The following is a 137844-nucleotide window of genomic DNA, read 5'->3' on the forward strand; positions in this document are numbered from 1 at the left end:
GAAAGGTAGAAAGTGGTTGAGTGGGGATCCAAACCCCTGTGCTCTGATTCAGGGTCCTAAACCACCATGGAGTACTGTCTTGTCAAGAAACTCCTTAGGAGATGCCAAGCTATCTTTAGAAGTTACGATTTGTGTACCATGCGATTTCAAAGCCACGTGTCATGAGGCCATCCAATGTGGCAGAGGTTTTAGAATCAGACCTAAGTTGGAATCTCAGTTCTGAGGACCTTAGCGTAAGCATGCGCAAGTGGTTTACTCACCTATTAAACGGGACTAAGAGTATTTTCTTCTTAGGACTGTATGTGCACATACCGAGCCTTCAAAGCGTCATGCTCTCACCCATCACCCGGCCCAGGGGACCAGGGATGGAGCCGGGACGCTCCTGGACCTCCAGGTTTGTCACCAGGGGGCGCGCTCTTGCGCTCTGCCCTCCGGCGTCTCCTGAGAGGCTCAGGGCCAGCGACTCCAGGTAGCGCATGCGTGTCTTGGTCCCGCGGTTGCGATTGGCTTTCAGGCGGCTGACTTGGAGTGCGCAGGCGCTAAGGCAAACAGCTAGCGTCTCGGGCAAGATGGTTGCCACAGCTTTTGCCTCCCGCTTCCGAGGCTCCCGACGCTTTTTGAGTGGCTTCGTGGCTGGAGCCGTCGCGGGCGCTGTGGGAACCGGGCTAACTGTCGTGCAGTTCCTCCGGAGTCAGGACGCTGAGCCAGCGTTGGCGGTGAGGGAGCCGGACGGTGAGTGTGTGGGCCCCCAGGTCTCGGGCCCGGGCTGCTACCTCGGTCAGGAGCCGTAACCATGGACGCGCGCTGTCTCCACTCGCCAGGCCCTTGGTCGTCTGCCGTGCAGTCTCCCGGCTCGGCTTCCTCTCCCGGCGTTGCGTCTCACCTGCCTGCTCCGTGTACTTCCTTCCCCCTGGGGATATACTACCCCGACATGTGTGTTTTTATTGTCTATGTCCTCCCCTAGATTGTTAGCTCCATAAGCGGTCGGACGGTGTCAGTTTTGTTCTCCACCAGCCCGGTACCTGGTACATAATTGGCATCCAGTACGTATGGATGAATGAACGAATGAACACATAGTTTTAGCAGATCAGTTAACTGTCCTCAATTTATCATCGTTCAAATGAAGAATACCTGCTGGCCCTTCTTCAAAGTATGTAAATCCGCAGGTTACCAGGTGTACCTTATATTTGACAAAGTAAATGAGCTCATGCTCGGATACACTAATTTAACTTGCTCCTCCTGATACTTGGCATTTAGGAAGAGAGCAACTCTGGTGGGTTGAAGCCTGGAGAGCGCATCAAGAGAGAATTATTTGGAAACCGACTCCCTGTTCCGTGCGTGCTTGGTTTCTCCCACTAGGAGAAGCAATACCAGTTTTACCACTGTCTTGCTGCAGCACACATCTCTGCTTCAGTACCAGAACATTGAGGAAGAGTGTCAGTGAACGATGGTCTTTTTTTTTTTTTTTTTTGGCTGCATTGGGCCTTCGTTCTCTAGTTGCGGCGAGCGGGGGGCTACTCTTCGTTGCGGTGCGCGGACTTCTCGTTGCAGTGGCTTCTGTTGTTGCAGAGCACCGGCTCTAGGCGCATGGGCTTCAGTAGTTGTAGCACGCGGGGTCACAGGCTCAGCAGCCGTGGCACACGGGCTTAGTTGCTCCACGGCATCTGGGATCTTCCCAGACCAGGGCTTGAACCCGTGTCCCCTGCATTGGCAGGCGGATTCTAAACCACTGCACCACCAGGGAAGCCCCTGAACGATGGTCTTTTAAAAAAATTTAAAAGGCTGTGCTTTTGTCCCCACATTAACTCTTAGAACATAATGAGTACATAGGCTGTCGTGCATTTAATCATATCAATGACTAGTAATGACAGGAGTTTTCCCTTTGCTGCTTTTGTATACACTGTACTTTGTGGGGCAGAGATTTGAAAATTTGATGTGAAAGACCAGCAAGATCAGGTCCTTATTTAACAGTTAATGAGGTACTTCCCTGGTGGCACAGTGGTTAAGAATCCGCCTGCCAATGCTAGGGGACACCGGTTCGAGCCCTGGTCGAAGAATATCCCACATGTGCCGCGGGGCAGCTAAGCCTGTGCGCCACAACTACTGAGCCTGCGCTCTAGCAACAAAAGCCACCTCATTGAGAAGCCTGCACACCTCACCGCAACTAGAGAAAGCCCGCGGGCAGCAAAGAAGACCCAACACATCAATCAATCAATCAATCAATAAGAAAATAAATAAATTAGAAAATAAATTGGAAAAGTAAAAAATTTTTTTAAATTAAAAAAAGAACAGTTAATGAAATAGCTACAGTTTACCTGGATAGAACTATACAACTGATTATAGGCAAAACCAGTATTTTGCCTACTGTCTCTTTTCTTTGCTTTATAAGTAATTGCAAAAATGAGATCACCTGGTTGATTAAATTGTTGAGTCAGTCCTTTGTCTTACCCCCTTCCTTATAATTTTTTATTCCTAATAATAGTCACTAACTGTTATTTTTTTCCCCTGTTTTTCATTTTTAGGTTCTTCAGAAAGGGCTCTCTTAGAACAATTTGGATTCCCTTTAACTGGAACAGAGACAAGGTGCTACACTAACCATGCCTTGTCTTATGATCAGTCAAAGCGGGTGCCTAGATGGGTTCTTGAACATATATCCAAGAGCAAGATAACGGGTAGGTGGTTAGAAGCAAAGGCGTTGATGAAAGATGTTTCCAAATTTAAAACAAGGAGGATTATTAATAATTTCAACCATCTCTACTTTACAGCACGTTTAGAAAATGATGGTGTTTGTCTGGCTCACTAGATAAATGGACCCTGCCTGGCAGCCAGGGCACCCTAGACCCTTCCAGGCTGTCTCAGGGGTTGAGAGGATCTGTATCTTGACACATGAATTGGAGGCTTTGTCATAAATATTCTTGGAATGAGCACCACTCATTCATTACGTCCACAAATGCTTTTTTTTTTTTCCTGCCTCAGGTTTATTTGTACAAATAGCACAGGAGGACACCAGCCCCATGCAGACAGCAGCCAGGGGTCACACCAGTCCTTCTGTCCTCACATTGGCAGACAAAGGTCTCTACTCCAGAGCCTTTGTGGGGTTCTGGGCACCTTTGGGAGCCTGAGCTGGAGCTGGAGCAGCAGCTGCACCTGCAGCCTTGGCCTTGGTTTGAGCCTTGGCCTTGGTTTGAGCCTTGGCCTGGGACTTTCGCCGGCAGAGCCTGAAACCGTTAGCGATGCAGGCATGAGCACGTTTCCCGAGCTTGGGGTGAGCAATGTAGGCAAGTTGACTGAGCTTGCGGCTGCCGCCTGTTGGGCTCTTGGGCTCGACCTCCTTGGGCTTTACGAGAGCCTTTTTTTAAAATTAATTAAATTATTATTATTTTTTGGCTGTGTTGGGTCTTTGTTGCTGCACGCAGGCTTTCTTTAGTTGCGGCGAGCGGGGGCTACTCATTGCGGTGGCTTCTCTTGTTGTGGAGCATGGGCTCTAGGCTAGTGGGCTCAGTACTTGTGGCTCGCGGGCTCCAGAGCAGAGGTTCAGTAGTTGTGGCGCATGGGCTTAGTTGCTCTGCAGCATGTGAGATCTTCCCGGACACGGGCTCGAACCCGTGTCCCCTGCATTGGCAGGCAGATTCTTAACCTCTGTGCCACCAGGGAAGTCCCTTTACGAGAGCCTTTATAGCCTCAGCATGTGCACTTATGGCCTTGGCGTTGTTGGCCTGCATCTTCTTCAGGCCCTTCTTGTTGTGCTTCTTGGCAAAGCGCATGTTCCTCAGGAACTTGGGGTCCACCCCCTTAAGAGATTCATATTGTGATCGGGGTTCCGTGATGCCGTTTCTGTGCTGCTTTCGGGACTGGTTGTGCATGGTGTGGTTCTTCGACTTGGCCAGGTCTGCACCGGGGCCTGCCCACAAATGCTTTTTAAGTGCCTACTTGTGCATGGCTCTGTGCTGAGCCTTGGGGTTATATCAGTGACCAGAGTAGATGGTCTCTACCCCCAAGGCACTTTGAATTGGGGAGGGGGTTGGGTGGACCTATCAAATGATCATAAATGTATAATTACAATTGGCAATAACTGTTCTGAAGGAAAAATGATTGCAAGTTGGGATAGTATAATTAAGGAACAGTAAAGAATACGATGGGAGATTATAACAGGAGAACCTGATACTGATTAACGAGGCTTCTTTGAGAAAGTGGCCTGAAGAGTGGATGGCAGTCACTCAGGCAGAGGAGTTGGATGGGCAGCGGGGGTATGGAGAAGAGCGTTCAGGCAGGGAAAGAGAAGCACAGTTGCATCTTTCAAGGCCCCAATGTGAAGAGTTTGGTTCGGTTATGGAACTCAAAGAAGACCAGTGTGGCTGGAGCAAGGGAGAACGTGATGTGAAATGAGACTGGAGAGGCAGGCAGGTGTGTGAGCCTGTTCACGTGTCCTCAAGTTTCTTGGTGCGTTCCTGTAATTAAGATGACCAGATCTTGCTATTCAATGTCAGATTAGCTTCTAGGTAGCCTACTCCAATTTACACTCCCACCATCATTATTTGTCCTGTCTCTCCCAGCCCTCACACATAATGAGCATTATTGAACTTTACCAATTTATTAGTTGATTTTATTTGCGTTTATTGATTACCAGGGAGGGTTAATATTTTGTGAATTATTCTTTCTTTGTGAATTTTTCTTTACGATTTTCAATAGGGATATTCTTTTTTTTTAATATTTATTTTATTTATTTATTTTGGCTGCGTCGGGTCTTAGTTGAGGCATGCAGGATCTTTAGTTGTGGCATGTGGGCTCTTAGTTGCAACATGCAGACTTTGTTGCAGCATGCATGCAGGATCTAGTTCCCTGACCAGGGATCAAACCCGGGCCCCCTGCATTGGGAGCACGGAGTCTTACCCACTGGACCACCAGGGAAGTCCCAGGGATATTCTTTTTTGAATTTTGTAGGAGTTCGTTTTTATATTAAGGATATTACTTTTTGTCATAGTTGTTTTATTCCCATTCTCTTATTTGCCTGTTAATTTGCTATATGGCCCACAGATTATTTCTCCATTGCTTTACAGTGCATGCTATGCTTAAATATATTAAAATGCTGATCTTAAGATGAGTGTGTGCCTTTATAGAGTACACATTAACCAGCAGAATGGCAGGAGGCTTGGAATATGCTTCCTGCTAGAAGGAAACTGATGTAAGCAGAAACTGTATCCTAGCAGGTGAAATTGATTATGAATTTACATCAAGAGAAGCTCACTTGATTTAGTCTCAAGCCTCAGTCTCAAAAAGAGAGTTTTTTTAAAGCTTTAAAACTTAAAAGTTTAGTCTCAAACTTTTAAATACAAAAGTTTTCCCAAGATGGAATTTCAGCTTTACTATTTTATCTTGCTGTTAAGTTATCATTTTCAGAGGCATGTAAAAAAAGCACTGTTTCATATTGTATGTCACACGAGCTGTGTAATCTTGAGGAGGTAAAATAGAGCTAATTAATATTTGAAAACAAGAAGCAACGTACCTGTGATTTACTTATTTTAGTGTAAAGCATCTTCTGTTTTAGTTATGACAGACTGAGTTATTTAGATTACCTCTCCTGCTAAAAACAACAAGAAATGTTATTAGCAGTATATAAAAAGTATATATAAAAAAAATCACTAAAAAAAAACCATGAAGAGGGACTTCCCTGGTGGTCCAGTGGTTAAGAATCTGCCTTCAAATGCAGGGGACCCGGGTTTGATCCCTGGTTGGGGAACTAAGATCCCACATGCCGCGGGGCAGCTAAGCCCACGCGCTCTGGAGCCCGTACACCGCAACTAGAGAGAAGCCCATGTGTCCCAACGAAGACCCAGCACAGCCAAAAAAAAAAAAAAAAAAGTCTCAGAAGCCAGATTCCTGGCTTCTGATCCTGGCTTTAAAAACAAACAAACAAACAAAACAGGAAGAGGCAACATGATAGTAGAGCTTTCTTTGCCAGGCCAATATTTGGGGGCACGCCAGAATCCAGAGGGGTAAGGGTGGCCCGGGTAAACCAAAGCCACATTGCCTTTGGTTCTGCAGCCTTATGGGGTGAGGGGGGCTGAAGGCAAGACCTAGGGCTCAGCCAAGGTAGATTATCTTACCGGAGACCCTTCCCACATTAACCTGGAACCCCAGAGGGCTGCACCCTCGGGGATGGGTGAACCAGAACTTACTTGCCTGCCCACCATAGGGAGCTACACAGAAGGTTGCCTTGGCACTGAGCAGATAAGGATCAAAAAGGAAAATAAAAAGTTTGTTCTAGAGAAGTTGAGACCACAAACTGGCTGTCATGTAGACTTGTAGCCCAAAGCCATGTGGCCTGTACAGATCAAGGAACCTTAAACCCTGAGCTTGCTTTACTGTGGTCCTCCACTGCTAATGCCTCCAGACACTGGACAGAAGTAAGTTTACATCCTCTCTTCAGGAAGGCATCTTCATCCTAGGATTTTGGAAATTCCCACAAATGATTTTTCTTTTTCTTTTTTTCAATTTATTTTTGGCTGCGTTGCATTTTTGTTGCTGCATGTGGGCTTTCTCTAGTTGTGAGCGGGGGCTACTCTTTGTTGCGGTGCACGGGCTTCTCATTGCGGTGGCTTCTCTTGTTGCGGAGCATGGGCTGTAGGCGCAAGGGCTCAGTAGTTGTGGCTCTCGGGCTCTGGAGCGCAGGCTCAGTAGTTGTGGCGCACGGACTTAGTTGCTCTGCAGCATGTGGGATCTTCCTGGACCAGGGCTCGAACCCGTGTCCCCTGCATTGGCAGGCAGATTCTTAACCACTGCGCCACCAGGGAAGTCCCCCCCTCCCCCGCCCCCAAATGATTTTTCAAGGGCAGTGAGCACCAGATAAAGAAAACCAGACATACCAGGAAGCGATTCCAATGGTAATGACACTTAGAGAAGTTTACTAGTAATTCTCTGTTTACAGTTATTATTATTTTTTTTATGGGGTGATTCTAAGAAGCTAGACATTAGATACTTTACTCTGAACCTTGGGGTCTGATAATTTAATTTTTTTCTTGATTGAATGAAATGACATTAGAATCAGTAACTTCATTAATCCTCGTTTTACACTTTTTTGAGTAGCAGCCTGAGTATATTCCATTTGTCCTCACAATTTTTGTAGTTTAACAAGGCCTGTCCTAATGACAGTGGAAAACATAGTGTTAGGATTCGCTGGTGTCCACGGTGGCAAACTACTCTGGAGGTATCAGAATATAAGCAAACTTGAGATTTTGTCTCTCCTGTGTGGTGCTCAGATATTTTGTGTCAGGAGTTTCTGGATTGATCTCATAACCTAAATGTTTGTTTTGTCACGGCTTAAGAGGCAGTAAGCAAGATATCAGAGGCACTCTCTCCCTCCTCTAGGCTGTGCCTGCCCAGAACAGATTGTTTTGTGTCTATATATCCATTATTTCAGTACGTATAAACTTGTCAAATACCGTTGTACAACATACAATACATGGGCGTCTTTTTTTTTTTGTGGCTGAGCCACGCGGCATGTGGAATCTTAATTTGCTGAGCAGGGACCGCACCCACGCACCCCACACGGAGTCTTAGCCATTGGACCTCCAAGGAAGTCCCCGTGGGGGTCTTTTTAAAAAGCAAGAGTATATTTAGTAACTAAGCTTTTTGTACAGCTCAGCTATTTGATTGGTTATTGCTTTTACATAGATACCATCCAAGGGATTTTTCCCTTTAACTTGAAAGGCCAGAAACAAAAGTATATGAGGTGAGATGGCTGCACTGTATGAAAAACATTCTTTCCTGGACTAGTCCTTGCTAAATTCAGGTGAAGTAGCCGAACTATCCCAGGAACTTGAGACATGCGTGCTGTCACGAAGTACTAGCTGCTCAGAGAGCTACCAGCCAGCAACAAGCAGCTTGCCTTGCTTAGAGAATCTTGAGAGAGATTTGACCACTGGTAACTTACCATTTTGTGTGTTTTTCTTCAGGTGATGCAGACAGAAAACATTGTAAATTCAAGCCAGATCCCAACATCCCTCCAACCTTCAGTGCCTTCAACGAGGACTATGTTGGCAGTGGGTGGTCACGAGGCCACATGGCTCCAGCAGGAGATAACAAATTCTCATCTGTAGGCATATTTTTTGGGAGGGATGGGAACACAGGGCTGGTATTATGTGTACCATGGGACTTGGAAATTAAAAACCTAGGAGCCAAACCATAACACTTGAGAATTTTCATACCCTATTTTGTATTTTTCTTCCTGACTTCGCTTCCTTTCTTTGCTCAGATGCTCAGACATTTTTAAACAGGTTGAGGAAAACTAAATGCTATGCAAAAGGGAATTGGAAAGCCAATAGGAGCTAAAGCTACTCACTCATTTTTATCTTGAAAGATTTCAGACCTGTAGAAAAGTTGAAAAAAGAACACAGAAAAAATATGTTGACTTGTAGAAAAGTTGAGGATAGTACAGCAAAAACATTTTGATACATATATTTTATATATGCATTTTTTTAAACCATGGACAGTGAATTGCAGACATTGTAGCACTTCATGCCTAAGTAGATTGCTCAGGAGATTGTATTGTCTAAAAATGAGGATATTTGAATATATGTCAAGTGTATCATTATACCAAGAAATGTGTACAAGTGTATTTTTGTATATTTGTACAATAATATCCAGTATACAGATCTCACTCAGATTTGCCAAATTTTCCCAATTATGTCCTTTACAACTTTTTTTTGGATTCAGTATCTAATCATGAATCATATATTACATTTAATTGTCATGTCTGTCTAGCCTCCTTTAATTTAGGATAATTTCTCTGCCAAAAAAAGGTGAGAAATGTCTTTTCTGACATTGGCATTTATTGCATGAATTGGTGATTATTATCATTAAGATAGTGGTTCTTAACCTTGGATACTCATTGTAACTACCTTGGGAAGTTTTAAAAAATCCTGATGCCCAGACCTGTAACCCAGAGCAGTTAAATCAGAAATTCTAGGGGTTGGGACCTAGGCATCGATATTTTTGAAGCTCCCTAGGTTATTTCAATGTGCCTTCAAGGCTGAGAACCATGGTTTGACAAGAGGGTATTTGGTGGCCTTGGCAGTGTAGATCAATGAAAGGAAATCCAATGACAGAGCCTTGGGTTTACAGGTCAGAAGTGTGAGAGGAATGAACACATGGTGGCTAGAAATTCAGAAGAATAGGACTTTTTCTGTGCCACTCTTGAACTAATGTGTTTGCACTGTACTACTTAAATACTACTGTGCTCCTGAAAGCTGCCCTTTGTTGAGAAACCCTCTGCCAGAGGCTTAGCACTAGAATTCACCTTTTAGCTTTATACTGGAAATTTTTCGTTCATAGTCTACATTGTTGGTTTGAATTTTATAAATTGTGAAGAAAAGCAGCACACCAAACTACTTCTTTTGTTATAATCCTTATTCTGAATAATCATTATTGAGCTTTTTGTCACGGAGTAGCTGTGGCTTTCGTTTATCTAAACAGACAGTTGCTGTAATTGCCTGGAGCTAAGGTATGAAAGAGGAGCTGGTTATCTCTGCTTTGTAAAATCTCTCTCAAAGGGAAAGGTATTTCAGTGCAAGTTACTATTTTTATTTCTTTTCACAGAAAGCCATGGCTGAAACCTTTTACCTTTCTAATATCGTGCCTCAGAATTTTGATAATAATGCTGGTTACTGGAACAGGTGAGGGGTGAGAGTTTTTAAAATGTGATTCTGTGGGAGATGAGTGATGTGACAGGAGAGTGTGTGCCTAGCATCTGTTTCTGCCTTTGTTTTTTCAAATGTTAAAACTACTGAAGATAAATATTTTGGACTAGTTTTCTTTGCTAGATTTGGAAGTATAGACTTCAGAACATAGCCAGCCATTTTGGTCATGTTTCCTCTGGTCAGAAGTCAAGTTCTGGAAGAAACTACTAAAAATATTATTACTGAGACAGTAGAACACTATGTTTATAGGCAGAGGATACTGTATTTTTCTCCACTTGTATTGAAAGTATTTCTCCACTTGTATCTCCACTTGCATCATTAAAATATTTATTCAGTAAAATAATTCTGGCCCTTGAAATTTATTCTAAGGAATTAATACAATGTTGCATTATTTAAGAAATGTCAGGATAAACCCAGTTGTCCTACAGTAGGAGTAGTTACATAAAAACGATATATCAACTTTTTGAAATGATATGTAATTCTTGAAAAAAGTTTATTTGAGAACTAGGGCATAGAAAAATATGAGGAAACAAAACAAAATTTCAGTTCTAAACTGTACATTGAATGCACACACAGGAAAATGTAGGTAGTTGTATAAATGCGTGTATTTTTAGAGTTTTTCCATGCAGTAAACACACTGGGAAGAACATTGCTTATATGCTTGTAGTGTTTTGTGCCATATTCTCCTTACACTGATTTCTCTAATATTCTTGGTATCTCTCCTAAGGACTTGATACGGTTTGCTGCTTTTTCTACCTTTACGTGTGAGAATATCACACATCTTTTTGCTTTGTTTCTCAGAATGGAAATGTACTGCCGAGAACTGACAGAGAGGTTTGAGGACGTCTGGGTAGTATCTGGACCGCTGACCTTACCTCAGACTGGAAGCAATGGAAGGAAAACGGTTAGTTACCAGGTAGGAACGTGTTTTAATATTCAAGCTTATGTTATTTGCGTGAGATTATAATCACATTCTTTATTCTACTTTTAAATTTCATTTATTCACCAGGATTTATTGAGCACCTGTTGGAATGATAGGCATAGAGGATAAAATGATGAGTTAAAAAGCAAGCATTGACTTCAAGGCGCTCACAGTTTAGAAGGGGAAATAGACATGTTATCAGTTAATTATGTTAAAGTGTGATCTGATGTATAAACGCATAGATGAAGTGGTGTCGGAACGAACTGACCAACCCTGTTTGTGGGGGTCAGGAAGACTTCACAGAGGAGGAGATGTTTTTTTCTGGCCCCGCTGCATGTGGGATCTTAGTTTCTCGACCAGGTATTGAACCCTCATCCCCTGCATTGGAAGCGCAGAGTCTTAACCGCTGGACCGCCAGGGAAGTCCCCCAAGGAGATTTTTGAGCTAGATCTCGATGGGTAAGAGTGAACTGAGTCAGGAGGGAAGCACGGGGACTCCAGAGGATGGACGGTGTGAGCGCAGGACACTTAAGATCAATAGCAGAATTCTGGGGTTTAGGTATCGTTACAGACGCGGGCTGAACTCAGGCAGATGGAGTGAGGAGGAATAGAGGAATACAGGAAAGAGTAATCACAAATTCACTTTTTGGGTGAAGAAGAGGGAAAAATTCAGGAAGACATCCAGATTGCAGTTAGTTGAATAAATGGGAGGAAAAGCTTTTCTTCTAGATGCTTGGATTTTTTTAAAAAGGTGAAGTTTTTTTTTACATGCACGATATATGAGAACTTTATGAACTAAAGGAAAGGGAGATTGAAGATATAAGAGAGGATAATTAGTGATGTGTGAGCTGTAGACAGCTTCTGTTATGCCTGAGATTAAGGATTCTACCAAGATATGGACACCAAGGGGGTAAAAGGAGGGTAGGATGAATTGGGATATTGGGACTGACATATATACACTAATATGTATAAAATAGATAACTAATGAGAACCTGCTGTGTTGCACAGGGAACACCACTGTACAGTAGAAACTAATAAAACATTATAAAACGACTATACCCCAATTAACAAAAAAAAAAGAAAAAAAAAGGATTCTGCCAAGAGGGTGGCTGAACGGATGTACTGTGAGATCTACAGAGGGTCAGGAATGAAGTGAGGTGAGGAGGAAGAAAGGTGATAGAGTCAGTGAAAGGAGAGGGATTGAAGGACTTCCTGGAAAGTCGAAGAGGAGGTGTGTTGGGGGGGAACATCTAGTAGATGTTTAGTAAATGCTGCTTAGGTTACATGGTTACTTAAGGGGGTCTGTGATAAAATTGAATGATCCAAGAAATAGTTAAGAAAACGAGAACAATTTTAGGGTGTATTCTGTCCCACTGGACTGGCTTATCATCAGCCCCTCTGGCTCTGATGAGCAGTGATGTGTAAGTCTCCAAGTGTTCCCACAGGTGCTCACGCCCTCAGTATTCCAGGGGTTCTTGTGGGAGTGAAGGAGTGGCAACGGAGTTAGTATTCCAAGCAGAGTAATCTCTCTCATCAACTTGCTATTTTCATATTTTTTGTAATACTAGAAGGAAAAAGTGCCTTGAAGCTCCCTGTGTTCTCTTGTTTTTCGAATACTAATTATTCTTGAGCTTTGGTAAGTCCTCTTTACTCTTACCTTTGGAAAATAGGTTCTCCCAGCTTTCACTTCCACACCTTAAATGATCAAATTACAGTTTTGTGTGGGCTTTGTTTTCATAAAATTGAAAGATTTGTATGACTAGCTTACTGTGTGGTAGAAGAAAAATGTATACAAGGTTTAAAAGGGACAGTTAACCAGTAGTTAAGAGCATTTCACGAAACAGCTTTTGTGTGTGTGTGTGTGTGTGTGTGTGTGTGTGTGAGTGAATATTTCTGTTAAATATGTTTTGGCCACATGTTGTCTTGGGAAGTATATTGTTTTTCTTAAGTTGGATATAATTTTTATTATCTGTCTGCTAAAAGCGCCTAGAAGCAGTGATATGCTATTAGCAATGAGTGTACCCTGAGACCAGATCTTGGTTTCTAAAAAACCACCTCCTGCTGAAAGAACCCAGCACTTGCAGAAATGGCTGATTCCAGGGATGGTGCAGGGAAAGTACAAACTGGAACATCTTGTGCCAGGAAGCAAGTAAGTACTCAAAGAAATGGTGAGGACATATCAAAAGAACACAGGAATCAGCTTTATGGAGTTCTAACTTAACGTGTCTGGAACTATTTGACATCAAAATAAAATGGATTATAGAACTAATAAATAGGAATCCATATCTTAATACATAAGTAAACACATGGGTGTAAGGAGAAGCTTCTGTGTACCATGGACGGTCAACTAATAAGTTTGTAAGAATGAAAGAGAAAAATCATTTTGTAGCCATCATGGTAATGTGTTTCAAACAATCATCAGTGGATGTTAAAACTAGAGAGTAGAAGCTTTATGACGAATAGGACATTTATATAATCTAAAAGAATCCCTCCGCAAATTACTTATTGATAACAAAGCAAGAAATGGTAACTTCACAGTAGAGAAACCCCCCCTTAACCGAGTGATCAGAGTTAATATTGCATGTATGGGACTTACTGATAAATTGTACTTGCTGGTGTGATGCACTAAGGATACAGTATCACTTCTGTGATATTTCTGCCCAAAATGCATAATGTTGAGTCTCATCATGCAGAAGTATCAGGCAAACCCCAACTGAGGGACATTCCGTGAAAGAGCTGACTTACATTCTTCAAAAATATTAGTGTTGTCAAAGACAAAGGCTGAGAAATTAACTGTTCCAGGTTAATGGAGACTAAAAACTAAAGACTAAAACGGCTGAAAACAAAATGCATTGTGTTATCTTAGGTCAGATCCTAGATCAGAAAAACAAAAGTTGCTAAATAAGACTTTATTCAGACAATTGGTAACGTTTGAGGTCTATAGACTAGATAATTATATTTTATCAGTGTTAAATTTCCTGATTTTGATCATTGTACTGTGATTATGTAAGTGAATGTCTTTGCTCCTAGGAGACACATCCTGAAAGATGTGTCTATGACTTACTTTCAAAAGGGTTAGGGAAAAAACAGAAAAAGAGAGTGATAAAGGGAATTGGGCAAAATGTTGAGTTGATGAATCTGGGTGAAGGGTGTGCACGTGTTCCATATGCCATCCTTACACATTTTAAATTTGCAGTTAATTCAGAATGAAACAAATATATATGTATATACCTTTTAGTATATCTTTTCTAGACCACAATTCTTATTACACTGGAATATGTAAAACTAACCACTAAAAAGACTTAACCTTACATCTCCTAAATCGTTGATCCGTGAATGATATTCAGGCATGTTCAAGTAGCCTTGAAGAGAGTTTCAAAAGAGACCTGTCGGCTCTTCTCACCCTAATTAGTGTCGTAATGATGAATGTGTGAGGGCAGTCAAGATCAGCTTCCTGAAGAGTATACTTTGAGTAACGGTCTTGTTTTTTTGTTTTTATTTTAAAGCATTATTGGTCTTAGGCCTTTTCTTTCAGATTCTGGGCCTCTGAACCTATATCATTAGTTTTCCACGTCTGTATTAATTGATAGGACCTATTCATGCTCACACTGGCAAATCTTTAATTTGGCAAATCTTTAAGTACCTGTCGTGTGGGAGGAATGTATACGGAATTATAAATGACATGCTTCAAACTACATTCTTGATTACTTTCTCCCTTCATCTATTTCACATCCTGGGAGTCATCTCTCTCTCTTAATTTCTTTGAGCCAACAACTTTTATCAGTTCTTTTACTTAATAACTTGTACTCAGATTTTGCAGAAGCTCTGAATACCTGTAATATTGAGGAGGACTCCACTAAGTTTCTCTGCACTTCCTGCTTTCTGGCATAACAGGATGTTCCAGACTCATCTTGGGCAAACTCTGGAATCATCCATTTCTCTTGGTTCATTTTAATGGGGATCAGTATTTAGAAACCAAGATCTGGACAAGTTGATTCTTGAGTACTCGGTCTGCTGTTTGCCTCGTCATGTGTGTTCACCACATTTATTTTTAGCTGTTTTTAGTGGGTGGAGAGAGCCCCAGAAAACATAGTATGTGAATTCTATTGCCTTTAGGGGCACACTGTTGGGAAGGCCTTTTTTCTCCATCTTCGATATTCCTGTGCTTTTTAAAAATTTAATTTTATTTATTTATTTTTGGCTGCATTGGGTCTTCGTTGCTGTGCACAGGCTTTTCTCTAGCTGCGGTGAACGGGGGCTACTCTTTGTTGCACACGTGCTTCTCATTGCGGTGGCTTCTCTTGCGGAGCACGGGCTCTAGGCGTGTGGGCTTCAGTAGTTGTGGTACGCGGGCTCAGTAGTTGTGGCTCGCAGGCTCTAGAGCGCAGGCTCAGTAGTTGTGGCACATGGGCTTAGTTGCTCCGCGGCATGTGGGATCTTCCCAGACCAGGGCTCAAACCCGTGTCCCCTGCATTGGCAGGCGGATTCTCAACCACTGCGCCACCAGGGAAGTCCTTCCAGTGCTTTTTGAGAAGGAGATTTGTAGACCCTGGTCATAAAGGAAGCAGATAACTCTGTGTATTATGTATGTGTACATAAAGTTGAATGTTGATAGGAATCTATATCCCTTGATGAGTATGTAGTTTTTCATCTTTCTTGGAATCATATCAAAGTGACATCTACTTTTATATACATATTTATATTTTTCACTAACAATTTCTATTATAGCTTTTGTTAGATTTGGCCTCAAACTTGATTTCAGGTGGAATTTTAAATTTAAAAATCTTTAGTATATTTATTAGCATGAAAGCAAAATAGGATACTTTAGTAAATTAAATTGGAAACACTGTCTCAGAGCTCACCATTTTAGGAATTTAGTTGGGCCAAAAATATTATATATATGTGTACAAATATATACACGTATAAACTTGGGTGAATTTGGTTAAGGAAAACAGACATGGGAGGCAAAGCTAGGCAAGGGGAAGGGGTAGGAAAAGGTAGGTTGTATGCCGAGAAATAGTAAGTCCCTCAGACAGTTGGATTAGAGCATTTGTTTAAGGAAGAAGACGAAAATAAAAGGAAAGAATAAACAACAAGGACCTCCTGTATGGCACAGGGAACTATATTAAATATCTTGTAATAACTATAATGGAAAAGAATCTGAAAAAGAATATATATGTGTGTGTATGTATAAAACTAAATGACTTTGCCATAAACCTGAAACTAATACAATATAACATTATAAATCAACTATACTTCAATAAAAAGTTGTTTTGAAAAAAAATAATAATAAAAGGGAAGGTTTGCACCAGGTGGTAGAAACCTTGAATGCCCAGCTAAAAATTCAGGTTATTTTCTAGCAATTCATAACAAAATCATTGTGGATAAAACGATGTCCTTTAATGATGCTGAGAAAGGGGACACAGCATTGCCCAGCCCTCGAGGTGGGTCTCTTCCTCTCAAGGAATTAATATGTATTTGAATCATGAATTCCTGTTTCCCAGAGAATATCTTGCAATTATGTGTGGCAATTCATGTTTTGTTTTCTTAAATCCATCCATTTAGTATTTACTTCTTGTTTACAACTATACTCTGAACCTTACTTTAGGAGGATGTAGCTAATAAAAGCGAGGTATTAATTTACTTTTCTATCTAGGTAATGAAGCATATATGTGTATACTTTGGAGGGAGTGAAGCAGATGAGCTGGTATTTATCGAGGGCCATATATACCACCCAGTATGTAGGTAGCTTTGTTCACACCATCCCAGTCAGTCCTCACAAACAGCTCTTACAAACAAGCAGTGGTTATCTTCTTTTATAGGCAAGGAAATTGAGGTTTTGAGGGGTCATGTCCAAGTCACATTGCTAGTAATTGTCAAGGGGGAAATCCAAAGGTGGGTTTCTCTACTTGTATGAGAATTGCCAGTCATTCATAGTATTGTTTTTCAAGATCTCATAAGTCTACAGTGAAGGGATTGCTGTGCTCTTCATATATAGAAGCTTAAGGCCAGGAGGTAAAAAATGATGTGGATGGAGAGCAGTTACAAGTGATATTTACTAGCCTGCAAAAATAAGAAAAGAAAATGGGCCAAGAGGAAGATTCCTTATAGCCAGGCAGAAACGTCTGCTAGAATATGTAGGAAGGAATCACAGCATCATAGGACTTGAGTGAATGTGAGCCTGAGGGAAGATTGGTAGCAGTGATTTTATCAGTGAGTCATCTGACAGCTCTAATCAGAATCACCCCCTTTATTATAGCTTAGGTCATCCATGTGCCTATTTCTAGAAAAGATTGAATCAAGACAAGTGAAACATACCTGAAGATCCTGGCCTGAACACTATAATTGACCTGGTAAGAAAGTGAGCTTCAGATTTGACAACCCTGTAGTGGTGGTGGTGGTGATGTTAGAAGTACTTATCAGTCTGTTTTCCTTCTACAGCATTATTTTCCAAACTTCTACAACTCCTGGAGGGGGAGGAAATCGAAAATATGCTTCCAGGGATCTTGAGGTATCAGCTATAGTGATCAGGAATTTTTTTTTGAAATCTCCTCTTTTATCGTTATGCAATCTTCATTTCCATATCTATTTGTTTTAATTGAAATAAATTCTTTTATGTGTTAAATATTTCCTCACCCCCATCCTAAATTGCTCAGTAGAATTGAGAGTCTGGGAAGTTGTGCTTGTTTCACTGGCTTGGCATCTCCCACCCCTACGCAGGACAGGTGCCTAGTGTGAGAAGCACCGTCTCCCAGGGTTTGAGCTCCCGCAGAGGCTTTACCGGTAGCACACGGGGCTGCCACACCCCTGTTGACTCCCCACCCCTGTGACTCCCTCCCTTTTTGTTCCTCCAGCCTCTCAGGTAGAGATTCCCTGTTGATCACACTGTCATGGTCTCTTTCTTTCACTTGATTGGCATGACCCTTATTTTAAGGGCTTCATCTCTTGATGTGTCCAACAGTTTTATTTTTGGGATTTCTTTTTTTTTTTTTGTCTTACCAGGGGAACGTAACCAGATACATTACATCTGTCTGAGTCTTGCAGGTACATATTCTTTCCTCACGATGCTGCTTGCTATTTCACTTAAGGCACAGTTGCTGCAGATATGACATGACAGAGGGCAGGCTTAGCTTGGGTGCCGTTTGCGGCCAGTCTCTGCTGGCACTGAGTCAGCATGAAGGCCCAGCTCTGTGTGTGTGGAGTTGGGGGTGGGATGGGGGAGCAAATTGTCATCTCTGTCTCTTGGATAGGAGGGAACGAGGGCAGGCCAGCACGTACGGAAACTAATTTCAGGTCGCGAGCAAGTGCCAGCTTTATGATTGTTATATATGTTGTATTTTCTAGTGATTCCCAGCTTTTGTTACAGCCTTGACAAGAGTTGTTGAGTGCTGTTTGGTAATTTAACAGCAGCAAGGATTTCCTTTGTATTTTTATACCTAAATGTTATATGAAAAGGATTATTGCTGATTTACTGATACTAAAGACTTGGTTCACGTTAAGCCCTCGAGTCCTTTGTTTAGGGCATCATTTGGGCCCAACCTGTTTTCTTCTCCTGAAACCCTATTGTCCACCTTGAACTGGTCTAATTTTGCTTGATCCCATGTTTCCCTACTGTCCCTCTGCAGAACCATCTTTTGTACCAATGCAATTGCATTTCTGTCTTTTGAATGATATCCACTACAAAAACAGCTTTTTTACATAGGCCTTGCAGGTTTCAAAATTTTTTTTTTTTTTTTTTTTAACGTGTCTTTATATCTTCAGAACTATTCTATGAGATAGACTGCTTGGGGATTGTTATTACCCATTTTATGAATGAAAAAAGAAGATACCAGTGGCTGTGACTTGTAACTTCGTGCAAAGCCTCAGGTCTGTGGGGTTTCAATCTGCTGAACCATTCTGCTTCAGTACCCTAGTTTCTAGAAACATTTTCTGAAAGTCTTCTAATTTTCCTGAAAGTGGGAAGGATTTATTATGTAGGTTGAGTTGTTTACAGAGAAGAAGATAGCTTTAAAATATTTCAGGATTTTTTTTTTAAGTTTTAAATTCAAGGAAGAAACGATGAGGGTTCTGAGTTTCCAAATAGGACTGGTTCCTATATTAGGCAGATTAAAGATGTTTACTTCCTGAGAACAAAGCAGACTGAACCAAAGAAGATAGTGGCTAAGGTTTCCATTATTCTCTTTATTTCTGGGAATAATAGTGTTTTACGCCCCCTTTGTTGAAATATTCTGAGACCGTCATGGGTGGAAGAGTCACACTTTGTGGTTCGTACTAGGAATTTCTGTGTCCGTGAGGTTTCTCGAAAGTAATATTAGAGGTTCTCTAGCTATGTGAGAGTTTTTGAAAATCTAATAGAAATGGTACATTTCCATGAGGTAAAGCCATGAATCTTCATATGTCAAGCTTCTTTACTTTTGGCTGGAATTTAATAAACCTGGTTAGAAGCTCTGGTTGGCAGCACATGGCCTAACCAATTAATTATTTTTGAGAATTGTCATTTGTAGACAGAGTCCATGAGGAGAGAAAATAATCAAGTGACTGGTCTCCTGACAGCTGGAGTCTGAGATCTGTACTGCCGTGATGGAGGATGTCCACCAGGGGGCACCAAGGATTTGCTTAACTGTTGGCTCCCCAGCTAGTTAGTTAGTGCCTGGACCACCTGAAGCCCATTTAACCGCCCTCCCCCCACCCCCACCCCGCCTTGTAAACTATGGCTCAGGTGCAGCCACACCGTCAGTTCCGGTCCCTGACTTCCCCTGCACCCACCCCCTCAGCACTGCTGCTGATGCTCCGTATCAGCGTCTCACCACATTCTGCCTGCAGTGAAGGCTGTGGGTGTTGACTCCTCTCCTGGATGGGAAGCTTCTTGAGAGCAGCGCCAGCGGCATTTACTTTCAAGATTATTCCTTTCCGTATTTCCAGCAGTGCCGGGCACAGGACCTCTGAGTTGCAGTGTTGAGTTAACATCTCTTGGTGATCTGTGGGCTAGTTGTGTACTCCATCGAGCTCACCTTCAGCGTGTTTTTTGGTCTTGAAGAGCATGCATAAATGACTTCTTGGGCGGCAGCGGGGGATTTTGTGTCTGTAGGTTGTGTAGTTTCATAAACCTTACTCTAAACTGCACCCTGACCAACCACTTTCACTAACTTCCAAGACAGTTACAGAGATCATTCCTGTGGAATGATGGGTCTTCCCTGCAGCCCTGCAGTAGGCCTTGGCTGTGGGACTTCCCTGCGTGTTAGGCAGCAGATGGCCTTGGAGTTGTTAGGCTGTGCGCCGTGTGGGTAGGAGCTTGGGAAAAGCAGAAAAGAATCCTCTGTAGCTCTCATCCCTCTGCCTTATCTGGGCTCCCAGCGGGGCCTCCCACAGCGAGCGGGTTTGGCCTGGAAGGGAGGCCTCTTGCCAAAGAAGGGCCGGCCCGGGAGGAGCAGTAGTACCACAAGCATATTGTAGCTGGATTGTGTCATTTTATTGGAGACCATTAAGGAAATGGACGTTCATTTTTTTCTTTTCCAGAAAGCAGATAATGGCTTCTAAGCCAATTGGAAGGAAATTTGAAAAGGTTTCATAACAGTGTTATTTCATTATTACAGCCAGCCTCCACAGGCAGCCAAGTTGTTTTCAGGCCCGACCCTGGCTCTGGCTTTTTCGTTGTGTGGATACCTTTCCAAAGTGTCTGATTTGATGACACATTCAGGGGTTCTGTGTTTGATAGCAGCCCTAAGAGTGTGCAGAACTCTGAGCAAACAGCATTTACGTTTACCTAATGTAATTTTTAAAATGAGCCACAGTCTAGGTGATACTGGAGATAGTAATACTGATGTGGTGTGTCTGGGCGTTTCTTGAAAGGCTGTTTGTTTAGCTCCCTAGCGAATTTGATAAACCAAGGCCATATTTTTATTTCTAGAGCTGGGAGTTCCCCAAGCTGGCCGTTTTGACCTTTGAATGTTAGGAGCACCAGAAGTTCTGATTATGAGACAGAGAGAAGGTGACACCTTTTCATGTCCATTAAAAAACCCAGGACTCACTCCTGACACCCCTTTGTCCTACAGACGGGGCAGAGAATGGGACCCCTGCTCTTTGGGGTGGTGTTGCTTTAAAGACAATCAGAAACTACCTGTTAAATGCTCATCTTCTCTGTGAGTCTGTGTCTTGGTTATTATTACTTTTGGCAGCTGAATTTAAATCCATTGGGGATGGGGTGGGGTAGTTTGTAAGTACATTTTCAGAAATGCATCTTAAAGCTTTTCAGGAAAACTTTGGGACTTGCTAGTGCAAATTAGCATCGCAAATATGGCTGCTTTGCTTTTAGGTGATCGGCGAGGACAATGTGGCGGTGCCCTCCCACCTCTACAAGGTGATCCTGGCGCGCAGAAACCCGAGGTCTGCTGAGCCCCTGGCACTAGGGGCCTTCGTGGTGCCCAACAAGGCCATTGGCTTCCAGCCCCAATTAAGTGAGTTCCAGGTGAGCCTGCAGGAGCTGGAGAAGTTGTCAGGACTGGTGTTTTTCCCTCATCTGGATAGGACTAGTGACATCAAGAACATCTGCTCGGTGGACACCTGTAAGCTCCTGGATTTCAGGGAGTTCACTCTGTACCTGAGCACAAGAAAGATTGAGGGAGCCCGATCGGTACTCAGACTGGAAAAGGTCCTGGAAAATTTGCAGAACGCAGGCATTGAACCTGATGAGGAGTTCATGACTCGCTACAAGAAGAAGCTGGAAGAACTCAAAGCTCAGGAGCAGTCAGGAGTCCTGGAGAGAAAGTCCTCGTAGTTCACGTCTCAGAAGCGTGATGTCATCTGTAATGAAGCAGGTGCGGCCTCTTCAGATACTGTATTTTAGTGCTTTGTTTTAAAATGATGGAATCCTAAATTTCGGACTAAATTTCTCCCCAAAAGATGTCAGATGTTTTGGTTGGTATTTTATTTGACGTGGGAAACTAAGGAAACTGTTAACGCCTGCAGATCACGGGCTGGTCTTGTGTCAAGTTAACAGGAGGGCTGTCTGCGGGATGACGCTGTGTGCGTGTCTCTCTGGATGTATTGTATGTGAAGGCGTTATATTTTCTGCCTCCAAATCGTACAGTGTCTTTGAAGTATCTGCTCAGCCTTCTTGGAACCCAAGATTGTACGTGTTGTTTCCCTGGGACTTGAGCTGGTCTTAGAGATGGCTTTTAGATAACCTCTATGCATTGTCCTGACCACGTGTATCATATATTTGTTTCTTGTTCCTCCTCTCATGGACCTGCTGTTCCTCCTCTTCTGTTATGCAGAAGCACTCAACAACTACATTTTCTGCTCACTTAGTGTGTTCTGTATGCTAAGCTAAGTGCTTTCCACGTATTATCCTACAGCTACCCTCTGAGGGAAACACCACTATCCTCATTTTACCCATGAGGAAATTGAGGCTTAGAGAGCTGAAGTATTTCACCCAAGGTTCATCTTCCCAAAGAAGTAATCCACAAGGAATGAGGCAGATAACATGGGGTACGTTAAAATCTTCCCTGACACAGAGGCTCAAGGACATACGTCTGTGGGTGTCTGTGATCCTGGGGCTTGCTTGGTAAGAGGGGTCTGGTTTCTTGCCTGCAGTCGAGCCATAGGGACTTGAATGTCTTCTGACTTGAACTCTCCTTAGTTCTTTGGGAAGAAACAGTCACAGCTATTTGAACGTTAGAGGACAGTGCTTCCTGGGGTTTATCTGAGTCCCTGCTGGCCTTCAGAAATGCAGTTCTTCTAGTGCCTGGCTGGTGCCAAATCGATGTGTTCCTTGCTTTCCAGATGGGCTTTTTGTTCTAGAGATTGAGGAACCTTAGAAGGGTCTGTGCCCACAGATTCACCAGCTCATGGCTTGCTCGCCTTTGTGCCTGCCTGTCTACCTGGTTGGCCCAAAGACCCAAAGACAGTTACCTCTGGGGGAAACAGTGGCTGTTTTCTGACCAGATCTCTAGATTTGGGTTTACGTGGAATCCTTTCATGGGCTGTCATAAGTGCAGGCTGTAATATATCTTCAAATAGAGCACAGGAACTTGTCTGACTGTGTCCTGTCAGTACTGTCTTTCCAAGTGGTGTTACCAGAACAGTTTTTGTGGTGTTTTTGTGTTTGTCTCTAACAGAAATGCCAAGGTGTTAAGATAAAGGTAAGATGAGAATGGTTGATCTTGTTCTGCTTTATTTGGGTAAACAAGAAAGAAGTTGGGGGGTCAGAACACTTCAGCCCGGTTAATACCGGCCTGTTTTATCCCACTGTTCCCCATAAGCTTGTGCCAGTCTTCTTCTCAAGGAGAAAGAGCCAAAATGTCACTGTGACCAAAAAAATCTGTTACTTTTTCTCCTCCTTGAAGAGGTGACAGTGGGGTCTGGGTGTTTTTCCAGGAGCCCGAGGGCGGCTCTGTGGGAGAGGTCCTACCGCCCATCTCCAGAGGTGAGTCCCCGTCCACTGTGCCCCGAGCCTGTCACTACGTTCTCCTCTGACCTCAGTATCCAGCAGCCTTGGGGTTATTCCCATGCTGTTCTCACTCCTGTGCCTCCACCTCGATGGTAGAAAGTCTTGATTTTTAGATCAGTAAATTAAAGTGTCTTAACACATTTTTAGTTCCTGTGAAAAACGCTACCTGGTCATTGTGAAAAAGAGGTAACTACTTATAATAAAAAAAAAATGCATCTCCCAATCTTCATTATTATATGTAAAAGTTTTGTTGATATACAACAAGTGATGCTTGAATTGTTGTCTCAACACTTCCACTAAGAGTCCTTCCAAAACAAACTTTGAAATGTAAACACTGGGTAGAGCTCAGGACTTTCCTCTGGATCAGATCACTTCCGCCTCCCCCGTGGGACTGTTGAGTACTTGGACTCAGACGCAGCAGAGCCCTAGGCCTCCCCCCAGCATCAGGTGTGTCCCTCTGGTCAAAGAAGAACCTCGTTACTGACCTGAGCCAATCACCATCCAGCCGGGCCCTCTCCAGGTCCTGCCGCGGTCTCAGGCTGCACCTGGGACTCTGCCTTCCACTCTGTTTATGCTCAGGGAGCCCCTGGTTTGAGGGAGGCTGCCGAGGGAGAAGGACCCAGGCTCTGCTGCTGGGACACCCGTCTGGGGGCGAGGGACTCACTCCCTAATCTCTCTCCACCTGCAGTAACATCGTTTTTAGAGACTTCAGGCTCTTTGGTCTGTGGATTGAGACTATTTCGCCTATATCGTATGCAGCAAAGGGGGACCTTACACAAGTGGCAAAGGTAGGATGGGTGTGCTAGCCCCTTAACTACCTGCTAGTGTTTCTGCACTTGTGACTCCATCTTCAAACGACTGAAAACCTCCGTCCCTCCTTCAGGACTTAGAATAGAGCCCAGCAGGAGATACAGAGTCTGATCTCAAGGGAATGAATGGCTTCTTGCAGAGCTGGGCTCAGCCTGCAGCCCTGCTCTTGGAGTGACTGTGAGTATTACCATGTCGTCTGTGTTCCCTGCCTTGATCGTGAGTCCATAAATGTCATTGGCGTTAACATGACGAATCTCCAATTTCCCGTCAGCGGCCTGTCCCCGACCCCAGGGTCCGCTGCTCTGTTCCCTGCCTACTCCCTACCACATCCACCCTGTGTGCCCTTCCCCTTTCTGGGCCCTCACTCTCCTCCTTGAGCCTCTAATTCATTCTGGTGGAGCTGGTCAGGGGTGGCCTCACATCGACCATGGAACCCCTGCTCTTGCCCACGCCCATGCCCAGCTTCTTCGTCTGGCCTGCTTTTCTGGGTGTCATCATGGAGATGGTCTATCACGGGATCCAGTGCTGTTTTTCCAGTCCAGCCTCACCTTCAGGGACCAACCCTCAGGTCATCAGAGGGCCGAGTGGGATGCACTGCACTCTGTATAATTTGGGGCAGGGGAGATGGGGTGCTTGGATGGGCTTCTCTTCCATGTTCTTGAACTTGACAATTCGGCCAAGGGCTGGTCCCCTCTGAGTGCACAGCACTCTGAGTGCATGGCACTCTAGGGGTCAATGTGGCCTAATGCCACACTGTTGGGACCCCACCCGAACACAGAGCCTCAGTCAGAAGGCTCTCAGGCTAGATAGGACAGGAGGGTCATCTTGTCCAGTGCGCCTCATGTTTGGCTCACGTCAGAGTAGCCTAGGGAGTTTAATCCGCCCCCCCTGCAATTTTATTTTGAATAATTTCAAGCTTTCAGAAAAGTTGAAAGTGCAATGAATGCCCTCCCTCAATATTGTGTCTCATTGGTGTTCTTTTCTTGAACCATTTAAAAGTAAATCATTGTCTAAAAAAAGTAAGTTGTAGACACAGCACTTCACTTTTTTTGTTGTTGTTTTATTTTTTTTAAATTGAAGTATAGTTGATTTACAATGTTGTATTTCTGCTGTACAGCACAGTGATTCAGTTACACATATATATACATTTTTTTTATATTTTCCATTATGGTTTTTTTAAAATTAATTAATTTATTTATTTTTGACTGCCTTGGGTCTTCGTTGCTGCACACGGGCTTTCTCTAGTTGCGGCGAGTGGGGGCTACTCTTTGTTGTGGTACACGGGCTTCTCATTGCGGTGGCTTCTCTTGTTGCAGAGCATGGGCTCTAGGTGCGTGGGCTGCAGTAGTTGTAGCACATGGGCTCAGTAGTTGTGGCGCGCAGGCTCAGTAGTTGTGGCACACGGGCTTAGTTGCTCCGCGGCATGTGGGATCTTCCCGGACTAGGGCTCGAACCCGTGTCCCCTGCATTGGCAGGCGGATTCTTAAGCACTGCGCCACCAGGGAAGCCCTCCATTATGGTTTATCATAGGATATTGAATATACTTCTCTGTGCTATACAGTAGACCTTGTTGTTTATCCATTCTATATATAATAGCTTACGTCTGCTAACCCCAACCTCCCACTACATCCCTCCCCCAACCCCCTCCCCCTTGGCAACCACAAGTCTATTCTCTATGTCCGTGATTCTGTTTCTGTTTCATAGGTTCATTTGTGTCATATTTTAGCTTCCACACATAAGTGAGATCATATGGTATTTTTCTCTGACTTAACTTAGTATGATAATCTCTAGTTGCATCCATGTTACTGCAAATGGCATTATTTTGTTCTTTTTTATGGCCGAGTAATATTCCATTGTATGTACCACATCTTCTTTATCCATTCATCTGTTGATGGGCATTTAGGTTGCTTCCATATCTTGGCTATTGTGAATAGTGTTGCATTGAACATTGGGGTGCATGTATCTTTTCAAATTAGAGTTTTCTCTGGATAGATGCCCAGGAGTGGGATTACTGGATCATATGGTAGCTGTAATTTTAGTTTTTAAAGGAGCCTTCATACTCTTCTCCATAGTGGAGAATTAATTCTTAAATAGAATAGATCCCCAATGAATCATCTGTCCTGCTTGCCAAGTACTCTTTGGGCCACATGTAGGAGGCCTGAGGGCCAGCCCAGGAGGTGGCCTTGAGGAGGCCTCTTGCCTCTCGTGGCACCTTCCTTGTCCTAGTCAGAGACCAGAGACGCCTCCACCCACTCTTGGGTGCTCTGTCCCCCAGTTTTGCATCCAAAATTGCTCCCAAGTTTCTCACCCTCCACTGTCCCCATCCTAGTCCAAGCCCCATCATCTCTCCCTACACAGACCACCTGACCTGTTTCCCCTCATCTATTCTTATGCCCCACAGATCTTTCCCTCAGAGCAAGAGGTGGGATCTTTCTAAAGTACAAACCCAGCTGGCAACCGTGCCCCTCCCCGCAAATAATAGAAAGCATGTACAGCAAGGTACCTCTTTGTGTGCCCCTGGGTCACGTCCACACTCTGCTCCTGGCTCCCCCTCACTCCCATGCCAGCCACGTGGGCCATCTTTCCCTTCTGGACCAGGCTGCGACCCTTCCCTCTCTCTGCCTGGCAACACCCACCTCAGTCAACAAAAATGCCATGTCTTCATCAGAGGTCTTCCCTGATGCCGTCCCCTGGATATTCGTACTCGTTGTACTTTGTCCCCCACACCCTCACTGTTTTGTAATTCTAAAGAGCCCTGGTTTGTGGATTTTGAGGTTAATGTCTGTCTCCCCAGGATGGCATGGGCCTCCTCTGTTTGTGCTCATTTTTTTAACTCCAGAATCTGGGAGATGTTCAGCACATGTTTGCTAAAGGAAGAATGGACAGATGCCTCGGTTTCCCCAGCTGGTCCCGTGTGTAGGCTGACATCACTTAGCAGGAGTGAGTGAGTGAGGAAAGGGACTCCTTTGGCTCCGGGGCCTCCTCACGCCTGGGGAGTCCCGCTGCCGTCAGGCCCGCTGGCCAGGCTGTGGCCCCACTGCTCCGTTTTTATTTATCCTGCAGACGTCAGAGTCTCTACAGGAGGAGGAGGGTGGTCACGCAGCAGCTGGGGCTGACGGGAAGCAGACACATGGGGCCAGGTGGTCCTCAGCCGGGGCACAGGAGCAGAGAAATCAGCACGGGGGGCTCTGCAGCTGGGGCCTGGCAGCAGGTGGGTGGCGAGGGCTGGGCCGGCTGCCCATAATCAAGGAGCTGACAGTGCGCGTAAAGAGCCCACTTAGTGGAAGTGGAGGACTGGGGGTGGGAAGTCCAGAGCTTCAGCACCCCGACCCAGCCGTGCCCCTGGCCTCTGGTCTTCCTCACGCCTCCTGTACTCCAGCCCCTCACTGCCTCCTAGTCTCCCTGCTCTGGGCTTCTAGAACCCCCAGGCCCCCAGCCCCTGTGACGCCCTCCGCCCTCCCAGCCTCCCTGTCCCTCAGCTCCCCAGTTGCCACCTCTGGCCTGTCCTGCCAGCGGCCTGGGCCCTGCTGGCCAGCCCCCTTCTCTCACCTCCTTCCACTCCCTGTGGTGCCCTGGTAACAGCCCCAGGTCTGTGTGGACTCATTTCCCGACACTCCTGTCCTCCCTGCCCCACACCCCCAGGGAGGGGCTCTCTTGGGGATCCAGCTTCCCCCAGAGGTCAGGTGGGGGGAGGGTGTGGCTGACGGAGGGCCTGGTCCCCCGCCACCCTGAGCTGTGGAGCTGAGCTAGGGAGAGGGTGGTGTGGGGAGAGGGAAGGGCATGCGGGGCACTGCGGGGCAGGGGATGGGGTCCCAGAAGGGCCACACTACCTTCCCAGCTTCCTTGGTCTTGCCTGGTGCCATCTGCCCTTCCCAGCTCTTCCTCAGTCTCCACTGTCCCCCCCTGGTCCTTCCAGCTTCTCACGGTCCCTCTCATTGGTGACTGAGGAGCTGGGGCCAAGGCCATTCTGCGTGTCAGGAAGGACGGGCTGCAGGGAGCTTTCTGCTGCATTGTGTGTGTAACTAGTGTCCCGGGGGGTGGGTGGCTATCGGGGGTGCCCCTGGGTGGAGGAAGGGACCTGTGAGGGGTGTGTCAGTAAACAGAGAGCAGTTCAGGAAATCAGTGAATGTGACTGTGGAAGGGGCTTAGAGATTGTCCCTAACCATTTACGGATGAAAACGCAGGGCTCTGGAAGAGGGAAATTGGATTGGCATGAACAAGTCACATGGGGGCTGGTAATCATGCTCATCATTATCATGCTGGATATTTATTAAGTGCTACTGTGTACTAGGGATTATTGTAAAGTCTTTATGTGTCTTAGTTTACACAACCCTCACACTACCTTAGGAGGTAAGTATTGTCATGCCCATTTTACAGATGAGAAAATGGAGACTAGAACAGTGAGGTCAGTTTCTCCAGATGATACAGCAAGCCCATGCAGAGCAATGGAATGTTTTCACACTGCACAGGGAGTTTTGCTCCTTCAAATGGTGGCATATGTATTAATATATAAAGCATTTCTTTAGAGCTCCTTAAAAACAATAGCAGACATTTCACCAAGGAGGATATAGGAATGGCTAATAAGCACATGAAAAGATGCTCAACATCATTTGTCATCATTAGTCATCAGGGAAATGCAGATTAAAATTATAGGACACACCCACCCAATTGGCTAAAATTAAAGGAAAAAAAAAAAGACTGACAATTCCAAGTGTTGGCATGCATATGGTGCAACTGGAACTCTCTTTTTTTTTTTTTTTTTTTGTGGTACTCGGGCCTCTTACTGCTGTGGCCTCTCCCGTTGCGGAGCACAGGCTCCGGACGTGCAGGCTCAGCGGCCATGGCTCACAGGCCCAGCCGCTCCGCTGCATGTGGGATCTTCCCAAACCGGGGTGCGAACCCGTGTCCCCTGCGTCGGCAGGTGGACTCCCAACCACTGCGCCACCAGGGAGGCCCGAGCAACTGGAACTCTCATTGCTGGTGGGAATGAATGATGAACAACCACTCTGGAAAACATTTGACAACTTCTATAGAGTTAAACATATACTAATCAGATGAAACTGATTAGTTGTCCCCTGAAACTAAATTTCTAGGCATTTACCCAAGAGATAAAAACATATGATCACACAAACACAAGTACACAATGTTGATAGCGGCAGCTTTATTCCTGATGGCAAAAAACTAAACAACCCAAATGTCCAGTCCATCAACTATTGAATGCAAAACCAACCATGGTACCTCCATTTAATGGAGTACCTCTCAGCAATGAAAAGGAACAAACAGACACAGGCAGCAACACGGATGAGGCTCAAATGCATTATGCTAAGTGACAGCAGCCAGACACAAAGGCTATGTGCAGTATGATTCCATTCAAATGAATGCTCCAGAAAAAAGCAGAACTACAGGAACAGAAAACACCTCAGTGGTTTCCAGGGACTGGGGCTGGGAAAGGGGTTGAATGCGAAGGAGCATGAGGACGTGATGGAAATATTTGATATCTTGATTTTGGTGGTGGTTATTACTGCTTATACATTTGTCAAAACTCACCACACTGCGCAGTTAAAAAGAGTGAATTTTGGGACTTCCCTCGTGGTCCAGTGGCTAAGACCCCAAGCTCCCAATGTAAGGGGGCCAGATTTGATCCCTGGTCAGGGAACTAGATCCCACATGCTGCAACTAAGACCCAGCGCAGCAAAAATAAATAAACATTAAAAAAAGAAAGAAGGGCTAAGATCTTAAAAATAAAAAGGATGAATTTGTTATGTGTAAATTATACCCCACGGAATGTGATCTAAGTATAGAAACAGTGGGCTGGAGAGGATAGAAAGTACGATGGTCATTGTTGCCTCATTGCGAAAGTGACATCCGAGGAAAGAGGGGCGCCATGCACTCTCTGGGAGAAGACTGTGACAGAGAGGGAACAGCCACTGCTGAAGCCCTCAGGTGAGGCGTGCATGGCCTGGGCAGGAGCCAGCAAGGAGCTGGTGTGGCTGAAGTGGAGTAAGAGCCGGGGTTGTAGACGGGCTCAGACAGGCCCTGGGGAGCGGGGTGCATTGCGGGGCTGCAGAGGGCTCAGGCTGTTCTCTGAGTGTGATGGGGGCCACTCGGGGGTTCTGTGCAACTCGCCTTTTAATAGGCGCCACTGGCTGCTGTGTTGAGAATGGTCTGGGCCAAGGACCAACCAGGAGGACTTTGTAAGAATCCAGGCAAGAGGCGTTGGTGGCTCAGACCAGCATGGCGACGGTGGTGTTGAGGAGTGGTCTGACTTGGGATATATTCTGAAGGCAGAGCCGGCAGGATTTCCTGCTGGATTGGATGTGGGGTGTGTGAGAGAGAGGAGGTAGGGATGATGCCAGGGTTTTTGGCCTGAGCAGCTGGAGCTCCAGCTGAAAACCCCATGGGGGCTGCTGACCGGTGTTACCTGTCGCCTGGGGCCTGTGGCTGAAGTCAAGACAGACACAGGGGAGGGCTCGGCCCTGCTCCTGGCTCTGGGGGTCAGGGGATGGGCTGCCTGTACTGGTTATTCCATTACCCTTTATTTATTGGCCTTATTGGCTTTTGTCATTTCCTCGTTGTCTCCTGTCTGGAGAGAAGACTATAAATGTGATGGATTGATACAGGATACAGGAGGCCCAATTATCTCTGTCGAGCCGGCCTCTTCTCTTGGTCAAGCCCTCCCCGTTCTCCGTCTTTGCAGCATCTCCCATTGCCTTGCAGGCAGAAGCAGCCTGGTCCCTGGCTGTCCAGGAAGAGGGAGTGCAGCCCAAGAGGATGAGTGGCAGACAGACGGTCCCCAGGAGACACGGCTCCAAGAGCAAATACAGGAGGCAAGCTCAGCCCCACAGAGGCCGGGCTGGAGGACAGCGGGGTGGGAGGGCAGGACGTACCACCGCTGGTCAGCCCACATCCGGGGAGGGGGCTCTGCTTCGACTTGCACGCCTTTCTGGAATCCGAGCTGGCGCCTCCCTCCACGAACGCTGGGGCGATGGGGCTTTTCTCTCCGGCAGCAGGTGCCTGGCAGCTGCCCGTGAATGCCAGCCCCGTGAACTGGCCTGGGAGGAAGTGCCTGTCGGAGTGGTGATTGTACGTGCTGGCCTTGGGCTTGGCCCTGGCCCGTCCCCATCCCCTGCCCTTCAGGCTGACTTGGGACGCCCACAGGAGAGCGGCGCCTTGTGTGGGGGCCCCCCGGGTCCCTCTGGGATCCCCCCAGGATCCCCTGAGACAGAGCTTGGCAGCTGCCGGGCTTTGAATGTCATTTCTGAACCAAATCCCTCGGCCCCCACCTCAGGCCTGTCTGCCTGCCTCTGTCCCTGGGAATGTCCTGAGGCCCCTGGTCCAGGGTGGTTGGGACAGGAAGCCTGAGGTTCCTTCTTAGGATTTCAGGCATCTCCCTATGGTCACGCCCCGCTCGCTCCCCAACACGGACCCTGGTTGCCGTGCCTTGAGTGTGCATGTGTGTGAATCCGCACCTGCCTCTCCATGTAGGCGAGGATCTCATGTAGGTGGCGTCCTTCCAGAAGAACAGAATGGAAGGTGGGGCTGTGGGTGAGAATAGGAGCCAGGGACCTAAGAGAACAGAAGGGCAGGAAGGACTCAAATGGAGGAGAGGATCCAGGTGAACCCAGTGGACGGTGAACAGCTGGGTTGAGGGGGTGTCTCTTGTGCCAGCACTCCGGGGCTGCTCTCTGTGCCAGGCACGGGGCGGGGGCCAGAGAGTGTGGTGCGAGCAGGCCGGCCTGGCCTTCCCCAGCCCTCAGGCAGCGCACAGGACGGTGAGCTGGAAGGGTGTGCAGGAGACACAGTCCTGTGGCTTCCCCAGCCCATCCGCGGTGGCCTTTGGCACCTCCTAGCTCTCGGCCGCTGCCCGCTCTGTCTCCGCCTGTAGGAGTGAGTGCCTGTGCTGTCTCCCTGCCCCTCCCAGCCGCCTGGCACTAAGTCTCGTGGCCGTCAAGGCTGAGGCGGAAGAGTGGCTGGCACGGGGCAGGGAGCAGCCTGGCCCCAGGGTGAGAGCTGACGTCTGTCCGGGAGCATCTCTCTCCTTGCCAAGGGCTGAGATCCTGGGCTGCATGCCTGCCTTCTGATACAGGAGCCGGCATCCGTCCCTCATGGAACCTGGACCCCAGCCTCACCCCAGTGGCCGGGTGACAGCTGTGGCGGTGTGGTGACTGCAAGGCCCACTTTTGCCTCCCTCCAGATGCGCCTGACACCTCCCAGGCCACTTCAGGCAGCTACAGAGACCCACACAAGGGGCCCCACGCCCAGAATCCAAGTTTTGGCTTCAAGAACAGTGAGGAGCTCCTGCACTGGCCCATTCCAAGCGGTAGTGACCTGGAGCATGTCAGAGGGGAGGCCTGGCCCTTTACTGCTTATGGTGAGTGACCCAGCCTCCTCCACCCTCCACGGGCTCCACAAAGGGTTACTGAGCCACTGCCGCGTGCCAGCCGCTGAGCGAGGGACCGGCCGCGGTGCTGAGTAAAGCGCACTTAAACCCTGTCCTCATGGTTTTGTTTTGCTTTTAATTCTTACTTTACGTGGGAGCAGTGTATAGTTGATTAACAATGTTCTATTAGTTTCAGGTATACAGCAAAGTGATTTGGTTATACATACACCTGTACCTATTCTTTTTCAAATTATTTTTCCTTTAAGGTTATTACAGAGTATTGAGCAGAATTCCTGTGTTATACAGTAGGTCCTGGTTGATTATCTGTTTTATATACATTAGGGTGTATATGGTAATCCCAGCCTCCTCGTTTATCCCTTTCTCCACCTTTCCCCTTTGGTAACCATAAGTTTATTTTCGAAGTCTGTTTGTTTTGTAAATTAGTTCATTTATATCATTTTTTAAAGATTCCACATATAAGTGATATCATGTGATATTTGTCTTTGTCTGACTTACTTCATTTAGTATGATTATCTCTAGGTCCATCCATGTTGCTGCAAATGGCATTATTTCATTCTTTTTTATGGCTCAGTAATATTCTATTGTCTCTGTGTACCACATCTTCTTTATCCATTCATTGGTAGATGGTCATTTAGGTTGCTTCCATGTCTTAGCTATTGTAAATAGCTACAGTGAGCATTGGGGTGCATGTATCTTTTTTTTCTTTTTTTTTTTGGGGGGGGCATGCCAGGCGGCATGCGGGATCCTAGTTCCCTGACCAGGGATCAAACCCACGCTGCCTGCTGTGGAAGCGCAGAGTCTCACCCACTGGACTGCCAGGGAAGTCCCTGTATCTTTTCAAATTATGGTTTTCTCTGGATATATGCCTAGGAGTGGAATTGCTGGATCATACGGCAACTCTATTTTCAGCTTTTGAGGAACCTCCATACTGTTCTCCATTGGCTGAACAAATTTACATTCCCGCCCACAGCGTAGGAGGGTTCCCTTTTCTCCACATCCTCTCTAGCATTTATTGTTTGTAGACTTTTTGATGATGGCCACTCCGATGCAAGATGATACCTCGTTGTAGCTTCGACTTGCATTTGTATAATAATTAGGGATGTCGATCATCTTGTCATGTGCTTTTTTTTTAAAGAGTGTGAGTGAAAGTTACCTCTTGAAATTGGCTTCATGACAGTCTTCTTTTTGGATTACCTCCCCCAGGACATTTCTGGAGGGCAGGTGTCATTTACAGTCCCACAGGCCTTGTTAATATAAAGTGCCCATGAGAAACAGTTTTAAAGTTGTTGTTACGGGAAACAGCCCCAAGGCGGCAGGATTTCTTCATGCCCAGCTTAGATGCTCAGGCAACCAAAGCCTTGGAAAGTCAAAAGTTGTGTTTGGGGATTGTAAATTACAGTGGAATGTGCCAGAAGAAATACCCAAGGGGGTTGTGTCTCATTACTTCCTCCCCCTTACCTTTCAACCTCCGGGTAAAATCCCAACCCCGGCAAAACTGCTTTGCTGAGTGTGCTGTCGTCTGGAGGCAGGGCGACTCTAAGCAAGGAGGCTGGAGGTGGGAAGCCCACCACCAGAACACGTGGAGACCAGGTGACTTTTCAAAGCTCTTACAGCCCTGAGGGTCCACCATTCTTTGGTTGCACTAGGCTTTGTTTAGCTGTAGGAGGACCCGCCTCGATCTAGAAATTGTGATCCCATGCAGAGGGGACCAGACACTACAGGTCCAAGGGGGGCTAATTTGCTGGTACATCCTCCCCAGCTCCCTCAGCCCCAGGACAGTCCAGCCATGAGAGCAAAGCTGGCTCAGGCTCCACTGATGTGACACCAGCCCAGGTCACCGAGGCCAGAGAGGAATATAGTAGGCATTTCTTTTTTCTTTTTTTTAATTTAATTTTTACTTTATATTGGACTACAGTTGATTTACAATGTTGTGAGTGTTTTAGGTATTCAACAACTTGATTCAGTTATACATAGACGTATATCTATTCTTTTTTGGATTATTTTCCCATATAGGTTATTACAGAGTTGAGTAGAGTTCCCTGTGCTATACTGTAGGTCCTTGTTATTTTATATATATTGGGGTGTATATGCTAATCCCAACCTCCTCATTTATCCCTTTCCCCACCTTTCCCTTGTAACCGTAAGTTTGTTTTCTAAGTCTGTGAGCCTGTTTCTGTTTTGTAACTAAGTTCATTTGTATCGACTTTTGGATTCCACCTCTAGGTGACATCATGTGATGTTTGTCTTTCCCTGTGTGACTTACTTCAGTTAGTGTGATCATCTCTAGGTCCATCCGTGTTGCTGCAAATGGCATTATTTCATTCTTTTTAATGGCTGAGTAATGTTCCATTGTCTATATGTACCACATCTTATTCATTCATCTGTCCACGGACAGTTTGGTTGCTAGTGTTTTGGCTATTGTAAAGAGTGCTGCAGTGAACATTGTGGTGCATGGGTCTTTTTGAATTATGGTTTTCTCCGGATATTCACCCAGCACTGGGATTGCTGGATCATCCGGTAGCTCTATTTTGGCACTTCCATACTGTACTCCATAGTGGCTGTTACCAGTTTCCACTCCCACCAGCAGCTTAGGAGGGTTCCCTTTTCTCCACACCCTCTCCAACTGCTGTTGTTTGTAGACTTTTTGATGATGGCCATTCTGACTGGTGAAAGGTGATACCTCTTTGTAGCTTTGATTTCCATTGCTCTAATAATTAGTGATGTTGAGAATCTTTTTTTTTTTTTAAACAGTATGTTCCTGGGTTGTAAATTAGAGTGGAATGTGCCAGAACAAACACCCGAAGGGTTGTGTCTCATTACTTCATCCCCTTACCCTTTCACCCCTAGGGCAAATCCCAACCCTGGAAAACCACTTTGCTGAAGGTGCTATTGTCCAGAGGTGGGGCAACCCTAAGGAAGAAGGATGGAGGTGGGAACCTTCCCAGCAGATGTGGAGACCAGGTGACTTTTCAAAGCTCTTCCGGCCCTGAGAGTCCACCACCCTTTGGGTGCACTGGGCTTGTTTTAGCCGTAGGAGGGCCCGCCTGGATCTAGAGATTGTGGTCCTGTGCAGAGGGCACCAGGCACTACAGGTCCAAGGGGGGCTTCATTTGCTGGCAGATCCTCCCCAGCTCCCTCAGCCCCATGACAGTCCAGCCTTGGGACCCAAGCCTGCTCAGGCTCCAGGAATGTGACACTAGCCCAGGTCACTGAGGCCTGAGGGGAACATTGTAGGCATTTCTTTTTTTTTTTTTTAATTTAACTTTTGTTTTCTATTGGAGTACAGTTGATTTACAATGTTGTGTTTTTTTAGGTGTTTGGCAACTTGATTCAGTTATACATAGACATATATCTGTTCTTTTTCAGATTCCTTTCCCATATAGGTTATTAAAGAGTGTTGAGTAGAGTTCCCTGTGCTATACAGAAGGTCCTTGTTGATTATCATCTATTTTATATATATATTGGGGTATATATGCTAGTCCCAACCTCCTCATTTATCCCTTCTGCCACCTTTCCCCTTTGGTAACCATAAATTTGCTTTGAGTCTGTTTCTGTTTTGTAAATTAGATCGCTTGTATCAATTTGTAGATTCCACATCCAGTGATATATTACATTTGTCTTTGTCTGACTTACTTCAGTTAGTATTGAAACCGTGTATAAGCCCCTGTGTCCTTGTCTTTTGTGATAAAATGCTGACTCAAGAGTTAATGATTGGGAAATGTGAAGGTAGAGAAACAAAGAATAGCTGTTGGGCTGAGGAACCGGTAACAATTTAGACTATAATTCTGCCACATAGCAGAATCATGAAACCCACAGTTCCCTGAAAGATATAAAGGCCTGACACACATTCCTGAGTTGTTTTTACAGAAAGCAGATCCTCTCCAGATGAAAACTGCTGACCACAAAAACATAGACCCTAGACTGGTTGAAACCAGAAGGTTGATAAAGCTTGAAACTTCGCCTTGATGCCAACCAATCCGAGAATTGTCTGTGAGCTAATCACCGCCTCCACGTTGGGTCACACAGTCTTGAGGGCATTAGCCCGCTGTGGCCCCGTTTGCCTGGCAAAGCAGTAAAAGCTGTTCTTTTCTGCTTCACCCAAAACTCTGTCTCTGCATTTCTATTTGGCACCGGTGAACAGAGGCCGAGTTTTGGCAATAGAATTCTGGGGGCTCATCCAGGATCGACCTGTATGCAGGTGGCCTTGAGGCGCCCCTGTGTTTGGTCGGATGCTCTGAGGTTTCTCTCCACACCAGCCTCCTTCGAGAGAGCAGAGGGTTGGAGGACTCCTCTGGAGGCCGGATCGCCAGGGATCCCCTGCCATAGGGCTGTGCCCTGATCATACCCGGCCTGCCATCTCGGTAGCTGGAGCTCCGAGGCGGGGATGGAAGACAGGAGAGGAGCTGTCCTAGGAGCTGCCAAGGCCACCTTTGCCTTGAGGACGTCCCCCTCTCCTTCTGCCCACACGGGTCCGGACTTCCTGCTCTGAGAAGATATTTTGGGGAAGGAGCAAGGTAGAGTTTGGGACGTCGCAGCACCTCTGCCAGCACTTCGGTAAGCCCCCCCGGCGTGCACTCCAAGGACCCTCAACCTTGTCCGTTTGGGGAACCTTCTGTTGCCGTTTGGGAATTTTTTATTTTATTTATCTTTCTGGGGGGTGGATTTTTTAGATCCAGTTTGTAAGGAGCAGCTTAGACTAAGGCCATGGGCTTAGTGGGACTTGGCAACCAATTTGAGCCTTGGGCTGTTTGGTTTTTTGTTTGTTTGTGGCTTCTGTTTGCCAGACAAGGATTTGGTTTGCCTTTGGTTTTGCCGGCAAGTGTTTAGTTTGACTCAACGTGGGAAGTGCTTCTTTTTTGATTCCATCTGACAGCCCACTAGGGAAAATTTTGGCAGCCTGGTCAACCTATAATTGTAACCCTATAAATAGGGAAAAAATAATTTAACACCATGTGGTCACAATATTCTTTAGACTCCAGAGAAAACTGGTTGAGATGAAACTCTTTTGAAATTCCAAAACTCGTCCATTTTGCATGTGCAGTTAGAGAAAGCTGGCTTGATAAAATACTTTTTTTCAGAACACTGACCTTGAGAGAACAAAACTATTCTTTTAGGAGAAAACTTGAAGTTAACTCATAATGTCCTTGAAGTACAAACACAGCCCACTGTGCCTGGGACTTCAGTCTTAGGTTAATTAGTAGAGCCTCAAGCCAAGGGGGAGAAGGAAAGGAGGGAAGAAAAAGAAGTCTTTTAAAATCAAATGTGTAAATTTGTTCTTTTATTCATAAACTGATAAGTTTAATTACAGTGCCTGATTCATGAAATATAAAAAGATGAAACAATGAGATCTCCGTCTGTATGTATGTCTCAGTATGTGTCTCTGACTTTGGATAATATTGCTGAGGTTAATTTGTAAATGAGCTCTATTTAATTGGCTTAAAGAAAAGTAAGTGCTTACAAATGAGATCTAAATTTACCTAGTTTTGTCTTCTTGCAAGAAGGAAACTAAAGATGTTTGCATTTATTAGACACGTCTTGTGCCACTTTGAGAAAAGAAATTGTGCTTTGGGAAAATGCATGTTTTTTGAGATTATAGAATATGTTCCTAAGTCTGCTAATCAGAGAATGCCAATATGACAGACAATTCAGTTGCTTTCTTCTTGGTTCTCACTAGAGATTAAGGGTTGTTTTTTTTTTAATTAATTATTATTTTTTTTTTTGGCTGCTTTGGGTCTTCGTTGCTGCATGCAGGCTTTCTCTGGTTGCGGCGAGCGGGGGCTACTCCTCGTTGTGGTGCGCGGGCTTCTCATTGCAGTGGCTTCTCTTGTTGCAGAGCACAGGCTCTGGGTGCCCAGGCTTCAGTGGTTGTGGCTCGCAGCCTCTAGAGCACAGGCTCAGTAGTTGTGGTGCACAGGTTTAGTTGTTCTGCAGCATGTGGGATCTTCCCGGACCAGGGCTCAAACCTGTGTCCCCTGCATTGGCAGGTGGATTCTTAACCACTGTGCCACCAGGAAAGTGCAAGGGTTTTTTTAAGGGTTAAAAATTATAATATGTAATTAAGGCTAATAAAATGATAAGGGAAACATTTCAGTGTGTAAAGCAAGTAGGAGATGTATTGCCAGTGAGAGAAGGTATAGAGATTGCAGATATTTTTGTTGAGGAAAAAAATGATGATAATAATTTTGTCCTACAGTTGGTTGTTTCTGGATGGAAAAAAAGAACAAATTAATATGAATCCAGAAAGTGATTAAAGGGTTGTGAAAAAGGTACTTTGAGAAAAGAATTTTCTATGTTGTTAACATTGATCCCCTCATTGTCAGATTTCTGCTGTCCTGCCCTTATAGCATAGAAATGGTCTACTTCTAAGTCAAGAAATTTAAAAATGAATAAACAATAGCTGTAAATTTTTAAAAATCAGGGCTATGGGAAATCCAAGATGCCCTCTTGGCTTTTCCCGGCTCCCTGACAAACCTCATTTTCTATTAGATGGGTTAAAGATTTCTCTGGCTGCAGGGAATGGCTCACAATGAAAAGGAAAAGGTTAGAAAATGTGTTTCCCACTTGGAGTATAGTGTCTACCATCTCCAGTGATCAAGACACTCACTTTACTGGATAAATCATACAAGACTTAATGTCACAAATTTCTTGAAATTATCACTCTATCATCCTCAATCATCAAGCAAGGTCAACAAAACTAATGGAAAAACTGGACTCAAACAGAACGAAATAAATTACAGGGGATTAAATGAACTGCTAAATATGATTATAGTTTTTATGAATTGTCTGACATACTGCTGGCTTCTAATCTTTGGCCCTTTTCTTCAAGCTACTTATGATTTACAACAATTTGGTAATTTAATTTACACCTGTAGGTAAAATTATTTTTTTCTCTCTGCCTGGTTCCTCCAGAAATTGGAGACTCCTGGGTTCTGAGCAGCCTTATCAGGTGAATGGAAAACACTGTCTCTTGGCATGTGCAGGAATCTAGATACTCTTGAGACCTGGAAAAGAGACAAATTTACCCAATCTATAGATATCACAGGCAGAATCTGTAGGCAAGCCTGGCCTTGAGAGACCTTTTAAAAGTTTGCTCTGAAACGGCTTCCGGGAAGATGGCGGAAGAGTAAGACACGGAGATCACCTTCCTCCCCACAGATACACCAGAAATACATCTACACGTGGAACAACTCCTACAGAACACCTACTGAACGCTGGCAGAAGACCTCTGACCTCCCAAAAGGCAAGAAACTCCCCATGTACCTGGGTAGGGCAAAAGAAAAAAGAATAAACAGAGACAAAAGAATAGGGACAGGACCTGCACCGGTGGGAGGGAGCTGTGAAGGAGGAAAGGTTTCCACACACTAGGAAGCCCCTTCGCAGGCGGAGACTGCGGGTGGTGGAGGAGAGCACAGCAACGGGTGCAGAGGGCAAAGCAGAGAGATTCCCGCACAGAGGATCGGTGCCGACCGGCACTCACCAGCCCGAGAGGCTTGTCTGCTCACCCGCCGGGGCGGGGCTGGAAGTTGAGGCTTGGGCTTCCATAGGAGCACAGGGAGAGGACTGGGGTTAGCAGCGTGAACACAGCCTGCAGGTGGTTAGTGCACCATGGCTAGCCGGGAGGGAGCCCGGGGAAAAGTCTGGACCTGTTTTCTGGATCTGCCTTAGAGGCAAGAGACTTATTCTTGCCTCTTTGCTTCCTGGTGCTCGAGGAGAGGGGATTAAGAGTGCTACTTAAAGGAGCTCCAGAGACGGGCGCGAGCTGCAGCTAAAAGCACGGACCCCAGAGACAGGCATGAGACGCTAAGGCTGCTGCTGCCGCCACCAAGAAGCCTGTGTGTGAGCACAGGTCACTATCCACACCTCCCTTCCAGGGAGGCTGTGCAGCCCGCCACTGCCAGGGTCCCGGGATCCAGGGACAACTTCCCCTGGAGAACGCACGGCATGCCTCAGGCTGGTGCAATGTCACACTGGGCTCTGCTGCCACAGGCTCGCCCTGCATCCGTACCCCCTCCCTTCCCCCGGCCTGAGTGAGCCAGAGCCCCCGAATCAGCAGCTCCTTTAACCCCGTCCTGTCTGAGCAAAGCACAGACGCCCTCCGGTGACCTACACGCAAGATGGGGCCAAATCCAAAGCTGAGCCCCAGGAGCAGTGAGAACAAAGAAGAGAAAGGGAAATCTCTCCCAGCAGCCTCAGAAGCAGCAGATTAAAGCTCCACAATCAACTTGATGTACCCTGCATCTGTGGAATACATGAATAGACAACGAATCATCCCAAATTGAGGAGGTGAACTTTGACAGCAAGATTTATGATTTTTTTCCCCTTTTCCTCATTTTGTGAGTGTGTATGTGTATGCTTCTGTGTGAGATTTTGTCTGTATAGCTTTGCTTCCACCATTTGTCTTAGGGTTCTATCCGGTTTTTTTGGTTTGTTTTTTCGTTTTTTTTTTAAATTTTTTTCATAATAATTATTTTTTATTTTAATAACTATTTTATTTTGTTTTACTTTATCTTCTTTTTTTCCTTCCTTCCCTCCTTCCTTCCTTTCTTTCTACTTTTTCTCCCTTTTATTCTGAGCCATGTGGATGAAAGGCTCTTGGTGCTGCAGGAGTCAGTGCTGTGCCTCTGAGGTGGGAGAGACAACTTCAGGACACTGGTCCACAAGAGACCTCCCAGCTCCACATAATATCAAATGGTGAAAATCTCCCAGAGAGCTCCATCTCAACACCAGCACCCAGCTTCACTCAATGACCAGCAAGCTACAGTGCTGGACATCCTATGCCAAACAACTAGCAAGACAGGAACACAACCTCACCCATTAGCAGAGAGGCTGCCCAAAATCATAATAAGTCTACAGACACCCCAAAACACACCACCAGACGTGGACCTGCCCACCAGAAAGACAAGATCCAGCCTCATCCACCAGAACACAGGCACTACTCCCCTCCACCAGGAAGCCTACACAGCCCACTGAACCAACCTTAGCCACTGGGGACAGACACCAAAAACAATGGGAACTACGAACCTTCAGCCTGCAAAAAGGAGACCCCAAACACAGTAAGATAAGCAAAATGAAAAGACAGAAAAACACACAGCAGATGAAGGAGCAAGATAAAAACCCACCAGACCTAACAAATGAAGAGGAAATAGGCAGTCTACCTGAAAAAGAATTCAGAATAATGATAGTAAATATATCCAAAATCTTGGAAATAGAATAGACAAAATGAAAGAATCAGTTAACAAGGACCTAGAAGAACTAAAGATGAAACGAGCAACAATGAACAACACAATAAATGAAATGAAAAATACTCTAGATGGGATCAATAGCAGAATAACTGAGGCAGAAGAACGGATAAGTGACCTGGAAGATAAAATAGTGGAAATAACTACTGCAGAGCAGAATAAAGAAAAAGAATGAAAAGAACTGAGGACAGTCTCAGAGACCTCTGGGACAACATTAAACGCACCAACATTTGAATTATAGGGGTTCCAGAAGAAGAAGAGAAAGAAAGGGATTGAGAAAATATTTGAAGAGATTATAGTTGCAAACTTCCCTAATATGGGAAAGGAAATAGTTAATCAAGTCCAGGAAGCACAGAGAGTCCCATACAGGATAAATCCAAGGAGAAATACGCCAAGACACATATTAATCAAACTGTCAAAAATTAAATACAAAGAAAACATATTAAAAGCAGCAAGGGAAAAACAACAAATAACACACAAGGGAATCCCCATAAGGTTAACAGCTGATCTTTCAGCAGAAACTCTGCAAGCCAGAAGGGAGTGGCAGGACATATTGAAAGTGTTGAAGGAGAAAAACCTGCAACCAAGATTACTCTACCCAGCAAGGATCTCATTCAGATTTGATGGAGAAATTAAAACCTTTACAGACAAGCCAAAGCTGAGAGAGTTCAGCACCACCAAACCAGCTCTACAACAACTGCTAAAGGAACTTCTCTAGGCAAGAAACACAAAAGAAGGAAAAGACCTACAATAACAAACCCAAAACAATTAAGAAAATCGGAATGGGAACACACATATCGATAATTACCTTAAATGTAAATGGACTAAGTGCTCCCACCAAAAGACACAGATTGGCTGAATGGATACAAAAACAAGACCCATATATTTGCTGTCTACAAGAGACCCACTTCAGACCTAGAGACACATACAGACTGAAAGTAAGGGGATGGAAAAAGATATTCCATGCAAATGGACACCAGAAGAAAGCTGGAGTAGCAATTCTCATGTCAGACAAAATAGACTTTAAAACAAAGACTATTAGAAAACACAAAGAAGGACACTACATAATGATCAAGGGATCGATCCAAGAAGAAGATATAACAATTGTAAATATTTATGCACCCAACATAGGAGCACCTCAATACATAAGGCAAATACTGACAGCCATAAAAGGGGAAATCGACAGTAACACATTCATAGTAGGGGACTTTAACACCCCACTTTCACCAATGGACAGATCATCCAAAATGAAAATAAATAAGGAAACACAAGCTTTAAATGATACATTAAACGAGATGGAGTTAATTGATATTTATAGGACATTCCATCCAAAAACAACAGAATACACATTTTTCTCAAGTGCTCACGGAACATTCTCCAGGATAGATCCTATCTTGGGTCAGAAATCAAGCCTTGGTAAATTTAAGAAAATTGAAATTGTATCAAATATCTTTTCCGACCACAATGCTATGAGACTAGATAGCAATTACAGGAAAAGATCTGTAAAAAATACAAACACATGGAGGCTAAACAATACACTACTTAATAACGAAGTGATCACTGAAGAAATCAAAGAGGAAATCAAAAAATACCTAGAAACAAATGACAATGGAGACACGACGACTCAAAATCTATGGGATGCAGCAAAAGCAGTTCTAAGAGAGAAGTTTATAGCAATACAATCCTACCTTAAGAAACAGGAAACATCTCGAATAAACAACCTAACCTTGCACCTAAAGCAATTAGAGAAAGAAGAACAAAAAAACCCCAAAGTTAGCAGAAGGAAAGAAATCATAAAAATCAGATCAGAAATACATGGCAAAGAAATGAAGGAAACAATAGCAAAGATCAATAAAACTAAAAGCTGGTTCTTTGAAAGGATAAACAAAATTGATAAACCATTAGCCAGACTCATCAAGAAAAAAAGGGAGAAGACTCAAATCAATAGAATTAGAAATGAAAAAGGAGAAGTAACAACTGACACTGCAGAAATACAAAAGATCATGAGAGATTACTACAGGCAACTCTATGCCAATAAAATGGACAACCTGGAAGCAATGGACAAATTCTTAGAAAGGCACAACCTGCCAAGACTGAATCAGGAAGAAATAGAAAATATGAACAGACCAATCACAAGCACTGAAATTGAAACTGTGATTTAAAAATCTTCCAACAAGCAAAAGCCCAGGACCAGATGGCTTCACAGGCAAATTCTATCAAACATTTAGAGAAGAGCTATCACCTATCCTTCTCAAACTCTTCCAAAATATAGCAGAGGGAGGAACACTCCCCAACTCATTCTATGAGGGCACCATCACCCTGATACCAAAACCAGACAAGGATGTCACAAAGAAAGAAAACTACAGGCCAATATCACTGATGAACATAGATGCAAAAATCCACAACAAAATACTAGCAAACAGAATCCAACAGCACATTAAACGGATCATACACCATGATCAAGTGGGGTTTATTCGAGGAATGCAAGGATTCTTCAATATACGCAAATCAATCAACGTGATACACCATATTAACAAATTGAAGGAGAAAAACCATATGATCATCTCAATAGAAGCAGAGAAAGCTTTTGACAAAATTCAACACCCATTTATGATAAAAACCCTGCAGAAAGTAGGCATAGAGGGAACTTTCCTCAACATAATAAAGGCCATATATGACAAACCCACAGCCAACATCGTCCTCAATGGTGAAAAACTGAAAGCATTTCCAGTAAGATCAGGAACAAGACAAGGTTGCCCACTCTCACCACTCTTATTCAACATAGTTTTGGACGTTTTAGCCATAGCAATCAGAGAAGAAAAGGAAATAAAAGGAATCCAAATCGGAAAAGAAGAAGTAAAGCTGTCACTGTTTGCAGATGACATGATAATATACATAGAGAATCCTAAAGATGCTACCAGAAAACTACTAGAGCTAATCAGTGAATCTGGTAAAGTAGCAGGATACAAAATTAATGCACAGAAATCTCTGGCATTCCTATACACTAAGGATGAAAAATCTGCAAGTGAAATCAAGAAAACACTCCCATTTACCATTGCAACAAAAAGAATAAAATATCTAGGAATAAACCTACCTAAGGAGACAAAAGACCTGTATGCAGATAATTATAAGACACTGATGAAAGAAATTAAAGATGATACAAATAGATGGAGAGATATACCATGTTCTTGGATTGGAAGAATCAACATTGTGAAAATGACTCTACTACCCAAAACAATCTACAGATTCAATGCAATCCCTATCAAACTACCACTGGCATTTTTCACAGAACTAGAACAAAAAATTTCACAATTTGTATGGAAACACAAAAGACCCCGAATAGCCAAAGCAATCTTGAGAATGAAAAACGGAGCTGGAGGAATCAGGCTTCCTGACTTCAGACTATACTACAAAGCTACAGTAATCAAGACAGTCTGGTACTGGCACAAAAACAGAAAGATAGATCAATGGAACAGGATAGAAAGCCCAGAGATAGACACACGCACATATGGTCACCTTATCTTTGACAAAAGAGGCAGGAATGTACAGTGGAGAAAGGACAGCCTCTTCAATAAGTGGTGCTGGAAAAACTGGACAGCTACATGTAAAAGTATGAGATTAGATCACTCCCTAACACCATACAGAAAAATAAACTCAAAATGGATTAAAGACCTAAATGTAAGGACAGAAACTATCAAACTCTTAGAGGAAAACATAGGCAGGACACTCTATGACATAAATCACAGCAAGGTCCTTTTTGACCCACCTCCTAGAGAAATGGAAATAAAAACAAAAGTAAACAAATGGGACCTAATGAAACTTAAAAGCTTTTGCGCAGCAAAGGAAACCATAAACAAGACCAAAAGACAACCCTCAGAATGGGAGAAAATATTTGCAAATGAAGCAACTGACAAAGGATTAATCTCCAAAATTTATAAGCAGCTCATGCAGCTTAATAACAAAAAAACAAACAACCCAATCCAAAAATGGGCAGAAGACCTAAATAGACATTTATCCAAAGAAGATATACAGAGTGCCAACAAACACATGAAAGAATGCTCAACATCACTAATCTTTAGAGAAATGCAAATCAAAACTACAGTGAGATATCTCACACCAGTCAGAATGGCCATCATCAAAAAATCTAGAAACAATAAATGCTGGAGAGGGTGTGGAGAAAAGGGAACCCTCTTACACTGTTGGTGGGAATGTAAATTGATACAGCCACTGTGGAGAACAGTATGGAGGTTCCTTAAAAAACTACAAATAGAACTACCATATGACCCAGCAATCCCACTACTGGGCATATACCCTGAGAAAACCAAAATTCAAAAAGAGTCATGTACCAAAATTTTCATTGCAGCTCTATTTACAATAGCCCAGAGATGGAAACAACCTAAGTGTCCATCATCGGATGAATGGATAAAGAAGATGTAGCACATGTATACAATGGAATATTACTCAGCCATAAAAAGAAACGAAATTGAGCTATTTGTAATGAGGTGGATAGACCTAGAGTCTGTCATACAGAGTGAAGACAGAAAGAGAGAGACAAATACCGTATGCTAACACATATATATGGAATTTAAGAAAAAAATGTCATGAAAAACCTAGGGGTGAAACAGGAATAAAGACACAGACTTACTAGAGAATGGACTTGAGGCTATGGGGAGGGAGAAGGGTAAACGGTGACAAAGCGAGAGAGAGGCATGGACATATATACACTACTAAACCTAAGGTAGATAGCTAGTGGGAAGCAGCCACATAGCACAGGGAGATCAGCTCGGTGCTTTGTGACCGCCTGGAGGGGTGGGATAGGGAGGGTGGGAGGGAGGGAGACGCAAGCGGGAAGAGATATGGGAACATATGTATATATATAACTGATTCATTTTGTTGTGAAGCTGAAACTAACATACCATTGTAAAGCAATTATAAAAAAAAAAAAAGAAAAACATTTCAAAAAAAATTAAATGCAAAGAAAACATATTAAATGCAGCAAGGGAAAAACAACAAATAACACACAAGGGGATCCCCATAAGGTTAACAACTGATCTTTCAGCAGAAACTCTGCAAGCCAGAAGGGACTGGCAGGACATATTTAAAGTGATGAAGGAGAGAAACCTGCAACCAAGATTACTCTACCCAGCAAGGATCTCATTCAGATTTGATGGAGAAATTAAAACCTTTACAGACAAGCCAAAGCTGAGAGAGTTCAGCACCACCAAACCAGCTTTACAACAAATGCTAAAGGAACTTCTCTAGGAAAGAAACACAAGAAAAGGAAAAGGCCTACATTAACGAACCCAAAACAATTAAGAAAATGGGAATAGGAACATACGTATTGATAATTACCTTAAATGTAAATGGACTAAATGGTCCCACCAAAAGACACAGATTGGCTGAATGGATACAAAAACAAGACCCATATATATTCTGTCTACGAGAGACCCACCTCAGACCTAGACACACAGACTGAAAAGGCGATGGAAAAAGATATTCCATGCAAATGGACACCAGAAGAAAGCTGGAGTAGCAATTCTCATGTCAGACAAAATAGACTTTAAAATAAAGATTATTAAAAGAGACAAAGAAGGACACTACATAATGATCAAGGGATCAATCCAAGAAGAAGATATAACAATTGTAAATATTTATGCACCCAACATAGGAGCACCTCAATACATAAGGCAAATACTAACAGCCATAAAAGGGGAAATTGACAGTAACACATTCATAGTAGGGGACTTTAACACCCCACTTTCACCAATGGACAGATCATCCAAAATGAAAATAAATAAGGAAACACAAGCTTTAAATGATACATTAAACAAGATGGGCTTAATTGATATTTATAGGACATTCCATCCAAAAACAACAGAATACACATTTTTCTCAAGTGCTCATGGAACATTCTCCAGGAGAGATCATATCTTGGGTCAGAAATCAAGCCTTGGTAAATTTAAGAAAATTGAAATTGTATCAAGTATCTTTTCCGACCACAACATTATGAGACTAGATATTACAGGAAAAGATCTGTAAAAAATACAAACACATGGAGGCTAAACAATACACTACTTAATAACGAAGTGATCACTGAAGAAATCAAAGAAGAAATCAAAAAATACCTAGAAACAAATGACAATGGAGACACGACGACCCAAAAGCTAGGGGATGCAGGAAAAGCAGTTCTAAGAGGGAAGTTTATAGCAATACAATCCTACCTTAAGAAACAGGAAACATCTCGAATAAACAACCTAACCTTGCACCTAAAGCAATTAGAGAAAGAAGAACAAAAAACCCCAAAGTTAGCAGAAGGAAAGAAATCATAAAAATCAGATCAGAAATAAATGAAAAAGAAATGAAGGAAATAGCAAAGATCAATAAAACTAAAAGCTGGTTCTTTGAGAAGATAAACAAAATTGATAAACCATTAGCCAGACTTATCAAGAAAAAAAGGGAGAGGACTCAAATCAGTAGAATTAGAAATGAAACAGGAGAAGTAACAACTGACACTGCAGAAATACAAAAGATCATGAGAGATTACTACAGGCAACTCTATGCCAATAAAATGGACAACCTGGAAGCAATGGACAAATTCTTAGAAAGGCACAACCTGCCAAGACTGAATCAGGAAGAAATAGAAAATATGAACAGACCAATCACAAGCACTGAAATTGAAACTGTGATTAAAAATCTTCCAACAAACAAAAGCCCAGGACCAGATGCCTTCACAGGCAAATTCTATCAAACATTTAGAGAAGAGCTAACACCTATCCTTCTCAAACTTTTCCAAAATATAGCAGAGGGAGGAAGACTCCCCAACTCATTCTACGAGGCCAACATCACCCTGATACCAAAACCAGACAAGGATGTCACAAAGAAAGAAAACTACAGGCCAATATCACTGATGAACATAGATGCAAAAATCCACAACAAAATACTAGCAAACAGAATCCAGCAGCACATTAAACAGATCATGATCACCATGATCAAGTGGGGTTTATTCCAGGAATGCAAGGATTCTTCAATATACACAAATCAATCAACATGATACACCATATTAACAAATTGAAGGAGAAAAACCATATGATCATCTCAATTGATGCAGAGAAAGCTTTTGACAAAATTCAACACCCATTTATGATAAAAACCCTGCAGTAAGTAGGCATAGAGGGAACTTTCCTCAACATAATAAAGGCCATATATGATAAACCCACAGCCAACATTGTTCTCAATGGTAAAAAACTGAAAGCATTTCCACTAAGATCAGGAACAAGACAAGGTTGCCCACTCTCACCACTCTTATTCAACGTAGTTTTGGAAGTTTTATCCACAGCAGTCAGAGAAGAAAAGGAAATAAAAGGAATCCAAATTGGAAAAGAAGAAGTAAAGCTGTCACTGTTTGCAGATGACATGATACTATACATAAAGAATCCTAAAGATGCTACCAGAAAACTACTAGAGCTAATCAGTGAATCTGGTAAAGTAGCAGGATACAAAATTAATGCACAGAAATCTCTGACATTCCTATATACTAAGGATGAAAATTCTGCAAGTGAAATCAAGAAAACACTCCCATTTACCATTGCAACAAAAAGAATAATATATCTAGGAATAAACCTACCTAAGGAGACAAAAGACCTGTATGCAGAAAATTATAAGACACTAATGAAAGAAATTAAAGATGATACAAATAGATGGAGAGATATACCATGTTCTTGGATTGGAAGAATCAACATTGTGAAAATGACTCTACTACCCAAAACAATCTACAGATTCAATGCAATACCTATCAAACTACCACTGGCATTTTTCACAGAACTAGAACAAAAAATTTCACAATTTACATGGAAACACAAAAGACCCCGAATAGCCAAAGCAATCTTGAGAATGAAAAACGGAGCTGGAGGAATCAGACTCCCTGACTTCAGACTGCACTACAAAGCTACAGTAATCAAGACAGTCTGGTACTGGCACAAAAACAGAAAGATAGATCAATGGAACAGGATAGAAAGCCCAGAGATAAACCCACACACATATGGTCACCTTATCTTTGATAAAGGAGGCAGGAATGTACAGTGGAGAAAAGACAGCCTCTTCAATAAGTGGTGCTGGGAAAACTGGACAGCTACATGTAAAAGAATGAAATTAGAACACTCCTTAACACCATACACACATATAAGCTCAAAAGGGATTAAAGACCTAAATGTAAGGCTTGAAACTATCAAACCCTTAGAGGAAAACATAGGCAGAACACTCTATGACATAAATCACAGCAAGATCCTTTTTGACTCACTTCCTAGAGAAATGGAAATAAAACCAAAAATAAACAAATGGGACCTAATGAAACTTCAAAGCTTTTGCACAGCAAAGGAAACCATAAAGAAGACCGAAAGACAACCCTCAGAATGGGAGAAAATATTTGCAAATGAAGCAACTGACAAAGGATTAATCTCCAAAATTTACAAACAGCTCATGCAGCTCAATAACAAAAAAATAAACAACCCAATCCAAAAATGGGCAGAAGACCTAAACAGACATTTATCCAAAGAAGATATACAGAGTGCCAACAAACACATGAAAGAATGCTCAACATCATTAATCATTAGAGAAATGCAAATCAAAACTACAATGAGATATCATCTCACACCAGTCAGAATGGCCATCATCAAAAAATCTAGAAACAATAAATGCTGGAGAGGGTGTGGAGAAAAGGGAACACTCTTGCACTGCTGGTGGGAATGTGAATTGGTTCAGCCACTATGGAGAACAGTATGGAGGTTCCTTAAAAAACTACAAATAGAACTACCATATGACCCAGCAATCCCACTACTGGGCATATACCCTGAGAAAACCAAAATTCAAAAAGAGTCATGTACCAAAATGTTCATTGCAGCTCTATTTACAATAGCCCAGAGATGGAAACAACCTAAGTGTCCATCATCGGATGAATGGATAAAGAAGATGTGGCACATATATACAATGGAATATTACTCAGCCATAAAAAGAAACAAAATTCAGCTATTTGTAATGAGGTGGATAGACCTAGAGTCTGTCATACAGGTGAAGTAAGTCAGAAAGAAAAAGACAAATACCGTATGCTAACACATATATATGGAATTTAAGAAAAAAAAAATGTCATGAAGAACCTAGGGTAAGGCAGGAATAAAGACGCAGACCTCCTAGAGAACGGACTTGAGGTTATGGGGAGGGGGAAGGGTGAGCTGTGACGGGGCGAGAGAGAGTCATGGACATATACACACTAACAAACATAGTAAGGTAGATAGCTAGTGGGAAGCAGCCGCATGGCACAGGGATATTGGCTCGGTGCTTTGTGACAGCCTGGAGGGGTGGGATAGGGAGGGTGGGAGGGAGGGAGACGCAAGAGGGAAGAGATATGGGAACATATGTATATGTATAACTGATTCACTTTGTTATAAAGCAGAAACTAACACACCATTGTAAAGCAATTATACCCCAATAAAGATGTTAAAAAAAATCTATAAACAATAAATGCTGGAGAGGGTGTGGAGAAAAGGGAACACTCTTGCACTGCTGGTGGGAATGTGAATTGGTACAGCCACTATGGAGAACAGTATGGAGGTTCCTTAAAAAACTACAAATAGAACTACCATATGACCCAGCAATCCTACTACTGGACATATACCCTGAGAAAACCATAATTCAAAAAGAGTCATGTACCAAAATGTTCATTGCAGCTCTATTTACAGTAGCCTGGAGATGGAAACAACCTAAGTGTCCATCAATGGATGAATGGATAAAGAAGATGTGGCACATATATACAATGGAATATTACTCAGCCATAAAAAGAAATGAAATTGAGCTATTTGTAATGAGGTGGATAGACCTAGAGTCTGTCATACAGAGTGAAGTAAGTCAGAAAGAGAAAGACAAATACCGTATGCTAACACATATACATGGAATTTAAGAAAAAAAAATGTCATGAAGAACCTAGGGGTAAGACAGGAATAAAGACACAGACCTACTAGAAAATGGACTTGAGGATATGGTGAGCAGGAAGGGTAAGCTGTGACAAAGTGAGAGAGAGGCATGGACATATATACACTACCAAATGTAAGGTAGATAGCTAGTGGGAAGCAGCCGCATAGCACAGGGATATCAGCTTGGTGCTTTGTGACCGCCTGGAGGGGTGGGTAGGGAGGGTGGGAGGGAGGGAGACGCAAGAGGGAAGAGATATGGGAACATATGTATAACTGATTCACTTTGTTACTAAAGCAGAAACTAACCATTGTAAAGCAATTATACTCCAATAAAGATGTAAAAAAAAAAAAGGAAATTAAAAGTGAAAAAAAAAGTTTGATCTGAGATTACTAATGAAGAGTTCCACTGCAGCCAATATAAATGAGCCTATATGAGCAATTACATTTATATGAATAATCTGGCCATGTATATTGAAACCAGACATATTTTGAACAAATCAGCCTTAATTTGGCTGGACTTAGTAAAAAATGAGGATAATCTAGAGAGAAAAATTATGTTTCAATAGTATAGCTTTGTGGATATTGAAGTTTTGTATTTATTGAGGCTTTGTATTTATTATCTATGTCCAAGATGGCTCCTTATTGCTGTTACCTTATTATAAAGTTTAATTGAACTAGTAAAAGAATATCCTAAGCTTGTTTCTAAAGCCAATCATGGTAATCTATATCTTTGGATGAAGATCAGATGCCCTGTGACCTACAACTAAGAGATTATGCACACTGGAAAAGATATTATTTAAAGGACTGTCAGCAAACTAAATAAAAAAACCCTTAAAAGATACTCTTAACTATGATATGTACCACAAAACTGAAGGGAATTGACTCGATTTCTTATTTCCCATTTAAGAAGGGCCTCTGCATTTGAATGTCTATAGAAAAGACTGCTAACTCCAAACGACACCCACATCAGGATGAAAAGAAGACAACAGCAGTGGAAGACAGCTGACATAAAAATCTGGACCAGGCCCGTAAGAACCATCCAACTAATTCAGACTGCACTGTTTATCAAATGTTTGTCTTCCTATCAAAACGGAAAGGTATTGTTTTACTTCTAACCATATTTTTGACCCCAGTGTTCAGCATGAAAAAAAAAATTCTCTAGTGAAGTTGTAACAGAGTATAAATATTCATAACATGTATCCATGCTTGTTTTAAGTGTATTGCTAAACGTGTACAATGCTTGTGTGACAATTAAGTACAAATGATAAACTGTATACCCTGCAAAGCATTTTCCTATTCACATACCTGTGAGCCTGTTCATGATATCTGATGAGTTTTCCCCCAACATGGAGAACTAAGCAAAAAAAAAAAAAAAAAAAGGCATAGGACCAAGGGACATAAATGGACCCAGAGCAGGCAACTGGGCGACCACTCTGGCAACGTTGGAAAAACATATTGATTATCAATCAATGGGTCTATTTTGGGTCTATTAAACATGCATTGTACATCTGCTTTAGCCATTAAAAAAACAAAATGAAATAACTGTGGTTCAGACGTCCAAAATGGAACTAGGTGGCCAGTATGGATGTGGGTTCAGACATGTTCCTATACTACTGCAAACTTGAATTCTCTAAACTTTATCAGACTTAAGAACACCATCAGCCGTTTTCAAAACAATATCTAATGGCAGCTGCCAACTGCAACCTTATCCTCTCAAGGTCTTGTAACTATGAAACCTTTTTCCTACTTTAAAAATAGTAATAGCAAATGAGACAGCTCAAGCTATAGCCTCCCAGCAAAAGCCTCCTTGGTTACTAAATATCTGTAAAAAGGAAGCACTCCAAAACTTATTTTCCTGGTTGCCATCTGAAATAGGATTATTTTGAAGAATACTACAAAGGTGTATTTTAACCATTATCTGCATTGTAATATGTCTAATAATTTTCAAATGTTTGTCTAGGTGCTATGACAAAGCAATCAAACAGAGAGGTAATATTTTCTTAATATAAAATATTGATGCTAAGCTTCAAATTCGAGATTATTTCCAACTCTGTGTCCATTCCCCAAATTAGTCAGGACTATGCCCCACATCAGCAGGAAGTAACCAGAGCGGTTGTCACCCCATTCCCACAGAGAAGGGGAAAATTGAAACAGAGATGGACTGACACTGAGTTCTTCTGCCAAGTTTATGATTAACCTCTCAATCTAAAACATCCCCTTTCATGTTCTGCAGCTATCCCTTCTCAACTGAGGAATATCAAAGAAAAAGGGGGATTGAAACCATGTACAAGCACCTGTGTCCTTCTCTTTGAAGAATAACGCTGACTCAAGAGTCAGTGATTGGGAAATGTGAAGATGTAGAAACAAACAATAGCAGATGGGCTGGGGAACTGGTAAGAATTTATAATTCTGTCAAGTAGCAGAATCACCCAAGTTAGAGTTTTCTGAAAGATATAAAGGCCTGACACGCATTCCTGAGTTCTTTGTACAGGAAGCAGTCCCCTCCACATGAAAACTACTGACAGCAAGAACACAGACCCCAGACTGGATGAAAACCAAAGGTTAATGAAGTTTGAAATTTCACCTCGATGCCAGCCAGTCTGAGAATTTGCCATGAGGTGATCATGCTCTGCTTCTTAAACACTGTAAAACTACTCACTACCCCCTCCAGGGTGGGCCACAGACTCGAGGGCATTAGACTGCTGTGGCCTCCTTTGCCTGACAAAGCAATAAAAGCTACACTTTTCTACTTCACACAACACTCTGTTCTCACCTTCCTATTCAGTACAGGTGACCGGAGGCAAAGTTTCAGCAACAATATGATCATCTCAAGGTCCATCTGTGTTGCTGCAAGTGGCATTATTTCATTCTTTTTATGGCTGAATAATACTCCATGGTCTATACATACCAAAACTTTTTTATCCATTCACCTATGAACATAGGGTTCCTTCCGTGTCTTTGCTATTGTAAATACTGCTGCAAAGGATGTTGGGGTGCATGGGTCTTTTTGAATACGGGTTTTCTCTGGATATAGCACAAGGAGTGGGATTGCCAGATCATCTGGTAGCTTTTTGTAGATTTTTAAGGAACCTCCATACTGTTCTCTATAGTGGCTGTTACCAGTTGCCATTCCCACCAGTAGCTTAGGAGGGTTCCCTTTTCTCCACGCCATCTCCAGCTATTATAGTTTGTAGACTTTTGGATAATGGCCATTGTGACTGGTGCAAGGTGAGACCTCATTGCAGTTTTGATTTGTGTTCCTCTAATAATTAGTCATGTTGAGCATCTTGGCATGTGCTTCTTCTTTTTTAAACAGTATGAGTAAACGTTGAAATTGGCTTCGTGACATTCTGCCCTGATTTGAATGTTTTTTGGATTGCTTACCCAGGACATTTCTTGAGGGCAGGTGTCATTTACAGCCCCCCAGGCTTTGTGAATATGAACATGTGCCCATGAGCACCAGATTTAAAGTTGTTGTTTCAGGAACCAGCCACAAGGAGGCAGCATTTTCTCATACCCAGCTCTGGTTACTCCTGCAACAACCACCTTAGAGAAAGTTGTGTTCCCCAGTTGTAACTTTGAGTGGTATGTGCTAGAACCAACACCCAAGGGAGTGTCCCTGGTGTCCAGTGGTTAAGACTCTTCGCTTCCAATGCAGGGGGTGTGGGTTGGATCCCTGGTCGGGGAACTAGGATCCCACAAGCCCCAAGGTCAAAAAAAAGAAATTCCAGGGGCTTGTGTCTTATAACCTCTTCCCCCTTACCCTTCTTGCCTGGGTCAGAACCCAACCCTTGGAGAGCCACTCTGCTAAGGGTGCTGTCCTCCGGAGGTGGGGCAACTGTGAAGAAGGAGGATGGAGGTGGGAACCTTCCCAGCAGGAGACGTGGAGACCAGGTAACTTTTCAAAGCTCTTGCAGCCTGGAGAGTCTACCCTCCTTTGGGTGCACTGGACTTGGTTTAGCTGTAGGAGTGCAGGCCTGGATCTGGAGATGATGGTCCCATGCACAGGGGACCAGGTACTCCTGGTCCAAGGAGGGCTCATTTCCTGGCACATCCTTCCCAGCACCAAGTCCCTTGGACAGTCCAGGCCTTGGGACCGAAGCCTACCAAGGCTCCAGGGATGTGACACCAGCTTGGGTCAGTGAGGCCTGAGGTGATCATATGAGGCATTTCTTAGTTTTAGGGGTTTTTTTAATTTAATTTTTATTTTCTAGTGGAGTATAGTTGATTTACAGTGTTGTGTTTTCTTAGGTGTTTGGCAATGTGATTCAGTTATAGATAGACATATATCTGTTCTCTTTACGATTCCTTTCCCATATAGGTTATTAAAGAGTGTTGAGTAGAGTTCCCTGTGCTATACAGAATGTCCTTGTTGATTATCTATTTTATATATATTGGGGTTTATGTGCTAATCCCAACCTCCTCATTTATCCCTTCTGCCACCTTTCCCCTTTGGTAACCGTATGTTTGTTTTCTAAGTCTGTGAGTTTGTTTCTGTTTTGTAAATGACTTCATTTGTACCAATTTTTGGTTTCCTCCTGTAAGTGATATCATGTGATCTTTGTCTTTCCCTTTCTGGCTTACTTCACTGAGTCTGATCATCTCTAGGTCCATCTGTGTTGCTGTAGGTGGCATTATTTCATTCTTCTTAATGCCTGAGTAATACTCCATTGTCTATATGTACCACATCTTCTTTATCCATTCATCTGTTGGTGAACATTTTCACTGCTTCAATGTCTTGGCTATTGTAGATCCTACTGTAGTGGACGTTGCAGTGTGTGGGTCTTTTCTAATATGGGTTTTCTCTGGATATACCCCTATGAGTGGGATTGCCGGATCATCTGGTACCTTTATTTGTAGTTTTTTTAAGGAACCTCCATACTGTTCTTTATACTGGCTGTTACCAGTTTCCTTTCCAACAAGATTGTGCCAAGATTTAAAACTAGTGCTTTCAGGCACTCAGTATTCACCAGGACTACAGGGATGTAAATGACTCCTGCCCTCAAGAAATGTCCTTCTGTAGGTAATCAAAAAACAATACAAAGATTGCAAATTTTCAAGAAGGCAATTGCAGCAGCCAAATTTTACTCACACTGTTTAAAGAAAGGTCATGAAAAGATACTCAACATCGGTAATTGTTAGAGACGTGCAAATCAAAACTACAACGAGGTATCACGTCGCAACAGGCCGCATGATTATCATAAAAATGTCTACAAACAATTAATGCTGCAGAGGGCGTGAAGAATAGAGATCCCTCCTACACTTTGGTGAGATTTTAAAGTGGTAACAGACACTACGGAGACCAGTATGGAGGTTCCTTAAATACTGAAAACAGAGCTACTATACGGTCAAGGAATCCCACTCCTTGGCATATATCCAGAGAAAACCATAATTCAAAAACACACATGCGGGCTTCCCTGGTGGCGCAGTGGTTGAGAGTCCGCCTGCTGATGCAGGGGACATGGGTTCGTGCCTCGGTCTGGGAAGATCCCACCTGCCGCGGAGCAGCTGGGCCCGTGAGCCATGGCCGCTGAGCCTGCGCGTCTGGAGGCTGTGCTCCTCAATGGGAAAGGCCACAACAGTGAGAGGCCTGCGTACCGCAAAAAAAAAAAAAAAAAAAAAAACAAGAAAAACCATACATGCACCCCAAGTTTCACTGCAGCACTATTTACAATAGCCAAGACATGGAAGCAACCAAATTGTCCATAGTCAGATGAATGGATAAAGAAGAAGTGGTAGATAGAAACAATGGGATATTAGTCATGAAAAGGATGAAATGATGCCACTTGCAGCCACATGGATGGACCCAGAGGTGATCACACTAAGTGAAGTAAGTCTGTTGCAACAAAAATAGAAATGAGGTTTTTCCTCTCCTGTTAACAAGGAAAAGGGAACAGTGAACAGGCTAGAGGAGAAACATAAACTGGCCTGAAAGAGGTAATCAATCCTAGTTTCACTTTAACTGTCACTCATCTGTAGTGTCTGTAACTAGATTTGGTTTTCACAAAGCTAACCTCTAACACTCTTTGACGCTATGTGAATTACATCCTGCACCTATCACTCCTTAACTCTGTTTGAATTATATCCTGCCCCTAACATACTCTGTGTTTACACTCCCTGCACTCCCCTGTAGCAAATCACCCCTTGTAGCATTCTGCATTTCAGGAAGGAGGTTGCAGGCCGATAAGTTAGAGATGAACGGACCCAGTTACCGGGTTGCCTGACGCTAGCTGTGACTGTTTTGAAATAATGCAGAAAGAAGAAAAATGCGAGACCTTCACCACTTTGATCCTTATCACCTACCCCGGACTTCGAGCCTCACCTATAGGACTTCCCCTTATGCCCCAGGGAAGGGGGTCACAGTTCTTGAGGTGTTAGTGTGCTGTATTTTCCCCTTTCCCTGTCAAAGATAAAGCTATTTTTCTTTTTCTCCAAAACTCTGTCTCCATATTTCTGTTCGGCATTGGTGCACAGAGAGCCAAGATTTTGGCATCAAATCCAAGAGAGAAAGATAAATATATGATATCACTTACAGGTGGAATCTAAAAATTGATACCAAGGAAGTAATTTACAAAAGAAACAGACTCACAGACTTAGAAAACACACTTACGTTTACCACAGGGGAAAGGTAGGGGAAAGGGATAAATTAGAGGTTGGGATATGTATAAAATAGATAATCAACAAGGACCTACTATATAGCATAGGAAATTCTACTCAACACTCTAATAACCTATATGGGAACAGAATCCAAAAAAGAACAAATATATGTCTGTGTATAACTGAATCAAGTTGCTGAACACCTGAAAAAACGCAACATTGTAAATCAACTATACTCCATTAGAAAATAAAAATTAAAAAAAAAAAAAAAAACTAAAAGAAATGCCTCATATGATCACTTCAGGCCTCGCTGACCCAGCTGATGTCACATCTCTGGAATCTCGGCAGGCTTTGATCCCAAGGCCTGGACTGTCCAGGGACTCGGGGCTGGGAAGGATGTGCCAGGAAATGAGCCTTCCTTGGACCAGGAGTGCCTGGTCTCCTGTGCGTGGAACCACCATCTCCAGATCCAGGCCTGCACTCCTACAGCTAAACCAAGCCCAGTGCACCCAAAGGAGGGTAGACTCTCTGGGCTGCAAGAGCTTTGAAAAGTTACCTGGTCTCCACGTCTCCTGCTGGGAAGGTTCCCACCTCCATCCTCCTCCTTTGTAGTCGCCCCACCTTCAGAGGACAGCACCCTCAGTAGAGCGATTTGCAGGGGTTGGCATTTGTCCCAGGGGTGAAGGGTAAGGGGGAAGAAGTAATGAGACAGCATCACTTGTGTGTTTCTTTTGGCACATTCACTCCAATTTACAACCCAGAAACACAACTTTCACTAAGGCTCTGGTTGCCCGAGTTCCCAGAGTGGGGCATGAAGAAATCCTGCTGCCTTGTGGCCATTTCGCGTAACAGCAACATTAAAACCGGTGGTCTTGGGCACTTAATAGTCACAAGGCCTGTGGGGCTGTAAATAACATCTGTCCTCTAGAAATATCCAGGGGTAGGATGGGATCAAGATGGCAGGGGAGTAGGACGTGATGCTCAGCAGAGCTCAGCTTCTCCCCAAAGATACATCAAACATACATCCATGTGTGAAACAACTCTCAGAGAACATCTACTTGAACAGTATCAGAAGATCTCAGACTTCCAAAAGGGCAAGAAAATCTCCAGGTAACAGGGTAGGGTAGAAGAGAGAGAGAGACAGAGACAGAGACAGAGAGAGAGAAGGAAAATCAGGACAGGACCTGTGCCTCTGGGAGGGAGCTGTGAAAGTGGAAAGGTTTCCACACACTAGGAAGTCCCCTCACTGGCAAGGACAGAGGGGGAGTTTTTGCCTCAGAGCAGAGTGCAGCAACAGGTGTTTGGAGCACAAAGCGGAGAGAGACCTGCACACATGTTCAGTACTGCCTGGCTCTCCACAGCCTGAGACACTTGTCTGCTTGCCCACTGGGACGGGTGGGGGCTGGGTGCTGAGGCTCGAGCTTCAGACGTCAGACCCGGAGGAGAGGACGGGTTGGCTGCGTGGAGACAGCCTGAGGGGGCTAGGGTGCAGTGTGCCACAACTGAGGGAGTTGGGGAAGAAGCCTGGGCCCATCAGAGAGGAAAGGCACCATTGTCGGGGGGGGGGCACACAAGGAGAGGGGTGGGCCCGCCATAGGAGCTCCTCTGCCCACTCACAGGCAGCAGGGCACTGCCTACCACCTCTCAAGCTCCAGCGGGGGGCATGAGCCGTGGCTGCCATCTTGGACTCCAGAACGGGCCTGGACTGCTGTCACCACCACCACGGAGGGTCCTGTGAGCGGGTGCAGGTCACTGCCCTCACCCTCCCAGGAGCCTGTTGAGCCCACTGCCAAGGATCCCACGATCTGGGGCCAACTTTCCCAGGAGTGTGCATGGTCCACCACCACTGCTGATGGCCCTGCAACCTGGCGCTGACCACTGCCCCCACATCCAAGAGGCCGCATGACCCACCTCCACCACCTAGGGCCCCAAGATCCAGGGTGATCTTCTCCAGGGGCCTGCAACCCACCGCTGCTGCTGCAGAGGGACCCATGACTAGAAGCCAGCCACTGCCCCTGCCTTCCTGGGAGTCTGTGCAAGCCATGCACCTGCACACCTGCACACCCCCTATCAAGGGGGTAGCGGCCAGCACACACTGAGGTAAGAGACGGCAAGCATCCAAACCAAAAGCAGCCCTCCTGCCAAAAAAAAAGTTAAACCCACACAAGCTACACAGGGATGCCCCCCGCATATAAACAGCCCTCCAAGACTACAATAGATACTTGTTTTCCTAAACTCACAGACTAAGAGAAATAGAACCACAGAACCGAAATAAAGAAGCAGACGATCCACTCTCAGCTAAAAAAACCAAGAAAATTCCCCTGAAGGAACAAACAATGAAACAGACCTCTTCAGTCTAATAGACACGGATTTCAAAAGAGAGGTAATGAAAATACTGAAGGAATTAAGAAAGGCTATCGACAGAAATTCAGATTACTGTAAAAAGGAACTAGAAACTATAAGGAGGAGCCAAGAAAAATTAGAAAATTCATTTCCCGAGATGAAAGCTGAGCTCAAGGCAGTGAATAGCAGAATGAATAATGTGGAAGAGAGAATAAGTGATCTGGAACATAGAATAATGGAAATTACCCAATCAGAAGAGCAGACAAAAAGCCAAAGGGAAAAAAATAGCAATATAAGAGACCTATGGGATAATATAAAGCAGGCCAATCTACATGTTATAGGGATACCAGATGGAGAAGAAAGAGAAAAGGGGATTGAAGATGTATTTGAAGAAATTATGGCTGAAAAGTTCCCAAACCTAAAGAAGGAAACAGATATCCAGATACAGGAAGCACAGAGGGTCCCAGACAAGATGAACCCAAACAGACCTACACCAAGATATAATAAAAATGGCAAAAGTTAAAGAGAGGATTCTAAAGTCAGCAAGAGAAAAACAAAGAGTTCTTTACAAGGGAACCCCCATGAGTCTATCAGCTGATTTCTCTACAGAAACACTGCAGGCAAGAAGGGAGTGACAAAATATATTCTAAGTCTTGAAAGAGAAAAATATGCAATCTAGAATACCCAGCAAGATTTTCATTTGGAATAGGAGGAGAAATAAAGAATTTCTCAAACAAGCAAAAACTAAAAGAATACAGCAATACTAAACCTATCCTAAAAGAAATACTGAAAGGTCATTTCTAAATAGAAAAGATGCAAGAAGAAATAGGAAGGAGAAAACCACAATTGGAAAGTAAATCATTTAAATTAGCCAGTATACAGATCAAAAAAGAAAAACAAAACAACAAAACCTATTTGTGAAAGCAATGATAAACACAAGGAACAGCAAAAGGATAAACATGAAGATGTAAAAAGGGACATCAAAATCGTAAAATGTGGGGAAGGAGAATAAGAAAATGCTGATTCTTTTTTTTTTTTTTTAGAATGTGTTTAAGCCTATATGACTGTCAGTCTAAAGCAAGCATATATAGCAAGGGGTTAACAATACTTGAAAAACACGGCAACCACAAATCAAGAACATACAATAGATTCACAAAAACCAAAAACAAGAGAACACAAGCATAAAATAAAAGGAAATCATCAAACCACAAAAAGAAAACAGAAAAAGAAAGGAATGAAGAAGAAACAAAGAATCAACTGGAAAACAAGGTTTGAAATGGCAATAAATACATATGTATCAATAATTACCTTAAATGTCAATGGAGGGCTTCCCTGCTGTGCAGTTGTTGAGAATCCGCCTGCCAATGCAGCATACACAGATTTGAGCCCTGGTCCAGGAAGATCCCACATGCCGCGGAGCAACTAAGCCTGTATGGCACAACTACTGAAGCCCACGTGCCTAGAGCCCATGCTCCGCAAGAAGAGAAGCCACCACAATGAGAAGCCCATGCACTGCAATGAAGAGCAGCCCCCACTCGCTGCAACTAGAAGAAAACCCATGCACAGCAACAAAGACCCAACACAGCCAAAAATAAATAAATAAAAACATTAAAAAAACACTAAGGAAATCTGAATAAAGTATGAACTTTAAAAAAAAATGTCAACAGATTGAGTGCTCCAATCAAAAGACACAGAGTGGCAGACTGGATTAAAAAAAAACACAAGAGCTTACAGTATGCTGCCTACAAGAGACCCACCTTAGGGCAAAGGACACACATAGATTGAAAGTGAGGGTATGGAAAAAGGTATTTCATGCAAACAGAAATGACAAGAAAGCAGGAGCTGCAAGACTCGTATCAGACAAAATAGACTTTAAAGCAAAGGCTATAAAGAAAGATAAAGAAGGACACTATATAATGATAAAAGGATCAATACAAGAAGAGGATTTTATACTCGTCAACATACATGCACCTAATATAGGAGCACCCAAATACATAAAACAAATACTAACAGACATAAAAGGAGAAATTGACAGGAATACAATAATAGTAGATTTTAACACCCCACTCACATCAATGGACAGATCTTCTAGAGAGAAAATCAATAAGGAAACAGAGATCCTAAATGATACAATAGAATAGTTAGACTTAATTGATATTTTCAGGACATTACATTAAAAAAAATCAGACTACACATTCTTTTCAAGTGCACATGGAACATTCTCTAGAATTGACCACATACTATGGCATAAAACTAACTTCAACAAATTTAAGAGTATAGGAATTATTTCAAGCATCTTCTTTGACCACAGTGGCATGAAACTAGAAATCAACCACAGGAAAAGAAATGAGAAAAAAACAATTACATGGAGACTAAGTAACATGCTACTAAAAAAGCAACTGGTCAATGACAAAATCAAAAAGGAAATTTAAAAAATACCTTGAGACAAACAACAGTGAAAACACAACCATACAAAATCTATGGGATGCAGCAAAAGCAGTTCTTAGAGGGAAGTTCATAGCAATACAGGCCTTCGTCAAAAAAACAAGTAAACAACCTAACCTACCACCTAAAAGAATTAGAAAAAGAATAACAATACCTAAAGTCAGCAGAAAGAAGGAAATAATAAAGATCAGGGTAGAGATAAATAAAATAAATATTTAAAAAACAACAGAAAAAATCAACAAAACCAAGAGCTGGTTCTTTGAAAGGGTAAACAAAATTGACAAACCTCTGGCTAGGCTCACCAAGAAGAAAAGAGAGAGAACCCAAATAAACAAAATAAGAAATAAAAAAGAGGTGACAGTTTGCACATGGAAAATAAAGTGAGCACTTCAACCACGTGTGGCGCATGACTCAAACTGCCTGCCCACGTGGAACATTCCAGAGGCAGAGCCTCCAAGGCACACAGACCCACCTGTGGCTCTGGGAGGTTGCATCCCCTCCCACTCCCTACCTGTAGGTCCTTCCTGGCCGGCAGGGCTGATGCTGTAGAGCAGGTGGTGCTCATTCCAGGCTGATGGGCGCACATGGAACCCATGTTTCACAGTCAGTTTTTGTGCTTGATTTTGAGAATGGAATTATGGGGATTTTTTTTTTAATGTATCTTAACTGACGTCTGTCAGTTAGCTGGACGGGGAGGCATTTTGGTCACCAGTTCACTCTTGTGCTTTGATGTTTTCCTGTCTTTCTATCCCCCTCTGTTCCCAAGAGCAAAGATTAATTTAAAGGCAAAGATGGAGTCACTGTAAACTAACCTGTCCTCATTTACACCTTCCTTTTCTTTTCCAGTGCAGAAATTAAAATAAGTATAAAGCAAAAAAATAACGCCACAAAAACAAAAACAAACCACTGTGCTTCCTTGGTGGCGCAGTGGTTAAGAATCCACCTGCCAATGCAGGGGACATGGGTTCAATCCCTAGTCCAGGAAGATCCCACATGCTGCAAAGCAACTAAGCCCGTGCACCACAATTACTGAGCCTGCACTCTAGAGCCCACGAGCCACGACTGCTGAGCCCGAGTGCCACAACTACTGAAGCCAGTGTGCCTAGAGCCCATGCTCCACAACAAGAGAAGCCACCACAATGAGAAGCCCATGCACCCCAACGAAGAGTAGCCCCCACTTGCTGCAACTAGAGAAAGCCGGCATGCAGCAACGAAGACACAATGTAGCCAAAAATAAATTAAATAAATTTAAAAAGAAAAGAACATTACAGGCCAATATCTTTGATGAATATAGATGGAAAAATTCCCAACAAAATATTAGCAAACTGAATCCAACAGCACATAAAAAAGATCATACACCACGACCAAGTGGGATTCATCCCAGGTTCACTAGGATGGTTCAACATACACAAATCAATCAATGTAATACACCACATTAACAAAAGAAAAGTCAAAAACCACATTATCATCTCAATAGGTGCAGAAAAAGCACTTGACAAAATTCAACATCCATTCATGATAAAAACCCTTACCAAAGTGGGAATAGAGTGAACATATCTCAACATAATAAAAGCCATTTGTGACAAACCCACAGCCAATATCATACTGAACAGTGAAAAGCTGAAAGCCTTCCCCCTGAAATCTGGAACAAGACAAGGATGCCCACTCTCACCACTTCTCTTCAACATAGTATTGGAAGTTCTAGCCACAGCAATCAGACAAGAGAAATAAATAAAATGTATCCAAATTGGAAGGAAAGAGGTAAAACCATCACTATATACAGATGACATGATACTATATATAGAAAACCCTAAGGACTCCACATAAAAGCTACTATAATAAATTAATTCAGCAAAGTAGAAGGATACAACATTAACATTTGGAAATCATTTGCATTCCTTTACACTAACAATGAAATATCAGAAAGGGAATGTAAAAAAATAATACCTTCTAAAATCACACCAAAAAACCCCCCACAAAACCTAGGAATAAACCTGACCAAGGAGGTGAAAGACTTATATGCTGAGAACTATAAAACGTTAATAAAGAATATTAAAGAGGATTCAAAGAAATGGAAAGATAATCCCATGCTCTTGGATTAGAAGAGGTATAAAGGCGATGTGGTATGTATACACAATAGACTATTACTCAGCCATTAAAAAAGAATCAAATTCTGCCACTTGCAGCAACATGGATGGACCTAGAATGTATTATATAGTACCTTAGTGAAATAAGTTAGAGAAAGAAAAATACTCTATGTTCTCACTTACACATGGAATCTAAAAAATGCAAGAAAGGAATGTATGTAACAAAATAGCTATAGACTCACAGAGAACAAATTAGTGGTTACTGGTGGGGAGAGGGAAGTGGGGAGGGAGGGAGAGTAGTTTGTTTCTCTTAATCCAATACCCCTATGTAGAAAATAAACAAGGATATACTGTACAGCACAGGAAAATATAGCCATTATTTTGCAATAACTTTAAGTGGAGCATAATCTATAAAAATATTAAATCAGTGTGTTGTACCCTGAGACTAATGTAATATTGTAAATCAACTGTACTCCAGTGGCAGTGACATAAAGCCGCAGATCGCACAGCCATGGGGAGAGGGCTCAGGTTTCAGGCCTGCTTCCCTTGTCATGCAGTCCCCAGGGATCAGATCTGATTTCAGCCCCGCCTCCAACGGTGGGCAACTTGCTGGCGCCTGTGCACTCCCAGAGCTCATAGAGGTGGCACCAAGAAGGAGGCTGCTATGGTGGTCCTTCCCCTCCCTTCACCTGCCCCTCAACAATGGCGCTTCGCTTCCGTGGCTGGCCTGGGCTTCCGCACACGCCCCCGCTTGGGCACTTACTACACTCCAGCCCCTTCAGGCTGTCTCTGTGCAGCCAACCCCAGTCCTCTCCCCTGGTCTGTCCTCTGAAGCCCAAGTTTCAGCACCCAGCCCCCGCACATACCAGCAGGCATGATTCTTGGGCTAAGAACTGCACAAAGTAGCACAGATCCTCTGTGCAGGTCTCTGTTTTGTCTGCTGCAAACTGGCTGCTGCGCCCTCCTCCTAGTCTCTGCAGTTCCCTTTCTGTCCCAGCTGATCTCCGCACCAGTGAAGGGGCTTCCCAGGGTGAGGGAACATTTCCTCTTTCACAGCTCCCTCCCAGGGTTGCAGGTCCTGTTTTCTTCCTTTCTTTTTTCTTTTATCCTATCTCATTATGTGGAGATCTTTCTTGCACTTCTGGATGTCTGAGATCTTCTGCTAGTGTTCAGTAGGTATTGTGTGAGGATTGTTCCACATGTAGATGTATTTTTGATGTATTCAATATTTGCAGGACAAGGTGAACTCCACGTCCTTCTATTCCACCATCTTGATTCAATCCCTGTATGATTTTTTTGCCCTTTTTCTTCTACTACAGGAAATCAAATGATCAGTGCCTGAAGAAGACTGACTAGAGGCCCAAGGACACAGCAAATATCAAGGTCATCACACAAACATCAGCCCCACAGCACCCTAAAGCCCAGAACCTAAAGAAGCAGAAGAGGGGACAAACTGCCTTAAAAAGGACATTAAGTCATGTATACTTCCTGCAAGAGTGTATCAGAGAGCTTGTTTCCACCGATATTGACAAGAGACGCTACAAAGGCAGTTTAAGTTTCCAATATAATAGGGAAAAAACCGTTACATTGGCATTGTATTGTATTTTCCCCGACTATCTTTGAGGTTGGGTGCCTCTTCATATGTAACATGATCATTTTTATTTCTCTTTCAGTGAAATTTAATTTCACAGGTTCCAAATATTTTTATTTGGTCACTTCTATTTTTTGTCTTGAGAGGCTGTTCAAATATACTTTATATTTGTGGTGTCTTCTCCCACAGCATCCTTCCAAGCCAATTACTGTCCACCCAGTCACTAAAAAATTTGTCAAGGAACTTGTTTTCACACGTCACCCACCACTCAAGACACCTGATATGAGGGCCATCTGCCTTGAACAGCCTTACATCAAGAACTCTGTACTGAGCTCTTTGCTCTCAACTTGTGGACCAGATAAAGGACAGGATGAGGGTATCATTATTACCTCACAACCTGCACCCAATCACATTGGTCAGTGCTCAACCATCATTGCCAAGGTGACAGACAACAGGCCTGGGATCTTCTCCTATGATGTCCCCAGCTTGCCACCAAGACATCTGGTCCGGACCATGTCATTAACCACAAGGCACAACTCAAGTGTCCTGAAGTAGCCTCAGTGTGTGGACCAGAGCCTGTCAAACATAAAGGTGACCAGGACTCCAAACTCAGGCCCCAGGCAAGAGATCTTCCCAGGTCTCCATCCAGTTTTGCTAGAACCTCCCCCCTCCACCCTATCCGCTACTCTACCCCCAATAAAGTAAGACTCAGGTCCCTATTTTCCTCTGACGATACTCAGAGACCTGATCTGTGGAATTGTCCATAGTCTTCATCCTCTTCCCAGTACAACTGGACTTGGATACACACAGGCACATCAAATGACCATAAGGCCACCTGCCCCAGTGCTAAGCACTGACTCCCAGCCTCTACCCAACTCACCTCGCCTGAGCCCAATCCAGGCCTGCACTGTCCCCCAACCCCCACCATCTATGCACGTCCCCCCAGAATTGTCTTCATGATGGGACAAGGGATGGGAGAAGGGCTCCAGGTTCAGAACAACTTTCATTTCATCCTCCTGAGAAGCCTGCTCCTACAAGTCAGATGTTTCACATCTTAGAGGAATCTGGGTGATCCTACCCCATGTCCCAGTCCATGTTCTCCATGAGGACCTTCTGGTCTCCTCCTCTGAGGAGAGTGATCCGCCCCACCCCAAGGCACAGAAGACAGCCTCCAGGCTAACGTGTCTTAGAGGGGACTACTGCAGTAAAAGAAAGAAGAAAAGAGCAGAATTTGTCTCATGAATTAGCACTTCCCCAGGTGTGGTTTATGTACAAATTTCAGAACACCGAATACCATTGAGAGTTTCACAGCCCATTTCATGTAATGTTATGAATGATGTAAATTTAACTTATGTTTTAAATGGAAATTACCAAACTGTCATATAAAGTATTTAGTAAATTAGAAAAATTTTTGTTTGCTAATCCTTTTACAATATATGTCAAGTCATTATGCTGTGCACCTCCAATTTCTACAGTACTGTATGTAGAAATTGCATCTCAATAAAACTGAAAGAAAAATAAAGGAAAATATTAGTAAGTTAATAAGAAACTGAGTCAACACACTGGAAAATATTAAGCTATAATGCCAGTAGGAAGCAATTGATTAGCATTTATTTGTATTCAGTGTGCAGGTAACTGGAATTTGGGAAACTCTGGATAAAATAGACACCTATGTTTTTTAAGCTGAGCCTTTCCTGAAACTAGAATTTTTCTCTCTGAAGGAGTGCTACTGAAAACCATAATGGAGGATACTTTCTTCATCTTATAAATTTTGGTTATTAAAAATCACTGAAATTATATTTGGTTAGTTTCTTCATGATAATGAGATCCTCCCAATGTGATATATTTTACAGATATTTTCACTTCCAGTCATCTCTTGTAAGTTTTATTGTTTTATTTTGTCACCAAGTTTTATTTACTTCAGTGTAAAGGAGGCCCTTAGTAGTCTCAGTGTACTGTAGTCTGTGTCCCTGAATTGTGTTCCGATTTCAGACTTTTAGGCATAACCCAGGCCTCTGAAACAGAAACTGCCTTTTAACAATATTTTCAGGTGACTCACATGCACTTTTTTTTTTTTTTTTACTAAGTAGGGCAAGTGTACTTATTCTCAATTTGACAGCAAATTTGAATAACATGGTGATATTTTAAAAATACTAATGCCCAGAAATACTAATTTACTGAATGCTTTTAAGTGCTGGGGATGGGAATTTTTAAATGTTTTCTAAGTAATAATGATGTGAGGCAAAGTCTGAGAATTCCTATAGATGAAGAGGTTAACAGTTCCCTGACTTGTTCTGGTCTTTTTCCAGCATGGGAAGAAACTCTGACCTGGGTCAAGAAAGTGTGGGTGGTTTTATAGAGAATGGGATTCTACTAGGAGGAGCAAAGAACCTAATCATTTTTCCACGTGAGAATCTGTCTCATGGAAGCTTCTCTCTCTCTCTCGCTAGTACTTCTTCCCTTAATGAGGAAGACTCCTGGTTGAGGCCTCAAGACCAATGAAAAGATGAAAGCAAAGTAAAGGAAGCTCAGGTTGAGTTACTCAATTTGACTTGAATATATTCCAGTGAGGAGTTCCATGAGCATTACGGTTGAATAAGATGTGCCTCCTCATGACCCCCTTCAACAACTTGGCTTCATTCACAGACAAAAGTGTCTTTGTGGGAGCTGTGGGTTCCAGCACCACACACCAAGGGGCCCAGGAGGAGTCTCACCCACCCGTGCACAGGGTAATAGGCATAGGGACCTCAGTCCCAGCTCTGGACTTTGCAGTCAGCTGTTAACTGGCCCCTCTTGGCTATAGTCCAGGGGCACTTGGAAAATACTATTTTAAGCCATCACTCATGAACAAAAGAGCCTTTGTGGATACCCAGGTTTCTAGTAGAGAAGTACTAGCACAATGTTGGAGGAAAAAAAAAAAAGTATGAGTTTGGATGCATTGGACAAAGTAAAGGGAATAGTTTCACTTTACCAACATCACGCCTCCCCCAAGATTGCACAATTTAGGGCCAAGAGATATCTTCCTGGCCCATGATTTCTCCTGCAGGGGCAAGTGAAAGCATGTGAATGAGCATGTAGCTTCTCCAACTGTGTAAGATGCTGCCCAAAAGGCCCGTTGTTTTCTTGCCCCATCCAGAGTGCTGAATTATGAGTTAGTTGTATGACTGGGGGTTGGGAAGAGGTAGCAAATAGGATTCTGGTAAGGCATTAATGTGGTGCAGATTATACTAGCTGTATTCCAGAGTCCATCAAGAAGTCTATCCACTGGGCTTCCCTGGTGGTCCAGTGACTAAGACTCAGTGCTCCCAATGCAGGGGGCCTGGGTTCGATCCCTTGCCAGGGAACTAGATCCCACGTGCCGCAACTAAAGATGCCACATGCCGCAACTAAAAAGATCTCGCATGCTGCAACTAAAAAGATCCCGCATGCTGCAACTAAAAAGATTCCGCATGCTGCAGTGAAGATCTGTGTGCTGCAGCTAAGACCCAGGGCAGATAGATAGATAGATAAATAAATGTTAAAAAAAAAAAAAGAAGCCCATCCATGAGCCAGTAGGGATGCCTCACCCATAGATCCTCCCAACTGGCCAATGGGCACCCTTGGTGCTCTCCACACCTCACCAACACAGACCCTCATGCTGTGGTCAGTTCACCATGTGTGCTCCCAACCAAGGCACTGAGGGCAAGCTTTGGCAGACAGCTTGAGAACACACACAGAAAGTTGGCTCACATCTGCAGGACAGAGACAGACCATAAATTTCTGCATTAGCACCACCCTTAGGAGAAGAAAAGAGGGGCTGTCAGCACCCAGTCTATTGTGTTGCAAGATCAACAGATGGCACATAAGCTCACGAATTCTGCCAAAAGATGTGATAAGAAGCATGAAACAGGTTTATCCATGAAGGTCTGAGAAAGCCTCAGAATCTCTAATTCTACAGGGCTGATGGAAGTGTTTCTCTCCTGAAAACAAGTAGTAAATGCTGGAGCAGGTGGCTTCTACTTCAGAATTGAAAGCAGCACAAAACCCCAGGAACATTAAAAAAATCAAAGTAATCTAACACTACTAAAGGATTGCAAAAGTCTGCCAGTTACCAATCCCGAAGACTTAGAAATCTGCAATCTACCTAATAAATAATTTTAAAATACTGTTATAAGAAACCTCAGTGAGCTGTAAGAAAAAAAGACAATTCAATGAAATCAGAAAAAACATGAAGAAAAGAAAAATACAATGGACAAAAATTGTAAAAAAAAGAACCAAAAAACGTTCTGGAGTTGAAATAAATTTAAAAAAATGCAACAGAAAAATCTATAGCTATGATAGCATTTTAACAAATATGTGGATAAAATGAAGTATATTGTAACATAAAAATATAAAAAGAGAAGGATAAAAGAATGGAACATTTGGACTCTGGGAGGGCTCACGCCAAGGAATACTTCCCAGAACTTCTGCTGCCAGTGTCTTTGTCCTCATGGTGAGACACAGCCACCCTGCCTCTGCAGGAGACCCTCCAACACTGGCAGGGAATAAAATCCAGACTGCTTAGTCTGGCCTTCAAGTCTCTATCTTTCATGAATTCAAGAACTTAACAATCATCGAATCCTCACGTGTGAGAGGTTAGAAAAGAATTCCTAGGTCTCAGACGCAGAAGCAAGAAGAACTACAATCCTGCAGCCTGTGGAACAAAAAACACATTCACAGAAAGATAGACAAGATGAAAAGGCAGAGGGCTATGTACCAGATGAAGGAACAAGATAAAACCCCAGAAAAACAACTAAATGGAGATAGGCAACCTTCCAGAAAAAGAATTCAGAATAATGATAGCAAAGATGATCCAGGACCTCGGAAAAAGAATGGAGGCAAAGATTGAGAAGATGCAAGAAATGTTTAACAAAGATCTAGAAGAATTAAAGAACAAACAAACAAGAGATGAACAATACAATAACTGAAATGAAAACTACACTAGAAGGAACCAATAGCAGAATAACTGAGGCAGAAGAACGGATAAGTGACCTGGAAGACAGAATGGTGGAATTCACTGCTGTGGAACAGACTCAAGAAAAAAGAATGAAAAGAAATGAAGACAGCCTAAGAGACCTCTGGAACAACATTAAACACAACAACATTCGCATTACAGGGGTCCCAGAAGGAGAAGAGAGAGAGAAAGGACCCAAGAAAATATCTGAAGAGATTATAGTCAAAAACTTCCCTAACATGGGAAAGGAAATAGCCACCCAAGTCCAGGAACCGCAGAGTCCCATACAGGATAAACCCAAGGAGAAATATGCGGAGACACATAGCAATCAAATTGGCAAAAATTAAAGACAAAGAAACATTACTGAAAGCAGCAAGGGAAAAATGACAAATAACATACAAGGGAACTCCCATAAGGTTAACAGCTGATTTCTCAGCAGAAACTCTACAAGCCAGAAGGGAGTTGCATGATATACTTAAAGTGATCAAAGGGAAGAAGCTACAACCAAGATTACTCTACCGTCAAGGATCTCATTCAGATTTAATGGAGAAATCAAAAGCTTTACAGACAAGCAAAAGCTAAGAGAATTCAGCACAACCAAACGGGCTCTACAACAAATGCTAAAGGAACTTCTCTAAGTGGGAAACACAAGAGAAGAAGACAAACCCCAAACAATTAAGAAAATGGTCATAAGAACATACATATCAATAACTACCTTAAATGTGAATGGATTAAATGCTCCAACCAAAAGACACATGCTTGCTGAATGGTTACAAAAACAAGACCCATATATATGCTGTCTACAAGAGACCCACTTCAGACCTAGAGACACATACAGACTGGAAGTGAGGGGATGGAAAAAGATATTCCATGCGAATGGAAATCAAAAGAAAGCTGCAGTAGCAATATTCATATCAGATAAAATAGACTTTAAAATAAAGAATGTTACAAGAGACAAGGAAGGACACTACATAATGATCAAGGGATCAATCCAAGAAGAAGATATAACAATTATAAATATATATGCACCCAACATAGGAGCACCCGAATACATAAGGCAACTGCTAACAGCTAGAAAAGAGGAAATCAACAGTAACACAATAATAGTGGGGGACTTTAACACCTCACTTACACCAATGGACAGATCATCCAAACAGAAAATTAATCAGGAAACACAAACGTTAAATGACACAATAGACCAGATAGATCTAATTGATATTTATAGGACATTCCATCCCCAAACAACACATTACACTTTCTTCTCAAGTGCACACAGAACATTCTCCAGGATAGATCACATCTTGGGTCACAAATCAAGCCTCGGTAAATTTAAGAAAATTGCAGTCATATCAAGCATCTTTTCTGACCACAACGGTATGAGATTAGAAATCAATGACAGGGAAAAAAGTGTAAAAATACACAAACACATGGAGGCTAAACAGTATGTTACTAAATAACCAAGAGATCACTGAAGAAATCAAAGAGGAAATCAAAAAATACCTAGAGACAAATGACAATGAGAACATGACAATCCAAAACCTATGGGATGTGGCAAAAGCAGTTCTAAGAGGGAAGTTTATAGCTATACAAGCCTCCCTCAAGAAACAAGAAAAATCTCAAATAACAATCTAATCCTACACCTAAGGAACTAGAGAAAGAAGAACAAACAAAACCCAAAGTTAGCAGATGGAAAGAAATCATAAAGATCACAGCAGAAATAAATGAAATAGAAACAAAGAAAACAACAGCAAAGATCAATAAAACTAAAAGCTGGTTCTTTGAGAAGATAAACAAAATTGATAAACCATTAGCCAGACTCATCAAGAAAAAGAGGGAGGGGACTCAAATCCATAAAATTAGAAATGAAAAAGGAGAAGTTACAACAGACACTGCAGAAATACAAAGCATCCTAAGAGACTACTACAAGCAACTCTATGCCAATAAAATGGACAAATGGAAGAAATGGACAAATTCTTAGAAAGGTATAACCTTCCAAGACTGAATCAGGAAGAAACAGAAAATATGAACAGACCAATCACAAGTAATGAAATTGAAACTGTGATTAAAAATCTTCCAACAAAAAAAAGTCCAGGTCCAGATGGCTTCACAGGTGAATTCTATCAAACATTTATAGAACAGCTAACACCCATCCTTCTCAAACTATTCCAAAAAATTGCAGAGGAAGGAACACTCCCAAACTCATTCTATGAGGCCACCATCACCTTGATACCAAAAGCAGACAAAGATACTACAAAAAAAATTAGACCAATATCACTGATGAATATAAATGTAAAAATCCTCAACAAAATACTAGCAAACAGGGGCTTCCCTGGTGGTGCAGTGGTTGAGAGTCTGCCTGCCAATGCAGGGGACATGGGTTCATGCCCCAGTCCGGGAAGATCCCACATGCCGCAGAGCAGCTGGGCCCGTGAGCCATGGCCACTGAACCTGCGCGTCCGGAGCCTGTGCTCCACAACGGGAGAGGCCACAGCAGTGAGAGGCCTGCGTACGGCAAAAAAAAAATACTAGCAAACAGAATCTAACCACACATTAAAAGGATCATACACCATGATCAAGTGGGATTTATCCCAGGGATGCAAGGATTCTTCAATATATGCAAATCAATCAATGTGATACACCATATTGACAAACTGAAGAAGAAAAACCATATGATCATCTCAATAGATGCAGAAAAAGCTTTCAACAAAATTCAACACCCATTTATTACAGAAAACTCTCCAGAAAGTGGACATAGAGGGAACCTACCTCAACATAATAAAGGCCATATATGACAAACCCACAGCAAACATCTTTCTCAATGGTGAAAAACTGAAAGCATTTCCTCTAAGGTCAGGAACAAGACAAGGATGTCCACTCTCACCACTGTTATTCAACACAGTTTTGGAAGTCCTAGCCACAGCATTCAGAGAAGAAAAAGAAATAAACGGAATCCAAATTGGAAAAGAAGAAGTAAAACTGTCACTGTTTGCAGACGACATGATACTACAGAGAATCCTAAAGATGCCGCCAGAAAACTACTAGAGCTAATCAATGAATTTGGTAAAGTAGCAGGATACAAAATTAATGCACAGAAATCTCTGGCATTCCTATACACTAAGGATGAAAAATCTGAAAGTGAAATCAAAAAAACACTCCCATTTACCATTGCAACAAAAAGAATAAAATATCTAGGAATAAACCTACCTAAGGAGACAAAAGACCTGTATGCAGAAAATTGTAAGACACTGATGAAAGAAATTAAAGGTGATACAAATAGATGGAGAGATATACCATGTTCTTGGATTGGAAGAATCAACATTGTGAAAATGACTCTACTACCCAAAGCCATCTACAGATTCAATGCAATACCTATCAAACTACCACTGGCATTTTTCATAGAACTAGAACAAAAAATTTCACAATATGTATGGAAACACAAAAGACCCCGAATAGCCAAAGCAATCTTGAGAATGAAAAACGGAGCTGGAGGAATCAGGCTTCCTGACTTCAGACTATACTACAAAGCTACAGTAATCAAGACAGTCTGGTACTGGCACAAAAACAGAAAGATAGATCAATGGAACAGGATAGAAAGCCCAGAGATAAACCCACGCACATATGGTCACCTTATCTTTGATAAAGGAGGCAGGAATGTACAGTGGAGAAAGAACAGCCTCTTCAATAAGTGGTGCTGGGAAAACTGGACAGGTACATGTAAAAGTATGAGATTAGATCACTCCCTAACACCATACACAAAAATAAGCTCAAAATGGATTAAGGACCTAAATGTAAGCCTAGAAACTGTCAAACTCTTAGAGGAAAACATAGGCAGAACACTCTATGACATAAATCACAGCAAGATCCTTTTTGACCCACCCCCTAGAGAAATGGAAATAAAAACAAAAATAAACAAATGGGACCTAATGAAACTTCAAAACTTTTGCACAGCAAAGGAAACCATAAACAAGACCAAAAGACAACCCTCAGAATGGGAGAAAATATTTGCAAATGAAGCAACTGACAAAGGATTAATCTCCAAAATTTACAAGCAGCTCGTGCAACTCAATAACAAAAAAACAAACAACCCAATCCAAAAATGGGCAGAAGACCTAAATAGACATTTCTCCAAAGAAGATATACAGACTGCCAACAAACACATGAAAGAATGCTCAACATCATTAATCATTAGAGAAATGCAAATCAAAACTACAATGAGATATCATCTCACACCAGTCAGAATGGCCATCATCAAAAAATCTAGAAACAATAAATGCTGGAGAGGGTGTGGAGAAAAGGGAACACTATTGCACTGCTGGTGGGAATGTGAATTGCCACTATGGAGAACAGTATGGAGGTTCCTTAAAAAACTACAAACAGAACTACCGTATGACCCAGCAATCCCACTACTAGGCATATACCCTGAGAAAACCATAATTCAAAAAGTAATGTACCTAAATGTTCATTGCAGCTCTATTTACAATAGCCAGGAGATGGAAACAACCTAAGTGTCCATCATCGGATGAATGGATAAAGAAGATGTGGTACATATATACAATGGAATATTACTCAGCCATAAAAAGAAACAAAATTGAGTTATTTATAGCGAGGTGGATGGACCTAGAGTCTGTTATACAGAGTGAAGTAAGTCAGAAAGAGAAAAACAAATACCGCATGCTAATACATATATATGGAATCTAAGGGAAAAAATGTCATGAAGAACCTAGGGGTAAGACGGGAATAAAGACACAGACCTACTAGAGAATGGACTTGGGGATATGGGGAGGGAGAGGGTTGAGCTATGACGGGGTGAGAATGGCATGGACATGTATACACTACCAAACGTAAAATAGCTAGTGGGAAGCAGCCGCATATCACAGGGAGATCAGCTCGGTGCTTTTTGACCACCTAGAGGGGTGGGATAGGGAGGGTGGGAGGGAGGGAGACGCAAGAGGGAAGAGATATGGGAACATATGTATATGTATAACTGATCCACTTTGTTATAAAGCAGAAACTAACACACCATTGTAAAGCAATTATACTCCAATGAAGATGGAAAAAAAATAAGAAAATAAAGATGCAGGATAGAAAATTAATGCACAGAAATCTCTTGCATTCCTATACACTAATGATGAAAAATCTGCAAGAGAGATTAAGGAAACACTCCCATTTACCACTGCAATGAAAAGAATAAAATATCTAGGAATAAACCTACCTAGGGAGACAAAAGACCTGTATGCAGTAAACTGTGAGACACTGATGAAAGAAATTAAAGATTATACCAATATATGGAGAGATGTACCATGCTCTTGGATTGGAAGAATTAATATTGTGAAAATGACTATACTACCCAAAGCAATCTACAGATTCAATGCAACCCCTATCATTACCAATGGCCTAGGGCTTCCCTGGTGGCGCAGTGGTTGAGAGTCCGCCTGCCGATGCAGGGGACACGGGTTTGTGTCCCGGTCTGGGAAGATCCCACATTCTGCAGAGCGGCTAGGCCCGTGAGCCATGGCCGCTGAGCCTGTGCATCCGGAGCCTGTGCTCCGCAACGGAAGAGGTCACAACAGTGAGATGCCCGTGTACCTCAAAAAAAAAAATTAAAATTACCAATGGCATTTTTTACAGAACTAGAACAAAAAATCTTAAAATTTGTATGGAGACACAAAAGACCCCAAATAGCCAAAGCAGTCTTGAGGGAAAGAAATGGAGCTGGAGGAATCAGACTCCCTGACTTCAGATTATACTACAAAGCTACAGTAATCAAGACAATATGGTACTGGCACAAAAACAGAAATATAGATCAATGCAACAAGATAGAAAGCCCAGAGATAAACCCACACATCTATGGTCAACTAATCTATGACAAAGGATGCAAGGATATACAATGGAGAAAAGACAGTCTGTTCAATAAGTGGTGCTGGGAAAACTGGACAGCTACATGTAAAGGAATGAAATCAGAGCACTCCCTAACACTATACACAAAAATAAACTCAAAATGTATTAGAGCCCTAAGTGTAAGACCAGACACTATAAAACTCTTAGAGGAAAACATAGGAAGAACACTCTTTCACATAAATCACAGCAAGATCTTTTTTGATCCAGCTCCTAGAGTAATGGAAATAAAAACAAAAATAAACAAATGGGACCTAATGAAACTTAAAAGTTTTTGCAAAGCAAAGGAAACTATAAACAAGTCAAAAAGACAACCCTCAAAATGGGAGAAAATATTTGCAAACGAATCAACAAAGGATTAATCTGCAAAATATATAAACAGCTCATGCAGCCCAATATTAAAAAAACAACCCAATCCAAAAATGGGCAGAAGACCTAAATAGACATTTCTCCAAAGAAGACATACAGATGGCCAAGAAGCACATGAAAAGCTGCTCAACATCACTAATTATTAGAGAAATGCAAATCAAAACTACAATGAGGTATCACCTCACACCAGTTAGAATGGGCATCATCAGAAAATCTACAAACAACAAATGCTGGAGAGGGTGTGGAGAAAACGGAAGCCTCTTGCACTGTTGGTGGGAATGTAAATTGATACCACACTATGGGGAACAGTATGGAGGTTCCTTAAAGTACTAAAAATAGAATTACCATATGACCCAGCAATCCCACTACTGGGCATATACCCAGAGAAAACCATAATTCAAAAAGACACATGCACCCCAATGTTCATTGCAGCACTATTTACAATAGCCAGGTCATGGAAGCAACCTAAATGCCCATCGACAGACAAATAGATAAAAAAGATGTGGCACATGTATACAATGGAATATTACTCAGCCATAAAAAGGAATGAAATTGGGTCATTTGTAGAGATGTGGATCGATCTAGAGACTGTCATATGGAGTGAAGTCAGAAAGAGAAAAACAAATATTATATATTAACGCATATATGTGGAACCTAGAAAAATGGTACAGATGAACCGGTTTGCAGGGCAGAAATTGAGACAGAGATGTAGAGAACAAACGTATGGACACAAAGGGGGGAAAGCAGCGGGGGGTGGGGGGAGGTGGTGTGATGAATTGGGAGATTGGGATTGACATGTGTACACTGATGTGTATAAAATGGATGAGAATAAGAACCTGCTGTATAAAAAATATATATAAAATTAAAAAAATTAAAAAAAAGAATGGAACATTTATAGGCATACAAAGATAAGTTTCTATCAGCATAAAATGGACTGTTTTAAAGATGAGATGTTTATGTATGCTTCATGGTAACCACAAAGCAAAATTCTTTAGAAGAATCACAAACATTAAGAAAGGAAACAGAGCATACCAACATGGTATACCACCAATTTAAAAATGTAGACAGACAGAGGGGAAAAAGAAACAATGGAAATACAAAACAATCAGGAAGCAATTAATAAGATGGGAATAATAAGTCCTTGCATCTCAAAACAAATGAAAATGGAAACACAACATACCAAAACCTATGGGATGCTGCAAAAGCAGTTCAGAAAGGAAAGTTTACAGCGATAAGTGCACAGCACAAAAAATTAGAAAGCTCTCAAACAATCTAACTCTACACCTCAAGGAACTAGAAAAAAAAAGAATTTATTCCAAAGTTGGCAGAGGGAAGGATATAATAAAGACTAGAGTGGAAATAAATAAAACATATACAAGAAAATCAATAGAAAAGAGCTACAAACTAAAAGCTGGATTTTCAAAAAATTCACAAACTTTTAGCTAGACTAGGAAAATAGAAGACTCAAAATTAGAAATGAAAGAGGAGACACTACAACTGATACTACAGAAATACATAGGATCATAAGAGACCACTGTGAACAATTATATGCCAACAAATTAGATACTCAAGAAGAAACTGATAATTTCTAGAAACTCACTTCCTACAAAGACCAAATCAGGAAGAAATAGAAAATCTGAACAGACCAATAACAAGGGACTGAATCAGTAATCAAAAAACTCCCAACACAGAAAACTCAAGGACGAGGTGACTTTATTGGTGAATTCTACCAAACCTATGAAGAAGAATTAACACCAATAATTCTCAAACTCTTCCAAAAAATTGAAGAGAAAGGAGTACTTCCAAACTAGTTCTACAAGGCCAGCATTTCCCTGACACCAATGCCAGATAAAGACTCTACAAGAAAAGAAAACTAGAGGCCAATAAAACTGATTAATATAGATGCAAAAATGCTGAACAAAATATTAGCAAATCAAATTCAACAATACAGGTATTATACACTGGGACCAAGTGGGATTTATCACTGGGATTGTAAGAATGGTTCAACACACAAATATGTGGGATACACCAGATTAATAGAGTCAAAATAAAAACCACACGATAATTTCAATAGATGCAAAAAAAAGCACTGGATAAAGTGCAATTCTTTTATGATTAAAAATTCTGAACAGATTGAGTATAGGTGGAACATACCTCCACATAGTTAAGGCTATATGTAACAAACCCAGCTAACATCATACTTGATGGTAAAAAGGCAAAAGCTATCATTTCATCACTCCTATTCAATGTAGTACTGGAAGTATTAGCTGGAGCGATTAGGCAAGACAAAGAAAGGCATCCAGGGCTTCCCTGGTGGCGCAGTGGTTGAGAGTCCGCCTGCCGATGCAGGGGACACGGGTTCGTGCCCCAGTCCGAGAGGATCCCGCATGCCGTGGAGCGGCTGGGCCCGTGAGCCATGGCCGCGGGGAAGATCCCACATGCCACGGAGTGGCTGGGCCCGTGAGCCATGGCTGCTGAGCCTGCGCGTCCGGAGCCTGTGCTCCGCGACGGGAGAGGCCACAGCGGTGGGAGGCCTGCGTGCCGCAAAAAAAAAAAAAAAAAAAAAAAAGGGCATCCAAATCCGGAAGAAAGAAGTAAAATTGTTATTATTTGAAGATGGTATGATTTTGTATATAAAAATCCCAAGAAATCCCAAAAAGCTGTAACTAATCAACAAAATAGGTAAAATTGCAGTATGTAAAATCAACATACATCATCAGTTATATTTCTATATACAAGTAGTAAAACATCTGAAAAAATAATCTAATTTACAACAGCATCAAAATAATAAGATACTTAAGAATAAATTAAATTTAACAAAGTTGGTGAAAAGTCTCTACATTGAACACTATAAGACATTAATAAAATAAACTGAAGACACTAACAAATGGGAAGATATTCTATGTTCATAGATTGGAGAAATTTCTAAGATTAAAAAGTCCTAAACTCAATGGCCACCATCTATAGATTCAAAGAAATCTCTCTCAAAAATCCAATGGCATTCTCCACAGAAATAGAAAAATCAATTCTAAACTTTCTATGGAACCAGAAAAGAACTGAATAGCCAAAACAATCCTGAGAAAGGAGAACAAAATCAGAGACATCACAGCTCCTAATTCAAACTCTACTACAATCTATATTAATTAAAACAGTATGGTGCTGGCATCAAAATACACACCCCGACCAATGGGACAGAATAGAGAGCCCAGAATTAAAACCCTATATATAAGGCTAATTTTTTTTTTTTTTTTTTTGCGGTATGCGGGCCTCTCACTGTTGTGGCCTCTCCCATTGCGGAGCACAGGCTCCGGATGCGCAGGCTCAGCGGCCATGGTGCACGGGCCCAGCCGCTCCATGGCATGCGGGATCTTCCTGGACCGGGGCACGAACCCGTGTCCCCTGCATCGGCAGGCGGACTCTCAACCACTGCGCCACCAGGGAAGCCCAAGGCTAACTAATTTTTGACAAAGTAGCCACGAACAACCATGGATTCTTAACAACTGCACCACCAGGGAAACCCTCCACATTGGTTTTGATGATTATTTTTTTGGATATGACACTAAAAGCACAAAAAACAAAAGCAAAAGGTCAACAACTGAGAATAAATCAAACTTAGAAGCTTCTGTTCAACAAAATAAACAATGAACAAAAAGAAAAGTCAACCTACCTAATGGAAAAAAATGCAAACCATATATTCAGTAAGGGACACACAATCAAAATACATTTTAAAAAAAACACATAGGGCTTCCCTGGTGGCACAGTGGTTAAGAATCTGCCTGCCAATGCAGGGGACACAGGTTCGAGCCCTGGTCCAGGAAGATCCCACATGCCGCAGAGCAACTAAGCCTTTGCACCACAACTACTGAGCCTGTGCTCTAGAGCCCGTGAGCCACAGCTACTGAGTCTGCATGCTGCAACTACTGAAGCCCACATGCCCAGAGTCCGTGCTCCGCAACAAGAGAAGACACCACAATGAGAAGCCCACGCACCGCAACGAAGAGTAATCCCCTGCTCGCTGTAACTAGAGAAAGCCCGCACGCAGCAACGAAGACCCAGTGCAGCCAAAAATAAATAAATCCAAAAAAAAACCCAACTCATAAAATGCCACAAGAATGACCAAACAATCCGATGTATGTATGGACAAAGGAAATAGACTTTTTTTCCATAAAAGACATACAGATGGCCAATAGGCAGTTGAAAATGTGCTCAACATGACTAATCATCAGTACAATGCAAATCAAAACCACAATAAGTATCATCTCACAACTGTTAGAATGGCTATCATCAAAAAGACAAGAGATAAGCATTGCTGAGGATGTGGACAAAAGGGAACATGTGAACTGTTAGTGGGGATATAATTTTTGCAGCTACTGTGGAAAACAATATGAAGGTTTCTCAAAAAAGTAAAAATAGATCTATTATATGATTCAGCAATTCCACTTTGGGGTATTTATCCAAAGAAAATAAAGGCGCTAACTTGAAAAGATATATGTACCCCCATATTTACAGCAGCATTATCCACAATAGCCAAGATATGGACGCAACCTAAGTTCCTACCAACAGATGAATGGATAAGAAAGATGTGATATCTATATCTATATATACATACACACAATGAATATTATTCAGCCATTAGAAAGAAGGAAATTCTACCATTTTCAACACTGATGTACCTTGGGTAAATTATGCTGAGATAAGTCAAAAAGAGAAAGACAAATACTATGTGATATCATTTATACGTAAAATCCAAACAAAAAATGCCAAAACTCACAGAATGTTGGTTACGGGGGGCTGTGGTGTGGGGAACAGGAGAGATGTTGTTTAAGGGTACAGACTTTTAACTAATAGTAAACAGTTCCTAAAGATCTGATGCACATTATAGTGAATACAGACAATGGTGTTGTATTATAGTCAAACTTGCTTAGAGACTAGATCTTAATTTTTCCAACCACAATAAAGAAATAATGATTATGTGACATGATAGAGGTGATAACTCCCGCTACAATGGCAATCATACTATAATATGTAAATGTATAAAATCACCATGCTGTACACCTTAAATTCAAATAATATTATATGTTAAATATATTACAAGGAAAAAAAGAAATGCAATAAGCATCATCAATATCAAAACAGATCAAGCAGAAAAAATTTTCTGTGAGTTAGAAGACAGTAAGTTGAAAATATCCATTCAGAGGAGAACAAAGATAAAAAGAGTGAAGAATGACTATGTGATGTATAGATACCATCAAAAGAAACATTCCGTGAATTATGGAGTCTTCGAAGGAAAAGATACAGACAGAAGGCTTATTTAAATAAATAGTGGCCGAGAACCTTCCAAGTTTTGGGAGAGATTTAGATATCCAAGTTCATGAAACCCATAGGGCACCAGACAAACTTAACTCAAAAAAAAATTCTTCTCCAACACATTATAATAAAACTGTCAACTATCAAAAACAAAGAATCTTAAAAGCATCAAGAGGAGATAAGGTTATAAGTTACAAGAGAATCCTCATAAGATTAAAAGTTGATTTCTCAGCAGAAACCTCACAGGCCAGGAGAGAATGGGATGATATATTCAAATTGCTCAAAAAAACCCCAAAAAACAAAACCCTAAACAAACAAAAAAAACCTGCCAACCAGGCATATCCTATCCACTGTAATTATCCTTCTTAAAAGAAGAGATTAAATAGTCTTTTCAAAATACAAAAGCTGAGGGAGTTCATCATCACTAGATCTGTCTTAGAACAAATTCCAAGAGTTCCTCAAGCTAAAATAAAAGGAAACTAAATAGTACCATGAAAACATGAGAATACACAGTAGACTTATAAGTATATAGTTAAGGTAAGAATACTTCAGTAGTGTGATATGGTGGTGTGTTAACCAGTTAACTTTAGTATAAAGGGTAAAGGATGAGATTATTAAAATAACGGCAGCTATAATAATTTTAATGTATAAACAATATACAAAGAGGTAAATTGTAATACCATATACAAAAATTCATGGAGGGGAGTAAAAGAGTAATTTTTTTGTATGTGATGGAAGTTAAATTCTTATCAACACAAAATAGACTGTTATATCTATAAGATGCTTTCTGTGAGCCTCATGGAACCACAAAGCAAAAACCTATATTAGATTCAGAAAATATAAAGAGAAGGAAATCATAACATACCACTATAGAATATCACTAATTCACAAAGAGAGGCAACAAAAGAGGAAAAAGGGAACAAGAAACAACAAAACATCCAGGAAACAATAAGACGGCATTGGTAAGTCCTTACCTATCAATAATTACTGTAAACATAAATATATTAAATTCTCTAGTCAAAAGTCATACAGTGGCTAGACAGATAAAAATACAAGATCAGCTTATGTAGGAAAAGAATCTTAAAAAAAAGTTGATACATGTATAACTGATTCACTTTGCTCTTCATCTGAAGCTAACACAACATTTGAAATCAACAATACTCCAATAAAAATTAGGAAAAAAATATAAGATCAAACTATATGCTGCCCATCAGCGATTCATTTCAGTGTTAAAAACACAAATTAAGCTCAAAGTGAAGCTTTTGAACAAGATATTCCATACAAGTGGAAACCAAAAGAAAGCAGTGGTAGCTAGTTATACCATACAAAATACACTTTAAACCTATTCTTCTCAACTTCACATTGAACATTCTCCAGGACAGATCATGTGATGTGTCACTAAACAAGTCTTAGCAAATTTAAGAAGACCAATATCACTATTTTTTTTAGTGATTCAGTTTTATATATATATATATACACACACACACATACACACATACATACATATATATATATATATATATATATACATTTATACACACACACACATTCTTTTTAATATTCTTTTCCATCATGGTTCATCATAGGATACTGAATATAGTTCTCCGTGCTATACAGTTCAATCTTATTGTTTATCCATTCTATATATAAAAGCTTACATCTGCTAAACCCAACCTCCCACTCCATCCCTCCCCCAACCCCTCCCCCTCGGCAACCACCGGTCAGTCCTCTATGTCCGTGATTCTGTTTCTGTTTCATAGGTAGGATCATTTGTGTCATACTTTAGATTCCGCATATAAATGATATCATATAGTATTTGTCTTCCTCTTTCTGACTTGCTTGACTTACATACTAAGTATTCTTTTAACCTCAATGGTAAGAAAGCAGAAATGAACAACAGGACAGAGTCTGGAAAGTTTACAAATATGTGGAAATTAAACAACACGATCCAGGGACTACCCTGGTGGTGCAGTGGTTAAGAATCTGCCTGCTCATGCAGGGGACACGGGTTCAATCCCTGGTCTGGGAAGATCCCAAGTGCCGCAGAGCAACTAAGCCCATGCACCACAACTAGCGTGCCTGCGCTCTAGAGCCCGCGAGCCACAACGACTGAGCCCGTGTGCAAAAACTACTGAAGCCCACACACCACAACTACTGAGCCCGCAGGCCACAACTACTGAAGCCCATATGTCTAGAGCCTGTGCTCTGCAACAAGAGAAGCCACCGCAATGAGAAGCCTGCGCACTGCAAGGAAGAGTAGCCCCTGCTCGCCACAACTAGAGAAAGCCTGCACGCAGCAATGAAGACCCAATGCAGCCAATAAATAAATAAATAAATAAAAATAACACAATCCTAAAAAATCAACAGGCCAAAGAAAAAATTAAAAAATAAAAGGACTGAATCATGAAGAAATAAAACAATCTGACAAGACCAAGGAGACTGAATCAGTTCTCAAAAACCTCCCAGCAAAAAACTACCAGGACTAGATGGCTTCACTGGTGAATTCTATCAAACTTTTTCTCTATCAAACTTTTAAAGAAGAAATAATTATTTTTAATTGGGTAAATCTTATAAATCTATTTGTGGATGATGCACTTTGTATTTTACAAATACACTAGGGGAGACATACACACAATGATATAAAATAAGTTAGAGCTATTGGTTCTGAGTCTTTGATGCCTTGGAAAATATCATTTGAGATGAGCTATATTTCAGAAATTTAACACAATTGAGCATACGTTAATATATGATTCTGGTAAACATTTTGGAAAATACAGAGAAGTGATAAAAAAGAGTATGTCTGTTACATGAGCACAGAGTATAATGGAAATTTACAAGAACAAGCCTTGACTGATTACAACCTCCACTTAAAAAGCCAATCTTTAATAAACAAAGGGGACAATGTTCATTTTCCAAAGCAAACTACAAGCAAAGGAGAACTAAGAAAAAATTGGAGTTTCCACATTTACCATGACGGTTTCTGCACATTTCTCAGTGAATCACACCAAACCCTTACTAAAGATAAAAGAAGTATAGAAACTTCCTAGCAGAGGGATCTTGCAGAAAGCACCTGAACCAATGAACGTCAGGTGTAATGGGACAAATCATTACCAGGTGACTGAAGCACACAAGACACATTATCCCTACTGTGTGGTATTCTGGGCGAAAATACATAAGAAAACCATAATCTGAAACTATCATGAAAAAATGTCAGTTTTATGCAAATTTCAGTCCACATATACCTCCCATGTTCTCTGACTCTAATAGTGTAATTAAATAGTCTTTCTTATCAATACTGTATATTGAGATTTTATTATTTATTTTTTTTCGGTACGCGGGCCTCTCACTGTTGTGGCCTCTCCCGTTGCGGAGCACAGGCTCTGGACGCGCAGGCTCAGCGGCCATGGCTCACGGGCCCAGCCGCTCCGCGGCATGTGGGATCCTCCCGGACCGGGGCACGAACCCGTGTCCCCTGCATCGGCAGGCGGACTCTCAACCACTGCGCCACCAGGGAAGCCTGTATATTGAGATTTGAGAGCAAATCTCTCCTACTTTTTTTTCCCTACGACTTTGAGTTATCTGGACCACTAATGCCATCCCACTTAAAAGTGTGTTAAGGGCTTCCCTGGTGGCGCAGTGGTTGAGAGTCCGCCTGCCGATGCAGGGGACACGGGTTCGTGCCCCGGTCCGGGAAGATCCCACATGCCGCGGAGCGGCTGGGCCGTGAGCCATGGCCGCTGAGCCTGCGCGTCCGGAGCCTGCGCGTCCGGAGCCTGTGCTCCGCAACGGGAGAGGCCACAACAGTGAGAGGCCCGCGTACCGAAAAAAAAAAAAAAAAGTGCGTTAATCCTGTGGTGCTAAGTTGATGTTGCATTCAGACGTACATTAATCATTCCACTTTCCCCTTCTTTACTAATATCTCAACATCTGAAATTATCCCAGAGGGAGTTTGGGATATTAATGCCTTCCCATGTTGATCTTTCATAAAAGGAATAATTTGAACAGTTGAAGGTCGTTAATTCATGGTGAGAAAGGAATAATTTCAATAGTTGAAGGTCGTTAATTCATGGTGAGAATTCTCCATGCTCTGTAGGAGGCCTGGATGCAGACAATGGGGAAAAGGCTCTGGAACACAGGGGAGAAGTATTGTAAAGAGCTGACTATCATAAGAAGGAAAAAACAAGTAGCTGAAAACAACCTTGCTAGGCAGGAACATCAGAAGTAGAAAATGAAACGTTTGCAGGTTCTCAATCCATGACATTTCAGGAGAAAAAGCAGACACGGCCTCTGACCCAGGACAGGACGCTTACCTGAGCTGCCATCTTCTCCTCTTCTTCCTCCTGCTCTGGGTTGTTTTCTCATCGGTATTATGTTGAGGAATCAGGTCAGCATCTTGAGAATATACCTTCTGTGGCGTCAGCACAGCTCCTTCACCTGTTCCCACCACGCCCACAGGCAAAAGGACCTTGAAACGCTGATATGCCAACCTTTTGAAAAAGAGAGATTCAGGAACAATGAGCTCCTTCATGGAGACCAAACTGTGCGGTTTCTCTTTCCTGTCTACGTGTGCTCTCCCCTACACACAGGCCCCAAAACTCTGCTACAGCAGAGCGTAAGTGGGCTACACGGCCCTACCCCTTCCAATCCCATGTAGAAGAGACACTGATGCCTCCTCAAAGGCAAAAGGACGAAAGACTGGAAGAAACGCCCACCAATGAACCCAGCAGCCCTCGCGCTTAAACAGGGCCTAACCTTAGAATCACCTGGAGTTAAAACAATGCAGATGCTCCCACGCAGATTGATAGACTCTGTGGGGAGGGCACAGGTGATGTTATTGCTAAATACTCATCATGTAATACTAGTGGGAAACTGCATGGGAGCCACGTAGCAAACATTTCTTCCAAAGATTTAAAGTGCTTACAAATTTGGGGGGAATCAGGGCCCCACTCTAGATTATGATTCTCCTGTGAGGCTTATGAAATGGCATCTTTAACAAGTTTGTTGTTGGTGCAGATGTTACTCCTCAGACCCGTATCCAGTAGCACTGAGCTAGAGCTATCAGGCAGAGCGCACCTGAGACCACTGAGTAGCGTGAAAGTTTGGGTTAAGAACTTCCAGAAGTGCAGGTTCCCTGGGCCTGATTCCTAGGGGCTGAGCCCCTCCTGGAATAGATGTGGCCTTGCTGTTGCCTACGGGAGAGGCTGCTGGGTTGGTGGAAATCACATGGTGGGTTTAGGGTTGTGTGAGGGGTGGCCCGTAGAAATCCACCCAAAGGTACCCTTAGTCCTCAGGTCCTTTAGCCCCCTCTCCTCTCAGGGCCCACTTGACCCACAGGACTACCTGAGAGCAGGGCATGACCACCTGTCCTCAGGTGAGCTGAGACTCCCTACCCCCAAAGATCCAGAGCATGAAGTTGTTTGCATCACAGATTTGTTTGAAAATAAACCAAAGGCAGCAACGGAGGGTGGATTAACATTTTGTGTTGAGAATGGACAGAAGCCTTTGAAAATGATGCCATGAATGCATATTTGATGATTCACAAAGGAAGTCGTGATCTATGTTAATAAAGCACATTATAACTGAATCAACAGATCAGAATTTTTTGTTTACTGTGTGTCAATGTGTGCGTGTTATAAATTGTGATGCCAGAGTCTGTTCTCTCCCACCCATCCCCCTTACATATTTATACTTTCTCACATCTTTAAAGTGCACTGATTAAGGTAAAAATTAGAGAAAAGCATATCCCTCTTTTCAAATATTCTTTGAGAATATTGAAGCTTTTAACTTTATTTAAAAATTTTAAATTTTTTATACAATTTTTAAAGGTTACTGTCCATTTACAGTTATTATAAAATATTGGCTATTCCCCCGGGTTGTACAATACATCTCTGAGCCTATCTTACACCCAATAGTTTGTACCTCCCATCTCAACACTGGTCACCACTAGTTTGTTCTCTGTATCTGTGAGTTTGTTTCTTCTTTGTTGTATTCACTCATCTGTTGTATTTTTTAGATTCCACATAAGTGATATCATACAGTATTTTCCTTTCTCTGTGACTTATTTCACCTAGCATAATGCCCTCCAAGTCCATCCATGTTGCTGCAAATCACATTTTTTCATGGTTGAATAGTATTGTGTTGTACATATATACCACATCTTCTTTAACCATCTGTTGATGGACACTTAGGTTACAATCTTGGCAATTGTAAATAGTGCTGCTATGAACACTAGGGTGCATTTAACTTTTTGAAATAGTGTTTTTGGGTGGTTTTTTTTTGTATATACACCCAGGAATAGAATCGCTGGGTCACATGGTAGTTCTATTTTTAGTTTTTTGCATCTTTCAGTATATCCCAATAAGTGTTTCATGCTCCACATACCAGTGTATTTGAACTTTTAAGTGATTTTTAAAAGAGGCTTTTTTTTTCCTTTGGCCATGCGGCTTGTGGTATATTAGTTCCCCAGCCAGGGATTGAACCCAGGTCACAGCAGTGAAAGCACCAAGTCCTAACCACTGGACCACCCGGGAACTCCCAAATAAATTAGACTTTAAAATAAGGACTGTTAAAAGAGACAAAGGAGGACACTACATAATGATCAAGGGATCAATCCAAGAAGATATAACAATTGTAAGTATTTATGCACCCAACATAGGAGCACCTAAATACATAAAGCAAATATTAACTGACATAAAGGGAGAAATTGACAGTAACACAATAAAAGTAGGGAACTTTAAAACCCCACTTATAACAATGGACACATCATCCAGACAGAAAATCAATTAGGAAACACTGGCCTTAAATGACACATTAGACTAGATGGATATGTATAGCACATTCCATCCCAAAGCGACAGAATACACTTCCTTTTCAACTGCACATGGAACTTTCTCCAGGATAGATCACATGCGAGACCTCAAAACAACCCCCAGTAAATTTAAGAAAATTGAAGTCATATCAAGTATCTTTTCCAAACACAATGCTGTGAGACTACAAATGCTGTGAGATTTTGATCACTGAAGAAATCAAACAGGAGATTAAAAAATACCTAGAAACAAATGAAAATGAAAGCACAACAATCCAACTCCATGGGACACAGCAAAAGCAGTTCTAAAAGGGAAGTTTACAGTGACACAAGTTACCAGGAAACAAGAAAAATCTCAAATGTACCACCTAACCTTACACCCAAAGGGGTGAGAAAAGGAACAAAGCTCCAAGTTTGTAAAATAAAATTTAAAAAACCATAAAGATTAGAGCAGAAATAAATAAAATAGAGATTAAAAATCGATAGAAAAGATCAATGAAACTAAGAGCTGGTTCTTTGAAAAGATAAACAAAATTTAGCAAGACTCATCAAGAAAAAGAAAAGAAAAGAGAAAAGAAAAGACTCAAAAAGAAAAAGAAACACCAATGAGCATGAGACTACCATGAACAATTATATGCTAATAAAATGGACAACCTAGAAAAAATGGAGAAATTCCTAGAAACGTACAATCTACCAAGACTGAATGAGGAAGAAATAGAAAATATAATCAAATTACCAGTAACGAAATTGAATCAGTTATTAAAAAACAAAAAGACCTTCCAACAAATGAAAGTCCAGGCAGATGGCTTCACAAGTGAATTCTACCAAACATTTAGAGAACAGTTAACACCTGTTCTCCAACTATTCAAAAAAATGGCAGAGGAAATTGCAGAGTCAGGAATTATAGGGTTGGGGGAAATGGGTGCAGGGTCGTGAGGAAACTAAGGACACTAGATAACTGACGACTAGAACATTTGAGGGCATTAGACATACAGGACATGAAACATGGGCTGAAGTCACTGGAAGGAGAGGAGGATAAAGGGCAAGAGAGAAGGAGGGTATGAAGGATAAAAGGCTTGGGAGCAGTAGAAGGGGAGGAGGTTGGGTTGAGAGCTCTGGAATCTGGGGGATAGAGGTTTCATGGGGACGGAGGTCTAAAATGCACAGGATGGACATGGGAGAGCAATAAAGAAGCCTAGAAGGGGAAGAATTCCTTATAGAGATATCTAAAGGTCACAGGCAGAGAGACTGAGGTCACAATGAGGAATAGAGGATGGTGGACTTGAGGGATGGAGGAGGGTGATGGTAGTTGCAGCAGGTGGATTAAGGGTCACTAACTTTTTCTCCTATTCACTAATTCCATGATTTGCATTCAAATCATAACCTAATTGTGAATAGTTTCTAGTTTGAGACCTTGAGGTAATAACCTTGCTTACATAAAATACTTGTGATAATCCCTTCAAATGAATACACACTAAAGGATTAGAGAAAAAAAATTGAGTGAACAATGACACAGTGTTTCTTCTCTCCTTTAGGGACACCGGATGCAAGGTGTGACCATGGAGGGCTCACATGGAAGCCACCAGAATGAAATGGGTTCTGCCTAGCACCTGAATGGTCCTGGAAGTGGAATCTCCCCCTGGAAGCTGCAGATAAGAACCTATGCCTCAGGAGACCCTGATTTTTGACCTTGTAAGACCGTAAACAGAAAGCCCAGCCAAGACCACTGGATTTCTAACTTATGAACCGTAGAATGTTTTCTAAACTGCTAAGTGTGTGGTCATACGTTACGGCAGTGATAGAGAACTATTACACACAAGGACAAATTTAATTATAAAATAATAAACATTATAAAATATGAAATTATAAAATAGTTAAACAAAATCAAGTAAAAATGCACATTAATTAACCACCCCCAGAAGCAATAAAATTTTATCTCCATGTAACATCATCAGTTCCAAATATATCCTCCTTCCTATGCAATTTCCATGTGTAAAAAACTACATTTGAATGTGTATAATATACATCCATATACACACAAACACTAAAATATTATGTACATGGTTCAATACTGACATACATATTGTCAAATCAAACTTTCTGTCAATCAAACTGCTTTCCTTAACTAATGATATATGAAGGTGTTATTTTCTCACCAGTAGAAATGGATCTCCTGCATTCCCCAAAACACAGCATCATATTCCATGGTAATTATGAATAAAAAGCCTTTACTGAAACCCTCCTTAGTTATGCATTTACATAGACGCATCTGTTTTTGTCCTGCTATCACAGAATGTGGATCTCCGATTTCTACACATGTGGCTTACCTGGATAGTTCTGGGACATGCAACCGTTGCACCAACGTGACTGTGCATTTCTACGTTAGGTGGACAATTGCTAAATCACCTTGCAAATGGATGAAAAGTGTAATATCCCACCTACTGTGTTTCCAGTGTTAAAGTAATTAAACAAGGAGGCCATTAGGCTGAGGTGACTCTCATACTTTGGTAGTCTATTTAAGCAAACAAAACTTAATTCAGAGTCAAGGCACGTTAATCTGAGAACATAAATTAAGAACAACCAGTCACACACTACCAGCAAGGCTTTCCCAAACCAAGGTGACTGGTTAAGATACAATCAATTATTATCCTTGCTTTGATGTGGTGTCTTCTTTAGAAAAACCCCTCTCTGAGTTCCTGCAGATAAAGTGCTCCTAACCACCTTTGATCTGAGCCTGCTGGAACTGAACAGAGGTCGGCTCAAATGAACACTTGAAAACTGGAATGCTCGTAAATTAACATTTTAACACACAGGGCCACATTTCATTTTGAGCACTAGCACCTCGTCGGGTCCCTAAACACCTCGCTCAGGTGCAGCGTGGCCTGAGGACTCAGGGTGAAGTGTCTCCCCGCTTCTCCCTGCCCCCACTCACTCACGCCAACAACACACCAGCACAGCTGTGCCCTCACTTGACCAGACTGCACCCTTGATAGTAACACCACACTGCCTGCACCGGCAGAGTCTCCCACCACGTGCTGAGCAGTGCACAGAGGACTTCTGGCACACACCCGCCCCTCCCAGGGCCAAAACATCCTTCACCAGCCCGGGGCTCAAGATCGCCAGCCTTGAACTCCATTTTAATGGAGCCGACACACCTGAGTTCGCAGTTCAGGCAAGCTGGTACCACAATCTGTAGCACAGGCCAGTTCTCCCTCTGACCCGTGTTGCTCCCCCTGGGGTTTTTAGCCTCTTCTTTAGCCCAAACCTTCACACAGGCACACACAGGGAATGCAGGTGAAACTCATAAGGACTTGAATCTAGTACCTCTAACAATGCATATGACCCAAGAGCAGGCTGGAATCAGGGACTGGCCACCCAGAATCACCCTGAGTAATACAAACGCATAAGGCGCTGGTCAGTCCCACCTCTAGAGCAGCCCATCCAATGCCACAGATTCCTGTTTCATACTTCGGGCTTAACATTGTGGGAACAGCTCTGCTGCTTCAGAATTCCCACCCAAAATATAGTCCCTCTTTCAAAATCAGACTTGCAGAGAATAATAGTGAATGTCAGTTCATTCTGTTTAAAATGACCACTTAGGGAATTCCCTAGCAGTGCAGTGGTTAGGACTCTGAGCTCTCACTGCCAGGGCCCAGGTTCAATCCCTGGTTGGGGAACTAAGACCCCACAAGCCATGCGGCCAAACCCTCCCCCCACAAACAAAAATAAATAAATAAATAAAATGTCCACTTAAGCAACCAAAAAAAAAAAGTCCTGCCATGGCTCTGCCTTTGGTCATGCTTTTTAGAGCAGCTCAGAGACCAGAGTTCCTGAAAACTCTGCCACCTTTGTGAATGGACCTGGCATTCACAATTTTTGATACTCAGACTCAGATAAAGGAGAGCAAAAGACTTAAAATTTGGTGGGTAGATTTTATCTTTATCATCAGTGATAATGAACGAAAAGAGAAAAAGATCATCTCTACTCCCAGAAAGGCAAGCCCGACATCTAAATCCTCCTGGGAAAGATGAACATAGAATCCCCACTTCCCAGCAGATTACGACAGTCAACTCTCATAATGTGAGGATGTTAGCACAGTGTCTTGAACACAGCGCATCCCCACATACCTGTGAGCATATAGTAGGTCCTCATGAAACATTCCTTTCGTGAATGAATAAATGTTGTTTCCCCGTAACAGTGTTGCTCAGACCCCACTGCTTTCTCTAGTCCCCACTCAATTTGGAAGTGGTGAGCAGAGAATGTCATCTTTTCAGAAGTTGTGAGTGGTCTTCAAGCCGTATTTGTGTTCAGATAGGGTGGTTGGGTGTAAGGCACTCAGGTGCTTCCTTGATTTCTCTAGATTAATGCTGGGGGAAATGAGGTCTGGGAGAAGCAACTTCGGTGGTCGCTCAAAGTGCAAATTAATGACCTCCATCCCAGACTTGGAAAGTCATAACCTCTGAGTGTGGGCCCCAGTATCTGTTTTTAATGGGATCCGTAAGTGATTCGTATAGACGTGAAATTCCGATGAGCAATGTTCCCCAAAGTCATTTTCAGCCTGACTCCCCACTGGGATCATTTGTGTATTTTTTTAGAACTACCACCCCCTGTGTCCTACCCCCATAGCTTCTGTCAATTAGTCTTTGGCAGGGCCCAGGATCTTAATGAAGTGGCCCAGGTTAAACCGCGAGACTGGGTAAACACTGTGAGGCTCCCAGGTTCATTTCTGATGACCTAGTACAGGGTCTGGTCCATGGGGAAGCCTTCTCTACATAGACTTGAATGGGGGACGGTCAGTCTATCTCACGTTCCCAAGGTTATAGTGGAATGTGTACGTGTCTCTAGGAGACGAGTACCTCCAGAGACAAGGGAGGAGAAACTCACATAAACTCCATAAAAGAACCTTGTTATGTGCACAAATTTTCCCAGGTCCCCAAAAGCAATGGAATTTTTAGTCAGAACATGCAGACCCTCAGAGGCCATGGCTCTGATTGGCTCTCACTCTGACTGCCATGGAAGGTCACTGAAGAAAAAGGAAAACCCTTCGAGGATTTAGGAGCAGGATACGAGTGGAGCAGGATAAGTACCTCTGTGACAGCAAGAGACATACACCTGGGCTTCTCAAAATAATTTCCACTGAAGCAGAGCTTCCTCCTTCATCTTTGGACATCACCCCTGTGCTCTCTGCTTTATTCATTCCCACCTACCTGGGTGTATGACTGTTGTCTCCTTTTCTTCACATCCCAGGGCTCTTTCCTTTGCTCAAAAAAGGTGACCAGGTTCAGCTTAGAGACAGCAAGACCTGTTTATTAAAAAAAGGAACATGACTCATCCCAGGAATTCTACACTTTCCAGTCCAGTATTGTGTTCAATAGAGAAGAGAGAAAAAAAAAAAATAGAGAAGAGAGGACACTGTAGGTTATAGAAAAGTACTTCACCAAATGGTATTTCCTGACAGCCCCTTTAAAACACTTAGGAAGCATTTCTAATTTGCAGATCCTTAACTCTACTTCCAAGTACTACTCAATCAAAAATAAGGAATGGATAGCCGATTTTACGATGTGGGCAACAATATCTTGTTTCATTTTATAAACATCTAGAATGATCACTGATCTAGAGTGAAAGATGCAGATCAACTCAAGAGATGAGAATGACAGATGAAACATCGTGAAGACTTTCTTTGCATCAACAAATCCCTATTTCCTTGAAACGATTTCATTTATTTGTGCTGATTATATCATAGCATTTTAGGATACTTGAACATATACTATAGGACTCTTGTGTTCTTTTCCTGAAGATACAATAAGTCATAAATAAGAGAATTACTGTGAAATGACAGTGGAATAAAAAGGAAATTTACAGAACATTTACTACCAAAAGCCTGAACAAAAATGAGAGGCTTCATTTTCCAAAGCAATCTACAAGTAAAGGGAAATGAAGTAGACAGGGGGAGTATTCGCATGAAATGCAATGGTTTATACACATCTCTCAGTAAATCCCTCCAAGACCCTATTAATGATAATTGGAAAATTATTAGCTTTCCAGTTGAATCTGGCAGACAGCCCCTGAATCAAGTGAACAAAATTTAATGGGACAAATTGCTATCAGCTGACCAATGCACATGCGATTCATCATCATTGCTGGGATAGTTTTGCAAAAAAGCAAACGGAAAAACATGAATCATACGAACAGGGTTAAGCACATTTAAAACCACATATAACTCTCATGTCCTGTACCCTTGTGTATTTTAAATAGTAAGTCTTTCCTTGAGGCAATTGGGAGCTCTCTTTTTCAGAACTTTGGGTTATTCTGGGCCATATAGCAATCAGCTTTATTGGTGCTTTTTCATTATCCTTGTCTGCATAGTCTGATACTGCAACCAGACAGGACGTATACATCACATATTCTCCTTCTTCACTCATATCCCCGGACCCAACCTCATATTCAGCGGGCATCTTGTGTATCAACACATCCCCAAGTTGATAGGACAAAAAGGGAACATTTTCAACATTTGCACATCAGTAATACGTGGTAGGAATTCTTTATGCTCTAAAGGGAGCCTGGATGGAGAAAAGGAGAGAAGGCGATAGGATGTAAGAGAGGAATATCCTAAAAATCTAACCTTGGCTATCATTAGGAAGAAAAGAAAAGTATTGAAAACAAATTTGTTAGGCAGGACCACCAGAGGTAGAGAAGTAAATGTTTGCAAGTTCTAAATACATGGGATTTCAGCAAGAAAAGGGGACACAGCCGCTGACCTGGGTCACAGATTTTACCTGAGAACCTGCCATTTCTTCCTCTTCCTCCTCCACTTCTAGGTTCCTTTCTCAGGCAATATTATGTAGATATATGGCACCTGTACATCTTTGAGGGCATCAGCACAGCGCCTTCACCTGCTACCCCCACTCTCAGAGGCAGGAGGCCCCTGAAATGCAGAAAGACCACGTTCCCCTCTCCCTTAATACGTGACAGATTCAGGAAGAAATGCGCTCCTACATGGAGACCAAGGATATTCTCCTTCCCTGTTTTCATACGCCCTTCTGTCTCACAGTCAGCCACAAATGTTGCCACAGCAATGGGGTATGTGGGATGCACGGCCCTGACGCACCCACACAGACTCCATTACATTTCCTTGAACCACAGGCTGGACTCAAATCTCAGTATCTCTACTCAACACAGTTGAGAGTTCATATTTCAAAACCAACGACAAGCAAAGGGAAACTAAAAAGAAATGGCATTACCACGTTAACTGAAGTGGATTATGCTCATCCTTCACTATTTCTAAGACCTTTATTAAAGATAAATGGAAAAAACATGAACTTCTCAGCGATGGACTCTCAAAGAAAGCACCTGAACCAGTAAAGGTCAGATGTTATAGGATACACGGATAGCAGATGACTGAAGCACAAAGGACACAATATCACTGCTTGGGCATTTTTGGCAAAAATAAGGAAATCATAACCTGAATCGATCATGAAAAATGTCAGTTTTATGCAAATTTCAATCCATATAAACCTCCCATATGCTCTATTCCTAAAAGTTCATGTAAATAGCAAGCCTTTCTTAACAACATATAAATTGCCTCTCCTACTTTTTTTTCAAAACTTTATGAGGGATTCAAGATTACTACGGTCATCCTGTTTATATGTGCAATTTCTCAATCCTGTTTCAAATAGAATATTGTATCCAGATTAAAGTAATCACCACATTTTCACCTACTTCCCTAAAATCCCAACACCTAACTCCATCCCAGTGGGAATCTTGGATACCAATACTTTCCCTTGTTGATGTCTCACTAAGGGAATATTTTCAATACTTGAAAGTTATTAATTCATGGTGATAATTCTTCATGCTCTATAGGGAGACTGGATGCAGACAGAGGAGAAAAGGCTCTGGGACAGAAGAGAGTATTTTAAAGAGCTGATCGTGACTATCAGAATAAAAAACATAAGTAGTTGAAAACCACCTCACTAGGCAAGAAGTCAGTAGAGACTTAATGATTTGTATGTTCTCAATCCACGGCATTTCAGGAGGAAAAGAGGACGCAGCCTCTGACCCAGGACAGGACGTTTACCTGAGAAGCTGCCATTTTCTCCTCTTCTTCCGCCTGCTCTGGGTCGTTTTCTCATCAATATTATGTTGAGGAATTAGGTCAGCACCTTGAGAATACGCCTTCTGTGGCATCAGCACAGCTCCTTCATCTGTTCCCACCATATCCACAGGCCAAACTTTCAAAGCCGACTTTGAAGTCCTGAAAAGGCCAGTCTCTCCTGTCCTTTGTCTAAGGAGAGAGTCAGGAACAAACAGCTCCTACATGGAGACCAGCTGTGAATTTGTTCTTTGTTGTCAACACATGTTGTCTCCTCATAAATGTCCCAAAATACTGCTAACACAGGGTGTGTGGGCTGCACTAACGTTCCCCTTCCAAACCCCTGTAGAGCAGACTGTTGCCTCTCCTTAGACTAAAGCCTTGCCTCAGCTCTCACAAGTGTACCCAGAAGACCATGTGCTTAACCCTGATCTCTCCTTGGAATCACCTGGAGCACTTAATTAAAGCAACACTGAAGCTCCCACAGGACCAATAGACAGATTCTCTGGGGAGCACACACGTGATGCCAGTTCTTAATACTGATCATGTGATCCTAATGGGAATTCAGTTATATACTGAATATATATATAATCCCTATATATATATATATATATATTTATATATTTATTTTTATTCTTGGCTGCATTGGGTCTTCGTTGCTACACACGGGCTTTCTCTAGTTGTGGTGAGCAGGGGCCACTCTTCGTTGCAGTGCACGGGCTTCTCACTGTGGTGGCTTCTCTTGTTGCAGAGCATGGGCTCTAGGCACGTGGGCTTCAGTAGTTGTGGCTCGTGGGCTCAGTAGTTGTGGCTCGCAGGCTCTAGAATGCAGGCTCAGTAGTTGTGGCGCACGGGCTTAGTTGCTCCACGGCATGTGGGATCTTCCCGGACCAGGGCTCACACCGGTGTCCCCTGCATTGGCAGGCGAATTCTTAACCACTGCACCACCAGGGAAGCCCAATCCCTGTATATTTTGAATGGCCATCTCACATGCTGTTTCATTTCATGCAGCTTTTCCTACAATTCGGGGCGAGTTTATTTCTAGGAAAATGTATTATTTCAGATAGATAATTGCACAGTCAAGACTCCTCTCTAATCCCCAGATTATTTAAGAGACTTCTGCTTAACACTGCCTAGATTCTGAAGTTCCACTACAAGCATTAATAAAGTGATATTTACATAGGTATTTATATGTTAATCACATGATAATGCATTTACAGTTGTATTATGATTTATTGCTTCTTTTGGAGCATAAAATTGTCTTATATGCCACTCTCTTGTAAATGATGGCTTAATAATTATACTTAGGAATTACAGAGGAATGAATAAATTAAAAACTGACCAATGTGCAAATACAATCAATTTATATATATCTCACAAGATTAGGAAATTCTCTAATTATTATAAAAAAAAATAAAGGGAGTCCCCTGGTGGGCTAGTGGTTAGGATTTGGCGCTTTCACTGCCACGGCCCAGATTCAACCCCTGGTCATCAGGGAACTAAGATCCCGCAAGCTGTGTGGCATGGCCAAAAAAAAAAAATAAGTCTGGATTCTCTGCAGTTATGAATCAAGAGAATGAAGGGGATTAGAGTTAAGAAACAGACTGTAATCAACGCAGTGGATTTCACCATCCCCCAGCTGGGATTATTACAAGGAGCCAGAGAAATGTGAAATAGGGAAGAGAGGGTTGCAAAGACACAAAAGAGCTCATCAAGACTGGAATGCTTTGGGTGGCTCTAGATTCAGGGCAGGGAGGAATCTAAGGGAGACGTTAGTCCTCTGGATGTGTTGAACCTGCTGCCTGTGCCTATTCAAGATGAAAACCATAGAAACATGGATCAGATCATGAGCACCTAACGTGAAACATCAGGGAATAATAACAGTCCTACAGCCAATAAGATGGTGATTCTGTTATGAAATAAAGCATAAAAGAATCCCAAATCCTTTTTCTGGTAACAAACCTAGCATAGTTAACCACTATGATGTACTTACAAATCTAGTTAGCTGTGTTCTTCCAATAGCTTATGTATATATTTATCTGGTATCCTAACTTGTCATCATAGTTTAAGTTGGTGGTAATTTATTTTATTGAGTACTGATGAGTTTCCATTTAGGTATAAAGATTTTATTTCATAGCCCAATATCAATTATGCAAAAGACTTAGAGATTAACTTAATGTAGATGCTCTCATTGCAATACTACAGAAACCTGCCACATGACCAAGTTGGACTTAGTGCACGCAAGACGGGCTTAATATGAGGGCTGTTACAGAAAGACTTCTTTGCTTCTGTGCCTGAACAAAATGTAATTCCACCTAACAGGAATTGTTGAATGTCACAGTGTGCCTTAAAGTAGTTGTTATGAATCACTAATATTAATAAAATTGTGTAGGGTAGAAAAATATCACTAATTTTACATCATATGCTTATGAATTTATTAATGCAAGAGTGAAGTAAAACTATTAGCAATGAGGAGAGATTTGCCTTTTATTTTATTTTAACATACATGATAGTTATGCAAAAATGGAACCTCTCGTGTAAAGTCGGGTGCATTTTATTAAACTGGAGTCATATATTTTTGTTGGTAGACTTTTTAAAACAGAGCAAATATCACAAGATACATTTGAGCCTGACTTCTGTTCTCTGAAACTCATTATTATATATTTATATTTCCTTAAGGCTTGACTCCTTTTCTTCAAGAGGGAAGACCATCTCATCAAAATGAACAGACCATTGACATTTGCAGTAGAAAAAATTCACTGTCTCCATTAAAGCACTTCATACACCCTGAGTTAGAGAACACATTTCTGTTCCAGCAACCACCATTTGGATACATCATTTCTGCACAGGACATAATGGTCTACGTACATTCATCTTACTCTTTATTATAAGCACGTGGTGTTACAGGCATACACCTGCAGTAATCCTGAAAATTTAGTCTCTGATTCCAGTAATTAATATGAACAATAGATTGGTTTCAATCTGTTGAAACCAATGAAAAGTATATTAAAGAGTACGTTAAAAAGTATATTAAAAGATTATATTAAATGTCCGGTTGAAGTGTTACTTGGATTCAACACCAAGAATCCCCTGTGATTTACGGCGAGCGTCATTGCGAATTACACTTAATTACATTCGAAGCATAACGGATTGATGTAGGAACTATAATCTCAATCTCTCTTTGCTAGTTCAGCTCAAGCTTCAGAATTATTTCATCTTCCTGTGTGGCTTTGGCACTGGACCGGAATGAAATTCTGAAGAATCACTTTTTCTGACATGAGCACGTACCTAAATTCCTGATAAGCTTCCTTCCATGGACAGTCATCCTTTCAGACTGAAAGAAAAAATTGTCACCGGACTCCTTTCTGTGCCAGAATGGTGGGCTCAGTGTGGTCAAGACAGCCAGTACTTATGTTGGAAGGCGGCAGTCATAAACCTAGGTGCGGTTTTGTGATTGTGGGACCTCATCTCCCTGCAGTACGGCAAGTATGCAATGAGAGAACAGTTCTGGGGAACGGAGGGTATTTGTGAAAAACTTTACCCTCGTCGTTAACTACCAAAAACTACAACCTACTAGTCTAGTTATTTCCAAGGAGATTATTGAAGAGTTTTGAGAGACTCCCTTTTTTTTTTTTTTTACTTTATCCCAAAAGTAAAAGTCAGAGTCTCATGTGAAGGAAGCAGGAATTACTGAGTTGGCTGTGGAAACCGGAAATACACAGGAGCCTGGAAGATCCTATAGAGGCTCAAATCAAAAGTCTGGTGGCACATCAAGGGGAAGGAGAGCTAAACTGAAAGAGCTCCCAAATGGCCAAATGTAGATCAACTTGAACAACAAAATAAATGGTAATAAATGTACCGAATGGTAATATAAAATATTCAATAAATACATAGGATTCCATATCAACGTTAGAAAAATAACTATAGAAATGAATGGAGAAGAGAAATATATTCCTTACCTAAAAATGATGACTAATATATGGAGTTATTCCTCTTTTCTAATAGGGAAGCTTATTTTACTCCCCTCGCCCCAGCCCCACGTTGAGTATGAAAAACACTTAGTAATTTCGTGGCAAAGAAGAGAATATGGAAAAGAAAACCACAGTCACTCCACATTGGAGAAACTTGGCAAATACTTTACACGAGTGATTCACCAACTTAATGATAAATTAAGTCAATTATCAAATGATATGACATGATGAGCTATTCTGGAGAAAGGTTCCACATCTCACTTATTCTAATCATGAGGAAAACATATCACAATCTCAACTTCAGGGATATTCTAAGCAGGGCCTCATCAGTATTCCTCACACTTGCCAAGGTCATGAAAAACAAGGAAAGACTGAAAGAGTGTTAATACAGCAGAAGAGACAGGGAACATGTGACGACTATATGTACTGTAGTGTTCTGGACTGGGTCCTGGAAGAGAAGAATGACACAGGGTCAAAACTGGTGAGATCATATATGGAATCTATAAAAACGGTACTGGGGCTTCCCTGGTGGCACAGTGGTTAAGAATCCGCCTGCCAATGCAGGGGACGCGGGTTCGATCCCTGGTCTGGGAAGACCCCACATGCCGTGGAGCAACTAAGCCCGTGTGCCACAACTACTGAGCCTGAGAGCCACAACTATTGAGCCCACGTCCCACAGCTGCTGAAGCCCGTGCGCCTAGAGCCCATGCTCCGCAACAAGAGAAGCCACCACAATAGGAAGCCGGTGCACCGCAACGAAGACCCAACGCAGCCAAAAATAAATAAATAAATAAATAAATTTATATATATTAAAAAAAACAGTACTGATCAACCTAGTGGCAGGGCAGGAATAAAGCAGACGTAGAGAACGGACTTGAGGACACAGGCGGGGGGGCGGGGCGGGAGAAGGGGAAGCTGGGACAAATGAGAGAGTAGCACTGACATATATACACTACCAAATGTAAAATAGCTAGCTAGTGGGAAGCTGCTGCATAGCACAGGGAGATCAGCTCGGTGCTTTGTGACGACCTAGAGGGGTGGGATCGGGAGGGTGGGAGGAAGGCTCAAGACGGAGGGGATATGGGGATATATGTATACATATAGCTGATTCACTTTGTTAAACAGCAGAAACTAACACAACATTGTAAAGCAATTATACTCCAATAAAGATATAAAAAAAAACTGGTGAGATGCAAATAAAATCTGGAGTACAGTAATAGTAAAGTAACTAGTTTCCTAGTTTTCACAAATGCAGCATGGTAATATACAAGGGTAACTATAGAGGAAACGGAATGAAAACATATTTGAGACCTCTCTGTTATCTATGCAGCTTTTCTACAATTCTAAAACTATTTCAAAATAAAATATTTACTTAATATTTAAAATTTTATAAAAGTTTATAATTTAATTACAAATAGTTATATTAACTGATTACCTGTTTGAGTTTATTTATTTCCTTTTTTACTTTATCTGGAAGGCACTTGACCATTTTCTTGATTTTCAAAAATAATCAGACTCTTTATTAAACAAAATAGATTCATCTATTCTGCCTTCTATGTTGTTCCAAATTTAATGAAAAACTCCTCTATAACTGTATTTTCCAGGGACTTCCCTGGTGGCGCAGTGGGTAAGGCTCCATGCTCCCAATGCAGGGGGCCCAGGTTCAATCCCTGGTCAGGGAACTAGATCCCACATGCATGCCACAACCAAGAGTTCGCATGCCACAACTAAGGAGCCCACGAGCTGCAACTAAGACCCAGGCAACCAAATAAATATTAAAATAAAAGAAATGTATTTTCCAGTTCAGGAGTCCATCTTGAAACCTCTTTCTTGTCAACAAAGGGGATAACACAGGAAAATCTTCCTTCTACAAATTATAAAAGGCCATTTTCCCATACACCAAATCTCTAATGAATTGTGGCCTCCCATGTGCTGTTTTCTTGAAATTCAGTTGAAACATCTTGTGTTCTTTGTAGTGACCCTACGCTCATTTTTCCACTGTTTACTGAAAAGATTTCAGTAAGTTAATCTATCTCAATAAGCATGATATTTCAAAGGTCCACCATTTATGACAGCAAGACACATAAACCTAGGCTTCTCAAAATAATTTCCATTGAAGCAAAGCTTCCTAAATAACATTTTAAAGCCTAGCTTCCTCCTTCATCTTTGGACATCATACCTGTGCTATCTGCTTTATTCATTCCCACCTACCTGGGTGTAGGAACTGTTGTCTCCTTTCCTTCACATCCCAGGGCTCTTTCCTTTGCTCAAAAAAGGTGACCAGGTTCAGCTTAGAGACAGCAAGAACTGTTTATTTAAAAAAAAAAGGAACATGACTCATCCCAGGAATTCTACACTTTCCAATACAGGACTGTGTTCAGTAGAGAAGAGAGGACACTATAAGTTATAGAAAATTACTTCACCAAATAGCATTTCCTGACAGCCCCTTTAAAACACTTAGGAAGCATTTCTAATTTGCAGATCCTTAACTCTACTTCCAAGTAGTACTCAATCAAAAATAAGGAATGGATAGCCGATTTTACGATGTGGGCAACAATATCTTATTTCATTTTATAAACATCTAGAATGATCACTGATCTAGAATGAAAGATGCAGATCAACTCAAGAAATGAGAACAAGATGAAACATCGTGAAGATTTTCTTTGCATCAACAAATCCCTATTCCCTTGAAATGATTTCATTTCTCATTTGTGCTGACTATATAATAGCTTTTTTTTTTTTTTCCGGTACACGGGCCTCTCAGTGTTGTGGCCTCTCCCATTGCAGAGCACAGGCTCCGGACGCGCAGGCTCAGCGGCCATGGCTCACGGGCTCAGCCGCTCCGCGGCATGTGGGATCTCCCCGGCCCAGGGCACGAACCTGCGTCCCCTGCATCGGCAGGTGGACTCTCAACCACTGCGCCACCAGGGAAGCCCTATAATAGCATTTTAGGATACTTGAACATATACTGTAGGACTCGTTTTCTTTTCCTGAAGATACAGAAAGTAATAAAGAAGAGAAAAACTGTGACATGACTGTGGAATAAAATGGAAATTTACAGAACAGTTACTAACAAAAGCCTATATCTCCACTGAACAAAGGTGAGAGTCATCCTTTTCCAAAGCAATCTACAAGTAAAGGGAAATGAAGTAGACAGGGGGAGTATTCGCATGAAATGCAATGGTTTATACACATCTCTCAGTAAATCCCTCCAAGACCCTATTAATGATAATTGGAAAATTATTAGCTTTCCAGTTGAATCTGGCAGACAGCCCCTAAACCAAGTGAACAAAATTAACATCAGCTATACTGGGACAAATTTATATCAGCTGCCCCATGCATACAGGACTCATCATCATTGCCGTGATACTTTATAAAATAAAATGAATAAAATAAAATAGAATAAAATAAAAATCTAATCATGAGAAAAGTGTTAAGCAAATTTAAAGCCACATACAACTCTCATATTCTGTACTCTTGTGTATTTTAAGTGGTAAGTCTTCCCTTGAGGTAATCGAGAGCTCTGTTTTTCAGAACTTTGGGTTATTCTGAACCATGTAACCATCTGCTTTATTGGTGCATATTCATAATCTTTGGCTACACAGACTGATGCTGCATCCAGACAGGACCTAGACATTACATATTCTCCATCTTCACTGATATCCCAGGACCCAACCCCATATTCAGTGGGAATCTTGTGTATAAAGACATCCCCACGTTAATTTGACAAAAAGGGAACATTTTCAACATTTGCACATCAGTAATTCATGGTAGGAATTCTTCATGCTGTAAAGGGAGCCTGGACAGAGAGAATGAAAGAAGGATCTAGGCTATAAGAGAGGAATATTCTAAAGATCTAACCTTGGCTATCATTAGGAAAATAAAGTAGCTGAAACACAAGTTTGTTAGGCAGGACCATCAGAGTTAGAGAAATAAATGTTTACAAGTTCTAAATACATGGGATTCCAGCAAGAAAAGGGGACACAGCCACTGACCTGGGTCACAATATTTACCTGAGAACCTTCCTCTTCCTCCTCCATTTCTAGATTTTTCTCAGGCGATATTATGTAGAGAAATCACACCTGTACCTCTTTTTTTTTTTTTTTTTTGTGGTACGCGGGCCTCTCACTGTTGTGGCCTCTCCCATTGCGGAGCACAGGCTCCAGACACGCAGGCTCAGTGGCCATGGCTCACGGGCCCAGCCGCTCCGCGGCACGTGGGATCTTCCCGGACCGGGACATGAACCCATGTCCCCTGCATCGGCAGGCGGACGCTCAACCACTGCGCCACCAGAGAAGCCCACCTGTACCTCTTTAAGGACATCAACACAGCCCCTTCATCTGCTATCCCCACTCTCAGAGGCAGGATGACCTTGAAATGCAGAAAAGGCCACACTCTCCTATCCTTTGTCACCTGAGAGATTCAGAAAAAAATGAGTTCCTACGTGGAGACCAAAACATGATTTTCTCCTGTCCTGTTTCCACAGTCAGCCACTAATTCTGCAGCAGCAATGGGGAACGTGGATTGCAGACACCTGACGCACCACACAGGCTCTATTCCCTTTCCTTGAACTGAAGGCTGACCTCAACTCTCACACCACAAAAATATCTGAGAGCCCTCTTGCATAACCTTGGTTTCACCCTGGAACTGCCTGGAACACGTAATTAAAACAGATTTATTTGTAATCTATATAAATTATGTTGTTCCCCTGAAACTATGTTGTACACCTGAATCAAATATAATATTGTAGGTCATGTACATTTCATATTCTTAAACATGTGCTCTCAGGCAGACTCTGTGAAGGAGGTCACAGGTAATAGTAGTAACTGAAACTCGCCACGTCATCTTTATTGTAAGTCTAGAGTGATAAGCACTTATGTAAATCTTGCCTCTCAAACTTTAATATGCATACAAAGCATTCTAGCACCCACGGAAGAAACTGTGATTCTGCAGGCTTGAAGTGGGGCCCGTGAATTGGCAGCTCTAACAAGCTTCTTCCTCGTGCTGCTGCTGCTCCCCAGACCCATTTTTAGTAGCACTAGAGAAAGCAGGCACACCACACCTCAGCCCCTTCCACCAACCACCTTATCTCAAGACAGCTACTGTTGGTTTCACTAAAAGCCACCATCATGGTCTTAAAGGATCCCATGTTGGGCTGGCACTTTAAGGTTTACAGAAGGCTAATAAAGGTTATAACACCTGAAAAAGTCTCTATTTGGAAAACAACATGTACATAGTCATTAGTGCAATGACTACTGAGCATCTACTCTGTGTTTACAAGTAGTTTATGGTGCACTGTTTTGGAAACCTCACAGCTCTTATGGGAGTTAATCTTCATAATACCCTGGGAATTTGGCACTAGGAGGCTCATAATAACCATGAGGGTGTAGATACTGGGACTCACCTTTTTGTCTCTTCTTCTGTTTCCCTATCATTGATTTTTAAAAAACTGTTTGCATACAATAGAAGCTACCTATAGGACTTCCCTGGTGGCGCAGTGGTTAAGAATCCACCTGCCAGTGCAGGGGGCACGGCTTTGAGCCCTGGTCCGGGAAGATCCCACATGCTGCTAAGCCCGTGCGCCACAACTACTGAGGCTGTGCTTTAAAGCCTGCGAGCCACAACTACTGAGCCCACATGCCACAACTACCGAAGCCCACGCGCCTAGAGCCCATGCTCCACAACAGTGAGAAGCCCTCACACCACAACAAAGAGTAGTCCGCACTCACCGCAACTAGAGAAAACCCCGTGCACAGCAACGAAGACCCAACGCAGTCAAAATAAATAAAATAAATAAATATTTTTTTAAAAAAAGAAGCTACCTATAGGTGGCTGGAGGAATACAGAAAGGAAGGGTGTCTTAGAAGTTCAGAGAGTTTTCATTGTTTTATGTACACTTTTATTTCCTTCCTAATATGGTAAAGTTTTAAGTTTATAAGTAAAAGCCAATCAGTTTTCCTAACTGGCTGTATTTTTATACTTCCATCAGCAGTACATGGTAATTTTAACTCCTCCCCATTCTCAGATATATGTCTACGTATAGCTGGTTCACTTTGCTTTACAGCAGAAACACAACATTGTAAAGCAACTACATTCCAATAAAAATTTTAAAAAAATTCCTCCCCATTCTCAGTAAAATTTGATGTTACCAATTTTTGTTTTATTTTTGTATTTAATTTAGGCATCTAGAAATTTGACGTGCCGTCCTATTATTGTTTCCCTGGTGTCTAGCAGAAATAAATAAAAAATGTGATATAGAGGATGAATATTATTCAGCCTGGAAAAAAAAAAGGACATCCTTCCATTTGAGACAACATGAATGAACCTGAAAGACATTATACTAAGTGGAATAAGCCAACACAGAAAGGAAAATACTGTATTATCTCAATTATATGTGGAATTATACTGAAGACCAGCTCATAAAACAGCAGAATCTTGACTGTCTGGAACTTGCTATGGGGGAGACAGGAGATGCTGCTCAAATGGTACCAAAATTCAGTTATGCAGGATGAATGAATTCTGGAAATCTAAGTACAGCCTGGTGAAACAATTATAGGGTATATTATACTTGAGATTTGCTAGGAGACTGTATTCAAGTGTTCTCACCAGCAAAAAATGGAAGTAAGTGAGATGACAGGTATGTTAATTAGCTTGAATGTGGTAATCATTTCACAACATACATGTTTATTTACATTTTTGAACTTGTACAAATACTGGATCTGCAGAAATGGAAAGCAGGGTGCCAGATGACATGGCTTATGAAGTGCAGGATTTAATGAGAAATTAAGACTCCAAGCAGAAATTAACACAACATTGTAAATCAACTACACTTCTATTAAAAAAAAAAAAAAAAAGACTCGGGGACTTCCCTGGAGGTCCAGTGGGTAAGACTCTGTGCTCCCAGTGCAGGTGGCCCGGGTTTGATCCCCGCTCGGGGAACTAGATCTCACACGCATGCTGCAACTAAGAGTCCACATGTCGCAACTATGAGCCCACATGCCACAACTAAGACCCAGCAGAGCCAAAATTAAAAAAAAAAAAAAAAGACTCCAAAACATAGAGGTCTTTGCTCCCGCACATCTGCTTTTGGGTTTCAGCAAAATGTGACCATCTGCCGCTGAGGTGTGGGAGGAGCAGCCAGCCCAACACTGATCTCCTGTAACCTGTGCAGGGAGGGGAGGACCCAGGGTAGGACAGACCTGGACACAGCCTGAGGGCGTAGATCTGGGTGGGGCTGGGGAAGGAGCCCCCTGTGTGCACTGCTCTCCCTGTCTCTGGGGCATTTCCCCTCACTGTCTTTCCTAAACCTGCCCAACAGAAACTTAACCTTCAGAGTTCATATTCTTTTAACCCATTTAGTCCCTTCCCTGCCTGTTTTAAAAAATAAGATAAAAAGCACTTTAACAGAAACACAATTTTCTGGGACAATTATACTAGAAGCTATTTTATTCTTAACAAGTTTAAAGAAATGCAAGTCATCATCATCAATAACATCATCACCTCTCCTGTCAGGTGACGGCCCCTTCAAGGGGTGACACCAGGACTCACACACAACAGAGGAAGGGAACTGGCCCAAATGAAGCCAAAGTCCCCTACAAAGCACTCCTTTGGGTACCAGCCACACAATCCTGAATTCAAACATTTAACCATTTGTAATATCCTTTGGGTCAGGCTCTGTGAAAGAGTTCAGGTAACATCAGCCATTCACAAATATCTCCTCACATGTGCTACAGAACGTGTATTTCTTAGAGTGGCCATGCGATAGAATTCTGACCAATGATATGGAAAGAGAAGATCAGGGGAGCATTATGTCTCCCAGGTTGAAAAGGAGTGGCTTCAAATCAAAACCTCTATTATGTCCTATGAGATTCACACATGCTCCTTCTTGCTGCATGGAGCATGGTTCGATCCTTGATAGTGGGGCAACCACACTGGAATTATGAAAGAACAAAAGTGTACACAATGCCTGCATGTAGACAATGCCAGAGAGAAGTGAAAAATGAAAAGGTACCTTATAAGTTTTCACAGCCATTTTATCAGCTATGAGCACCTACCTATTCCCTGTGTACATAGCACCAAACGTACATCTTCTTTTTTATACATATGCATTAGTCCATTCTTGGTATAGCTGAAAACAAACTACCAGCTACAGAAAATGACACATCATTATATTTCATTTATACCAACGTTAAATGTGAGCATAACCTGCTACCCAACTCCACTGTATCAATTACCACAACTGAAAAAAATCCTCCTTCCGCTCCAGTCAAGATAAGTACAAAGACAACGTGGGTTGTGAAAAACTTGGGAACTTCTAGTCTAGGAACTAAATAAACTGTTTAAAAAAGAAAGGCTTGGGCTTCCCTGGTGGTGCAGTGGTTGAGAGTCCGCCTGCCGATGCGGGGGACGCGGGTTCGTGCCCCGGTCTGGGAAGATCCCACATGCCACGGGGCGGCTGGGCCCGTGAGCCATGGCCGCTGAGCCTGCACGTCCGGAGCCTGTGCTCCGCAACGGGAGAGGCCACAACAGTGAGGGGCCCGCGTACCGCAAAAAAAAGAAAGGCTCACTGACTCTGACTGGTGAACTTCTCACACAACTAAGTGACGCCTCATGCAGAACACAGAACTCTTTTTATTTATTTATTTCTGGCTGCGTTGGGTCTTCGTTGCTCTGTGTGGCTTTTCTCTAGTTGCAGCGAGCGGGTTGTGGTGCGTGGGCTTCTCATTGCGGTGTCTTCTCTTGTTGCAGAGCACGGGCTATAGGCGTGTGGGCTTCAGTAGTTGTGGCACGTGGTCTCAGTAGTTGTGGCTCGCGGGCTCTAGAGTGCAGGCTCAGTAGTTGTGGCGCATGGGCTTAGCTGCTCTGCGGTATGTGGGATCTTCCAGGACCAGGGCTCGAACCTGTGTCCCCTGCATTGGTAGGTGGATTCTTAACCACTGCACCACCAGGGAAGTCCCCAGAACCCAGAACTTTTGACAAGACTATCACTCTGTTAAGAGAAAGGTCCCTGCCACGTGTGGGCGGAAGGTCACTTATTTAAAGTGGACATAATTTATGTTGCAGGTATGTTCCTGGCATCTCATTTTCTGTGAAGCACAGCACACGCCTTGCTGACCTGCCTATTACAGTGTCCGGAAGGCTTCCTCATCTCCAACATCTAGGTTGCCGTGTGATATTTTAAAGCTATATTCACAAAGTTTGTTTCATTCAACACCCCCTCTCCGTCAAACTGCCACCAATCTAAGCCTGGGAAAACGTAATAATCTCTGTATACCAACAGCATCTAGTCTTCAGTCTTTCTGCCTAGAAATTTGTTTAAATCACAAGGACAGAATCTGATTTCCCAGATTCTCAGAAACCCAGCACATTTGCCAAGTCTCCATCTCCATCATTTGTACATCAGAACACACCACCACTAGGGGCCTAAGACCTTGGAGTGACTAACGGGAGCTTCCTTGCAGTTTCCTCCCTCCATTTCCAAAGAACTCTCCATAGTTACTTTCAACAAGTCTTACGCGTCTCTCTAAGAAAAACACCATCATCCTATCTTATCAGTCTTCACACATCTCCTAGCGCTAACTGCCTGAGTTAAGACTCTGGTCCATTGAAGCTGCTCCACTCTTACCACAATTAAGTGATCACAGTGTTGCACGTGAACCTTAATTCGTCACTTAAATTTCTCATTGTTTTAGAAAAATATTGAAAGCACACATCAGAAACTACCAGGGCCTGCGTGGATGACTGGGGGTGAGGAGAGCAGTGAGAACTCTGTGTCCTTAACAAAAGGCAAAGAAGGACAATGACTGGCATTCATATGTAGCAAGGATGACAATGAGGTTACACAGAAGAACTGGAAATAATTAGGAAGTGAAACGAGTCGATTTTTCTCCTAAATTCAGAGTGTCAGTTGTGCGACCAGAGAACAGCTATCCTCTCTCCACTTGCACAGTTTATGCAATTGTACATTTAATACATTTTCTGTCTCTTACGTCATGCTGCAGCATTACTCAATTGGAATATTTTTCTCCTAACTATACAGTATCTACTATACACCCATCACCGTCATGTGTGTTTGTTCACTCCATGTAAATGCCTAAACAACCTCATGACTTAGGAATTCTGCAGGTTTTCACCTGGTCAAATTGTCACAGTAAAGTGGATAACTTTGATAATGTCACTTATAAGAATTGGAAGAAACAATAACTGAAGAAAAGTTGTCTTACCGTTCCTCTCTAATTAAGAAGAAAAAGGGACTTCCCCGGTGGTCCAGTGGCTAAGACTCCGCGCTCCCAACGCAGGGGGCCCAGGTTCGATCCCTGGTCAGGGAACTAGATCCCGCATGCCTCAACAAAAGATCCTGCATGCCGCAACTAAGACCCAATGCAGCCAAATAACTAAATAAATAATAAAAGAAATATTTTAAAAAAGAAGAAGAAGAAAGGAATCACAAAGAATCCCAAGCAGGTCAGACAGAAAGTGAGAAATGTCCACTGCAAAAATTAAATCTCTCTTCCACCCCAGTGATCCTCTCTCGAGGCAATCAATATGAAGTATCTAAGTATCTTTCCAGTTTTCTCTGCCATAGACAAATATTTATTTATTCAAGTGGGAGCTTTCTCAACATACCATGGAATTTATTTCCTAGCCACCCTAGTAGGTCCCGTAGTTTCTGGAAGCTACTATTGCATCTATAACTTTCTTGGACATGTGTCTTTGCACTTATTTGTAACAAATCTTCCAAAGTGGAACAGCTGTGTCACATGATATGTGCATCTTTACCTTCAGGAAATGTTGCCAAAGAGCCTTCCAGAGACTTCATTGTGACACTTCCATAAAAAGATGGGAAGATGCCTTAAAAACAAAAATGAAAACACCGCTTACTATAAACTTTTAATCTTGGCCAATCTGATGGGTAAAAAAATGAAATCTCATAGCTGTTGCAATTTGGCTTCATGATCACCCTCATTACTACTCAGATTGAAGACCTTTTCATATATTATACTTGGAAGTACCTAGTACTATTCTTAGTCCATTTAACTTTGGGAATGTTGGTCATTTTTTAAATAGATCTACAAGAGCTCTTTTTATACTACAGGATAGCTTTTGCTTATTAGGTGTATTGGAAGTACTTTTCACAGCACCATTACCTTCTGACTCTGTAGGCTTTGCCACACGTATATTTTAACTTCTATGAAGTCAATTTTATTTTATTTTATTTTGGCGGTACGCCGGCCTCTCACTGCTGTGGCCCCTCCTGTTGCGGAGCACAGGCTCCGGACGCACAGGCTCAGCGGCCATGGCTCACAGGCCCAGCTGCTCCGCGGCGTGTGGGATCTTCCTGGACCGGGGCACGAACCCGTGTCCCCTGCATCAGCAGGCGGACTCTCAACCACTGCGCCACCAGGAAAGCCCTCTATGAAGTCAATTTTATTTACCTTTTTCTTTCTGTTCCTAGGTTTCCTGTTTCCTGTGAAACACCTTCACTCTAAGATAATTTTTCATATTGCCTTCGTCTCCTTCTTCAATGTCACTCCAAGAAAGAAGCAGCTGGAAGCCCGGAGGGTCTGAGTTTGTCTCTCTGCAACTTTCCAGAGCAGCCTTCCTTGTCTTTGGAGATGCTTCTCAAACAAGAGTGGAGTCTGCAGAGCACAGCCTGCCAGGAGGTCACAGGGGCCTGGAGTCGGGGGAGTCACAAGCGTGGAATCATTTGGGGAATCCGGGTACGGTTATATGGGAAATCTTCTTACTATGCTGACTAGATTTCTGTGCATCTGAAATTATGCTGAAATAAAGGTTTTTTAGAGGGATAAAACAGGGAGCAGCGCAGAGCCACACAGCCACAAGTTGGGGTGAGAGGGTGGAGGCCCTGCATACCCTCCAGATGAAAGACAAGGGTTTGGAGGTGGTTGGCCAAGGCAAGATTTCACCCACTCACTGCTGGATGTGCCCACAAGCCCTTCAGCTTCTTTCCTGCATTCTCTGGACGAGACTCCAGCCCTGATGTCTGGGGCTTCCTCGGAGTCCGCCCTCCGGGGAGGAAACGAGCCCTAAATATGCGGTCCTGGGTTAGTCGTGATCCTGCCCTGGCTGCCATGGGTGGGTTCTGGGAAAGGGGCATTGATTACGAATAATAAAACCTTGGAACCTTACATATCAGACCTAGGAACCGGGAGCCAAGATGAGCCAATTTAAAAGGGAAAGAAAATGGAGACTGACACCCGTTTGTCTCATATGTGACCCCAAAATAGGGCCAGGCCCCATGACCTCACCTGCGTGTGGCTGGCCATTCGAGCTACCGTCAAGATCAACTCTAGAAGAGCTGGACTAACCTTGACTAACTTTCTAGTTTTGTTTTTTTCATTTCAAGTTGAAAAAGTTAGAGATGCTTGTGATTTTTAAAATTTTGTTCTATATTTTGAACAAATAATGCCTCCACATGGTTCAAAATTTTAAAAGTACCCCTAGCCACTTTAATGCATCCTAGTTGCTAGTTTCTTTTAGATCTTTCCAGAGATGTTATATGCACTGAGAAGCAAATATGTTTATGCATAATTTCCCTTCTAATTCATACAAAGGGGAGCAATGTGTTCTGCGCTTTGAGTCTTTGCACGGAAAATGTATCTTGAAAACACTGGAGATCTTTCCATCAGCATGTGGAGACCTGGCTCATTCTTTTTCACGGCTGCATAGTGTTCCATTGTATGGCTGGCCCATCATTTATTTAACTAGCACCCTATCCATAGGCATTTAGGTGGCTTTCAACATCTCACTAGTACAATCAGCACTGCAAAGAATAAGCTTGTACAGAGATCATTTAACCTGTATGTGTGTATTATCTATAGGAAGGATTTAATGGCTTGAAGTGGAAATGTTGGGCCAAAGAGCTTAAACATTTGTAATACTGATAGACATAAATGCTGTGCTCTCCACAGGGGCACTTGTCATTTTCTTAAGTGATGTTAATTCTACTGAAAGGAGCCAGCCTGGTGTGGCAGCAGAAGTCCCAGACCAGGGTAGAGGGGATCTGAGACGGAGCCCCAACCCTGCAGTAACGCGTTGCATGTCCCTGGGAAAGCCGGCTTTGTTTGATTCCTCGCCTGAGAAGTGAAGGGACTGAGTAAGGTGCCCAGGGACTTCCCTGGCGGTCCAGTGGTTAAGACTCTGCGCCCCCAGTGCAGGGGCCGTGGGTTCGATCCCTGGTTGGGGAACTAAGATCCCACATGCCCTGTGGCGCAGCTGAAAAAAAAATGAGTAAGGTGCCCAGGACCCGACAGTCACCTTTGCTGCCATAAGGAGAGGCAGAGGTACCCCTTGGAATAATGAGAACCGGGTCAGCAGCTTTCTGCAACTCTCCGAATAAACGAAACCAAGGCCTAGTGCACACAGCACTTACAAAAACCTGGGGCTGGGCTCTGTCTGCAGGGAGGCCCTGGTCCTGCTCTGGGGGCTCAGGGATGGGAGGGGGATGCTTACTTTTCTCTGTATTTCCTTTTCCACCATCAGAATTTAGCACCATGTGCATGAATTACCTATTCAAAAGTTAAATTCACTATTTAGAACAGAAACAAAGAGAAGCCTTCTGGAAAGCATCCTGGCCTGGGAGGGAGGAGGTCTGGGTTTTAGCTGCTTCACTTCTCTGGGCCTCCTTCATCTCCTTTGACCAGTGAGGGGCTTGAACAAGATGAACTTTCTCTGGTTCCAAGCCAGAGTGAGTGTAAAAGCATCCAAGGGGAACAGACTTTGGGGTCAGACAGAACTGGGCCTGAGTCCTGGTTCCCTCAACAGACCTGCTGTGTGACCTTGGGCAAGTTACTTAACCTCTCTGTGCCTCCATCACCCCATCTGGAAGATGGAGATAAGAACACCCATGTCACAGGTCTGTTGGGGGGAGTAGGAGGTCATTTGTCTAAAGCAGGTTCTATGGTGCCAGGCTCAGTAAAGGGTGCTGTAATCAGGTGAGGGCAATTCCAAATACTCTACAGAAAATGAGCTCTACGGGGAACCTTAGAGAGAGTGTCCATTCTGACATCCTCAGTTTACAGATGCAAAGTGGCAGTGCAGAGAGGGTGGGATATATTGGCTGTCAGCTGAGGAACCCAGCACGCCTTCCTTCTCTCTTCCTGCCCAGAACTTCTGGGCCTCAGGAGATGTGGCTCTAACTCAGTTCCTTGTGTGATGGCATTTTATCCATCAGCTGGTCCCAAAGAGTCGTCTATTTTCACGTTCCCTGCCTGGCACAGGTGACACCAGGGTCTGGTCACAGGCCACTGGGACTCTGAGGCCCCAGTATTGCAGCTCCCAAACCACGCCACGGTCTGGCCTTCCCAAGTGATGGATCCCAGCCAACTCCTGGGATATTGGGGTCAGGGACATCCCACTTAAGACCCTCTGCTCTCTACTCACAGAGGGGACAGGCTTCAGGCCCTACCATGGGACAGGAAGTTCAAAATGCAAACTCTCCTAGAAAGATAGGCATGGACCGAATTTCACATTAACCCAGAGATGAGTAGAAGGGAGAAGAGAGAAAGGCAGGGAAGAAGGGCCTGAAAACAACAGGAGGGGTGAGAGACGGGTATACATTTCAAAATGAAACTCACAGGGGACTGATTTTATAGCCAGGAATGGAATCTTCTCATTTCTGTGTCCCCAGCCCATGGCCTGGCACACGGTCAGTGCTCAACAGAGGAATGAATGCACGCGTCAACGAACGGGTGAACAGCTCAGAGACCTGTTGTTTAACTGGGATAATGTGTGACGAAAGGCTCTGCACCACGAATCTCTCAGTGCCGCCAGCGCCTGGCACACAGTAGGGCCTAAGTCGCTGTGTGCTGATGGCACGGGTGCGCCTCCCAGAGGTGGGGGAAAACTATGTCCTCTTCTTCCAAAGGAAGCTGGTAGTCTCTTTTGGAAGGAGAGCCTCATCAGCATTGCTTTGGGGATTCAAACCTGCCCCCGACCAAGCTCTGTGAGCATCTCCCGGTTCTGAGGAAGAAGGGAGGCGAGGCCCTGTCTAAATCATAAAGACGTTGCATCCTGATACATTTTCCTCCCTTTCTTGTGGAGACGAGGAGGAGTTAGTAAATCCACATCCACAGATCTGCAGGAGCAAAATCTTGTCTTCTTGTATCAGAAGCTATAAGCTCATTTCTAATCCGACAAGTCCACGCAAAATCGTGTACACAAATATTCTTATCAGCATTACTCACAATAGCCACAAAGTGGACACAACCCATATGTCCATCACAAGGTGAATGGATAAACAAAATGTGGTACCTGCGCACAATGGAATAGCATTCAGTCATGAAAAGAAATAAAGTACTGATACATGTTACAACCTGGATGCGCCTTTAAAATATTATGCTAAATGAAAGAAGCCAGACGCAAAAGGCCATATACTGTATGATTCTATGCCTATGAAGTGTCCGGAATAGGCAAATCCAAAGAGACAGAAAGCAGATGTGATTGCCAGGGGGCTGGGGTACCGTGGCATGGAGAGTGACTGCTAATGGGTGTGGGAGTTTCTTTTTGTGGTGGTAAGATGTTCTGGAATTAGACAGTGGGGATGGTTGAAAACTTTGTGAATATACTAACAAAATACTGAATTATACACATTAAAAAAATAAGTAAAATTTTAAAACCAGAAAAAAAATTAGTAACACTAATCAGGTTATTGGCTGTTGAACCTGGATGTCAAACTGTCAGCTCCAGAGCAAACAAACTCCAACCCATCATCCAGGGTGCACACCAGAAAGACAAATACAGATACACAGTTCATTCTCGTATCAAGGTACGATACCTCTGGGACTTCCCTGGTGGCGCAGTGCTTGAGAGTCCACCTGCCGATGCAGGGGACACGGGTTCGTGCCCCGGTCCGGGAAGATCCCACGTGCCGCGGAGCGGCTGGGCCCGTGAGCCATGGCCGCTGAGCCTGCGCGTCCGGAGACTGTGCTCCGCAACGGGAGAGGCCACAGCAGTGAGAGGCCCGTGTACCGCAAAAAAAAAAAAAAAAAAAGATACGATACCTCTGAAATGAGTGAAGAGACACAGTGAACACTTCCTCATCTTCTTAGGTGGAGACACGTGTCTCTCTGCTTTTTGAAAAATGACAAACCTTCCTCTTAGACAAACATCTCATTGTGTCCCGTGGTCTCCTGCAGGCACATCTGTTGAGAGTAAGAGGGTCTGGGTCAGCACCAAGCATCTTTATGTATCCAGCAGGCATCTGGATGGGAGGCTGGGTCCCCTCAGGACAACGTCTGCTTTGAGATGGACCTCTTCTTGCCCTATTCGTGAACTGCTCAGGGAGGCCCGGCCACCAGCTCTCAGCAGCCTTCACGTCTGGCCTTGGCAGGGTGCCTGACTCACATATGTGAACACACCCTGCAGAGCCTTGAATGGTCTTCATCTTCCTCACAGGTAGAATAATGGGGTCAGATTTGATCATGGAGTTGTGAAGAGTGTCCCAGGGAGCATCACCTTCAGAGGGGTAGGAGGTGAGACTTGGGGAGTGCTATTAGACACTGGAAAACAGGCTCCTCGTCCACAGGACCTCTCCGGGGCTTTAACGTGCTGAAGGGGGAGGCAGGATGCTTATATGGATTAAGAGCCAAAACCTGGGGTCACACAGTGATTTGGGCATTCATTAGCTGTGTGACCTTGGGCAAATGACCCAACCTCTCTGAGCCTTAGTTTCCTCACCTCTAAAATGAGAGTAACAAGAGTACCTCCCTTCCCAGTGAGGCTGGGAGGCTTCAATGTATCAAAGTGGGGCAGTCAATTACCATTCTGTGACTCACAGCTTGGCCTTGGCCCTTGTGGGAGCTCAGAAAGCACAGCAAATTGTGCCCTGTTGGATATGAAGGAGTTTTCCAGGGACAGGGGAAGGGGGAGGGAATCCAAGGCAAAGGGAAAAGCAGGCACAAAAGTGTGGAGGCACGACAGGCCGTGCTGGCCTCGAGAACTGCTGAGATGCAGATGTGTGGGTGACTCAGGCACGGTGAGTGGGGGAGGGAAGGAGGCAGCAAGGGAGCAGCTGGAGAGGGGGCTGGGCCACAGCGAAGTCACTGGGAGTCACAGAACAGCTCTGGAGAGCATCCGGCCACTGCCACGAGTAATGGAGGAGAGCAATGAAGGTGCTATGTGCATGGGGAGGAGGGGCCAGCTGGACACGACCCTTCTCTCCCCCAGCCTCGTGGCTAAGAAGGCCCTCTCTCCTGCAGGGGATGTGAAAGGAGACCTCCTGGGGCCGGAAGTCAGGCTCAGGAGAGCTGAGAGGGCTCTCAGCCAGCCAGGGGAGCCCCGGGGAACTGGGGCAGGTGAGCATCGCACTTGAAGCTATGCACGGGGAGAGGGTGCAGGCAGCAAACAGACTGTTTTGAACTAGGAATTAGATTCACGTGGAGTAAGATACAAAAATGTCATGGGACCAAAAGGCAGAAGAGGTAACATGAGGGGGTGGGAGCAACCTCTGGGCCAGTTTCCTTTCCTAATAAGTAAAATAAAACTAGGCCCCCAAAGTGAGGTCAAGCTTTTCTCCTTGGGACCAAGAGAATGGACACATGCTCCTGAATTTGAAGAGCGCCAGCCTGCGTGAAGTCAGGAAGGAACCACGCAGGCAGAGAGCAGTCAGGCCGCAGGTCTAGAAGCGGAGGAGTTTCAACTCCCCCTCCGGGAATTGCAGCTCACCCTGGCTGCTCTTACTCCAAAAACTTAGGAAAGAAAAAAAAGTAGGAAAGAATTAAGATTCCACTCCTGGCAGTTTTAACTTACAAAAAAGGTATTTATTTATCTAATTTTCCTTCTCTTGCCATAATCCAGAAGCATGACATATCAGTGTGAAGTTGTCGAAAGCCCCACCAGTCACTGATTCCAAAAGTCCATGACTGGCCTTTGTTAGGCAACAGGACTGCAGTTACAGCATGGTTTCAAGTCCATACAGGAAGCCCACCAACCCCAGGGTCTCCCACACCTGCCATGGCTCACTGGGTGGGTTGTGGAGCGTGAGAATCAACAGCACCGAGCAGACGGACCGAGAAGGCTTCGGGCAGAACACTGCTGCGAAGCCGGAGCTGTCCACCCGCAAGGCTGCTCGGTCACAGGCCTGGTTCCCTGGGAAGCATCTCTCTTTGGCCGAGGGTCAGAAGGCTGCACACCCAGATCGCCCTGAGAAGCAGTCCCCACACGCCAACCCGAGCCTGAGCCGCCATCGCTGTCTTTCCAGCGGGTCCGCCCAGCCCGCTGGTGCTACTGCTGCTTGTGTGGAAGAGCCTTCCTGGGTGGTGGGAGCTCCCTGTGGATCAGGGTGAGTCCGCAGAGGATGAGGAAGACTCCTCCCCACCACAAGACCTCCTGGCACTCTCCATACAACACAAAACCCAGGAAGGCCTGCAGGACAGAGACAGCTGTGAGGCTGGGCAGGCACGTGCCCACAGGATGCGACCACGATGGGTGGGCACCACCTGACTCCCCTGTGGCTGAGTGCCCTCCTAGGGTGGGAGGAGAGGTCTGGAGCTGGAAGTCTTGGGCCTGAAACCCATCTGTTACCTTCAGCGTATCTCACCTGGAGAAGTGGGGAGGGTACCTCCTCACAGCATCGGACCCAGCAAAGTGCACAAGAAAGCCCAGCAGAGGCCGGCCGCCAGGCCCAGCACACAGCTGGTCCACCAAGTCCTCCCTGCCTGGACTGCAGGGCTGAGTGGCTCAGCCCCACTGGGAGAGAAGAACCTCGACCCTCCACATCTCCTGCCTGAGTTCACAGACCCCTGAGCAGCAGCAAGCAAGTAGGCTTTTGACAGTTGCACTTCATCCCCATCTAACTTGAGAATTCCTCCAAGTTAGAGATTAGAGGGGCAGCCACCGGGAGTCAAGACACAGCCCAACCTCTGCTTCAGTTCCTGGCCCTTCTCCTATGTAGAAGCAGGGGTTGCCCAAGGACAACCCACCCAGAACCCTCCCAGAGCCCAGGTTTGGGACAGAGAAACTGTACGCTCAGGCTACTCACCGAGCTGAGGATATTTGAAAAAGTCACTGTGACAGATGCAATGGCTGAAGACATGGAGAAACTGAGGCCCCGGCTAAAGAACGTCCACATCAGAGAATTGGTGGTGGCCATCACAATAATGCCTAAGACGCAGAAGCCCACGTTCACCTGCAGGAGAAAGTGTCACTGCAGCCACGGCCAGCCCTGGGCAGCATGACCAGCAGACCCCCTCACAGCAGCCAGGGTCATGGTTACTGCTGGCAGCCGGGCCACCACAGCCTGGGGGTCCTCAGAGCTTTCCTGCACAGGGCTTCACTTAACCCTCAGCAGGGCGCACACCCACTTTACACCTGAAACAACCTCAGAGAAGACCCATACTTGGCCATCTTGCCAGCCATATGACCTTGGGCCGAGGTCAAATGTGAATTCCTATCCAGTTATTTTCTATTGAACACCAGTCTCTTACTGCCCCCACAGTGACCAAGGCTTGAAGTTCAATCCCGGAGGGCCAAGTACTTATTACTCGATATGAGGGATGAGTAAATCAGGGGCAGAGTCCTCACTTCCCGGGAGCAGGTAAAGCACGTATAAGTCCTGTCTCCCCGCCATGCTGTGAAGGCTGCATCCCCCTCGGGCCGGTCCCATTGGGCATTCTTGAGCTTCTACTCTGAGCCAGGCCCTCTGCGAATTGTTTTCAGTACATTTGCATGTGTTCCTTAACTTCATTTTACAGATAAAAATCCTGAGGCATTAAGTAACTTGCCTAAAGTGCCACAGCTGGGGGGAGCCGCCAGGATTCAAGCCCAGGCAGTGTGGCTCCTGGCTCCGAACCAGGACACAGCCATTCCTGGGGAAACCACACCTGGGACTATTTGAAGGGCGATCCCAAGCATCACTTGGAGAACGTGCAGATTTCTTTCTTTTTTAAAGGAGAGCCTTGAGAGAAGAGAGGACCTTCAGAAGCCTCCTACACAAAGGATATGCAGACCCCTTGCTTGGTTTTGAGTTTTAAACCTGCTGGCAGACAGAGCTGCTTCCTCTGGGGGGATGGTGTCCATCTAAACCTAATACTCTCATTTCTCATTAACAGTTTCCCAGCAACTGAATATATAGTGTCTTGAGGAAAGAGTGTCTCTGCGTGATTTACACAGAAGCACTGTATATGCCAGTGCCAGCCTGCTTACGTAAAGGCTTATGAAGGTCTGCTGCACAACTGAGAAGACTAGAAAAACCTCATGGCTCACAGTCACTCATCTTACTTTGGACCACTTACTCCAAGAATTACAGCCAGCAGGATACCAACCGCAAGCATGGCAGCTCCCACTGGGTTAGCCCTAAACAGGCTTACACCTAAAGAATCAGCCTGTCTACTGATTCTTAGGTCAGGGCCTAACCCTGGGTTGCAGATGCAATGAAACCTCTTTAACAAGCAGAAGTTGGTCTATGACTCGGGATGGAAGCGGCAAAGACGTACACCTTAGCAGACATGGGGAGGTAGTTCAGGAGTTCTCAGCATTGGGGGGAATGTCCAGAACATTTCTCTCAGTCAAAATGAGAGATAGAGAAGACTTCCCTGGTGGTCCAGTGGCTAAAACTCTCCCAATGCAGGGGGCCTGGGTTCAATCCCTGGCCCCGGGAACTAGCTCCCACGTGCCCCAACTAAAAAGATCCCACGCGCCCCAACTAAAAAGATCCCACGTGCCCCAACTAAGTCCCGGCATGGCCAAATAAATAAATATATATTTTTTAAAAAAGGTAGAGAGTGGATGTAGGAGGTGTGCATCTTCCCCAAAAGCGAACTAACCCAGTCGGAGAACGGATTTTAGGTGTCCCCAAACGCGGCGCCGCAGCGAGTTGGCCTGGGGAGGCGGAGGGAAGCCGGCGGAGGCGTCGGTGCAGGCGGCTGCGCACACACTGCCCCTCTCGGCCTGTGACATCCCACCTTGGAGCCCGCTGCGCCAGCCACGGACCCCCGGAGGAGCACACTCCGCGTAGGACTGCGGTCTCACGTGATGCGACGCTCACGTGGGTGCGGTGGCCAATAGAGGCTCCCCGAGGGCCTAGAGGGGCGGGGCCGCCGGCAGAGTCCTAGGCCTCCTTCTGCCGGCGTTGGCTCCTTTCCGCGTTAGGTTTAGGCTTTCCCTGGCGCAGACCTGGACCGATGTCCAAGGCTGATAGTGGCGGTGGTACTGTGGTTGCTGATGTAGACTAACTCTTCGTGGCCTAGCAGTTTCAATCCTTGTCATTAGGTGTGGGCCAACATCGGGTCCCCTGGGAATCTGTTTAACTCCCAGTTCCCGCCCCACACCCGTTGAAACAGAATCTACTTTTTAACAAGACCCCCATGGGAGCGACGTGCACCTTAGAGATACTTCGGCAGAGGGCGCCAGAGACCTGCAGACTCAGCAAGAAAGTGGGCTAGGGTTAGGGCTTCTGACAATTCAAAAGGCCCTGATGGATATATGCTCATTGCAAGAAATTTAGAAAGTATATTAGAAAATTTCATCCATAATCACTCCACTTAGATAATTGGGATTAACATTACTTCCAATTTCCAATGTACTTACTTTTAAAATGTTTTCGTTTAAGTAGTACGTTTCTTTGAAAATGAAGTGCTGTTCAAGTGTATAAAGGCCAATTACACTCTTCAGGAAAGTCAGTTATTACAGTACTTTTTCTACATGTATAGTTTTATATATAGCACACGTTAAAAAATAGTGCATATACCATGTATGGGACTATTTTTCTAAACATGATCTCACAGTGCACATACTGTCCAGCAGCATTGTTTTTTTCCATTCAGTAAGTTTTCATTTTAGTCCTTACGTGCCATCCTCTCACAACGTGGCTTTGTGGCTCCAGTGAAAGCATGGATAACCCTGATAACTCCTATTAAAATTTCAAACTGGCCAATTTTTGTAGTTGTGAAAAGCGAGGCTCTGAGAGGCACTGTGCCACTTTGCAAAGAGCTGTGTGAACCCCAGCGCAAAGATGATCCCATCAGAAAGCTCTTACCTTACTTGGAACCGACAGGAAATTGAGTGGTGCTGTGCTGGATCAACTGTGCCTGCTTTATAAGTTTTCTTAGAACAAATGATGCCTCTACTAGCATTAGAGGTTGAGCATCTCAGAGCCACCTCCTCCGTAAAGCAGACTCTGCTACTCCCCTACCTTTACACCACTCCTGTGGTTGTCTGTCTGCCTCCCTGCTAGCCTGTGAGCTCCTTGAGGGCAGGGACATGTTTCTTTCTTCTCTAGGTCCCCAGTGCCCAGCAAAGGGCCTTGTCCTGGTGATGATGGCTGAATTGCTACCATCCTTGGACACCCAGCTAGGAAGTAATTTCTGCCTCCTGGACAAAAGCTCCCATGTGCACACGTATCACCTGCTAGCAATCTTGTTAAAATGAAGATCCTGACTCAGGTCTGGAGCTGGATTAAGATTCTGCATTTCTAACAGGCTCCCAGATGGTGCTAACGCTGCAGGCGGCAGGGGGAGTCGGGGGTGGACAGGGGACACACCACACTGAGTAGCAAGTCTGTGATTAAAAGTTGCCCTCAGCACACTCACACGCCTTGCAACATACTTGCCTCCCTAACTGGGCTCCATCAGGCAGATGTTATGCATGTCTTCTCTTTGTTCTGCCACAGTGCCCAATATTGTGACCGGCTCCTGTCCTTGCTACGAAAGTTTGAGTGAACAGACTATGATTTGACTATAAAAGATAAAATTAAAGGGCTTCCCTGGTGGCGCAGTGGTTGAGAGTCCGCCTGCCGATGCAGGGGACACGGTTTCGTGCCCTGGTCCGGGAAGATCCCACATGCCGCGGAGCAGCTAGGCCCGTGAGCCATGGCCGCTGAGCCTGCGCGTCCGGAGCCTGTGCTCCACAACGGGAGAGGCCACAACAGTGAGAGGCCTGTGTACCGCAAAAAAAAAAAAAAAAAAAAAGATAAAATTAAAAAACTTACAGCACCATGGTTTTAACTAGAGCACCCTTAACTGGGAGTGTGAAGGGGAAGAAATACCTCATCCCACATTTATTTGATGGTATTTTTTTAATTAATTAATTTTATTTTTGGCTGTGTTGGGTCTTCGTTGCTGCACGCAGGCTTTCTCTAGTTGCGGCATTGTGGTGCGCAGGCTTCTCGTTGTGGTGGCTTCCCTTGTTGCGGAGCATGGGCTCTAGGCGCCCCGGCTTCAGCAGTTGCGGTTCACAGGCTCTAGAGCACAGGTTCAGTAGTTGTGGCGCACGGGCTTGGTTGCTCTGCAATATGTGGGATCTTCCAGACCAGGGCTCGAACCCGTGTCCCCTGCATTGGCAGGCGGATTCTTAACCACTGGGCCACCAGGGAAGTCCCCACATTTATTTAAAAAGCAATGAAAACAGACATCAAAGATGGCTTATGGACAAAAGATGACCTATCGAGTTCTGGGAGACCCATTCAGACTCTGCCTCAAATTTAGGGCCTAAAGTCACAAATTTAAGAGGCCTTAGGGGCCAAGGAAGGAATTTAAATGTGTGAAGTTCCCCACCCCCCTCCCCATGAGACAGGAGGGATGGGTGTGGCCTGTGATGACCTAGGGAGTAAATGTCTGTCTTGTCTCTTTTATGCCCTCTCTCCAACCTTACCTCAGTCTCTTCCTCCCTTCACTTTGATAGCAAAATATTAGCTCTCTGCACAGACACTCAATAGAAATACAGAGGCAGAGTTTTGGAGGAAAAAGAAAGAGTAGCTTTGTTCTTTGCCAAGCAAAGAGAGAACATAGCAGGCTGGCGCCTCAAGAACTCTGCCCTCCTCCCTGGGGAATCAGGAAATGTCTTATAGGTGGGGCTTGCAGTCTGGGGTAGGTGATAAGGATCAAAGTAGTGAAGGTCTTGCATTCTTCTTCTCTCTGCTTTATTTCAAAATGGTCACAGCTGGCGTCAGGCAGCCGGGTAATTGGGTCTGTTCATCTCTGAGTTATTGGCCCAGGACCTTCTTGCTGAAATGCAGAACACTCCAAGGGGTTATTTGTTACAAGGGAGTGTAGGGGGTGTATATACCAGGGGCAGGATGTAATTCACAGAGTCAGAGAGTCTTAAGAGGTTAGCTTTGTGAAGGACAAAGCTAATTACAGACACTACAGATCAGTAACAGTTAAAACAAAACTAGGATTGATTAACTCTTTCAGGCCAGTTTATGCTGCTTCTCTAGCCTGTTCATTGTTCCTTTATTTTCCTTGTTTGTCAGAAAATAAAAACCTCACTTCAACAAGACAAGGACACGGGCTTCTTTACGCTTCCAACTTGTGTCCGTTCTTTGCCCAGTTAAACAAATGAGCACATACGTACTCAGGATCAGGACTGTTCCAGGCAGCAGAATTGCCAGGATGACTAAGATCCCTGCACTCCTTGGGTTCTGGCTTTTTGTAAAACTTTCAGTTCTAGCTCCCTGTCCTTAGCTGGCCTAAAGCTTTATCTCCTTTTCCTTGCTGTGAGTGACGTTATGGGTTGAATTGTGCCCCCTAAAAAGATATTGAAGTCCTAATCCCCAGCACTTGTGAATGTGACCTTATATGGAAACGGAGTCATTGCAAATGCAGTCAAATTAAGATGAGATCATTAGGGTGGGCCCTAACCTGACTAGTGTTCTTAGAAAAGACAGATGGGAGAATGCCATGTGACCATGGAAACAGAGATTGGAGTGATGCAGCTAAAAACCAAGGAGGGCTTCCCTGGTGGCACAGTGGTTGAGAGCCCGCCTGCTGATGCAGGGGACACAGGTTCGTGCCCTGGTCTGGTAAGATCCCACATGCTGCGGAGCGGCTGGGCCCATGAGCCATGGCCGCTGAGCCTGCGCGTCCAGAGCCTGTGCTCCACAACGGAAGGGGCCCCAACAGTGAGAGGCTCGCGTACCGCAAAAAAAAAAAAAATGCAGAGTCAGGGGAGAGAGGAGGCCAAAGGGCACAGAAGATTTTTTTGTTTATGTATATATTTTTAAAAATTTATTATTTATTTTTGTCTGTGTTGGGTCTTCATTGCTGCACATGGGCTTTCTCTAGTTGTGGCGAGCAGCGGCTACTCTTTGTTGTGGTGGCTTCTCTTTGTTGAAACCACAGCCTCTAGGCAGACAGGCTTCAGTAGTTGTGGCACACAGGCTCATAGTTGTGGCTCGTGGACTCGAATGCAGGCTCAGTAGTTGTGGCGCGCGGGCTTAGTTGCTCCGCGGCACGTGGGATCTTCCCAGACCAGGGGTCAAACCTGTGTCCCCTGCATTGGCAGGTGGATTCTTAACCACTGTGCCACCAGGAAGTGCTGTTTTTTCTTGTCTTGCCATAAAATATGAATTTTATTTCACGAGGTGATAAGATCCAAGCCTCTTTATTACCAGCTTCACTGCACCACCTTCTCCTACCTCCAAGGCAGTCAGTGTCTATTCTTTACCTTACACTGAATTTCAGTTTGTTCTTCATTTCTGGCTCTTAGGGATTTACTATTACTATTCCTTGAAAGTTCAACTATGCATTAATTTTCTAAAATAGTTTTTCTTCAGTATTATTGAGGTATAATTTACAAACCATAAAAGTAACTTAAAAAAATTTTTTTTCATTTCCTGAATCAGTTCATTAAGAATTTGCCTTTTTTTAAAAATTTTTAATTTGGCTGCATCGGGTCTTAGTTGCGGCACACGGGACCTTCATTGCGGCACGTGGGATCTTTCATTGTGGTGCTTGGGCTCTTCGTTGTGGCATGCAGGCTTCTCTTCAGTTGTGGCTCTTGGGGTCCAGAGCATGTGGGCTCAGTAGTTGCAGCACATTGGCTTAGTTGCCCCTCGCCATGTGGGATCTATAGTTCCCCAACCAGGGATCGAACCCATGTCCCCTGCACTGGAAGACGGATTCTTAACCACTGGACCACCAGGGAAGTCCCAAAATTAACCCATTTTGAATGTAGTTTAATTTTTATTAAATTTATAGAGTTGTGCGACCATCACCACAAAACACTTTTAAAACATTTCTGCAAAAAAAAAAAAAAACACATTTCTGCAACATCAGAAAGTTCTCTTGTGGGAATTCCCTGGCGGTCCAGTGGATAGGACTCCACGCTTTCACTGCTGAGGGCCCGGGTTCAATCTCTGGTCGGGGAACTAAGATCCCACAAGCCGTGTAGCACAGCAAAAAAAGAAAAGTTTCCCTTGTGCCCATCCCCAAGCAATCAGTGATTTGCTTTCTATTACCTGGCCTTTTCTGAAAACTTCACATAAATGGAATCATACAATATGTGGTCTTTTGGGTCTGGCTTCTTTCACTTAGCATGCTTTTTTCTCCCCCCCCCCACACCCACGGTTCCTGCGTGTTGTAGGAACATGTATCAGTTTGTCTCTTTTTTTATTGCTGACTACTATATGTAAAAAGTATTTGATGTCATTAGTCGTTAGGAAAATATAAGTGATATGCCACTTCATACCCTCCAAGATGACTACAGGAAAACCTGACGGTAACAAGTGTTGGTGAAGATATGGAAAAACTGGAACACACTGCTGTTGCGAACATAAAATGGTGCAGCCAAATGGTCTGTTTGGAAAAGTTAGACAATATGTTAAAAAGATGAACACATATTCACCAGATGACCCAGCAATTCTTTTTAACATCTTTATTGGATTATAATTGCTTTACAATGTGTGTGTGTGTTAGTTTCTGCTTTATAACAAAGTGAATCAGCTATGCATATACATATATCCCCATATCTCCTCCCTCTTGCATCTCCCTCCCTCCCACCCACCCCCACCCATCTAGGTGGTCACAAAGCACCCAGCTGATCTCCCTGTGCTACGCAGCTGCTTCCCACTAGCTATCTATTTTACATTTGGTAGTGTATATATGTCCATGCCACTCCCTCACTTTGTTCCAGCTTACCCTGCCCCCTCCCAATGTCCTCAAGTCCATTCTCTTCATCTCTGTCTTTATTCCTGTCCTGCCCCTAGGTTCTTCAGAACCTTTTTTGTTTTTTTAAGATTCCATATATATGTATTAGCATACAGTATTTGTTTTTCTTTCTGACTTACTTCACTCTGTATGACAGACCCTAGGTCCATCCACCTCACTACAAATAACTTAGTTTCCTTTCGTTTTATGGCTAATATTCCATTGTATATATGTACCACATCTTCTTTATCCATTCATCTGTTGATGGACACTTAGGTTGCTTTCACGTCCTGGCTATTGTAAATAGAGCTGCAATGAACATTGTGGTACATGACTCTTTTTGAATTATGGTTTTCTCAGGGTATATGCCCAGTAGTGGGATTGCTGGGTCATATGGTAGTTCTATTTTTAGTTTTTTAAGGAACCTCCATACTGTTCTCCATAGTGGCTGTATCAATTTACATTCCCACCAGTAGTGCAAGAGGGTTCCCTTGTCTCCACACCCTCTCCAGCATTTATTGTTTCTAGATTTTTTGATGATGGCCATTTGTTTTTTTTTGGATGACAGCCATTCTGACTGGTGTGAGGTGATACCTCATTGTAGTTTTGATTTGCATTTCTCTAACGGTTAATGATATTGAGCATCCTTTCATGTGTTTGTTGGCAATCTGTATATCATCTTTGGATAAATGTCTATTTAGGTCTTCTGCCCATTTTAGGATTGGGTTGTTTGTTTTTTTGATATTGAGCTGCATGAGCTGCTTGTAAATTTTGGAGATTAATCCGTTGTCAGTTGCTTCATTTGCATATATTTTCTCCCATTCTGAGGGTTGTCTTTTGTCTTGTTTATATTTTCCTTTGCTGTGCAAAAGCTTTTAAGTTTCATTAGGTCCCATTTGTTTATTTTTGTTTTTATTTCCATTTCTCTAGGAGGTGGGTCAAAAAGGGTCATGCTGTGATGTATTTCATAGAGTGTTCTACCTATGTTTTCCTCTAAGAGTTTTACAGTGTCTGGCCTTACATTTAGGTCTTGAATACATTCTGAGATTATTTTTGTGTATAGTGTTCGGGAGTGTTCTAATTTCATTCTTTTGCATGTAGCTGTCCAGTTTCCCCAGCACCACTTACTGAAGAGACTGTGTTTTCTCCATCGTATATTCTTGCCTTTTTTTTTTTTTTTGGTGGTATGCAGGTCTCTCACTGTTGTGGCCCCTCCCGTTGCTGAGCACAGGCTCTGGATGCGCAGGCTCAATGGCCATGACTCATGGGCCCAGCCGCTCCATGGCATGTGGATCCTCCCGGACCAGGGCACAAACCCAAGTCCCCTGCATCGGCAGGTGGACTCCCAACCACTGCGCCACCAGGTAAGGCCCTATTCTTGTCTTCTTAATCAAAAATGAGGTGACCATATGTGCGTGGGCTTACCTCTGGGCTTTCTATCCTGTTGCATTGATCTATATTTCTGTTTCCATGCCAGTACCATACTGCCTTGATTACTGTAGCTTTGTAGTATAGTCTGAAGTCTGGGAGCCTGATTCCTCCAGCTCTGTTTTTTTCCTCAAGATTGCTTTGGCTACTTGGGGTCTTTTGTGTTTCCATATAAATTGTGAAATTTTTTGTTCTAGTTCTGTGAAAAATGCCATTGGTAGTTTGATAGGGATTTCACTGAATCTGTAGATTGCTTTGGGTACTATAGTCATTTTCACAATATTGATTCTTCCAATCCAAGAACATGGTATATCTCTCCATCTATTTGTATCATCTTTAATTTCTTTCTTCAGTGTCTTATAATTTTCTGTATAGAGGTCTTTTATCTCCTTAGGTAGGTTTATTCTTAGGTATTTTATTTTTGTTGCAATAGTAAATGGGAGTGTTTCCTTAATTTCTTTCAGATTTTTTTTTACCATTAGTGTATAGGAATCCAAGAGATTTCTGTGCATTAATTTTGTATCCTGCTACTTTACCAAATTCATTGATTAGTTCTAGTAGTTTTCTGGTAGCATCTTTAGGATTCTCTATGTACAGTATCATGTCATCTGCAAACAGTGACAGCTTTACTTCTTTTCCAATTTGGATTCTTTGTATTCCTTTTTCTTGTCTGATTGCTGTGGCTAAAACTTCCAAAACTATGTTGAATAATAGTGGTGAGAGTGGACAACCTTGTCTTTTTCCTGATCTTAGAGGAAATGGTTTCAGTTTTTCACCATTGAGAATGATGTTTGCTGTGGGTTTTTCATATATGGCCTTTATTATGTTGAGGTAAGTTCCCTCTATGCCTACTTCCTGGAGGATTTTTTATCATAAATGGGTGTTGAAAGCTTTTTCTGCATCTATTGAGATGATCATATGGTTTTGCTCTTTCAATTTGTTAACATGGTTTATCACATTGATTGATTTGCGTATGCTTAAGAATCATTGCGTTCCGGGGATAAACCCCACTTGCTCATGGTGTATGATCCTTTTAATGTGCTGTTGGATTCTGTTTGCTAGTATTTTGTTGAGGATTTTTGCATCTATGTTCATCAGTGATATTGGCCTGTAATTTTCTTTCTATGTGACATCTTTGTCTGGTTTTGGTATCAGGGTGATGTTGGCCTCGTAGAATGTGTTTGGGCGTGTTCCTCCCTCTGCTACATTTTGTAAGAGTTTGAGAAGGATAGGTGTTATCTCTTTTCTGAATGTTTGATAGAATTCGCCTGTGAAGCCATCTGGTCCTGGGCTTTTGTTTGTTGGAAGATTTTTAATCACAGTCTGTATTTCAGTGCTTGTGATTGGTCTGTTCATATTTTCTATTTCTTCCTGATTCAGTCTTGGCAGGTTGTGCCTTTCTAAGAATTTGTCCATTGCTTCCAGGTTGTCCATTTTATTGGCATAGAGTTGCTTGTAGTAATCTCTCATGACCCTTTGTATTTCTGCAGTGTCAGTTGTTACTGCTTTTTCATTTCTGATTCTAGACTTGAGTCTCCTCCCTTTTTTTCTTGATAAGTCTGGCTAATGGTTTATCAATTTTGTTTATCTTCTCAAAGAACCAGCTTTTAGTTTTATTGATCTTTGCTATTGTTTCCTTCATTTCTTTTTCATTTATTTCTGATCTGATCTTTATGATTTCTTTCCTTCTGCTAACTTTGGGGGTTTTTTGTTCTTCTTTCTCTAATTGCTTTAGGTGCAAGGTTAGGTTGTTTATTCGAGATGTTTCCTGTTTCTTAAGGTAGGATTGTATTGCTATAAACTTCCCTCTTAGAACCGCTTTTGCTGCATCCCATATGTTTTGGGTCGTCGTGCCTCCATTGTCATTGGTTTCTAGGTATTTTTTGATTTCCTCTTTGATTTCTTCAGTGATCACTTCGTTATTAAGTGGTGTATTGTTTAGCCTCCATGTGTTTGTATTTTTTACAGATCTTTTCCTGTAATTGATGTCTAGTCTCATAGCGTTGTGGTCGGAAAAGACACTTGATACGATTTCAATTTTCTCAAATTTACCAAGCCTTGATTTGTGACCCAAGACATGATCTTTCCTGGAGAATGTTCCACGAGCACTTGAGAAGAAAGTGTATTCTATATTTTCGGATTGAATGTCCTATAAATATCAATTAAGTCCATCTTGTTTAATGTATCATTTAAAGCTTGTGTTTCCTTATTTATTTTCAGTTTGGATCTGTCCATTGGTGAAAGTGGGGTGTTAAAGTTCCCTACTATGATTGTGTTACTGTCGGTTTCTCCTTTTATGGCTGTTAGCATTTGCCTTATGTATTGAGGTGCTCCTATGTTGGGTGCATATATATTTATAATTGTTGTATCTTCTTCTTGGATTGATCCCTTGATCATTATGTAGCGTCCCTCTTTGTCTCTTGCAATAATCTTTAAAGTCTATTTTGTCTGATGTAAGAATTGCTACTCCAGGTTTCTTTTGATTTCCGCTTGCATAGAATATCTTTTATCATCCCCTCTCTTTCAGTTTGTATGTGTCCCTAGGTCTGAAGTGTGTCTCTTGTAGACAACGTACATACAGGTCTTGTTTTTGTATCCATTCAGCCAGTGTATGTCTTTTGGTTGGATCATTTAATCCATTTGCATTTAAGGTAGTTATCGATACGGATGTTCCTATTACCATTTTCTTAATTGTTTTGGGTGTTATTGTAGGTCTTTCCCTTCTCTTGTGTTTCCTGCCTAGAGAAGTTCCTTTAGCATTTGTTTTAAAGCTGGTTTGCTGGTGCTGAATTCTCTTAGCTTTTGCTTATCTGTAAAGGTTTTAATTTCTCTGTCGAATTTGAATGAGATCCTTGCTGGGTAGACTAATCTTGGTTGTAGGTTTTTCCATTTCATCACTTTAAATATGTCCTGCCACTCCCTTCTGGCTTGCAGAGTTTCTGCTGAAAGATGAGCTGTTAACCTTATGGGGATTCCCTTGTATGTTATTTGTTGTTTTTCCTTTGTTGCTTTTAATATTTTTTGTTTTTAATTTTTGATAGTTTGATTAATATGTGTCTTGGTGTTTCTCCTTGGATTTATCCTGTATGGGACTCTCTGCTCTTCTTGGACTTGATTGACTATTTCCTTTCCCATATTAGGGAAGTTTTCAACTATAATCTCTTCAAATAGTTTCTCAGTCCCTTTCTTTTTCTCTTCTTCTTCTGGGACCCCTATAATTTGAATGTTGGTGTGTGTAATGTTGTCCCAGAGGTCTCTGAGACTGGCCTCAATTCTTTTTGTTCTTTTCTCTTTATTCTGCTCTATGGTAGTTATTTCCACTATTTTATCTTCCAGGTCACTCATTCGTTCTTCTGCCTCAGTTATTCTGCTATTGATTCCTTCCAGAGCATTTTTAATTTGTGTTGTTCATCATTGTTTGCTCTTTAGTTCTTCTAGGTCTTTATTAAACATTTCTTGTATTTTCTCCATTCTAAGATTTTGGATCACCTTTACTATCATTACTCTGAATTCTTTTTCAGGTAGACTGCCTATTTCCTCTTCATTTGTTTGGTCTGGTGGGTTTTTGCCTTGCTCCTTCATCTGCTGTGTTTCTCTGTCTTATTTTGCTTAACTTACTGTGTTTGGGGTCTCCTTTTCACAGGCTGCGGGTTCGTAGTTCCCGTTGTTTTTGGTGTCTGTCCCCATTGGCTAAAGTTGGTTCAGTGGCTTGTGTAGGCTTCTGGTGGAAGGTACTGGTGCTTGTGTTCTGGTGGATGAGGCTGGATCTTGTCTTTCTGGTGGGCAGGACCGCCTCCGGTGGTGTGTTTCAGGGTGTCTGTGACCTTATTATGATTTTAGGCAGCCTCTCTGCTAATGGGTGGGGTTGTGTTCCTGTCTTGCTAGTTGTTTGGCACAGGGTGTCCAGCACTGTAGCTTGCTGGTCATTGAGTGGAGCTGGGTCTTAGCGTTGAGATGGAGATCTCTGGGAGAGCTTTTGCCATTTGATATCGTGTGGAGCCGGGAGGTCTCTGGTGGAGTAAAGTCCTGAACTCGGCTCTCCCACCTCAGAAGCATAGGCCTGACACCCGGCCAGAGCACCAAGACCTTGTCAGCTACACAGCTCAGAAGAAAAGGGAGAAAAAAAGAAAGAAAGGAAGAAAAATAAAATAAGATAATAGAAAATAAAGTTATTAAAAATTAAAAATTTTAAAAAAAGGAAAGGAAGAAAGAAGAGAGCAACCAAACCAAAAAACAAATCCACCAGTGATAACAAGCGCTAAAAACTATACTAAAAAAAAGAAACCAGACAGACAGAACCCTAGGACAAATGGTAAAAGCAAAGCTACACAGACAAAATCACACAAGGAAGTATACACATACACACTCACAAAAAGAGAAAAAGGAAAAAATATATATATTCACGAAGCTCAGGCCTCATTCTATGCAGATAGCTGGGGACCTTGGTTTTAGGTTCATCTCTGATGTGCATTCTCTGAAGCCGAGTCCATTTCTCAGGAGAAAGAACGGTTGTGTGAGGGAACCGTTGACCAAAACTGCCCTCCTTGGCCAGGCACGATGCAAACCGCTTGCATGAGTTGTCTCACAAGGTCCCTTCCCGATAAGGAACATGGTGCTGCTGCCAAAAAGTAATGGGGAGAACTTGGGAGAGGCTGAAAGGATCCAGCAATTTTTGAGGCAGGAGATAGATGGGCCCCAGGGTGAGCAGCTGGAGTTTGTCCCCTGTGGACAGATACTCCAAAACAGCAGGAGGGAGGAGAAGCTAAGCCCTGCCCAGATAACAGACCACATTCTCAAAGTCAAGGAGACCATCCCAACTACACACACACGTGCGCACGTGCAGAGAAAGGCTCCTTGAAGGTCGAAAAGGGTGGGGGCACCACCCTATAGTAGGTGATGTCAAGCTACCCAATGGCCTCTTCACTAGAATCCACCTTGGCTAAGAGATGCATGTGCACACATGGGAGTGAGGCAGGAGATAGCTGGGCTCCAGGCTGGGCATTTACAACTGGCCTCCTGTTTACATTTCCTGAGGAAGGAGGCAGGTGGGCTCTAGGCTAGGCATTTACAACCAGCCTCCTGTTTGCACTACGAGATAGAAATAACAACAGCAACAGGGTAAATAACGGGACTTTGTCTTATGAGGACACTTTAAGATAACAGTCACAGCGGAGAAAGAAAGAGGCTAAACACTGAGTAAAGGATCGAGAGGTCACATGTTCCCCATCCTTGGGGCAAGGGAGACACTGCACATGCGCAGAAAGGCTCCTTGGGGGTTAAAAAGGAAGGGGCGCCACCCCATAATAGGTGATGCCAAGGCCTCTGGGCTGGAATCCATCTTGGAAAAAAGTTATGCACGCATGTCAGGGAGGCTCCTAGGGCAGGTCACGTGTGGAAAAAGAAACCAGATAATTGGCCAAAGGCAAACAAAGACCCAGAAGAACCGCCCTATATAAATGACTTAACCGCCTCTTTACTATACTCCTCCTCATTAGGAGGGACGCCCACACCATTTCTCTCCGGGTGTGCATCTGTGCCTTGCTTGTCTTAACTAAACAAACTGTTTCTCTGTGTGCTCTCCCATTTGTTGTGCTGTGTCTCTAATAATAAACTTTGTACCTGTTTTTGCAGTTTTTGCCTCCTTGAGAAATGCATTTTTCAATGGAGGCAAGGGCCAGGGGAATTTAGCTTCCAGCCTCTAGCCCCTGGTAGACTAATGGCTAGGATTCCTGGTTTTCATCCAGGCTACCCAGGTCCAATTGCTGGGCAGAGAACTAAGATCTTGCTTCAAGTCACTGCCCGCTGCTGCCTCTCCAAGATGGCGAAGACACTGAGATATACCAAATACGGACTCAGAACCAGGCAAAGCAAGATGACTGGCCAAGGAAAACCAGAAGAAATGCCCCATAAAAGTGATTCAAACTACCATGAGAGCACGACTCTCTCTCTGAGCCCACCCATGTGTCTATCCACATGTATTCTTTTTCCTAATAAATGCTTTACTTGTTTCACTACTTTCTGACTCTATGTAGAAATTCATTTCTACACTGCTGACAGGCCAGGGCCTTGTGACTGGTCACTGGTCCCTGGTGGTCTAGTGGCTAGAATTCAGCGCTCTCACTGCTGCAGCCTGACTTCAATCTCTGGCTGGGGAACTGAAATCCTGCTTCAAGCCGCTGCAGGCCGAGGCCACCTGAGATCAACTTCACCCCTAGGTATCTACTCAAGAGATGTGAAACATTTTCATAGCAAGACTTACACAGGAGTATTTAGAGCACTGTTATCCATAGTAGCCCAAAATTGCCAACAGTTCAAATTGTAACCGAGCAGGACCCTACAGGGCCTTCCTGGGACAGACCCTTCCTCCACTTCCTCTGCTTTAGCTCCTCTCTAAGCACCTGGATAATAGTATCTGATGGCACATTCTCTGAGTTGTTTTATAGATGCTAAAACCCCCACCGAATGGAAGAAGTTAATTACTTGATAACCCTGAGTGCATAGCCCCCAGACCTAAGGACTGATAGTGTTAACCCCTGTGACACTGCCCTGTTACCTCACCATCAACCAGTCAGAGAACTTATCACAAACCCTGAGATGCCTCTCCCACAGCTTGCTTTTTTTTTTTTTTTTTTTAAGGATTTATTTATTATTTATTTTTGGCTGCACTGGGTCCTAGTTGCAGCATGCGGGATCTTTTGTTGTGGCGCGTGGGCTTCTCTCTAGTTGTGGTGTGCCAGTTTTTCTCTCTGTACTTGTGGCATGTAGGCTCCAGAGCACATGGGCTCTGTAGTTTTCAGCATGCAGGCTCTAGTTGAGGTGCATGAGCTCAGTAGTTGTGGTGCATGGGCTTAATTGCCCCGTGGCATGTGGGATCTTAGTTCCCTGACCAGGGATCGAACCCATGTCCCCTGCATTGTAAGGCAGATTCTTTACCACTGGACCACCAGGGAAGTACCATCTTGCCTTTAAAAATGCTTTGCTGGACTTCTCTGGTGGTACAGTGTTAAGAATCTGCCTGAAAATGCAGGGGACATGGGTTCGAGCCCTGGTCTGGGAAGATACCACATGCTGCGGAGCAACTAAGCCCGTGTGCCACAACTACTGAGCCTGCGCTCTAGAGCCCACAAGCCACAACTACTGAGCCCATGAGCCACAACTACTGAAGCCCGCGCAGCTAGAGCCTGTGGTCCGCAACAAGAGAAGCCACCGTGATGAGAAGCCCACGCACCACGATGAAGAGTAGCCCCCGCTCACCACAACTAGAGAAAGCCTGCACGCAGCAACGAAGACCCAACACAGCCAAAAATAAATAAATACGTAAATTAATTAATTAATTAAAAAAATGCTTTGCTGAGGGACTTCACTGGCGGTCCAGTAGTTAGGACTTGGCTCTTTCACTGTGGTGGCCTGGGTTGGGGAACTAAGATCCCAGAAGACACACGGCACGGCCAAAAAAAACAAAAAACAAAAAAAACCCCACAAACACGGTGTCAGTAGATTGGCTGCACAAGGGTGAATGGACCCAAGTTTGGTTTGGTAACACAATGCCCATCGAATGGTAAGTAAATAAAATGTGGCATGTCCATA

General features: G+C 43.0%; 1 protein-coding gene, 2 long non-coding RNA genes and 1 pseudogene across 6 annotated transcripts; 1 reads left to right on the forward strand and 3 right to left on the reverse strand.

Annotated features, from left to right (window-relative positions):
* The first annotated feature begins 567 nt into the window (after positions 1–567).
* EXOG (exo/endonuclease G) lies at positions 568–36036 on the forward strand. Of its 3 annotated transcripts, XR_009520851.2 has the most exons (11): positions 568–732; positions 2523–2672; positions 7953–8092; positions 9595–9671; positions 10497–10611; positions 20929–21430; positions 23753–23852; positions 23948–24051; positions 30592–30701; positions 32069–32245; positions 35123–36036. XR_009520851.2 is itself a non-coding variant. In XM_060022207.1 (7 exons), the coding sequence occupies exons 1-6, from the start codon at positions 570–572 to the stop codon at positions 21388–21390; spliced, it is 1107 nt and encodes a 368-aa protein (XP_059878190.1). In that variant the 5' UTR covers positions 568–569; the 3' UTR covers positions 21391–21430; positions 21971–23559. The 3 variants fall into 3 exon arrangements, 2 of the variants coding, with proteins under 2 accessions (XP_059878190.1, XP_059878189.1); XM_060022207.1 differs by lacking the exons at positions 23753–23852; positions 23948–24051; positions 30592–30701; positions 32069–32245; positions 35123–36036 and adding an exon at positions 21971–23559; XM_060022206.1 differs by lacking the exons at positions 23753–23852; positions 23948–24051; positions 30592–30701; positions 32069–32245; positions 35123–36036 and having other exon boundaries at positions 20929–23559.
* On the reverse strand, positions 2806–5062 carry LOC132431851 (large ribosomal subunit protein eL29 pseudogene; annotated as a pseudogene).
* Positions 36037–37069: 1033 nt separating the features above from the next.
* LOC132432173 (uncharacterized) lies at positions 37070–98220 on the reverse strand. 2 transcript variants are annotated; one of them, XR_009520854.1, is made up of 4 exons: positions 97962–98220; positions 95095–95189; positions 87393–87569; positions 37070–38478 (listed from the first exon to the last, which is right to left on the reverse strand). It is a non-coding gene; the product is annotated as an uncharacterized lncRNA (long non-coding RNA). The 2 variants fall into 2 exon arrangements; XR_009520853.1 differs by lacking the exon at positions 97962–98220 and having other exon boundaries at positions 95095–95386.
* A 21698-nt stretch (positions 98221–119918) lies between these two features.
* On the reverse strand, positions 119919–122862 carry LOC132432172 (uncharacterized). Its single transcript, XR_009520852.1, has 3 exons — positions 122731–122862; positions 120948–121094; positions 119919–120331 (listed from the first exon to the last, which is right to left on the reverse strand). It is a non-coding gene; the product is annotated as an uncharacterized lncRNA (long non-coding RNA).
* Positions 122863–137844: the final 14982 nt, after the last annotated feature.

The sequence above is a fragment of the Delphinus delphis genome, chromosome 10 (genome assembly GCF_949987515.2).
Source record: "Delphinus delphis chromosome 10, mDelDel1.2, whole genome shotgun sequence".
NCBI lineage: Eukaryota > Metazoa > Chordata > Mammalia > Artiodactyla > Delphinidae > Delphinus > Delphinus delphis.

Bases quoted from the DNA above. Each gene is read 5' to 3' on its own strand.
- EXOG (XM_060022206.1), top strand. From the start codon at position 570: ATGGTTGCCACAGCTTTTGCCTCCCGCTTCCGAGGCTCCCGACGCTTT. The intron at 2,673-7,952 runs GTAGGTGGTTAG...GTTTTTCTTCAG, and splicing joins ATCCAAGAGCAAGATAACGG to GTGATGCAGACAGAAAACAT. The intron at 10,612-20,928 runs GTAGGAACGTGT...CTTTGCTTTTAG, and splicing joins GGAAAACGGTTAGTTACCAG to GTGATCGGCGAGGACAATGT.